Source organism: Rhipicephalus sanguineus, chromosome 1 (genome assembly GCF_013339695.2).
Source record: "Rhipicephalus sanguineus isolate Rsan-2018 chromosome 1, BIME_Rsan_1.4, whole genome shotgun sequence".
NCBI lineage: Eukaryota > Metazoa > Arthropoda > Arachnida > Ixodida > Ixodidae > Rhipicephalus > Rhipicephalus sanguineus.
Genome location: NC_051176.1, coordinates 38,313,483 through 38,457,661, shown reverse-complemented (window position 1 = coordinate 38,457,661; position 144,179 = coordinate 38,313,483). Strand labels below are relative to the sequence as shown.

Genomic DNA, 144,179 nt, shown 5'->3' with positions numbered 1-144,179 from the left:
AAGACAAGCTGCATTGTGTAGCTACTCGTGACAGCTGCACAGGTGGTTTTTGAAATACCATGGCTATTTGAGGTGCAAGTGGAATGGCGACCTTCATAAATGTTTGCACTTCCATACAGGTGGTATGGAAGTGCAAAATAAAGGCAGTCAAATTTTGTAGGCAGGACTACTTCTGAATGTTTGATTGTCACCAAATATATTTTGCTTGGTGCAGTGGCTTTGCAAAAAGTTTCGCATTCCTTTATTTTTAGGTGGCATGCGCTATGATTGTCCACCAGCAGAGGCAAGGACACACAGCTAAGTTCTAAGAGACATGCACATAGCACAGGCTATAGAAATCACAGTGAATGACATAAAGGGGCCATCAGCTTTAATGAGCCCTAATGGTAAGTACAGATGAACATATTGAAGTAGAGTAGCCCTTTTTTGCGGAATTCAGTGTGAGAGAGGGCCGCAGTCAGTGATATCAGTTGTCCGAGCAGGAGCCAAAGGGAGAGCGTCACAGAATATGTTGATATTATCGCAAGGTACTGCAATTTAAAGTCCACTCGATGTGGTTTTCGGCTTATACTCAAATGGAAGTTTTCACTAAGGGTATTTATCTAGACGCATCCATTTACACAGAGGAGTTATGGAATACACACACTAGTTTTAAATTTAATACTGGTCCTTTATGTATTAAATCAGCATGCGAAACACTTTGTATAGCCTTTATACTCTGTAGGTGCATTTTCGAATAACTTCACAGGTATGCACCACATATACTGTTAAATTTCTTATAAATCAGGCCATCCTCTTCACTAAGTGCCTGAATGCCAGTTTAGGTTGCTTTTATCGTAGACTAAGTGCCTCAATGTTTACAAAGCATTTGACAGATTGAACCCAACGCCTCCTAAAAAAGCTATGCCTGGAACGTCGCTCTCTTTCCTATGAGGAGTCTCCTGCCAGTGCGCAATCTCGGAGGCCATGCCTCCTTGTGCACATTACAACCGTACGCTGTTGGAGAGCGCTCACAACTGTACCACTTATTCTCATGACATAAGCTTGGCAGCTACTCGGAGGCAACCGTGAGAGCTTTGTGTGTTTCCAAGGGGCGAAAGTCGGAGGCACTCGCCTAGAGTGTACCGGAGGGAAAGGTACAATCCGAGGGTAGGGCATCGTGTTCGCAGCTCACGTTCCAGGCATAGTTTTTATAGGAGGTGTTGGTGACACATGCACGCTTCTTCATAAACTAAATGCTGTAAACATAGACCATGCCATAATTAATTGGACCTTTCAGATATCATTTGTTTTGCTTGTAACCACTAATGCCACTAATCAATGTTTAGTTCTAGTTGACCCTGGTGTCCTGCACGGATCTGTTAGGATATCACGTAGGTCTGCACAGAACATGTAGGTCTGTTAAGGTATCCCATACTGGTATGGTCTCAGAGCATTCCTTCAGAATAACACAAGGCTCAGAGTTTCTAAGGATGCATTGTTGAAAATGGTAGGGCATGCGACAAAGATACAAGTGAAGAGAACTGGCATTTCTAATCCAGTTCTTTTGTGTGTATTGGCACACCTTTTCTTCCGTAATGAATGCTTAAATAGAATGTATATCATACCAAAACTTAGGGCTTTACAATGTTAATTTATTCTGGAAAACTGGTATTTGCTACATAACCTTGTACGACACAATATTAATGAGAACTAATAGACGAAAATGCTGAGCAAAGTATAGGGGGTGTTATTTGTAGTTAAGTCATCTTGTTTCCTTCAGTCATAACGTTGTACAGCATGATAGATATACTACAATTTTTTCCTAGCACCGTCACCACTAAAAATTGTATTTTATGCAATTTATATGCATCCACAGCTTATATAGGCACCATCAATATGGGACAGTAAGGCAAGCTTCACTACAAAAAAAAGTCAAGCTAGCTGGTATGAACACATTGTGGAATAGCGCAAGAAAACACACGACACAGGCAAGAGAGACGACACACAGCACTGCATCCTTACAAAGGGCTGCAACTAAAGCAAAATTCAACACCCCTTAAGGTACCACATCCAACAAAGTATATAAATATATTAAGTATTGTAAAGGTTAGTAACGTGATGCATGAGGCTAGTTGGTTCATAATGCGGTCTTTGTTACCCTACAATAAGCGCACCCCTATGCAAAAGTGAGCTGAGCCAAGAAAAATGTACTCTCTTCCTTCGTTTATATCTGTCATAGAACTAGCTGCAGCGACGTAGAATTAATAATATGTATGCACCCTGGCATGTCGGCTCAACGCCTGTGATGCAGGTTAGATGGCTTTTGGTAGGAGCATCATTATCAATTCTCCGGAACACTTAATGTATGTGTTTAATATAATATTTTTCAGGTTTCAACCTTGTCAAGGGAGTCAGTGCCGAATACATGCACTGCGTTCTGCTGGGGCTGACAAGGCAGATCACTGAAGTCTTGTTCAGTACTACTAGCTGTTCAGAAAGGTTCTACGTAGGTATGAACATTTTAGATTTTATTTCATCCTTCATTTACATGTGATGTTTAAAGGGCCGCTAAACCACCTCCACTTATTTTTTAACACTTCAAGTAAGCGCGCATCATGTCCAGAATGCCGTCACGATCAACAATGCGAAACACGGCAGCGCTACGAGCCGCGGGCACCCTACAAATTCCAAGAAACAGTCCCTTCTCCTCTCCAGCAGTGTTCAACTCCCCGTGAAGTCAAGATGTTTTCGGCATGACGTCAACATGTCCGCTCCCAGGTGCGTGCGCTCGCCGTTCTCCCTCCTTGCACGGTGAGGAGGAACAATTGTCCAGGAAGGGAGACGAGCCGACAAACGAAGGAAAGAGCGAAAGGAGCGAGCGCTTCTAGTATATCATCAAAAGCATGTAACTCAGCTATTACGGCACCGTTTCGAATAATTCTCACTGCTTAATGTTCATTGTAGATTCATGCACAACTGCAACACCACAACTAAATTTCGACCTCTTGGTGGTTTAGGGGCCCTTTAAGCAAGACATAACTTTATATCAAACAACCACAGTAGTTCCTTGTGTGACATAAAGGTTTGTTACAAAACAAACTCAGTGGGTAATCCAGTCATAGCAGAATGTTGCAAGTTCAATGATAGTTGTAATAATAATAATAATATCTGGGGTTTAACGTCCCAAAGATAGTTGTAATAAACATGTCATTGAATAGTTAGATGATAAAAAACAAAACAGGAACAATATTTAGCAGTAAACCAAGACATGCAGCAAACAAATGAGTAAGATGAGGGAAAACTGAAGAATACATTTTATTTATGAAAGGAAAAAAGTTGACTAGTAAACCACTTTGCTTTAGTAGTATCGTCAAGGAATATTAAGTGGCATGCAATGAATGAATGCGATGAGCAGAAATTTCTACATTAATGTAGCTGATGGTTTTAGCTCTGAATTAACTGTGTTATATTGAATGAACCTAAAGGAAAAATAGAGCACTATCTTGACAACATAAGGGAATGGCAAATTTATGCTGTAGGGACACTGTGCTTGTGATAGAAGTGTTCAGACAATGAAAAAGTAAGCAAAAAAGCAGAAATGGAAACCCGATGAAGTGGTACCTCTCCATGAGACATAATTTATCTTTCACACTATTCACCTACTCTAGTGATAGCAATAAGTAGCCCTGAGCACTAGCTCACAAATGCTCTACTTTTTCAACACTGCTGGTGCCATCACTGTTATCTGCCGTATTTCTAAGCGAGAGCTGCCTCGTGCAGACGCGCTGCAATGTTCCATATAATTGATACAACAAACACAATAACAAGGCAGCACTCGCATCATGCAGGTCTCTATACATATGACTGGAACTGGTGAAATGGTCATGTTGGACCAAAATAATGACCGCAACGTTGTTCTTGCCATTTACAGAAAACTGAGTGCTTGAACCAGGGCTGGGCAAAGATACCTTGAAATTGCATCGCGATACGATACAAGATACTCAGGCAAGAAGTATTTGAGATACAGGTAGAAGATACCGCAACGCTGATTGTATCCGATACGATACATTGCAATTGTATCTTAAGATACTTCGATACATTCGCAATTTTGTTATATATCTATAAAATGTAACATTGAACGACTATGCACAAAAATGTTCGCTTGAAGATTTAATAACTGCGACCAGTTTTGTTTCCTTTGAATGAAATGTCTGTCAATATCTCGAAAGCTTTGTATTTCTTGCTCAAGGTATATTAGTTTCATTCCGAAACAACTTACTGGCGTCCCTTTAGCTGCTTAACATGACAGCTCTCTATATACTTCGTACATTTCGCTGATCCTTTCACAAGGACTTTCACAAGAGCATCCGCAAGATGATGCAAACACTCTTGTGGAGTTCTACATTGGCCGTATACGTATTACGGTTTTCGATCACCGGACAGGTGTGCATCAGCAAGAATGCTGGTAGCGCCATTCACTGCGACGCATCGTGTTTACGTAGAGGACGTAAAACTAAAATGACCTTTATATTCCCTTATCTGCTGATGTAAAGCGTTCGTTAGCGACGTACTCAGTAATGCACAATCTTTTACCAATTTTTCTTCTACGAGAGAATATGTGCAGCCCAGAAACGTCTTAGACGTACTGTATAATTGCACAAAGCGCCGCAGGGCACCACCGCTATCCACACTATATTGCCACTTATATCTCCGAATACCTGGCGATTATTACGAGTAGGAAGGCTTTATAGGGAAGCCTAAAAAAAAGAAATCCAATATATCTAAGTAAAATAGAAAAGTGGTTCCGTAGCAAACACAGGGAATAAGTATAGAAACACGGTGCAGGCCGTACGGCGATGAGCTAATAATAATTGCTGCACTTTACGTTCCAAAACCGCGATATGGGTATGAGAGACGCCGTAGTAGGGGGCCCCGGAAATTTCAAACACCCTGGGGATCCAAAACCTATGCACACGGGTCTTTAGCATTTTGTCTCCATGATCCATTGAAATGCGTCTGCCGTGACCTTCGGGTAAGCAGTCAAGCACCATAACCACTAGCCCACCGTCGCGGGTAACCCCCAGTAGCTATAACAATTACCCATTTAAGGTAAGACAACAGAAAGCGTAAAACAGCTCGTTGGGATGCTCGTGAGAAAAACGGAGAATTTGTATAACAGTCTTTCCCGAATTCCTTTGCTAACATCTTCAAGATGGCTCCTAATAATTTACGTTATTAAAATGCAAACTCAATTCCGCTATTTTACTAATTAATAAGCATAATTTTTGTTACTGTATACTCCAGGCACGAGCACATTACTATATATTTGTTCCCAACATCGCCTTGACATAACAGTAAACTCAAGTGGAATATAAATATGCCAAAACCAGCTGAAACGACGCACACACTTAAAGGGGTCATGAACCACTTTTCCAAGTAATGATCTAATGGCCTTAGTATCGGAGTTTACTGCCTCCCGAATCGATTGCCGCAAGAATTTCTCGAATCCGTCAAGAATCAGCGGAGTTACGGGGGTTTGGCGCACGCTCTCAGCGCTTTCTCTCTTTTCTCGTGCCGACGAGCGCACTGGAAGCTAGACAGGGAGGGATGGCACGGGGGTAAGAAGTTACGACAGCGCGCGTCATGAAACGCGATCGCTCTCCCGCTGTGATTCGCACGCGCGAGCGCGGCTACCGTGTAAAGTTAGCAGACTGAGGAGTGCGGCGCGGGCAAGTGGCGGCACCCCGTGGCAAGAAGCGCACCTCATCCGGCTATCGGCCAATAAGCATGCTATGTCTCCGCGATGTCAACGTGCAGACGCCCCGCCCACCGACGAGAGTGAGAACCGGCCTCTGTTTGAAAAGAGGGCGCCTGAGGAAACGGCAACTTCGCGCTCCGCTTGTGTCCTTTACGCGGCGCGCACGACTGTAACATTTTGCAGAGCAGTTCGTAGCCGTGTCAGCTTTCCGCAGGTTGTGCTTTTTCAACAAGCCCAAGGGGTGCTTCCTGACCCCTTTAAAAGTAAGAATAAATCGAAGAGCTTACCTTGGAAGCTCGTTAAACACACATTGCAGTAAGCGGACCGAAAAAAAAGCCAATACAGAGACATAGGTAATGTATGGGATGGAAAAGATTGACTGCTGAGAAAGAACTTGTGCTAACAATAAAAATATGATTTTAAAAAACTCATTTAATAAATAAAAAACGACGTACGCCAAGATAGCTTCTGTTACGTGAATGTTCGTACTGTTAGATCCAGCATCGGTACCGGTGCTGCAGCTGTTAGAATCTTATTTGCATACCTCATTGCATGTAAGTCAAACTTACATCCACGAGGTCCTTCAAATTCGCCGATGTGTGAAAGCCTCAAGACCAAAGCAAATCCATTCTTGTGTTCTTCAGACTTCGTGACGAAACACAACGCAAGAGAAACTTGATAACGACACTACAGCGTCATCAGAATTCGTGCGAAAGACGCCGCACGCATTGGAGCACGCGGCACGGGATAGTGGATAAGAGCCAGTGTCGCGGCAATGACACAACTAAAGAGAAAAAGAGAACACCGAAAAAGCAAAAGCTTGGCTGGGCGTCGATGTCTGCGAGCTTGTCTTTCGATACGATGCGAGCGCCACCACGCGACTCTGCTCCATCAATACGGACGCTCAGAGCTCATCAGCCCTCGCTGGAAAACTCTGGCGGAAAGATAAAATAATGTCACTGCCTTTAGTTTTATTGGCTTAGTGGCAGCAGTATCAGCATGAGATGCGGAGTTCACCAACGTTTATTGTTTAGTATCTTGTATTTTAAGATACACGATACATTCTTCAATGTATTGGAAATACGGATACTGATACAAGTCTTGCGAGACGTATCGTGGTACAGATACAAGATACCCAAAAAGTTACTAAGATAGTATCTAAGATACATGTATCTTCGATACTGCAGAGCACTGGCTTGAACTATAGATTACAATAAAAATGAATATTGTAAGCACATTTAACGCACTTCATCGTTCTCATTTGTACATAGCGCAATGAACGGTATAATCTCGTGGTTTACATCTACACAACTAAAGAGACATGTTTTTTTTATTTAAACATTATGCATAAAAATAATTGTGTAATTTTATGTATGCAGGCAGCCCGTCATCTGTGAGAGAAGTTAATAGCCGCCTGTTAACCATTGAACCTCCTCACTGCATCACGCGCTTGCCCCGTCGCATTGATAACAGGGTTCATTGGAAGGCTTCAGAATGGAAGCCTTCTGTTCTATGCCCTGCCATGCCTCGATGACCTAATCCCCCAAGAATTCTGGCGCCACCTGGCAAAGCTGTCAGAGGCTGTTCACATTCTGCTCACAGAAGAAATATCGGCCCAGCATATAGACTATGCAGGTAGAGTACCCGATAAATATAGATATCCATGAAATATCTTGCAAGTATTGTTTCTTGAAGAAAATCTTGTTGTCTTTTTTCGTCTTTTCCATAAGCAGCTATGTCGATATTTACTAATGTGGTGTCAAAAAATGTTCATTCAGAATACGAGCTAACCACCACATGTGGCTGTGGTTTCAAGATAGTTGTATATCAAAGATTCGCAAGTCTGACTGCTGTATTGAAGATTATAGCGCACGATAAAACACGGACAAAGGAAGACGTGACACATACAGGTGCTAACTTGCAACAATGTTTATTTCGAAAACAGGGAACCACATATATAGGCAACATCGCTTTTCACCATCATCATTACATGCACTTTGCAAATTCAACTATCTTTACGTAGATAGGCTAACTCCTTACAGGAGAGGGCAATCGACGGTTTGGAAATACACTTATCTTCCAGCCTATCAATAAAATCAGCCTCGATAATTTCGTGGGTTAGCTGACCTCGGCTGGTATTGACAATTAATCATTCCTGAAAAATTGGCATGCACGTGGTATGGACATTGTTACTTGCACTGGCACCTGAATTACTGCAGTGCCTGCAGTGGGCATCGAGGAACTCACCCCTTTTTTCCTTCACGTTGTAGTGGTGCTCCTTCAAGCGCTCGTTAACGCACCCTCTACTTTGACCCACATAATTCTTGCCACATGTTAATGGAAGCTTGTACAGTAGTGCATCAGCACATTCTGCAAACCTATCTTTATGCTTCTTTTTGCACCCCTGCTTTGATTTGATTTTATTGATTCATCACAATACATGTGATCGGAGGCGAAGGGAAAAGCCATTTGAATGGCTTGAGGGAGTCCTTCGCCCCCGTACAAAGACAGCAGCTCAGTTACAAGCATGTTCTTGACAATGTTAACACAAAAATTTGTAATGAGTCATGTTCAGCAAAATATGAATGGAAACGAACCACCAAAATATACATCGATTGTTAGTTACCCTTTACAGAACGTCCTGCATTTTCATACATCCTGTTTAGATCTGCGTGATGGACCAACACAACACTTCATCACTACTATAGTATTGCATTAGTGACAGCTTAAGTGTTTATTTATATAAAGTCAAACAATTTTACACGAAGGGCTTAAGTTAAGAAAAAATCATACAATTCAGACAATTTTACATCGCGAATATCAATTTGTTTATTCTTGTAATCATTTAATAAACGCGGAAGCTTATTACGAGCCATTTGCCGACCGTAACCAGTTCGACAATGTGGAACATCCCATGTCCCGGTTGTTCGTATATTATATGATGGTTCTTTCGGACGCAACTTTACTAATCCCATGAAAAGAGAATCCTGGTGCTCGCAATGTATTCGATATTCACGGAGCAATCTGTACACGTATATGTCTTGTGTTTTTATATTTTGAATCTTCTAAATAGCTCTTCAGAAGGATGCACAGTTGGTACATTTGCGATTATTCTCAAAAATCTTTTTTGCATAAGTAGTAGCCGCAAGAGGTTCGATTCAGTAGTAGTCCCCCAAACCAAATGGCAGTCCAATGGCTTCTCCAATGAGGCAGGTCTGGTTAGTTTCCATCAACAGCTTCCTTTAAAGCTTCCATTAGCATGTGCCAAGAATTATGTGGGTCAAAGTAGACGGTGCGTTAACGAGTGTTTGAAGGATCATCACTACAACGTGAATGAAAAAAGGGGTGGGTTCCTCGATGCCCACTGCAGGCACAGCAGTACTTCAGGTGCCAGTGCAAATAACAATGTTCATACCACCTGCGTGCCCATTTTTCAGAAATGTTCAATTGTCAATACCAGCCGAGGTCAGCTAACCCGCGAAATTATCGAGGCTGAGTTGATTGATGGGATGGAAGATAAAGGTATTTCCGAACCGTCGAATGCCCTCTCCTGTAAGGAGTTAGCCTATCTACCTAAAGATAGCTGAATTTGCAAAGTGCGTGTAATGATGATGGTGAAAAGCGGTGTTGCCTATATATGTGGTTCCCTGTTTTCGAAATGAACATTGTTGCAAGTTAGCGCCTGTGTCTGTCACGTCTTCCTTTGTCCGTGTTTTTTCGTGCGCTATAACTTTCAGTATGGCATACCAACACGCCCAAAACGCCACGTTACTGACTGCTGTATTCTCTGCTTTTCAGAGCGCCTTCTGTCAACATTTGCTGCACGCTGCGAGTCACTTTATAGTGTGACAGCAGCCACTTTCAACTTCCACCAACTTTATCACCTGGCAGACAGTGTTCGGCACTTGGGGCCGCTGTGGGCACATTCTGTCTTTGCATTTGAGTGCGGGAATGGGCGACTCGTGAAATCTGTTACTGCTTACCCCATCACATTGTTGAGCGACTGGTCATGACACAACATTTAGAGCGCTTCATCAGTACTTCCGATATCTTGGAAGAGGAGAGAGCAGTTTGCGAGCGCTTTCTTGGTCACCCGCATATCAGAAATGCAGTGGAAGAAGATGGCGCAACATTGCTTGGGTTGAACAAGCATGCTGTTCTGAGTGCTTCAGAAGTGCGAGCTCTGAGTGGTGCAGGCTACAGTTGCAGTGATGTAGAGTGCTACTAGAGGTTGATTTTTAGGAAGCAAGTGTACCACACCACACTCTACAAGGAACGAACGAAAAGTGACAGCACATTTATGCGGACATCAAAAAACTTCTTTCGCATAGAGAAAGTTGTCCATGTGTTGTTTGCTACAGGCCGCATTTGCTTGCTGCTGTGCCGAGAGGTGCTTTTTTTTGGACAATGGTCACTTTCCTCAGCACATAAAGCCCTGCTTTTTATCAGAAAAGGCCCCACCCAAAGTTCTTAAACCAACAGACATTCTGAAAAGTTGTGTGTACATAGAACTAAACAACGTACAAAAAGCTTTTTTGTGTCCCATGCCAAACATGGTCGAAAGGAACTAAAGAATGCCCTGATGCACCAGATATGTGATTCATTGGTGGAATTGAATAGTGTTGAGTTATTTGTAGGGGTGTGCAAATATTCGAAAACTTCGAATAGCGAATTGAATAGCCCTGTCACAAACGAGCGCTTAATACAGCGCGCGCCGCTGCTTTCTGACGACAGCATAAATCAAGCAGTTTCCCCCCATAAAGCGCGCGCAAAAAAAAAAGACATCAAAAGACGCCATAATTCAAGGCGCCAACAACGGTCGCGTCTTCAAAGCGCATCCGGTGGAACACAATCCTCGCTTGTTCGAGACGGCTACCGACATCAAACTCCTAGAAAGGTTCCGAATAATCAAGAAGGAAAGCATAACGCTGTGCCGAGTGGCGCCACCGGGCTTGGATCCTGCGACAGAAATCTACCCTTTTCACTAGCTTCCACTGTGCTGCACGTCGAAGAAGATACTGGAGGCTTCTGGAATCCGAGCGCGAGGAAATAAAAACATGCAGCGACAGTCCGCAGATGCTGAAGCTATGTTTTTGAAGTGACACTCGTTCGGTCGGCCAAAGAGCAAGACATGTGTGGTGATGTAGTGCGGTCAGTTGATCTGGAAGAATCGAGTGATGACGCTGTGGGAGCTGCGAGGGTTTTGACGAGCGTTCCCTGGAAGAGAAGCATTCGGGGTTTACGACGGAAGGGAACGATGACGATCAGCACTGGAGTTTTGCATGAGTGTTTCCTGGAAGAGAAGCATTGAAGTTACGGTTCAAGAATTGCGGAATCGACTCGTTTTGTGAATATTGAAGACTTTAAGTGTTCTTGAATAAGTTGTAATGCACAAGATAGCATTTGTACCATGATTTGTTTTTCCCGTTGTTGTAACACTGTCAGAGAGTACTGCGAGTTGTGTTGTGATCGTTACCAGCCGAGTGTGCATATTTGTGTGATGTTTGTACTGCCTTAACTGAAAATGTTTTGTTTGTGCTATGAACTCTCGGCTTTGACTTGGTCTTCGGTCCACAACCGGCGTTCACTGGCGCACTGAAAGAACCACCCCCTAAAGGTGTCCGTGCTTTCGTGGTGCGTTCCGGGGGCCGATACGTCAGCCCTTGTACTCCACCTGGCGATTGCCACCCATTAACGGGATCAGTGAGAAGCCCATATTCGAAATAACAAATATTTTCAAATAGGTTTCGAATAATCAGCACTGATGGGAAAACCTCAACGTAACAACACATCGGAAGAGCGAACGATCATTTTTCTTTTTTTTTAATTAGTGAACTACCAAGAGGCATGTAGTTCAAGCTTTTACGGGCCTATAGAAGATTTACTAATCACCGGATTAAGGATTTTTTGCTGTACACTCCAGTGCCGCTAAAACAAATAAGTTCTTAATCTACTATCATTCTCATGAGATTCGTGATGTTCATTCATGAAGCACGCAACTTTTAGGTCTTAGTATTAATTAAAAGTTGGTGACAAAGACCCACCTCGAATATTGAAGTAACTGTCATACTCATCTGCGCAGTTAAGAACACCTCGAATGCTTTAGTCGCTACTGCATACGAGCTTACCTCAGTTCACGTAGTTTGGTACCTTTTGATGATTAAGTGCGGCTAAATGTAATGGGAATGTTAGTTTGTTAGTTTGTGAATATTTGTTTGAAAGAAAAAAGTTGTAGAATTCTAGGCCTGTCTTGAAAATGGTTGCCTCGCTATTCGAAAACTATTTGAATGGTATTCAATTTGTATTCATGTTCGATTCGTATCTAAATTTCATTATTCACACACCCTCAGTTACTTGTAATAAAGTGTGCTTTCAGCAGGTGTTGTAGTGACACTTTTGCATGGCTTCAGACTGATAACAGAGCATGTTGCATGAAAAGGTGTTTCTGTCTTTGCAAACATTTCTCATTCTTGGAAATGAGAAAGCTCATGCCCACCAACTGTAACATATGTGAAGCCTTGCATATATACATAATAACGACTAAAACTGCGCTAAATCACAAAGACAAAGATGAGGAAAACAGGACTCGCGCAGTAAACTGTGCGAGTCCTGTTTTCCTCGTCTTTGTCTTTGTGTTTTTAGCGCAGTTTTAGTCGTCATTATGAATCTAAACCAACTAGCCCGCCTTGGTGCTCTACTTCCTTGCATATATGCACGGCATCATCCAAAACATGAGCTCCTGTGATCAAAGCATTCACAATGGTGTCATTGTTTCACATGCTTGCTATATCTCAGAACGAGAGCACTGAACTTCAGATACAATGCTGCATTGAGAAGAACAGACTGAATGTTTTGCTGAGCACCAGCCTTGGCCAATGCTCTGCTATTGTAAGAAATCCTTTTTTTCGTGGACTAGATTATGTGTACAACACATAATCTAGTAGTATATTTATTGGTGGGTAACACTGCAGAGATGCATGTAATGGCCATAGACGGCTTCTACATTTCTGGCAAGCAGATAGTTGCCAAAATTTCAAAGATAATTACACAAAATTCGATGTATTAAGTCAATGTTAAGAGTTGCTCCTATCCGAAGCATGTACGGCTATGCCTATGGCTTATTTTTAGTTGTGCTCATGTTTTTCAGTGCTGTATTGCCATTAACATGGTATGAGGTTGCTATGTTCTCTAGTTTTCTTTAGATCTGTTGTAGACAGCATCTTGAAATGTTCTATGCATATAGTTATTTATTTATTTAGATTACCGTAAGCCCGTATGGGCTGTTACAGGGTGGGAATTGCAAATACAGTACAGTGAAATCTATCACTGTGAAATACTGTTCTCTACAGGAGGTGCGATACACACAAGCAATAGCAATTGCCACTGGCGTACCAACTCGTTCTCGAGTGGGGGGGGGGGGTCAAACGCACCTCACTCCATCGGCCATGTATATATATATATATATATATATATATATATATATATACATATATATATATATATATATATATATATATATATATATATATATATATATATATATATATTTAATCTGTAATGTTCTTCTCGTCAAAACAGCTAGCTGTGGCAAACTTTTTGACACTGCAGTGATAACTTCATGCTAGTGGCCCCATAAAAACCAGTAGCATGTAAATATTGGAAATTTTATATACAAATACAAATGCCCAACCTATTGAATTCGTGTTCAACTTGAGAATTCACTGTTCAAAGTTGCCTCATTTTTTGCTTTTGTCAAATACATGAGAGATAACGCAGCCTCTTGGGGGCATAACAATGAATGTGAGGACTTTGCTGAATTATTGTTCTGCAGCATATTTGCACTTCCAGCACAGTGGAACGAATTCCAGAACATCAGAGACACAACTAGTGTCCACACATTTCCAGTCATGAAATAAAAAAAATTGTGCTTTAATTATTCTGTTTGTATTAATTTTTTTACAAGTCTCACCAAGTTTCCATTCCATATAAATGATGCATTGCTGCAGTAACACTTTTTTCAAGAAACCACTACGCTTCACATGCATTTCCTTCATGATATGTTTTGACACCTTTACAACGCCACAATTCCACACAACCATATTATGCCCTTACTTACCTTAAATGATGCCCTAGGTAGTGCAAAGCATTACTAATTTGTTAATAATTTACAAGCTTCTCAGTTCTTCAGACGTCTAATATTAGCCAGTATACATGTTTCGATGTATATCAGCCAGGTTTAGCATATTAGACAATGTATAGGAGAGTAGCACAGAAAAACAACAGAGACAGAAGAAAGCTAGGTATGGTCACACGGAGCTGCACATGTCCTTTATACCTTTCTTGGTTATAGCACAAAGAACACAGGTCATACATGAGAGAACGGTACGAGGCGCGACTCGGGTTTATTGTGCGAAGGAGTACGTTAAAGAAGTGCTGATACGATTTTGAGGCAGCCTAAAAGGAACAATCTTCGTTTCCATGATCTGCACTATCACTGCTCTCCACACGTTAGAGCCAGACAACACGTATAAAATATTTTACTTTGATATTGAAGTTTTCATCGCCCAGCATATGCAAGCCAGCTTCACCGCAATGGACATAATGACGACGAGTCAACACAGTTCACAAGCTTGCAAAATGTGCATCCTGCATGCAGCCTAAATCGCAGAAATCGCTGTCAGAGTCTCGAACGACAATCAACTCATCGTTTACGTGAACCACATGCGACTGAGACCAACCTCACAGCTGCTGCTAGTATGTTGAGAGTTGCAGTTCTTCCGTGGCGTCATACTTGTATTGACACATCACTGCGAAGCCGCCCTCTCAATACTGAAACCGAAATTGCTGTTTTCAGTCAGCGGAATTCAAAATATATTCTATGAATTTCCAGACACCACGACACTCTTTTTAGGGTTCTCAATACCTGTGTCCTTATTTACAGCAGCAACCCAAAAATATTCAAAATTCGTGTGAGTACTTCTTTAAATCAAGAAAATACTGCAGCAACAAAGGAAAGAAAAAAAACAATGAAAAAGTAAGCATAAAATCAGAGTTGGCAAAGTGCGATTAGCAGATAGGTATGCAATGTGCTTGTCATATAACAGAATGGAGGGGAAGTTGATGTGCGTGTCTTTGTGGGATTTTATTACACACGCCTCAACGATTTACACTGATGTAACTACTTTCCCCCGTGCCATCTCTCCGAGTAGCTTCCAGTGCACTCATTGGTACGAGAGAGAGAAAGCACTAAAAGCGTGTGACAAATCCTTATTACTCTCATTCTTAACGTATACGCGAAATTTTTGCAGCAGTCTGTTCTTGGGGGAATAAATTATGACACTGAGGTCATTTGGTGATTGCTTGAAAAAGTGGTTTCTGGCCCCTTTAACGAATACTGGAAGCTTGCTTTGTTCTCACAAAAGCTAGAACATGTACAGAATTTTTCAGACCAAGCATTAACGTGGGCAAATTTTGGTCGAAGTAATAGCAATTTCATTGTGTCTGTTCACCATAGCGTCTCAAGGCATAATGCATTTGGAAGCTAAGCCTGAGCTTGCTGGTTTGATCAGTGGGCATTGTATACCACCACATTCGCACAATGCCGAAACAATCTCACCTTCATTTACATGACAATAAAGCATCCACCTGGCAAAAAGACTGTTGATTTGGATTCTACTCGGGCATCTGTGATGAAACTGTAGCTTCGGCATGGTCAGATTCACAATTATGAGCTATGATTCATGACATGACAACGAGGATTCTATGCCTGGGTGAAGGTGATGGAGGCTTCTGCTACATGGTTTTGTAGTGTCCCTATATACTCTCTGAAGCAAGTATTTATTATCTATGAACGCCCCAAGGCAATGATATTCACTGATCGTTCATGACAGCCATCACCATGCCAACATGCCAACATGCCACACCCTAATTAAGCCACCATAAATGTCATGACTGCTAGAAAAAACGCCAGGCCTGCGCTGAAACCGCAGCACAGTCACAGCGAAAGCTGGAAGAGCGGCGTTTCTAGAGCCCGTTGTAAGCTCTCTTGGGGCTACAATACAAGTACACTAGAAAGGTACCCACTACGCCATAAATCCCAATTTTTGTGAAGTTGGGAAGCACCTCCTAAGCCATTATTTGTTATTCTGCGGAGAAGCGAGGCACCAGCTACACGTCTGTAAGGCATTATGTGAACTTTGTTGACGCGACGACTAATGACGATGAAGAATTATGGCTCAGCTCTTTGTAATGGGTTGGAAGCTTTAAACGGCCCACCAGTTATGTAATTTGCATTGGGTGACGACCAGTCGCTATTTCCCTCTCGCGTCATGCTGTATAACATACGCTGACATGGGAGAGAGACGGGGGGGGGGGTGAAGAACTTTACTGAGACCCCGAGGAAATGGATCATGCGCTTATGGGCTTCCCTGGCAACCAATACAAGTGCACTTGCGAGGACCCCACTACGCTATAAATCATTGTAATTTTTGAGAAGTAGGGCAGCAGGCACTGTGCCATTTTTCGTCATTCTACGGAGAGCGTTGGTACCTGCTAAATGCATGTAAGGCATTATGCACACTTTATTGATGCTGTGCCTGATCACGACGAAGAATTATAGCAGAGCCCTTTGTAATGGGTTGGAAGCATTCAACAACCTACTCGTTGCGCAATTCGCATTGTGTGACGCCTGGTTACAGAATTCGCGTTGTGCGACGCTTGGTGCTTATTTTACTCTTCTACCACGCTATATTGCATTTGCTAATTTGGTTCCTTCCCGACATGAAGCCTGTATAGGACCTTTTTGCAAAGCAGTTTCAAGCACAGGCATGGCTCAGAGGTTGAATACTGGGCTCCCACGGAGAAGGCCCAGGTACGAACCTCGTTCCATTCTGGGATTTTTTTCTTATTTCGTTTTTTTTTTTATTTCGAGCGATACTGGTTACGGACACCGGCGGCGGCGGCGGCGGCGGACAACTACGGCGCCAAAAACGGCCGGTGAAATGATCTCATAACAGCTTTCGCTGTAAAACAACAACTGTTTGCTGGCATTTGCACATTGCGAGTCTGTCATTTGTGTTTTTTGTACCTCCTTGCCCTGCACCGACTATACAACCTGGAAAATTAGCTCATGGTACCAGCCACCCAGCAGGCGTGTCAGTACAATGCAGCGTTGTTTCCCTCACAGACATGCAATGGGTTAATATTGGTGCAGATTCTGTTGCAGAAAATAATTCTGTTTAGCTTGCTACAACAAACTAGCCTTCTTTAATTGCGGCATGCTCTTTTGTCGAAGCAAGTACCTTTGTTATTAAGGCCATGGCCAGTGCCATAGCCAGGAAGGTGGTTTGAGAGGGGGGTTAACCCCCGCGCCCAGATTTTCAAATTTTTAATGTGTATTGTATGCACATAGATACGAACATAGATGAAGACAATCGGACCCTCTACCCTTCTTCCCCCACAGAAAAAAAAGTTATGGGAATGCTCCTGGTCACGGATGAACATTAGGCAGATACTTGCCTTTTTGAGGCAATTCAATGAGAGGGAAAGAAAAGTGTAATATTTGAAAACTTCGACGTTTCAGAGCCTGACTGGTTGCTTAACTGCACTTTCGGATACTCATCACTTTTCTTACCTAGGTGTATACTAACATACTACAGTCGTTGCACAAATTATTTTTTTTTAAAGAGAAGCTGAAGCACTTTTAAAAAATGACTTTGAAGCACGTAAGGACAGTTTGATACCTGCTGAATTCGAAAAGCTATGTGAGAGTTCTCAAATGTAAGCGCAAATAGCACTTTTTTGGCAAAAAAGAAAGGCTGTGGCCGCAGGGCTTCATGAGACGCTGAGCGAAAGCGGTGACGTCAGCTTCGGTATGCCGCGTTATCTGCAACAGCAGCAACGCTGAAGCGTAGCCTCCTTGATTAGCTCCGGCAACGGCACGTCATAAGATAGTCACGGAGGCCATGGTTGAAGATACAAGAGATGCTTGCTCACGTAGCACTCCGCTTACGAAGTCTATTGAGCGAAGTGTGAAGTTGTGTCCTCGTGGTTTCGCCGTCGTTTTGCAGCCACGCTAGTTAGCCACGCTTACCGCGTCTCGTCAAAAATGTGCTAGTCAAAAACGCGAAATCTATGCAGTTCCCTGCACTGCCTCGGAACGTTACACCTGTGCGTGGCTGAGCGTAAGCGACGCATAGCTCAAAGTGCCTAGTGAGCGGTGCAACCTTTCGTTGGAGTGCAGAATGGCTACCGAAGGTCGTGTAGGTTTCTATGCCCACACTTTCATTGCGCTAGCGTGGGTGGAGCCACACAAACTTTTCTTCCGCGTATTCTAAAGCTCCTGCTGCAACAACCACGGAAAAAATACGACATCATCGACAATAATGCCAGTCCTTACTAACCACGATGTTTTATGGAATTCTAAACACTCTTCAGTTTCCCTTTAACAAATATATGTAAGTTTAAACACTCAAATATCACGTGTGTGCAAGTACAAAAGCTCTGCCTTTTGGAGATTTATGTAGCATTCGCAGGGGCATTTATTGGGCTGACTGCATAGTGGGAGGAAATATAACTACGTCGAAGTGTCATGTGATTCCACTATCCGCCAGAAACCAACCACTTCAGATGCTGCCTCTCTCGAACAGTGTGTAGTGCCTTCTGGGTAGGATTAGGCCATTCCAGCACCTGCAGCAGACGCATCCAAAGAGAGCCAACCAGTCGTAGCACTTGCTTATGAAGGGACCAGGGCCTATTTTTCCCTTAAAGGGACCGACAACTGGCCAGAATGTGTGATTAGATCCTGGTAGAAATAAAAAGATAGTGAAATATAGCAACTGATTCCAGCATCCTTTTCGAGTTGCGAGCAGGATATATATCTTGAAATTGTGTTTAAAAGTAACAAAAACCGGTATGTCGCGCAGCTTAGCAGAAGAGCCTTGAAGTTCGATTATAAAGTCGATCACTTTGCTGTATGGAGTCCGATGCTATCATGCGTGCCTTAATTAGTTTTGAAAATTGCAGTATGTGCATTATTACCTATCCCCACTCTATTCTGTGCTGCTTATGAAGTAAAAGGTGCTGCGCGGTGGGAAGTGACACTGCCTTCATGGCTGCCAGTGAGCCGCGTCCCTCCAAGCTGTCTTCAACAGCTTTTTTGCTTGGGGAACCCCCGACTTTTTGTGTTGGAAATAAAGTTCAGTTCAGTTCAATGTCGAGCCGTGACGCACGTGCGCAGAGTGCATCCGTGCGCAGTAAACCGCCACACTCGAACACGAACCGCTCTTGCGCTCACTGTTTGTAGCATGTGTTGTCACTTCTGCATACGACTTCATATTCGCCGCAGATCGAAAATTTCTGATTACAAATGTTTCATGGCGTTTTCCACATTATTGTTCCGAGATTAGACACTCTGACCAGTAAGCTTTTCGTAGCGCTAAAGAGAACAAGGACCATAAAAATTGGTTGTCGGTCCCTTTAAAGGGACCGGCAAATGGCCGGAACGTCTGATTAGATCCTGCTGGAAATAAAAAGACCGTGCATTATAGAGACAGACTCAAGCATCCTTTTTGGAATCCGAGTAGAATTGCTAGTTTTAAATTGCCTTTAAAAGTAGAAAATAAAATCTGTACGTAGTGCAGACTAGCAGCTCGACTTGAAGCTCATTTATGGAGCAGAAAGAAAGAAATCACCACCTCTTTTACTCTATTATTTAAATATAAACTTCGTTAAATCGGGTCTGGTGGTGGCTAAATCAATTCGTTAATTCGGGTTGACGACAACCCTGAACCCTATGGGTATTTGCCAAGGAATGGAAATTTCTTCATTACATCAAAAACTTCTTAAAATTGAGTTTCATTAGATTGAGTTTTAACTGCATAGGCCCCAAGATTATCACGTGATGCTCTCTCCTAGTTTTTTCCTTCCTACATGCCTGAATGTAATGATTTCATGGCAATTACACGAGAAGATACTGCTGTATGTCCCAGTCAGGTACAGAAGATGCATAATCCAAGGAAATACAGCATAATACTGTATTTATTCGAATCTAAGCCGATGTTATTTTCGAAAAAAAAACGATGTGCGAAAGTGGGGGTAAGCTTAGATTCGAGTACAATGATTAGTTTTCTTTTTCTGGCCTTGTGAATTTTGGGGGTCGGCTTAGAATCGGGGCCGGCCTAGATTCGAGTAAATACGGCACGTGTCTTACCCATGCTTTCTTGAATCACACAATTTAATATAAGCAAGAGATACATATACTATATTACAGGAGCCTTAGTAATCGTATGTCAAAGGCAATTATAGCACATAACTTGCAACACCAGCTAGCTTCTTCCAACTTACAGTGGCATATAGAGTGCAGCCAGACACAAGATCTCTCATTTGTGTTATGCGCATAGTACATAGCGAGTACAGATACAGTTCTCGAGAAATAATTTTGCACACTTATATGTACAGTCAGCCAGGCACTCATTGAGCATAGTCACAACTCTGTTACTGCGGCATGGCAAAACCTGTCAGCAGCTAAAGTTTTGTTAATGAAATCGATCAAAGTAACCTCAATCATGAGTATTTTTGTGGATTTTTGTGAGCTCACAGGACTGCAGTGACACTTTTTCTTGTTGCGTATACATATCGCGGCTGCAACGTTTCTGCATGCGACCGTGCCGTGCGTCGAGAAACACCTTAATGAAAGCTTGACTAGCAATATGCCACGATGCTAGATTCAATGTGCGGCTTTACTAACTTCGTCTGTCTCTAATTTCTACGCGCGGCTTACACCGGCTTGCTTAGCTTCTAGACCGCGACAAATCTCGAAATCAGACATGCTGAACATTCGCTATATATACTGCTAAGGAACAACGTACGCAAAGGAAGTGCACTTGCGAACACGTATACGGCAACATGTACTTACGGCGGTATACCGCGGCTCGTAGGTTGCTCGTAAGCTCCGCGGTTTGCACATACATGTCACCGGCGATTGAAACACGATGTCATCGTGCTTCTCTGCACAGCCTGCATGAGCGCTTAAATCACTGAGATCTTTTTTTTTTTTTTTCAACGCAGCGCAGAACGTGTTGGTAGTCCGAGACGGCCGGGAAGACACAGCTATGTGATGTGGGATCGCCGCCGCTCGTAGAACACTGATTGTGCTGCCGTGTTCCGATAACAGAAACGCGTGTACTGTGTGCTAACGTAACAACAAACTAGATTTTCCCATGAATGTATGCGAGCTCCAATACCGGTAATCTATGCGACGCACGTAGCGATCTAAAAGGCTGGTCAGCTGCTGGAACGTCAAAAAAATTTTTCAACGTGATAGCAACCCACATGTTCACTTTTGCTGGAGCACATAAGTACACGTTTTCGGTGTCGTCTTCCGCCAATACTTCAAGTGCGTGTCGCAAAGCATGTCTATATGCCATGCATTAAATCATTCTGGAGTTACAGTGCCGAAACACAGCCCAGCGCAACGTTACCAGCGTGACACACACCCAGTGAATATTCAAACGCATTCAACGCTGGCCCCAGTGTACAGCGTGCTAGCTTACCAGCGACAGCGTGTGCAGTGACCCAGTGTATTTCGCACTGGTCCCAGCTCCCAGCGGACGTACACACAGTCCAGTAAGCCTCGCACTCCCCAGCGGCCCAGCGCGCCACCTATTCCAGTAAGCTTCGCACTGGGACCACTGATCTCCCAGCTATGCCCGCTTCCCCCAGTACAGTACCAGTGTACACCAGTGATCTCCCAGCGCTGCCAGTGTCCCAGCTTGCGCATCCCAGTGAAATGGCAGCGCTTCCAGCGCACTTACAGTGTTCCCAGTACGAAAAACTTAGTGGAAAGGTACTGGGAGACGCTGGTTTTTGCAATAGGGAGCACGCGATAGATATTCGAGCTCTTTTGGGGACACGATCACTTTCGCGCGAGTTTCGCGTCGTGTTACACGTACTAAGCAGACGTGAGCTGGTTAAGCCGTTAGCGCGCGTCAGCTCACCTTCCATCGCTTTCGTGGCGCCGTGTGCCAGCTGGCTGTTTTGTTCGCGGACGGGGCGAGTTTCACATGATCTTGGGAACGTACGTGATCGTATCCCAAATGCGTATGCTCGAGAATATCACTTCAGCTCATCAGCAAACCTAGCCACATATTTTCAAGCGGGCACTGCAGAAGAAACGAACACGCAGGCAGCGCAAAGTTTCGTTTGCTGCCACGGCGGTAGCGTTTGTTTACGTTTACGCTGGCTGTCCCGGCGTTCGATTTTGTAATCTTCAGGCAGCTTCGGGTTGTCTCGGGCTTCCCACACACGTGACCAAGACGCTGTTTCCTGTCCCGACCGGAACTAGCAGGCTGACCCTCTGGCTATCTCTGGCTGCCAGCGAACTGCCTAGAAGTGCGAAAATCGAAGATCCCCACTTGTTATGAGCTATGAGCTACATTGGCATTACATAGCATTGTCACCATGATCGAAAAAGCTTATTTTAATCTAAAGGACCCATGAGTCGACACACTCAAGCTCACTCAGACTCCGGTAATCCGTGGGTCTGAGTCTCAGTGAGCCCTGCTGAATGTGTTGGTGAGTTTGAGTGTGAGCGAGTCCTGTTGACAAAAATTTTGGCGAGTCTGAGTTTGAGTGAGCCCTAAGCGAAATATATATTTCTTGAGTGAGTCTGAGTGCGCCCCAATTTTATTACCGACCTACGGCTGTAAAGAAGAAACAGATAAGCACCACAGATCGCACCAAATAGGTAAGCTCTGCACTGGTGTATTTCGGAATGCTTGCCGATTATACTGACCAGATTCCGTTTCGGCGCGCCTTGATTCAAATCTTGTCACTTGCTTGTCGCGTGTGGTTCCGGTCTTACGTGACAGAGGTCACGTTTCCTGCGCGCTGTGTAGCTTGGTTGCGATATTGTCCATAAAATTCACTAATGAATATCTCGAATAACGTACAACTTTCGTTATATATAACGAAAGTTGTACGTCATTTATATTCTAAATACTACATATAATACCCCCTATACTTTCCTTGGCGTTATTGTCTGTTAGTTCTCATTAATATTGTGTCTAACAAAGATAAACGAGCCCTTAAAAATCATCTGCTTTCCTTCGTACAACTTTCGTGATTTCTAAAGAATTGACATGCCATAAATTGGCACGCACTACAACTTCCTAATACTAACAAGTGCCCGGAATTCAATCATTAGGAAGTTAATTAACGAGTTTTTGTTAATTATTCACGACAATGACAATTTAGTTGCGCCAAACTATTTCTACCTCGACATAAAGTTCGTGTGCGATACAGATAGAAGCGTGAATGTTCTAGAAGTTCTATTAAAAATCTGTATTGTCTAAAAAAAAACAAGCTCAATAGGAAATGCCATGTATCGGGAAAGTTACAGCAAACAAGAAAGGCAAGAAACCGGCAGGAATTGTAGTAAATGGTGCGTCAGATTTTTTGCTGAACGACGCAGTTGGTATCGAACTTGTTATCAGTGTCACCCTTCTCGTTCAGTTGGAAGACACATGAAGAGCAAAAAATGATATGCGTACCGGCTCTTCTGGGAATCCTTTACTTACGGCGCATCGATAACAGCTACAAGCTTATGTAGTAACTCTGGCGCAAATCAAGATGTTGGTCAAAGATACTATAAGTACCAGTGCAAGCTGGTTGCTTCGTCCACTGCTGGAACACAGCAAGAAAGGAACAACAACGTTTGCTAAACTTACTAATCTTTTTCCCGAGGCTTGTTGGATCTGCACTGCTGGTGCTCGAAGGCGCTACCTTGAAAGCTTTCTTTTGCGTCAAGGCACTGCAATGTCTGGAGAAGAGAAGAGTACCCGGCCGTTGTCACCGGGTAGCGAGGATCTGCCGTTCAAGAAGACCAAGGCCGGAAGCAGCAGCGCGGAAGCATCCCCTCCGCAGTTGCCATTCTCTCCCGCGAGAAGCCCAGCTCCGGGCACCTCTGGCAGTCATACTCCGACCGGGCCGCGTTCAACCAGCCCGAAGTCGCCACATTCCCGCTCTATGTCGCCCATAGAACGCATCGTCTCATTCTTCAAGAGAAGTCCGCCGCCAGCGAAGCCACCCAGCGAGGGAGGTTCGCCCAAGGACGCCCAAGCGGCGACTGAGAGGTGGGTGCGCGAAGGCTGCATCTCCCCTCCGGCCGCCGAAACTGCAGAAGAGCCCCTAGAAGCCAGCTCAAGCAAAGAACCACCTCGGCAGAAGGTTACATTTGCCGCCGAAGAATCTACGGGTTTCGATCCTCTGACTGACGCTTTCGCTCGCAGGGGAGTGGCGTACGAGCAGTTCTCCGATGAAATACTAAAGGAGGAAGGCATTAACCTGCTCCCTCCAACGGCTTCGGTGGAGGACTTGTCATCCGAATCGGAGACATCGCAGGGAGGGGCCGCAGCTGTGGATCCCACACCGGGGTGTTCGTTCTCAAGACCAACTGGTCCTGCGGACCCGATGTAACATTTGGCTAAAGAAAGCACCCAGAACACGGCAGGTTAGTGTCGGTGACGTCACGCAAGCGGGCTCCGATGAAGCTACATACTCGTAACAGTCCTGCTACATGGAGGGCGCTGCCCATGGCTTTAGTTTAATTTTCTCTCGTTGTGCCGGCATGCCCCCTCTCAAGTGTGCATTTTCAATGTTTCTTTTCGACCTACCATCTCATTCCGAACCAGCCTTCACTGTAATGCTATTCATTTTTCTGTCCGCAACAAATTTCAGTAGTGTTGCAGAATACTAAAGTTGGCATGCCTAATGGATTTGCAGAACTGTAATTTCCACAGCTTTTTGTGATGCACGTTTCACACTTGTGCTATCACAGCAAGTGTTTTCACACTTGCTTCGTTCACTGTAGCCGCATTTGAAATTCAAGTTAGTGATAGTCTTTGCACATGCAGCATCGAACGTCTGCACGCCCCCATAGCATCGTCAAAAATCTATTCGTCGGGCGTGGCCCTAAGGGATCACTATTGTACTCTCCTGCCACGTGTCACTGCTTTCTGAATAAATACCACGTTGTCCTATTGTCTTTTCCAACCTTGCCACAAGTAGGCACAACGAGGTCATTGAAAGCCAAGCTAATGTGTGTGTCGCAGTGGATATTCTATCGCATGTGCATAAACAGTCTAAGTTTGTGCTGTGACATATCACCTTCGTTCTACACCAGTTTAGCTTACCTGTTTCATCGTGATGGCTGCCGCCAGGCCACTTCACTTCGTGCGCCCGCCGTAAGAACTCGGCGGGTACGGTGTTGGTCTGCTTAATGCGAGGACGCATGTTCCATTCCCTGTCGTTGCGGCCGCATTTTAATGCGGACTGTTCTATAATCGTCACCGTACTTGACCTCTGCCATAATTCAAGCCCATAAATGCAATATGTAGCACGCATGTTATGTATCGGTATTGTTCAGATACGACTCGCCTCCATTTTTTTTTTCACCGACGGTCACAACTCAGACAGCGCCCTCGGCACCCATGGCTGTGTCGAAGGTCGCAACTTAAAGCTAGAAACCTTCCCAATCGCGAAAGCTTGTTTCATGGCTTTCGGTAACATCAGAATTTGCAAGTCGTCATCAATGACTATTTCGGTGCTAAGCTTCAAGCACGATCTCGCATACGAACGTTACAGTGGCCATTCGTGGCGCTTTTGTGACGTGAAAAGAAAGTGGCGTGCCCATGATCACAAGGCCCAAGGTCTACACGCTGGTCGCTTCAGTAGTGCCCGCGCACTGTCTTTGTCATCCGCGAGGAACCATTCCGCCGTACCCGCCAGGGTGGTCTGGTGGTTATGTTGCTTCACTGCTGACCCGAAGGTCGTGGGGTCAAATCCCGGCCGCGGCGGCCGCATTTTCGATGATGCGAAAATGCTAGAGGCCCGTGTACTTAGATTTAGGTGCACGTTTAGGACTCCCAGGTGGTCGAATTTTCCGGAGCCCTTCACTACGGCGTCCCTCATATCGTGGTTTTGTGACGTTTAACCCCAAGAATTATTATTTCTCCATCGCCTCAAACGACTCCCCGCGACCTTCACTACAGTCATTCGGCATAATTGCCTTTACTTCATATATTATAATACCTTGTGCATTTAAAATTTTCAGCCTCTCACGTTTCCGCTAATACGAAAAAAAAAAAACACCCTTTCGTCCGGCATTACATCTTCCTCCTACGTTTCGGCTATGTTGTCACTAAGTACTTTACATACCCTCTAGCTGGCTCGTGAAAAGCATCCCACCTAACTAAGCTCATATTGGCACCGGCGAAACGACCGGCAGCACCGTCGTCTAGTCACTAGCGCTCGGCCTCTGACGAGACGAGAGCCCAACGGTTTCCTCGTCTGTAATAAAGGAAAAAAAAGCGGTTGTGTAGCCGAGTGGCCATGACACTTCGGGCGGTGAGGGCCCTTGTTCGAACCACGCCTCGTCAAGGGAACTTATTTTGCTTTATATGTATTTATTTATTTAAAGGTACAAGTACTCACCTGATCCTCAAATTGTCAATGACGCATATGTAGGCATGATGAAATGATATCTAGCTGGACTAATTGAAATAAAATACTAATGGTGTGCCCATTCTTTCTGGTTGATAAAGAAAACCCGTGAAATCTGAAAAATGACACGTGACTAGATTGCAGTGCGCATCAGGAATCAGTGCTCTCAAACAAGTGGACTGTGAAGTAGCCAGTATGAAGGAAAAAAATTGACAAATAAATATAAATCGCCATCGCCACATCTGCCACTCCCCGGCTAGAGTGTACTAGTATGCCTTTTGTGTTAGTATGCCTTCTATCGCGCTGACGAAAAAGGAATTTGATTTCCTTGGTGTCCGTTATGATGCTTAGTAATGTTGCTGTTACTTCTGCGCAGCAGATGTGCTCATGGATTGTCCTATAAGTAGTGTCCAGATAACAAAAATAAACTTTTGAAAGTAGTGCTATGTGTGTGCGTCTTCAGTGCGCTCTTACCCTTCATAAACATGGAATACCAACATGTCCACTTTAACACCTTGGTGTACTAGAACAGGAGAGTGCTCGGAACGGCGGCGTCACCAATGTAAACAGTAAAAAATATGTGTAAAAGTACAGACATCTTTACGGAAAAAGTCTGTGGTCTGTGTTATTCATCGTTAACAGAAATATGTACCTGAAAAAGAAACAGAGAAATTCCGTCTTTAAAGTGGGCGCTTTACGGACGAATGATCACGTGTATCTTAGTACATGAAAAACAACTATAAAAATACGCTCCACCAAGCAATAAATTGCTGTTATTTTAGGAAGCAAGCCAACGGTAGCAATAAATTTTGTTTCAAGTAAAATCCGTATTTCTACATGTTGCCCTCCTTGCTTTTGACGCGCTTCAATGCACAGATTCAAATTTCATGCTGCATAGGCCTCGTTTCTTCTTTGTGGACTGGACCGACTGACGCTCCTCGTTGTTTGCTCGTCGGCGGTCTGCTTCCATTGAACCACTGCGCTTTGTTACAGTTCGTCCATCAGGTGAGTGAGCGCTCCCTTACTGCTTTGTGATTACTGAACTCTATTCTGTATTACTGAAGTGCTATTACATGATTACGTTGTTGCTATAGCGCTCGATGACAGCGGCTTGTGTAGCCATATACAGCAATGTTTCTTGAACCAATGGTTCTAGACACGTTGGTTGCTAGCGCACGTCGTATTTAGCTGTGCTGCTGCTCTTAGCCGTGCGGCAGGTGGTGCAAATATTGACAGGAGGTGTAAGCAGAGCAGTACTGCCATTTGAAATGTGCCAAGCGGCTGCCGCGGTCTGCGCAGTGTGCTTCGTTTTTACCGCGCAGAGCGTACTATAGCGCACGGCCAGTTCAGGCGTTCAGTGCGCGAGACTGCGTCACACTGCATTGTGCTCGACCGTTGTCTTATCTGTGAGCAGCTAAATTAGGCGCACCGAAGCAGGTGCTCCGCTAATGTCGCGATCGACGAATGTGTTCGTGTCATGTGGCATTTGCGGAAGGAGCCCCATTTATGCGGATCACGTGCGTCCTTATCTTGCTATGATGCGTGATTTTTTGTTTCGCTTTGCCAGCGTAATCGCCTCGTTATCAAGAGCCATTTATAGTCCAGCGCAGCGTTCACGTCAGCCAGAGTCAGCAGAAGCTGGCGACGCCAGGTTCGTTGGTTTTTCACGTTACGTTGGTGCGAAAACCGAGCACTCATACTCCCACTTCCGCGCCGTGCCGGCCGCGCTACGTCGACTTGACGAATACGAAGTTGAGCACGCCCGGCGTCCCTTCGTCACGAAGAACCAAGAAGCGCAGCCGCCATGAAGTCAGGGTCTCTGGGTACACTGTTCTTTGGGTAACGTCGCCGGCGCGGAATGCAGCATGTCGCATTTCGCGCTGGCTGCAGCAGGGGCGCGGCGCGCCGACGGACGCGCCGGTCGCGCCTCGCGTCGGAGTTTCTGCTGTACGCTTGAATAGCGTAGCGGCGCTGTGCCGAGTTTGCGCGCGCGTCGACGTTACGCCCAACCTTAAAGGGCCCTTGACACCGCAGCGCTAATGTCTGCCTTCGTGGATTGTATCGTTCGAGATTCTGTTCTATAATATAATAATTTAAAGAAGTGGCGCCACGCGGTGTCCGTTTTGAGCAACGCCTCAACACGTTTCATATTACCGCGACGATTCTGTGCCCTCCTCTACATGAACAGCACTTATCGAAAAAATGTAGTCGAACACGTCTATATCGAACCACACGAATTGTTGTGCATGTGGAATGGTTGTAAAATCCCATGGATACATGTTCGGCTAGTGCACGCAAATATAATGCTCCTCGTCACTGCACATTCGATACATCGAACGCGAAGCCACGCTCAAAGCCTGAAAGTGCACTGCACCACACGTGCAGGAAGTCCACGCACGCGTAGTGTAGAGTGTGCAGCGCCTGGCTTTTGTTCCTCTCCTTTTTCTGTTTCCTTTCCATCGCTCTTTTTTAACTTTGCGATACTACAAGATATGTATGCGTGGCGACAGAAAAGTCATTTTCAGTGCCACAGTCTGATAGAGTATTTTTTCTCACTTCAAGCTCACTGGCTGCTTCGTTGACTGACCGACCCGCACGCCTCCGCGGGCTTATTGGTTCGCGCCTGGGTTCGGGAGAGTTGGACATGACTCATCTGTTCACAGCACAGCAGCGGCTCGGGAAAGACGTTGAGCCAGTTCGGCGTCGTCGGCAGACACGCCGGGGAAAGCAGTGTTGTTTGAGACGGAGTCACGCCTCACGTTCTCGAACTTTCCAAGCTCTGCGCAAGCGCTTTGTTCGAAGCCCACTGGCTGTTCTTGTACGCGTTTCTCTGGCGTGGGTCAGGGTGGTTGCATTGAAGAAGAGGCGGCCATTGATGAATGAGTGCTCCGTCGAAGGAATCGGCGCCTTGATTGCGCTCTGGATTTTAATGTGGTGTGAGCGCATAATGGTTCGAAACACGCTTGCTGTTCTTACACGCGTTTCTCTGGAGTGGGGGCAGGGTGGGTGCTTTGAAGAAGAGGCGGCCATTGATGAATGAGTGCTCCGTCGAACGAATCGGCGCCGTGATTTCACGCTGGATTTTATTGTGGTGTGAGCGCTTACTGGTTCGAAACACGCTTGCTGTTCTTGCAAGCGTTACTCTGGCGTGGGTCAGGGTGGTTGCTTAGGGGAAGAGGCGGCCTTTGAAGAATGAGTGCTCCGTCGAAGGAATCGGCGCCGTGATTTCACGCTGGATTTTATTGTGGTGTGAGCGCTTACTGGTTCGAAACAGGCTTGCTGTTCTTGCAAGCGTTACTCTGGCGTGGGTCAGGGTGGTTGCATAGGGGAAGAGGCGGCCTTTGAAGAATGAGTGCTCCGTCGAAGGAATCGGCGCCGTGATTTCAGGCTGGATTTTATTGTGGTGTGAGCGCTTACTGGTTCGAAACACGCTTGCTGTTCTTGCAAGCGTTACTCTGGCGTGGGTCAGGGTGGTTGCTTAGGGGAGGAGGCGGCCTTTGAAGAATGAGTGCTCCGTCGAAGGAATCGGCGCCTTGATTGCACACTGGATTTTAATGTGGTGTTAGCGCTTAATTGTTCGAAACACGCTTGCTGTTCTTGCACGCGTTTCTCTGGAGTGGGTCAGGGTGGGTGCTTTGAAGAAGAGGCGGCCTTTGATGAATGAGTGCTCCGTCGAAGGAATCGGCGCCGTGATTTCACGCTGGATTTTATAGTGGTGTGTGCGCTTACTGGTTCGAAACAAGCTTGCTGTACTTGCAAGCGTTACTCTGGCGTGGGTCAGGGTGGTTGCTTAGGGGAGGAGGCGGCCTTTGAAGAATGAGTGCTCCGTCGAAGGAATCGGCGCCTTGATTGCACACTGGATTTTAATGTGGTGTTAGCGCTTAATTGTTCGAAACACGCTTGCTGTTCTTGCACGCGTTTCTCTGGAGTGGGTCAGGGTGGGTGCTTTGAAGAAGAGGCGGCCTTTGATGAATGAGTGCTCCGTCGAAGGAATCGGCGCCGTGATTTCACGCTGGATTTTATAGTGGTGTGTGCGCTTACTGGTTCGAAACAAGCTTGCTGTACTTGCACGCGTTTCTCTGGAGTGGGTCAGGGTGGGTGCTTTGAAGAAGAGACGGCCTTTGATGAATTGGTGCCCTGTCGAAGGAATCGGCGCCGTGATTTCACGCTGGATTTTATTGTGGTGTGAGCGCTTACAGGTTCGAAACACGCTTGCTGTTCTTGCACGCGTTTCTCTGGAGTGGGTCAGGGTGGGTGCTTTGAAGAAGAGGCGGCCTTTGATGAATGAGTGCTCCGTCGAAGGAATCGGCGCCGTGATTTCACGCTCGATTTTATAGTGGTGTGTGCGCTTACTGGTTCGAAACAAGCTTGCTGTACTTGCAAGCGTTACTCTGGCGTGGGTCAGGGTGGTTGCTTAGGGGAGGAGGCGGCCTTTGAAGAATGAGTGCTCCGTCGAAGGAATCGGCGCCTTGATTGCACACTGGATTTTAATGTGGTGTTAGCGCTTAATTGTTCGAAACACGCTTGCTGTTCTTGCACGCGTTTCTCTGGAGTGGGTCAGGGTGGGTGCTTTGAAGAAGAGGCGGCCTTTGATGAATGAGTGCTCCGTCGAAGGAATCGGCGCCGTGATTTCACGCTGGATTTTATAGTGGTGTGTGCGCTTACTGGTTCGAAACACGCTTGCTGTTCTTGCAAGCGTTACTCTGGCGTGGGTCAGGGTGGTTGCTTAGGGGAAGAGGCGGCCTTTGAAGAATGAGTGCTCCGTCGAAGGAATCGGCGCCTTGATTGCGCTCTGGATTTTAATGTGGTGTGAGCGCATAATGGTTCGAAACACGCTTGCTGTTCTTACACGCGTTTCTCTGGAGTGGGGGCAGGGTGGGTGCTTTGAAGAAGAGGCGGCCTTTGATGAATGAGTGCTCCGTCGAACGAATCGGCGCCGTGATTTCACGCTGGATTTTATTGTGGTGTGAGCGCTTACTGGTTCGAAACACGCTTGCTGTTCTTGCAAGCGTTACTCTGGCGTGGGTCAGGGTGGTTGCTTAGGGGAAGAGGCGGCCTTTGAAGAATGAGTGCTCCGTCGAAGGAATCGGCGCCGTGATTTCACGCTGGATTTTATTGTGGTGTGAGCGCTTACTGGTTCGAAACACGCTTGCTGTTCTTGCAAGCGTTACTCTGGCGTGGGTCAGGGTGGTTGCTTAGGGGAAGAGGCGGCCTTTGAAGAATCAGTGCTCCGTCGAAGGAATCGGCGCCTTAATTGCACACTGGATTTTAATGTGGTGTGAGCGCTTAATGGTTCGAAACACGCTTGCTGTTCTTGCACGCGTTTCTCTGGAGTGGGTCAGGGTGGGTGCTTTGAAGAAGAGACGGCCTTTGATGAATTGGTGCCCTGTCGAAGGAATCGGCGCCGTGATTTCACGCTGGATTTTATTGTGGTGTGAGCGCTTACAGGTTCGAAACACGCTTGCTGTTCTTGCACGCGTTTCTCTGGAGTGGGTCAGGGTGGGTGCTTTGAAGAAGAGGCGGCCTTTGATGAATGAGTGCTCCGTCGAAGGAATCGGCGCCATGATTTCACGCTGGATTTTAATGTGGTGTGAGCGCTTAATGGTTTGAAACACGCTTGCTGTTCTTGCACGTGTTTCTCTGGAGTGGGTCAGGGTGGGTGCTTTGAAGAAGAGGGGGCCTTTGATGAATGAGTGCTCCGTCGAAGGAATCGGCGCCGTGATTTCACGCTGGATTTTATTGTGGTGTGAGCGCTTACTGGTTCGAAACACGCTTGCTGTTCTTGCACGCGTTACTCTGGCGTGGGTCAGGGTGGTTGCTTTGGGGAAGAGGCGGCCTTTGATGAATGAGTGCTCCGTCGAAGGAATCGGCGCCTTGATTGCACACTGGATTTTAATGTGGTGGTAGCGTTTAATGGTTCGAAACACGCTTGCTGTTCTTGCACGCGTTTCTCTGGAGTGGGTCAGGGTGGGTGCTTTGAAGAAGAGGCGGTCTTTGATGAATGAGTGCTCCGTCGAAGGAATCGGCGCCGTGATTTCACGCTGGATTTTATAGTGGTGTGTGCGCTTACTGGTTCGAAACACGCTTGCTGTTCTTGCACGTGTTTCTCTGGAGTGGGTCAGGGTGGGTGCTTTGAAGAAGAGGGGGCCTTTGATGAATGAGTGCTCCGTCGAAGGAATCGGCGCCGTGATTTCACGCTGGATTTTATTGTGGTGTGAGCGCTTACTGGTTGGAAACACGCTTGCTGTTCTTGCAAGCGTTACTCTGGCGTGGGTCAGGGTGGTTGCTTAGGGGAGGAGGCGGCCTTTGAAGAATGAGTGCTCCGTCGAAGGAATCGGCGCCTTGATTGCACACTGGATTTTAATGTGGTGTTAGCGCTTAATTGTTCGAAACACGCTTGCTGTTCTTGCACGCGTTTCTCTGGAGTGGGTCAGGGTGGGTGCTTTGAAGAAGAGGCGGCCTTTGATGAATGAGTGCTCCGTCGAAGGAATCGGCGCCGTGATTTCACGCTGGATATTATAGTGGTGTGTGCGCTTACTGGTTCGAAACACGCTTGCTGTTCTTGCAAGCGTTACTCTGGCGTGGGTCAGGGTGGTTGCTTAGGGGAAGAGGCGGCCTTTGAAGAATCAGTGCTCCGTCGAAGGAATCGGCGCCTTGATTGCACACTGGATTTTAATGTGGTGTGAGCGCTTAATGGTTCGAAACACGCTTGCTGTTCTTGCACGCGTTTCTCTGGAGTGGGTCAGGGTGGGTGCTTTGAAGAAGAGACGGCCTTTGATGAATTGGTGCCCTGTCGAAGGAAGCGGCGCCGTGATTTCACGCTGGATTTTATTGTGGTGTGAGCGCTTACTGGTTCGAAACACGCTTGCTGTTCTTGCACGCGTTTCTCTGGAGTGGGTCAGGGTGGGTGCTTTGAAGAAGAGGCGGCCTTTGATGAATGAGTGCTCCGTCGAAGGAATCGGCGCCTTGATTGCACACTGGATTTTAATGTGGTGGTAGCGTTTAATGGTTCGAAACACGCTTGCTGTTCTTGCACGCGTTTCTCTGGAGTGGGTCAGGGTGGGTGCTTTGAATAAGAGGCGGTCTTTGATGAATGAGTGCTCCGTCGAAGGAATCGGCGCCGTGATTTCACGCTGGATTTTATAGTGGTGTGTGCGCTTACTGGTTCGAAACACGCTTGCTGTTCTTGCAAGCGTTACTCTGGCGTGGGTCAGGGTGGTTGCTTAGGTGAAGAGACGGCCTTTGATGAATGAGTGCTCCGTCGAAGGAATCGGCGCCGTGATTTCACGCTGGATTTTAATGTGGTGTGAGTGCTTAATGGTTCGAAACACGCTTGCTGTTCTTGCACGCGTTTCTCTGGAGTGGGTCAGGGTGGGTGCTTTGAAGAAGAGGCGGCCTTTGATGAATGAGTGCTCCGTCGAAGGAATCGGCGCCATGATTTTACGCTGGATTTTAATGTGGTGTGAGCGCTTAATGGTTCGAAACACGCTTGCTGTTCTTGCACGTGTTTCTCTGGAGTGGGTCGGGGTGGGTGCTTTGAAGAAGAGGGGGCCTTTGATGAATGAGTGCTGCGTCGAAGGAATCGGCGCCGTGATTTCACGCTGGATTTTATTGTGGTGTGAGCGCTTAATGGTTCGAAACACGCTTGCTGTTCTTGCACGCGTTTCTCTGGAGTGGGTCAGGGTGGGTGCTTTGAAGAAGAGACGGCCTTTGATGAATGAGTGCTCCGTCGAAGGAATCGGCGCCGTGATTTCACGCTGGATTTTAATGTGGTGTGAGTGCTTAATGGTTCGAAACACGCTTGCTGTTCTTGCACGCGTTTCTCTGGAGTGGGTCAGGGTGGGTGCTTTGAAGAAGAGGCGGCCTTTGATGAATGAGTGCTGCGTCGAAGGAATCGGCGCCGTGATTTCATGCTGGATTTTATTGTGGTGTGAACGCTTACTGGTTCGAAACACGCTTGCTGTTCTTGCACGCGTTACTCTGGCCTGGGTCAGGGTGGTTGCTTTAGGGAAGAGGCGGCCTTTGATGAATGAGTGCTCTGTCGAAGGAATAGGCGCCTTGATTGCACACTGGATTTAAATGTGGTGTTAGCGCTTAATGGTTCGAAACACGCTTGCTGTTCTTGCACGCGTTACTCTGGCCTGGGTCAGGGTGGTTGCTTTAGGGAAGAGGCGGCCTTTGATGAATGAGTGCTCCGTCGAAGGAATTGGCGCCTTGATTGCACAATGGATTTTAATGTGGTGTGAGCACTTAATGGTTCGAAACACGCTTGCTGTTCTTGCACGCGTTTCTCTGGAGTGGGTCGGGGTGGGTGCTTTGAAGAAGAGGCGGCCTTTGATGAATGAGTGCTCCGTCGAAGGAATCGGCGCGTTGATTTCACACCGGATTTTAATGTGGTGTGAGCGCTTAATGGTTCGAAACACGCTTGCTGTTCTTGCACGCGTTTCTCTGGAGTGGGGGTAGGGTGGGTGCTTTGAAGAAGAGGCGGCCTTTGATGAATGAGTGCTCCGTCGAAGGAATCGGCGCCGTGATTTCACGCTGGATTTTATTGTGGTGTAAGCGCTTACTGTTTGGAAACATGCTTGCTCTTCTTGCACGCGTTTCTCTGGCATTGGGGAGGGTAGGTACTTTGAAGAGGTGGCGTCCTTTGATGAATTTGCGTAGAGCCACTGGAAAATTTCAGAATACCGCAAAGGTAGGCTGCGCGCAGGCAACATTGAGCGGCGGCGGCCATTTCCCTTCCGGACCGTCCGGCGCGTTGGTAGCGTGTGTTGAGAAGTGACCGATCTTTTCGCCTCGATGCCGTGTTACGCTCGGCGTAACTGCAATGTGTGTGTGTGTTTCTTCAAAAGGATATCAGAAGTGATTTCGAGTCATCGACAGTCATGAATCGACTGCGCGGTAAGCGGTGTAGCTAATGAAACGTGCGGCGAATGTTGCCATGTGCTCGCGAACTCTCTTCGTGGCTTCATCGGTCTCTTTTCATTTCACGGACGGGTGTGTTCGCAAGGTCCGGAGCTGTAGATATAGTTGCATTAGCGTAATGACCGTGCGAGATGCCATTTTATTCGACACTTGGTGAATGTTGACTGTTTGGGTTAGATTTGCAGTCGGTGTTCAGGTTCACTTCATAGCGCATTCGAGAACATTATCGAACATCGAGAACATCAGCATTGCGTCCTTCGACTGATTGCTGACGCATGCCTTACTTGCGCACCATGCTTGCTGTTCAGCTGGGTGTTATCTGTAATAGAAGTCGTGTGTGTACGGTAAGTGGAAGTTGTGCGTGAAGTATTTGTCTCGGTTCGGAACGCCAGCAGCCGAACGCATGGGCGAATCGGCGTGCGGTAGGTAAGGCGCATCCTATTTTGCAAATACGTTGTCATTTCCCAACAGATGCGTAGAAAATAGGCCATCAAAAATGATTGACGTCACTACTCAGTTGTTTCATTTCCTATTTTTTGTCTCCGTAATACTCCCAACGTTGTACTGCATTTCAACATATTTTGCTGTGTTCCGACAAAGATTTTTTTTTGGCGTTGCCAGCGCGTAAACGGCTGGGGTTCGGTTTCTGCACTGCTTTTCATTTCAACTTTTTTTTTTCGCAATGCACTCTTGTTAAAACTTCCTTGGCGCAGTGCTTTTTGTTATTATGATCAGAAATAGCACATCCCGAAAATATTTAACGCGCATGCTACTGCGACACAGTATGTATATAGATGGGCTCGCATGAAATCGATACCCTCAGTGCGTGAGAGGATAAGCTTTTTTTTTTTGCTGTGACCATTTCTTACCCACTAAACAGTATTGTAAGGCTACGCTCGGCGCAATGCAGCATTAGCAACATTCTTTTTTGAAAAAAAAATAAAATACGCTTGACAACATTGCATTATACCAATTTTATCAACAGAGTTCCACGCTTCAGTTTTGCGCAGTGGCAAATGATCATGCGGCAATTGCCTTCAAGGTAGACATTAAACACTTATTATTTTAATAAGTCTTCGATTTCGCTCTCGTGCGTGACACGCTTATAACTCGAAATGCATGCACAATCTGTTCAAGAGATCGAGATATAAACAGCCGAGCAAATAGAAAGGTATGTAGTATGTAGTTTTCAATATCGCTGAACATAGCGGACCGAAAAGGTGAAGTATCCTGTTGCATGAGAGCTTTTCCAGCAAACTTTGTGTAGGTCACTGCAGAAAGGAGTGTTCTTCGAGGGGGGCGAATTTATTCCGCGGCCACCTATGCAGCCACGTAGAACGACGCTCTTTGACGTTAATGTTTCCCACACGGAATGCAAAAATATGCGAAATTCCCGGAGTAGCTCACCAGCAACGTTCGGTTACTGGTGAGCTACTCTCTGGCATCTGCATGACGCGTTTAAAAAAAGCGACGAAGTACTTCTAGGGACCCTGGTACTGCTAAATATCCGGCCGCGCTCTGCATTCAACGCGCCTGCACCCAAAGCGCTTGGAAGGGATATGGCGGCGAGAGGTCCCGTGATGCGAGTAAGCCAATCGCGTCGGCGGCGGCGCGCGGAAAACAGATGCGATACTCTGAAATTTTTCTATTGACTCTAAATTTGCGCTCCGTCGAAGTTATCGGCGCCCTGATTTGACGCTGGATTTTGAATGTGGTACGAGCGCTTACTGGTTCGAAACACGCTTGCTGTTCTTGCGCGCGTTTCTCTGGCGTGGGGGAGGGTAGGTACTTTGAAGAGGTGGCGTCCTTTGATGAATCTGCGCTCCGTCGAAGTTATCGGCGCCGTGATTTGACGCTGGATTTTGAAAGTGGTACGAGCGCTTACTGGTTCGAAACACGCTTGCTGTTCTTGCACGCGTTTCTCTGGTGTTGGCGGAGGGTGGGTGCTTTGAAGAGGTGGCGGCCTTTGATGAATTTGCGCTTCGTTGAAAGTATCGGCGCCGTGATTTGACGCTGGCTTTTGAGTGTGGCGTAAGCACTTACTTGTGACAACAGGGCATGTCTTCCTCTGCACCAAATTGTCATTTTTTTTTTATTCACCACTTCTTCCTTGCGCATTTCATGTGCGCTGGCAGTTGAGCCCCGTCGACCTGTTCGGCTTTTCGCTCATCAAATAAACCATTTATCACCGTCGTTTGCTTGTAGACGTTGCTTCTTTTAGATACGCCACTCGGCAATCTCCCCTTTTTTGCACGTTTAGACATTTGTGAGAGACGTTTTATTACAAGGAGAACTTTGAATATCGAATTATTTATATATCGAACCATTTCACAATCTCCATCGAGTTGGATATATCCGGGCTCGATCGTACACCGAAAATAGAGCGAACCATCGCAGATGCAGACAAGCACTTTCAAAATGCGCCATTTCAATTCCACTTAGAGCAACAGATTCTGTGCTAATGCAGCGTGGATATGGCTTTTTGATTGTGTATCTTCTTTCTTGCATTGTGCTTTGTGTAAATCATCGTTGGGACGCTCATAGTGTTTGAAAGTACGCAGCGTTAAAATGTGTCAAACATCCAGCTTTAACAAATGGTTTCAAAGGGTATGAACTTGAGCTTGATGGCTTGGCTTCATAACATGAAACAGCGCGGGCAAACGGGAGAAGACAGGCCAACAGGACTATCTTAAGATTGTCCTGTCAGCCTTTCTTCTCCCGTTTGCCCGCGCTGTTTCCTGTTATTAACGAATTCTATTTTGCCTCTTGTCTACTTATTCGATCAATGCTCGTTTCATTATTCAAGGATACCACCCGTGATGATGACCTTGAGGAAATGCCAAGTTGGTCTTTCATATTTGCTAAAGGTGTGCTATACTCCCCTTCTAAACATAAGTAAATTTTGATCCCAGATTTTAAACTTGCAGGTGGTGGTTTCTTGACAGCGAAGTCCTTCACTGTTTACATTGACAACGTTCCTTTCACGCAAGCATCCAGTCTCAGAGAGGCGTTCAAGATATTATTCCTGGCACACTTTGCGTCAACGCTGCCTACCCAAAAGAGACAAGTCTTACTCTGAAGTTCACTCAGAGGTGAGATTGAAGCTAAATCTTGCGCACAATACTTTGGCCAATAACTCTAGCTTTGTGGTAACATTTAAAAAATGTATGTTATATTGCTCACATAAAATACCTTCATTTATTGAGATGGCTTCATTTAGTTAAAAGGAAAAGAAAGCGTTTAGGAACAAAATTACCAAAACTAAACCATAATTCCTTCAATGAGAAGCTACCTCGTTTATGTTATACAGTGAAACCTCGGTGATACGAATCTCACGGGACCACCAAAATATTCGTATCATCCGATATTCGTATCACCAGAAAGCATGGAAAATTAGCATGCGACAAAAGAAAGCTGGAGTACATTTTCATTTATTGTTTTTCAGGGGCGCAGCGACCTCAGGAAGAACCCTGAATGATTGTCAGTTAAGTTTTTAGATGTCGGCAATCATACCAGCACTCGTAAATATACGGGCCGTACGCGCGTATTTAATTAATGAACCAGGTGCGTTGTGACCGGCGACAGCAGTAGCCCCTTCCCGATTTTAGTAGGCTTTTTTGCATGACAACGGCGTACTGCTGCGAAAGTAACAAAATAAGCGCTTTGACGCGATGGATCAAGGCCACAAAATTACAGAACCACGGCTCTGTGTTATGATTTTGTTATTGCGGACGTGTTCGGGATGTTTTTTGAGAGATTTACGGCCGTGCCCGCACAAGTGCGACCTCAACGGTCTCGCATGTTGACGTTGTGAGGCCTGACTCCTTCGCCAAAACCGTCCTCGACTTCTTTCGGTGCTCGTCCACCTTTCATAGGATGTCTGATGCACGAGGAAGGCACGCGTTAACACAGTGCAACGACAGCAGCCCGCGTCGACGCGTTAGAAAAAAAAAAGCATGGCGCTAATGTCCTCTGTCATGTAAACGCGAAGGCACACGGAGGCACATAAGAGCCTCAAAGATTCGCGCACATAATCTCGGAGGCTATGACACGCCTCTGAAGGTTTATTCTGACCGTAAGAAAAGTGTTTTTATTACATCGTGATTCTGACAATTTCGCCGTGCGGCGCGCATGCCCACGCTTGCGTTCCCGCGCTCGCACGTGCTTGGCGCGTCTTCCGCGGACAGCACCTCTTCGTACCTATACTCTGTTTCACAAGCTGTTGGCAGTGCAGCCAAAGGTAGAGCTCTCTCGTCCAATCAGAGCTGTAGGGGCACAGGAAATAATCCCTGAAATATTTTAGCAATCCAGTTCTATTTCGCAAGCTTCACCCACACAAATTGAAAATATTGTTAGGATTCACTTTTTGAAAGCGTGCAGTGTTTTTATCATTAGTGGAATTAAAAGAGAAAGCCCTCATGGACGCATCTCTGCGGAGGCTTGTTGTGAGGTGGTGATGCGCCGACTTTCGGAATCATGGCCTCGCCCGTGTTGGTTGGCCGACCAGTGAGCCATCCTTCGAATGTGCGCGGTTTCCCAAGCTGGCGAAGCAGATAGCTTTTTGAAGGGCTTCGCGTCGAGTGCGGGAACAGTGCAAGTGTGGATGTACTTATCAAGAGGACCGCGAAACTGACCCAGGTGAGCGAGCGAACGCTGTATCGGTGGAAAAGGGAGATGGAAGACGCCGGCGAAGTCCTACCACCGAAGAAGCGTTCTTGTGGGAAAGGCCGTGATCGGAAAAAATTACACCATTTCCCACTAAAGGGGACTATGAGGCGATGCGAAGCCGGAGCACGATCGCGTTCCGTTGGCGTTCTTTGGGCATGCTACCGACCTCGCGTCGTGGAACGCGAAGAGGAACGCTACGCGCGTCTCGTCTTCCCTCTAGCCTGGCCGTTAATTCTCACAGGGCGAGCGGGGAACGCAGTCGGCAGGCGTGTGAGAGGGGGGCAGCGTAGGAGAGGAGAGAGAGAGGGAGGGGACGCGCATGCGCTGATGCTCATCGCGGCGTTGCGCAGGAGAGAATTTCGGCATGTCTAGCCCGCGTTTCAGAGGAAGAGTGGAAAGGGGGAGGGGAGAGGGGAAATGGGGGAGAGGGGGAAAGGGGAGGGAAGATGGTGAGTGGAGAGGGTATGCGCATGCGCAGTAAGGGCGGTTTCGCTGCACACCACCACCACCGGATTGAAGTCCGCCATAAGATACTTCGCATCTAAAAAAGCTGAACGATTTTGACCTCAGCGTCTTGCGAACAGTGGTGCACGGCTTTTTTGAGAAAGGCGAAATTCCAACTATCGCCAAAGTGGTGCAGCGTTTCAAAGACGACGAGACGCTACCGACCGTGTCCACGACGACTATGCAGAGGATGCTGAAAAAGCTTGGCTTCAGGTACAAGAAACGCTCTCGGAACGCCCTTCTTATAGAAGCGACGCACATTGTCCAGAGTCGCCGCCGGTACCTGCGCCAAATGGCGGAGCCGTGACGCCAGGGTAGGACAATTTTTTTCACCGACGAAACGTGGGTCAACGCTGGTCATACGCGTAGTCGGGTGTGGATAGACGGCACTGTTCAGTCTACATACGTAGCCCGTCGATCTGGTTTGTCGACTGGTCTTCGAAACCCCAGTGGCAAAGGAGGTAGACTGATTGACACGCACTGCGGTAGCGAAAATGATTTCGTTGAAGGCGCAGCGGAAGTCTTCCAAGCTAAAAAAAGCTCAGGCGTCTACCACGAGGAAATGAACGGGGACCACTACGAAAAGTGGTTCTCCCAGAAGCTGCTTCCACTACTACCACCTGGCAGTGTTGTAGTCATGGATAACGCACCTTATCTTTCTGTGAACAGGAAAGAGTGCCGCGTATGTAGCCTAAAAAAGGACATACAGGCCTGGCTTTCCGAAAAAGGTGTTCTGTGGGGCAGCGACATGGTGAAGGCGGAGCTCATGAAGCTTGTCGACAACGTACACGCAAGCGGGGTCCGATACCGTGTGGACTGCATCGCTGAGGCTGCTGGTCACCTGGTTGTGCACCTACCTCCCTACCACTGCCAGCTTAACCCCATAGAGCTTGTTTGGAGTGACGTGAAGGGCTTCGTAGCAGCGGCAAACAAGACGTTTAAGCTTCAAGACGTTCACACTCTACTATGGCAAGGAATTAATCAAGTAAGCGCTGAGAAGTGGAAGGGATATGTGCTTCCATGTACTTGTATTGATGCTATTTGAAGCCGATACAGTACGATCTTTACTGAGTTATGATAATAATATAATCAGTCATCACATTTGTAAGAGCCGGAAGAGTTAGGAAGGAGCCGGGGTAGTAAATAAGTAATAAAAAAAGAAAAACTATAACAGCTAACCTGTATTCGTTCAAATCCTGTTCAGTCACTAATCAATTTGATGAGTTTTACAGTAAGCCTCAAAAGGACAGACTGGAGGACAAGCCCAACACGGACCCGTCTCTCCAACAGTGGGACCCAACAAAGAGAGGAATGGAAAGCCTACACAGAGAGACAAGAGGAAAAGAAAAGAATGGAAGACTTGTTAGTCAAGACGAGCTCATCGGAGACCTATTGTATAAGAACAGTTGTAAGTCTACATGAAGAGAAACCGTAGTATGTAACCTAGAGAATATTTCCCTTGGAGGTGGTTGGGCTTGGTGGTGGAGTCAAACTTTTTTCATTTTCTCTTTATTTAATCGGAATTTATTACATTTTGTTGCTTTATTTAATTTATAGATTATAGCCGGCGATACTTAGGTGGTGCAGGCAGGGCATATATTATTTTTAAATTTAATTTTCATTTATTTTTCGCCCAACTCCATTTATAATATGTAATAACATGTATGACATGTTATTACAGCTGAGTCTTGCCTTGAACCGCTAGAGTTTTCTTTAGCGGCATGAATTAGCTTCGATCGCCCACACAGCTGGACGATAGAAAGAAAGCGTCTCAAATAAACGAAATGCTGCAGACGACCGCATTTTTATGCAAGTGCCGTCTGTTTGTAAATTCGACGTAAAGCTTCTCTCTCCTTTTTTGTTAGTTGCAGTAGCAAAAAAAAGAGAACTGTTTCAAGTTATTCAACATAATTACCATAATACTGCATTTTAATTAGAGCTACCACTGTCCTGAAAGCCCTACGTTGTGCAAATGACCTGTGTATGGCAGACGAGACAGCATACGGCTCATTGGTCACACTCCACTACACGCTCTATTTCTTCAATTCTGTCCCATGACTCCGCTAACTATTGACCTCAATCTTATCCCGGTGCGATAAAATGGACGAATGACAAAAGAAATGGCACCGCAGTCCAAGGAGCCCCTATTACAGCAGGGAAAGGGGACCAGCCGTTTGTAGCTTCGTGCGACAAACGACTGAATGTCAAATTTCCCCTTTCTTAGCCCTTCCGCTACGTTGCGAGATTCCGCAAAATTTACTTTCATTGTTATGTGTTCATGTGCTTCGAGTTGACTATGAATTCGTCCTCGCGCTGCCAATGACTAGCTTCTTGCTTAGCTCAATTGGTAGAGCGACCGCCCTATAACAACACACATGAACGAGATTACTTTTCGAGCAATTCTTTCAGAGAAAGGCACGAGAAAATTCGCTGTTTCTATTTACTTGCGGAATTGTTTAGCCTCTTTGAGTTTTTCACACTTTTTATATGAGTAATAGGGGATACTTATAATGATTGGTGCTCCGGCAACACTGGACGCGTCTGCCATTTTGCCTTCGGCGCAGTCGCGGAATCGTCTGCTTGCATCTCCCAAGGAGATGTCATGGAGAGGCTGAGCTGCAGTCGTTGGCGGAGCTTTCGGACCAAGAAAAATGTGGCCCTTTCCTTCATCATTCAGCGCCCAATGGTCTGCGAACGTCACTGTTCTGCCAGAAACCGACGAGAACACAATATCGGAGTTCTGCACGCTGTGGGGATTGAGGCTTGCCCGTCGCCATTGCGCGGGTTTTTCGCCTATTTCTGCCATCCTCATGTCCGATCATGCCGCTCCCCTCTTCCGCCGTCCTACGGCGCTGGGGAGCGGGGGTGACGTTAAACCCCCTCACCCCGGCGCCGGATCTCGACGGTGACGTGTGTGTGGGCGTGCGTACGAGCGTGGTGCATCTGTGCGTTCCTAGAAAGAGTGCGCGTGGTGAATTCACCTCATCTACGTGGACACTCGGGTCAATGACCCGCTGACGCCGGACAGACCAGCGGTGCCCTGCTCTCGGCCGTCGTTGAGAAGCCTGGCTGCCCTCTCCATCATGGCTCCGGCGCGAGGCCAGCTGACATAGCAGCTATGCCTGCTCTCTGCCGACTCCAGGATGCCTCGCCAGCCTCGCCACCAGTTCGGGTCGGCCTTGTTGATTCCAAAGAAAAGGACCGGCAGTCCCAGCGAGGTCTTCCGGTAACCAGCCGAAAATCCGGGACCTTGGCACCACCACCGAAGCGGCGTTTGTCTGACTCACAGGCCAATCCTCGACAAGAGCGACGAGCCATCGGTGAGCCCGTTCCCGCCATGAGGACTTCAAAGGAGCCTCCCGCCTCCGCCTCCTCTCCGCGCTGTGGACGCTCTTTCGCGCAAGCATCACGAACACTTGCCTTAATTTCCTTTACCTCCCTTCCGCAGCGCCATATTATTGTATTATGTGTTTCAAGCGTATTGTCTTTGTTATTGATTTTTCTCGAATAATAATATTCTTTTTTAGCAGCAGCTTCAGGGTTGAACTGAGGCTAGCGATTGCTCATAGCAGTGTTATTTTAACTGCATGGGTGACCGCCGGCTGCCTTTGCAGACCGGTAAAGGGCAAATTTAGGAGAGGGGGATGTGGGGATTGAGGCTTGCCCATCGCCATTGCGCGGGTTTTTCGCCTATTTCTGCCATCCTCATGTCCGATCATGCCGCTCCCCTCCTCCGCCGTCCTACGGCGCTGGGCGAGCGGGGGTGACGTTAACTCCCCTCACCCCGGCACCGGATCTCGACGGTGGCGCCGCGTTCGAGTCTCGCGAGACGTTTTGCGCGGCGGGAGAGTGAGACTTTCTCTGGACCTCATAAGGTAAGCACGTATTTCCTTTCCCGTCCGTCGGCTCCTCTGTTTTGGGCTCGCTCGGACGGAGTTCGCTAACGGTGCCTTGCGCCAGCGGCGAGCGCTTACCTTACGTTGTCCTTTTCCGAACGCTAGGCTGAAGAGCGGTGCGGTGCATTCGCGCGTGGTCATACTACGCCGAAACCGTACCTATCGAAGCCAACGCGAGCGGAGTTTGCCCTTGCTCGAGCGATCGGGCCCTGTGGTCGCAGATCGTAAGAGTGCGCAGCATAGTCGCGAGGGACCGTTTCCCTCAGCGGCGTGTCGCCGTGAGCCCCTTTGCCCGCGGAGACGTGCTCGCGGCACCCTTTGTGTTGTACTTTCGCCCGTGGCGTGGTTAAGCCTGTTTTGCTTCTGATGATGATGATATATGTTGTTTATTGGCGCAAGGGCCATTTGATGGCCAAAGAGCGCCAGGACATGATAATAAATATGAACGATGGTTATGGTAAGTGGCTGTATATGGGCCTAAAATTCCGCGCGCTAAAGGCGGGTAAAACATAGAAGTATTAAAAGCATGACAGCGACGTGAAATGTGTGTCCGTTAGAATGAATTTCAAGTGGTCGCGGTAGAAAAAATATATGGGGGCCTGGCATTAGCACGGGTGCCTCGTCAACGCCCTTGTGTCCAAGGGCCGCGAGGCAGGTGCTTTCTCTGATGTAGCTACCGCAGCAGCAGCCTCTGTTGAGAGGTCGTGCTACGGATTGCCTGGGAATATGATATGAAAAGTATGGACTTCCTTTAAAAACGCGAACAACGACTCGTATTTAAAAAGCGGTTCCCTGCCTAAGAACATCAAAGGATGTAATGGAACATGCTCTTGGTAGGCTAATGGGAAGTGTTTTTTCCTTATAGCATCTAATTCGTTGCATTGTATCATAACGTGAAGCAAGGTAAGTGGTTCACCACATTTCGCGCACATAGGTGGATCACCACCCGACAGAATGTGTGCGTGCGTGCTGTATGTGTGACCTATTCTAAGTCTAGAGAGAGTGACTTCCGTACGACGTGACCTTGATACCGGTGGCCAATTACCAAGCTGCGGCTTGACAAGGTGTAACTTATTTTGAGTTTGTCGATCCCACGAGCGCTGCCAGTAAGCTCTGAGTGTTCTCCTTAAAAAGGGCTTGAGGTCCGATGCTGGAACTGGCACGGAAGTGTTGGCGGCGTCTGTGTGAACAGATGAGGCAAGCCGGTCAGCCAGTACGTTGCCCTCTATATCACGGTGGCCTGGCACCCAACATACCACGACGTGCTGCTTGGATGCATAAATTCCACACAAGACAGAGTACAGCTTAACAAGCAGAGGATTTTTGGGAATTCTAGAGGTTTTTAAAGCCTTCACAACGCTTAAAGGATCTGTGTATATAACAGCTCTAGGTAGTTTTGATTCCTCAATACGCTTAGCGGCTGACAATATTGCGTGAGCCTCTGCCGTAAATATGCTTGTTTGAGGATGTAGCAAGCCGGTATCCGAAAAAGATGGGCCAACCGCTGCGTAAGAGACGCCAGAATGAGACTTCGACGCATCAGTATAGAATTTGGAGCAAGAATACTTGTGCTGTAATTCTAAAAAGTGCATACGAATATGTGCAACAGGGGCGTGCTTCGTGACTTCTACGAAGGACAGGTCACAGTCTATAAGTTGCCACTGCCACGGTGGGAGCTGTATAGCTGGAGCCATCAGGCTGTTTTCGACGAGCGGGACTGAAAATTCCCTTGCCAAACCTCTCACACGCAGTGAGTAGGGCTCTCGCACGGTAGGACGGTTTTCAAACAGTTGAGAGCTGGATATGTCATTTATGGTACAATATGTGGGGTGTTCCTCGTTTGCATACACTTTGAGAAAATACACGAAAGAGGAGTATGATCTCTGTAAGTGAAGCGACCACTCGTCTGATTCCACGTAAAGACTTTCCACAGGGCTTGTTCTGAATGCACCTGTAGAAAGACGGATACCTAGATGATGGACGGGGTCCAGTATCTTCAGAGCGCTTGGCGTGGCAGACTGGTACACTATGGCCCCATAGTCTAGGCGTGTGCGTATAAGGCTTTTGTATAAGTTAATGAGACACTTTTTTTCAATGCCCCATGATGTGCGTGACAGCACTTTTAGAATGTTCATTGTTTTCATGCACTTCTTTTTAAGATATTTGGTGTATGGCACAAAAGTTAGCTTCGCATCCAAGATTAAACCTAGGAATTTGTGTTCCACTTCGACGGGTAGCCGCTGACCATGCAGGTCAGTGTCGGGATCGGGGTGCAAGCATCTGTTTCTGGTAAATAGAACGCAGGTGCTTTTTTGTGGATTGAGGCTGAACCCATTCTCTTCTGCCCATTTGGCCACCTTGTTTAAACCAAGCTGCACCTGCCGCTCACACATTGCAAGGTTGCACGACTTAAAACCTATTTGAATGTCATCGACATATACACAATAAAATATGCTGCGTGGAATGCACAGACGCAAAGAATTCATTTTTATAACAAAAAGTGTGCAGCTGAGGACACCACCCTGTGGCACTCCAGTTTCCTGAACAAATGGTCTGGATAAGACATTTCCCACTCGGACACGAAATGTGCGATAGGACAAATAACTTTCGATTATAGACAACATCCTGCCTCGTATACCTAGGTGTGAGAGGTCTCTCAGTATCCCAAACCGCCATGTTGTATCATATGCTTTTTCCATGTCAAGGAATACTGAGAGAAAGAATTGCTTATGGACAAATGCTTCGCGAATTTGTGCCTCAATGCGTATTAAATGGTCAGTTGTGGAACGACTTTCTCGAAACCCGCACTGATAGGGGTCAAGCAGTTTGTTTGATTCAAGGAAGTGTATTAGGCGGCAGTTAATCATTTTTTCAAATACTTTACAAAGGCAACTTGTTAACGCTATCGGCCTGTAACTTGAAACACACGATGGATCCTTTCCCTGTTTTAGAAAAGGAATTATAATAGCTTCCTTCCAAGCAGATGGGATCTCACCGGAGGACCATATGGCGTTGTAAAGCGAAAGGAGGGTATTTTGTGTTTCATGTGATAGGTGTTTCAGCATCTGGTATAGAATGCGATCAGAACCTGGGGCCGATTTATTGCAGCAGTTTAATGCCGCCTGCAGTTCTGTTAAGCAGAAAGGTTGGTTGTATGCCTCATTTTTTGAACATTTGCGTTCTAACTTCTGTTTTTCTATATGTGATTTGTATCTTTGGAAGGTTTCGGAGTAATGTGAAGAGCTAGAAATGTGTTGAAAATGTGCGCCCAAGGAGTTAGCTTGATCTTCCAAGCTTTCACCCTGGGTATCTACTAATGGTAGTGAGTACGTTTGTTGACCGTTCACCTTCTTTACTCTATTCCATACTTTTGCCTCATCTGTGTACGAGTTGACACTTGATATAAACTTTGTCCAACTCTCTCGTCTAGCTTGTCGGCGCGTTCTCCTTGCCTGTGATTTGATGTGCTTGAAGTTTTCCAAGTTTTCTGGTGTCGGAGAATCGCGAAGCAACGCCCATGCTTTGTTCTGCTTCCTCCGCGCACTCCTGCATGCATCGTTCCACCAGGGAACCCGTCGCTTCGAATCCATGCCGCTCGCTTGGGGAATACATTTAGAAGCGGCATCAAGTAGGAAAGCTGTAAAATATTTTACAGCATCATCAATGCTTAGGGTGGACATGTCAGCCCACGTCACTTGAGAAAGACACCGGTACTGTTCCCAATCAGCTGAGTCAACCTTCCACCGAGGGGCCTGCGGAGGAGGGTTACTTTGAGATTGTGTACTCAGAATTATCGGAAAATGGTCAATTCCATATGGGTTTTTAAGAACATTCCATTTAAAATAAGTTAAAAGCGACGGTGATGAAATGCTTAGATCTAACGCGGAGTATGATTTGTTTGCGAGGCTAAAATATGTGGGCTCTTTCGTGTTCAAGAGACATAACCTAGACGTAAAAAGTAGGTGCTCAATAAGACGTCCTCGTGTGTCACAGCGAGAATCGCCCCACAGGACATTGTGTGCATTAAAATCACCAAGAATCAAAAAGGGCTCTGGAAGCTCATCTATTAATGATTCTAAATCGTGTTTGTGGAGCTGATAATGTGGCGCGATATATAAGGAGCATATCGTAACGAGTTTATTTAAAAGTACGGCTCGAATGGCCACAGCTTCAAGGGCCGTTTGGAGTGGCAAATACTGGACTGCTATACTCTTATCGACTATGATCGCTACACCACCAGATGATGTAGCAGCATCCACGCGATCTTTACGATAAATAATGTGTTGTCGGAGGAAGTTTGTGTTTTTTGAACTGAAGTGCGTTTCTTGCACACACAGCACTTTCGCTTGAAACTTTCTTAGAAGTTCTTGGACGTCATCGAGGTTGTGCAATAGGCCTCTGACGTTCCATTGAATTATCGTATCCATCCTGAAACTAACCTGTGCTCTGTGTGTCAGAAAGGTGGTAGTGTAAGGAGGAAGAAGAACAACATGCCGCAGTGGGACACCACCTCAGCTGGGACAGCCAAGCGCGAGCTGTTGGTGCCAGCGCTGCGATTCTTGTGTCGGTTGTCGCCGCCCGCTTTCAGCGTCAGTAGGCATCCTGCCCAAGTGCTACTTGCGCCAATAAACCCCGTATCAGAGTGGTGGAGGTGCGGGGTACTCAACCTGGAACTCCGAAACAGGAGACTACCCGCTGCCCCTGAAATGGCCAACGAAACCGCCCAGCAAGGCACGACCCAACCTCCGATGGTCATCGTGCCCACGGCGCTGCGCCTGCGCGATCCACCTTTCTTCAACGGCACCGATGAGCAAGACGTCGAAGACTGGCTGTCGACATTTGAAAAGGTGGGCGCAAGCAACAAGTGGGACGACCCTTCCAAGCTGCAATATGTTTCTTTCTACCTGAAAGAGGTCGCAAGCCTCTGGTTTAACAACCACCAGACAGAATTCACCACCTGGAGTGATTTCAAGCAACGCATTGCCGATGTGTTCGGTCGCCCAGAGGTACGGAAGCTCCGTGCTGAACAGCGCCTACGGGGGCGTGCACAGTTGCAAGGAGAAGGCTTCACAAGTTACAACGAAGACGTACTCGACTTGTGCAAGCGCCTTAACCCTTCGATGAGTGAAGGAGACAAGATCAGACACATCTTGAAGGGGATAGACGACGACGCCTTTCAGATGCTGCTGGCCAAGGACCCGCGGACTGTGTCTGAACTCGCCACTCTGTGCCAGAGCTTCGAAGAACTGCGGAAGCAACGGCTCTTGACACGGCGGCCAGCGGCTACAGACGACACTCTCGCGGCGTTGACCCTCGGTGGTGAGCACAACCCGCTGCTGTCAGAAATCAAACGGTATGTGCGCGAGGAAGTGGCTCGACAACTGTCGTGCCTGTCGTATTTACCGACAACAGAACACACTACTGAGCGTCTCGCGCCAGCCATCCGACAGGTGATACAGGAGCAGGTCTCCGAGGCACTGCCGTCCGCCTCCCAGCCAACACCTGTCGCCGCGCCACTGACTTATGCCGCTGTTACTGCTAATCCACCGCGACCTCTACCTTCGTCGACTCCTCAACCTGTGCGAGTACCAACGACGCCTAGTACTCAGCAGTGCTACGGAAACCCCTGGCGCACAGCTGACAACCGTCCCATTTGCTACGCTTGCGGGTATCCAGGCCATGTCGCGCGCTTCTGTCGTCGGCGCTTCGCAGCGACGTCTGCTGAACCGAGGTACCCCGACTACTCTTTCCGGGCCCCGTACGACGCGCAACGCGAACCGCCACCTCAACGTGATCGACTACCAGCTGAACATGACCCGCTGCCAGCCGAACGAGACCGCCAACGTGCTTCCGAGTACCGACCGTTCGCTTCCCGTCGCTCACCCTCACCACGGCGCCGTTCTCTGTCACCCCTGCGTCGCCGACCGAACCAGCTGGAGACGGAAAACTGACTGCCGCAGCTCCGGAGGCACGAGCTGCGTCGTCGTCACACTGTGTAAGTCCTCGCCTGTCCCCCGCCAATGTTATGGAAGTGTTCGTTGAAGGTTTCCGAACTCTCGCGCTTGTCGATACTGGTGCTGCCATATCTGTGATGAGCCGGAAACTTTGTCGCTCTATAAGAAAGGTAACGACGCCGCTTTCCGGGTTTTCGCTCAGTACAGCGAGTGCGCAACAAATTCAGCCGGTTGGAGCATGTACGGCCAGAATCGTCATTCAGGACGTTTTGTACCACATAGAGTTTCTCGTGTTGGCCACGTGTTCGCATGATGTTATACTCGGATGGGATTTTTTGTCACGCCACCACGCCGTTATTGACTGTGCGCGCGCGCAGGTGGAACTTTCTGTGTTTTCTGAGGCCCCATCTACCGACAGAGAACGACTACCCCATGTCGGCAAGCTTGTTGTTGCCACTGACACTGACGTTCCTCCTCTGAGTGCCGCCATAGTTCCTGTCCACTGCGCTGAATTTTCTGGCACTATCGTTGTGTTCACGCCATCTGACGTTTTCAGTCGCCGCCACAGTACATCGCTGCCATTTGCGGTTCTGCCACCTCATCAGCATGCGACGGGAATATTGGTTTGCAACCCCACCGTATGCCCTATCACTTTGCACATTAACGAGACGCATGGCCACGTCCAGCCTGTAGACGAAAATGCTATCGTGCCCATTGAATCCTGCGAAACTGAACCAAAACTTCATTTGAACGCTGTGACCCCAGCGCCACAGCACCACTTACGAAACTACTTGCTGGCCCTGCTAATCTTTCCAGTTGGACCCAAGCATGCGACGAAGCCTTCGACACATTGCGCTGCCTGCTTACGTCACCACCCATTCTGCGCCATTACGACCCCACTGCTCCGACCGAAGTGCACACAGACGCTAGCGGCGTCGGTCTTGGCGCAGTGCTCGCGCAACGTAAGCCCGGCATTCCAGAGTACGTCGTCGCATATGCTAGCCGCGCCCTCACAAAAGCAGAAACCAACTACTCCGTCACCGAGAAAGAGTGCCTCGCAATTGTGTGGGCATTAAGCAAGTTTCGTCCTTACTTGTACGGACAGACTTTCGACGTCGTAACCGACCATCATGCACTCTGTTGGTTAGCTTCTTTGAAGGATCCTTCCGGTCGCCTTGGACGTTGGGCTCTTCGCCTACAAGAATTTGACATCCGCGTCGTCTACCGATCTGGGCGAAAACATTCTGACGCGGACGCGCTCTCTCGATCGCCAGTGCAATCTAGTGAAGACCCGCATTCAGAAGCTGCCTTTCCCATCACTGCCGTTTCCGTCACGAACATGTCATCTGAGCAGCGAAAAGACCCATGGATTGCCTCTCTCCTCAACGTCCTTTCCGACTCTTCAACGTCTGCATACCCACGTGCTCTTCGTCGCCAAGCCACACATTTTGAGATACGAGACGCGTTATTATACCGAAGAAATCACGAAGCAGATGGTCGCAAATGGCTCTTGGTTATACCAAGCCACATGCGATCTGACCTATGTGCATATTTTCACGCTGACCCGCAACATGCTCACGCTGGCGTGTTGAAAACATACCAACGGCTCCGCCAGCGTTACTACTGGCGTGGCATGTACACCTTCGTCCAAAAATATATTCGATCATGTCCATTGTGCCAACAACGAAAGTCATTTGCCCATTCACCCGGATTACTGCAACCTCTACCGTGTCCGGCACGCCCTTTCGACCGTGTTGGCATTGATCTATATGGACCGCTTCCTTACACCGCAGCTGGCAATCGATGGATAATTGTCGCCGTAGACCATCTAACGAGATACGCTGAAACAGCTCCGCTACCTTCAGCCGGTGCTCGTGACGTAGCCAACTTCGTCTTACGTCGCTTCGTCCTGCGTCATGGTGCACCACGCGAACTACTCAGCGACAGAGGGCGCGTGTTTTTATCCGAGGTTCTACAAGAACTCCTTCGCGCATGTCGCACGGTTCACCGCACCTCTACAGCCTACCACCCGCAGACCAACGGTCTCACTGAGCGCTTCAACAGAACGCTAGGAGACATGCTAGCGATGTATGTCGATTCTGACCAGTCAAACTGGGATGTGGTCCTCCCCTTTGTAACTTATGCATATAATACGGCAACGCAGTCAACGACGGGCTTCTCGCCTTTCTTTCTTCTATATGGCCGCGAACCGTGCGCCACCCTTGACACTATTTTGCCGTATCGTCCGGACGCCTCCGAATTCAGCCCTGTTTCTGAAATTGTGCAGCACGCTGAAGAGTGTCGTCAGTTGGCCCGCTCATTCACCTCGGACAAACAGGCCCTCGAAAAAGAACGCCATGACCGCGACCAGCAAGTCGAGACTTTCGCCGTAGGTTCGCTCGTTTGGCTCCGACTGCCCGTCCATTCCCCTGGCCTGTCGTCCAAGTTTGCCCCCAAGTATCACGGTCCTTATCGCGTCGTGGAACGTCGATCACATATAACATACGTGATTGAGCCAGTCAAGCCATCTACAGACAGGCGCCGGCTTGGTCGGGAGACAGTCCACGTCAGTCGCCTCAAACCATACCACGACCCCTTCGTTCTGTCGTCACCTTGATTCGCCAGGATGGCTCTCCTTTGTCGCCGGGGTGTTGTAAGGAGGAAGAAGAACAACATGCCGCAGTGGGACACCACCTCAGCTGGGACAGCCAAGCGCGAGCTGTTGGTGCCAGCGCTGCGATTCTTGTGTCGGTTGTCGCCGCCCGCTTTCAGCGTCAGTAGGCATCCTGCCCAAGTGCTACTTGCGCCAATAAACCCCGTATCAGTAGGCTCAATTTACAGAGCCTTTTCAGGCCCTGTAATTGGAGTTTTCTCTTTCTTGTAGCGGTCGAGGGAGGCTCGCCGCTCCTTAGGCGCTGCCTGCGCCGTTTGACTAGGTGTAGTGTCCATAGCTTCAGTTGAAGCGTTGGACACACGCTCTAACGAGCGACCGGTACGTCGTCTAGGCCTCGTCTCTTGAGGCGGGGCCTTCGACCCCACCATGCCCGATGTCGAAGGGACATTCTTGGTCTCTACATGGCCCTGGCTGTTGCCAGACGTTGCAGAGGCCTCTGGTACGGCCGATTTGGGGGGAGGCAGGACAGCATTGGCTGAACCCACCGTGGGGGCAGGGGGCGCTAGCCTCGGCACGCTGCGCGTGGTCCGGGCAACCGCAAAAGGCCGTTGTGGTGCTGCCCCCTGTTGCACCACTTCGGCGAAAGATGGTCTGTTTGAAAATGTCAACGAAATACGTTGGCGCGCCTCACGGAAGGTTATGTTTTCCTTTACTTTGATAGTTATTATTTCCTTTTCTTTCTTCCAGGCTGGGCAAGCTCTGGAGTACGCTGGGTGAGGACCATCACAGTTCGCACAATATACATCATCACTGCAGTCGTCCGCAGAGTGACCAGTTTTTGCCGCACCTTGCACAGGTAAGCTGCCCTCGGCAGCTCTGAGACGCGTGTCCAAACCTTTGACATTTAAAACAACGTCGCGGGTTTGGAATGAACGGTCTGACAGGGAGCTTGACGTATCCAGTTTCGAGGGTGTCAGGTAGAGTTGTGGAGTTAAATGTAAGTATTAGGTGCTTCGTCGGGATTTCTGTGTTTTCTCGTCTGATTTTGATGCGTTGCACATGGATTACGTTGTGGTCCCTCCATCCATCAAGCAGTTCTTCCTCAGTCAGTTCCTTTAGGTCATCGTCAGAGACTACGCCCTTAACAGTGTTCATTGTTCGATGAGCGCTAACCGAGACAGGGTTGTCACCAAATGCCACAAGGTGCGCGAGTTTGTCATACTGGTCTTTATCTTTGAGTTCAAGCGGCAGGTCACCGCTTGCCAGCTTTGTGGCTTTATAACCTGTTCCGATGGTTTGCCTTAAACACTTTGCCACAAGAAATGGAGAGATTGCTCGAGCTTTTGTGGATGCTTGTTCACAATGGATGATGTGGAATTTCGGAAATGTTTCCGTGCTATTTGGCGACAGCAGGAAGGTGGCATCGGTGCGCACCCTTTTGAGGGTACGATCAGTTGGAAAAGGGTTCGGCGATCCTATGAGAAGTGTGTATTTTCGGCAGCCATGCCAGCCGCCCACCACCGAGCCCAACGAGGGGACGCTACGAGACACGAAGGAAACGCAAACGCCAGCTGTACATGGCCGCTATAACCAAATATGGTGTAGCCAAGGTTGGATACCCACACAAGGTTAACCCTTGCCGCCAGGAAAAAAGTGAAGTTACTGGAAGAGAGGAGAGGAAAGGAAAGCCAAAAAGAGAGAGAGAAAGGCGAAGATGTGCAGGCAGAGAGATAGGAAAGGGCGACTGCCGATTTCCCCTGGGTGGGTCAGCCCAGGGGTGCCGTCTACGTGAAGCCGGCCTGTTTTGCTTCTCCCGCCGCCTTTGGGAGGGGCCGTTGTACTGCGTTTTGTGGTGTTGCCGCAGGCAATATAGTGTTGCGGATCTCGAGAGCAGTACTGTGTACATGCCGCGCTGCGCTCGGCGCCTTGTTTGCGCTCGAACGTACGTGTGTAGCGGCGCGCTAGTTCACGCGAGGCGACAGCAGACGCGGCCCTGTGGCTCGCTAAGTCCGAACCCATGCTAGTGGCCGTACTCTTGTGAGATACGTGCACACTACAACGCTTAAAAACTCATCCGGACGGCAGCTGCAAGACGGCGAATCACTTCGCAAAGCCGAACTGGTGCTCTCTAGTGGCGTGCGCTTCCGATCTGAGGCAGGCGTTCAAGAAAAGTGTTCGTTGTAGAGGAGGTGTGACTGTGAAACTTCTAAGACGTGACTGTCAACCTTCCACTGCAATACATCTCCATGGTATTTCCCACTGATATGTTATACATGCGTCATAAACACTCGTCAGATATCGACACCACGCTGTTTCTGTGCAACATGTGCACCGCTGTGCTGCTTTCCTCAGCTCATTTCTTCAACCACGCCCTCCGCAATAGCGTGTGTCATAGCTCCCTTCGAAATAACAAGGAATGAACATGTGCATGAGCGGTGCGACGCAAACCAAACAAAAATACTGATCGCGCGTTTCAACGGTATACAAAGGGAGCTGTCCGAGTAATGCACTTTCACTGCACACTTATTGTTTATTATGCCTTATGGTCGTAATCTATCTCGCGGATTTAGTATTGTCGTTCTGGCTTTCTTGAACGCTATACGTTTGCGTTCATTGACATATCTTTTTAAAATATTGCGCTGTTTGCTCTCGAGTCCCACGACGGCGTTGCATTACGGTGCGTTTATGCGAACACCATACAAGGGCCTGCGATTAGCTGAAAGATAAGTGCGATGATTTATCGAACAAACCGCTCCATCTACTGTACGGCTCCGTAACTCTTAGCTGCGTGTTCGCAGAGCGCGCTAACCGAAGAACGCAAAATAAAAATAAAAGGGGATGTAAAGCGAAGGGCAGACGCAGCATGCGGACTATGTACTTGGGCGCTCACTGCCTTGCGAAGCTTGCAAAAAGATGCCTGTTGGGATCTTAGCGCCGATCGAGTCTCGTGTGGCGGCACCGATTTTCCGCAGACTTATGCAGCAGCGTATGTGGCACTCCTTACACACGTTTATACCCTCTAATCATTGCTTTCGTCGTTCTGCAACTCCGACAAGCTAATGTTCATCAGTCATGCTCTCTCGCGCATGTGCGACGTCGCCCGTCTGTTTTAAAATGCATACAGCGTAATATGGTTCTGCCAGCGCAGCTTATGTTGCAGGCGAGCAACTAAATTGCTAGGAGAAATAAGAGCTGTGGTTTAAGAGCGCTTTTGCGCGCGCCGGTCATTTCCCAACCAAAGCACAGTGCCGATCTTGTTGACCAAACAAGTCCGCGTTGGTACGTTCTTTTGCTTCTTTCAGGTAACTGATAAATTCGATTAAAGTTAGTGTTACCTTATTCCCGCCATTTTCAGAGCTCCCTCGTTGCCTGAACAGCGCACGAAGCATTGGGAAGACATCGCAGAACGAAGATAAAAAACCAGCAGCTAGCACGTGTAAGGCCGCGATATGCGACTGGTTTCGTTTTTGCGCCCAACAAAACATGGCGGATCGACCTTATGGGCTTTTTGACAGATGGCGCTATACATTTTGAATATCCCCTATTCTCAAGCGCTATTTCAGTTCCCCTCAGAGGAGAACCCTGGCGGTTGTGAAGCTTTTATATGAATATTGAAGATCTTTATAGCTCTTTGCCGCATAAGGGGTTGTTAAAATGTGTTAATGGCTCTATTAACGAATAAGTGCCGGAAATGGTTTCAACGATAAATGTGATGCTTTTACAGGGTCTTTTCTAGAAATCTTTTCCCTGTATTGCAAGTCGACGCTGGCAGGTTAGAAGGAAGCGTTATGTGCAAAGATCAAGGATTTGTATTAGTTCTAATGTTGCTGCGATTTTTAGTGATCTGTACCTTAGAAAGATTCACAAACGTTTGGGAAGCGCCTTAGGTAATTCTATTATTAAGGTTTACCATTATGTGGACGATTACTTGATTTTTTTTAGTCGTGAGGACTTTGAATCCGCGGTAACCTCAATGAGGGAAAATCGAGGAGTTCTGAACTTTACTAAAGAATTGTCTCAGAATAATGGAATACAATATCTAAACTTTTCCTTAGCATTTCAGAAGAACCACGTATGCTGGCCGCATTCTCCTAGATCTTCAAAACCGCTTTTAAGCTTTTCGTCGAAGCATTCTAAGGTTATAAAAAACGGTATAGCCATGTCATGCCTTAAGATTTCCCTCACCAAGGCGTGTGACCACAAAACGAGTCCCAGCTTTAACGCACAGGTTGCGCGTCTTTTAGATGTAGGCTATGCTTGCATTGCAGTGGCCACTGTCGCTTAACCTTTAAAGGAAGTACCAGGGAGAACAAACACCCACAAGAGAAGCGACACGTACACACAAGCGCTGCGCGAGCGAGTCCCATTTGTTATGTCTAGTAACTTATGCAACTCTTGACAAAAGTCCAGGTATATATATTGCATTTGATGCCTTCCCGTTTAGCGTCAGTGTCCTTTAAAATTTTCACTGAACTATGGCAGCAATTCTTAGCGGCAGCACACTCACCCTAAGTTTATGCCATGCCTGGCGGTGTGTATTGGGTGTTGTGCGTAAAAGTTATACGAACTGTTTGCTAAAAAAAACGTTGTCGTTAAAGAATAATCTGAATCCTTGCTCATACCCTGGTGAATATCAATCAATCAATCAATCAATCAATCAATCAATCAACCAATCAATCAAGCAATCAATCAATCAATCAATTCGTTATTTCGAACAAGTCGTTACAGTTTGGTGGGGGTCCTTCAGACGAAAAGCTGTTGCAAACAGCTTGAAGGTGCCTGAAGGCCCTTTATGACAGCACTTTAGACAGCGTACAGGAAAATAAATCGAGTACATAAGCGGACATTGTATGTATTAATTAAGTCATATTAGAAATTAGCTTGTGCGTAGCAGTGGTCATTAGACAGAGTTGCAGAATAGTAAAACAGCAGTGAAACAGCGGAACTCTATGTCAACATCAAAACTGGAATAAACACAATGAGTATACCAAGAAAGATGACAGTACATTAGTGACAGTTGAATCATTCACTTGTTTTTACACACAGGCGTCAAGGAACCATTGAAAAAGATAAACGCGGTAGCATTTCTTTCCGGGTTAAGGCATGAACGTCAATGCCTCGGTTTTCATATTTATTGAGAAGTGAAGGAAGATTGTAGACTAGTGAATGAATTAGGCAATCAGTACACCTTTTTAGAACAAGCCATTTATCCTCGCTACGTGTGCGTAAGTCACTTAGCTGTCCTTGTAGTCCTGAGAGTGATTTTAGAAGCGAAGGCAACTTGTTAGAGGAAAAGTAGTATGAACACAGCAAACGAAACTCATACCCTCTTGAGACCCCGCGTGCATTATAATGCGCATTTGTTCTTTCCCGGTTTTCGAACCGGTTTTTTTTTCCGGTTTCACCGCGTCCAAGTAAGTCACAAATTACTCAATAATCAGCCAGCCGTATTTTTTTATTGTTGTTTTCATCTATTAAGAAAGAGTTTAGGAATAATTTGCGCATGTCATGTAACCCTAAGGGGGAGTATTTTTGTAATCACAAGCGGTTTTCTTAAAATGTGCATTATAATGGACGCTCGGTGTCAATAGGTGTCTTTGCCTGAGTACGTTTGCCAACATCATGCGGTTGGTTACTCTTTGGCGTTAAGCTTTGGCGTTTGTTTCACCTAGGAATCAGTGATGTTCTTGAGGCCAGCAATAATACCTCAGACCTGGAATCGTCTGACGATGAGGCTGTTCTTGCCCGTTAACTATTGTCGAAAGACAGATGTGGTGCAGAGTTTGACACTGAGCTGCCACAAAAGCTGCTGAAAGCCAAGGCACTGCGCCTGCTTCCTGAGCTAAGAAGAACTGCGCAAGCAAGCTACATGCCAGAGCGTGTGAACCAGGGATCCTTCTCGAGATGCCAATACCCAGGATGTTCTCAGCGATCAAAGTTCCGTGCATCACTTGCAGCATCTTCCTTTGCGTCACACCTGCGCGAAACTGCTACAAACATTTTCGCAACAAATAGGAGTGATTTTCGCTAGCAGATGTGTTATAGGCGAGTACTGTTCATTCTAAAAAGACAGGGCGTGCAAACACAGACACAAGAAAGAAGTCAGGACACCACAAACTTCTTTCTTGTGTCCGTGTTTGCACGTCCTGTCTTTTTAGAATGAATACTTACCAACTAGCTCAGCTCTCTGTTATTCTAAGAGTACTGTTCGTTTCCCGTGCATTCAGACACAGTGTGCAAAAGCTGTTTGCTGTGCAGACGAAGTTTTTTTTTCGTGTAATAAAGTACGTGCGTACATTCCAGAATTGTGTTTTGATTTCACCTGTGTGGTCACATGTTTACTCGGCTCTCAGGAGGGTACATACACATCAGGTACATTGATTATGTTAAATTTGGTAAAAAGTGGTAATGTTGTGTGGAGGTCACGGTGCAAGAAATACTTTAGGTGAGCGAACGCCAAGACTACCCGTTGCGCGACAATGTTCTGCTTCGCAAGAAGCTCGAGGGATGGCGCTACCAACTTCGACCCCGTAAGCTGTCTTGACAACAGCGCGCATCGAGGCTCTCTACGACCCGTGCAAGCGGACGCAACGTCACCGTGTGCACAGCGGCTGGAGCCTGCGCCTACTGTTGAAGCTCTTCCAGTTAACCAGTGTGCATATAGCGAGTATGACGAATGCAACTGTGTCTGAAGTATTTAGTAGAAGAAATAGCACCCTCTTATCACGTTGTTAGCTGGCGGCGTGAAACGCGCGTACTTATCTTTGCAAGATCTGTATCCACTATTGCAAAAGGGCACAAAGCACTTGCCCATTCTTCCGCAGCACAAAAACATTTGACCACTATGACATCTTCAAAAACGAGCTCAAAAGGCAACGGCAGCAACAAGTGCATGCACTGCACGGCTAACGTAGCATGTGGACAGAGAGACCAAACCCTATATGCGCGAAAATGCACTGCACAGCGACGAGCGACGCTATGAGCGACGAAACGGGCCGTTCGCGCGACGTGTCGGGTGGTCGATATCGCGCGATAACTTGGTTGTTCAGATTTGGAAACCGTCGCCCACGTGCCCACGTGCCGGCGCGCCATCTCTCGGCACGCGGAAAACCAGAACATTAACCGTCTTTCCGCAGCAAGCGCTCCCTTCGCGTCGTTCGTTCACCTAAGTATTTCTTCCACCGTGGTGGAGGTATATGGAACGTTAGCTACGCGTATAATTCGAGATGTACGTTTCTGAATAACAAAAATGTTTGTGTACGTTAGTACTTGCAGTCGCGCTCCACACAAGCGTGCAGAAGTTATTGCGTGACGCAAATAGTGTCTCAAGAATTTGTAATTTGACCTTTTCCGGAAATAAATAACGACAGCGTGACAAGGCACCCGTTGCTGATACCAAGGATTTCGACAACACGTCAACATGAGGTGTACAATTCAGCACAGCATTAAGGACGACACCAAGTACCTTACGTTCGCTAGCAATCTCAATTGATACATTATCAAACAGTAGTTCTTCGCATAAACGTACGTGTCTGCCTCTGCATGGTTCTGAACAGGATTGTTTTAGATTTTTTCTTATTAATTTTAAGGCCTTTATGCCGGGTGCATTCCGATAAACTGGAAAGGAGCGCGTTCGCCTCACTATTGAGCGCGCCAACCACTGTACCAGAGACAAACAGCCTGGTATCATCCGCGTACAAAACGGCTGTTGCCTCGTTTTGCATGTCTGTCATGTCGTTAATGTGGATGTCGAACAGAAGGCGGCCTAAAACGCTGCCCTGTGGGACACCTCACAATATTTGCCCTGTCGGAGGAACTACTATTTACTATGACAGCGCGCTACCATCAAGCAGGTATGAACACATCAAATAATGAGCCACTCCGCGTACACCGTAGGCCGTCAACTTTGTTATAAGAGTGTTGTGCTGTAGACGGCCATATGTCTTACTGTAGTCACTAAGTACTCCGAGAACTAAGTTTCCTTTTTCTAGACTATCGATAATTAACTACTTCTAAACAAGCAGTGCAGTTTCGGTAGAGCGTCATTTGCGGAAACCATGGTGATAGTCATATAAAGTATTATGTTTCATAAGAAAGCCGTGGAGTAAGACGAGAGAAAATAGTTTACTCCAGACTCTTGCAGAATATCGACAGTATTGAGATTGGTCTGAAATTGCAGAAATCGTTTTTGTCACCGCCCTTGAATATGACTGACACTGTGGCTTTTTTCATTGCACTAGGGAACGAACCAGATTCTAAAACCAAGCTAAATAAGTACGCGTATGTTATGTGGGGCGCCCATCTCACATAATACCCATCACATATTTTAGAGGACTAACTTGAAAGTAATGATATCAGTTGCTTTACTATTTTTCAGTCCGACGAATTTTCTGCAAACTTCCGCATTATCTGCTGGCTCGAAAAAATAGTTTGCGGTCATTTATCTGGGATCCCCGTAACTGTTGGGCTCAGTGTAGTTGCCGCGACGTTTGTGAAGTACTGGTTGACTTCTTCAGCCAAGGGAATGCCAGAGGATTTGTTATTATTTAAAGTTATTTGCAACTGAGGAGAATAGGGATGTTTTCAATTGAGTACGTTGTTTATAATGGTCCAAGGTATGCCAGGTTTCTTTCTTTTTTTTGGCGCTACAAAAAACAGGTGATGATAAATGACTTGTTTTTTTTATTGATCATTTTTAAATGTTGAGGACGGACCCATGGTTTTCTCATCTTTTTTTTTTTTTTTTATTTTACTGCTTTGTGCGCAAACAAAATGTCGTATATGCGACGAAAGATCCACAGGAACATATGGAAGACCAGTTGATGTTCGGCACGCACGCGCGAAATGATTTGATACTTTCGCTTGCCATGAACCTGTAGAGTGTGGTCGTATAGATGATAGTCTGTGCTAAATTAGGTATTACCTTGAGTCTAGTTCTACTAACCTGTCGCTGGTAAGCCGTCATTGCCAATTTCCTCTTCTTCAAGATCAGTGTGCTATAGCACACGAAGTATGAACTTTCGAACTAGGGTGCACAGTGTTTTTTAGTTGCAACAGAAGTCTATTGACGTAGCAGAAACTGAACATTTGAAGAAAAAGGTACGATATTGTTCGTCCTGCAGGGGGTCCGAATGCAAGACCATGCACGCTGTAAGAGCATTGAGTTTCGAAAGAAGCCGCTTCTCTCTGCTTTGGGATTTTAATACAACAGGAGTTATTGAGCCGATGCGGTGATGCTCAGCTTTGATGTGATTGAGCCGATGCGGTGATGCGAGCTGTGATGTGGCTGTGATGCTCAGCTGCGGTCCCGAAAGTCGCGGGTGTGATCCCGGCCGCGGCCACCACTTTTCGATGGAGGGGAAATGCTACAGGCTCGTGTAGCGACGCAACTTAAAGAATCGCACGTGGTCAAAGTTACGCGGAGCCCTCAACAACTGCGTCTCTCACACAATCTGAGTGGCTTCGGGAGGTTAAACCTATAAACCAACGATTCATTGTTTAGAATGTACGGATCGTAAATTTCGATGTTGTGATATCACGTTGTGAGAATTTCTCGATTTTGTAGCGGATAAGACGCAAACTTTATCTTCATAAATTTAAAACCAATGTCCAGTTTTTTAGGATACGTTGATTGTCAATAGGCAACATGTCTCAATGATGAAGGTTACCAGCGCCTTTTGGGCATTTAAGCGCATTTGCGTTTTTAATGACATGATTCAATAAACAGGCTTCAAGGATATGTGCGCCCACGCATGCTTACCTCGCTCACATTCCTCCCCCGCAACCGCGAACATTGGTTAATACCTGAAGTTGTCTGAAGCACGCATCGCCTGGTGCCTAAACGTCCATTTCGAGGCATCCCTCACCGGCCTGCATGGAAATAGCGAAAAACGGTCGTGTTTAGGACGGCGTGGGTGCGATTGAGCACGCATCGCGTTGCGGCGTCGGCTCAAGCAGAACTGCATTCCAGCCATCCGGTTTTGGGGAAGGAGACGGTCGCCGAAGATTGCTCACACATCGTTCTCGGCAACTAGAGCGACATGAGGTGTACCGGTGCCATCTGCTCCTTAGTTTTACTGCTGACATGCGGTAAGTGAAAAGTGCCAGTATTTATAAAATACATATTAGCTTTTCTTTAATGTAACATTCTTTACTACCTGCGGTAGCAAGTTTAGATATAACTTGGTGGTCGTGTTTGCTGCGTGCCATTTACCACCAACAGTGAATATAAAAACGTCTTTATATAATATCAGTGCACTTTTAAATAAATAACGTCGAAAATGTTCAGATAAAATTTGATTTCTACGCCACAATTATAGAACTACAGGCTTGGATAAGCGTGTCCTTATGAAGACAAAAAAGAGCTTGAAAAGCCCCATTCTGCAGAAGCGAGGCAGCACGAAAACCGTGAGGGGTCGAGAACGGCTTAATACGTACACGAAAAACACGAACGCGTCAGAACAGGTTTTATTTCACGCAGTGTAGGTGAAAGCAAGTGCAGAGACCATTAAATACGTGTTGTGACATTTAAGATATGCCCGCGCCAGGAGACAAATACTCACAGATTCATACATCCGTGCTTAGTTATTGGATGCGCTATGATTGGTTGACGAATATCCCCTAAACTCAATGAATGACGCAAGGACAATTGAATATTATATGTCGAGAAAATCGCGTTTTGATGTTTTTGAAGAAGAATTACGTAAAAATTATTTCACATGCTGCGAACGAATCGAGAGGGGTCTGTTGAGTCGCACACGTCGTAAGGCGATTTCGAAACATAGCATTTCACGTTGCTCAGATTTAACAAAGCGAAAGTGCTCAAAAATACGTAACATATACCGGAAAACTTTTTGTAGCAATGAGACCCTGCGCGGTAAATATAGCTGACAGGTTCTTAAGTAAGCGTTAATTATAGGATGACGATTTGAGCTGGTTGGTTGTGTTCATAAGGAATTTTAATTTCAAGCATACTAGTGATGTGGCAACGAAAGTGGACTGCACAGCACCTACTCTGCCTTTGCTCTGTAAGCGCCGCCTGGTCCACATTGCTTGTCCATCGTCTCCGTTGCGCTTCAGACTGATAATTCATAAGGAGCAAACATGCGCGCCATTGTTACAGTTGGTTTCTGCAAACCATTTCGATGACATATTTATCCTGGAATGCGTAACGGATTCTGACCATCATGGCAAGCATACGTGGTGCATGTGCACAACTCAACGCATATTCAATAATCAACAGCGAAGTACAGTACGCATGCTAGTTTAAGCTTCTGAACAAATGTACTTTGCTCGTCCTAAATGGGCATGAGCTGTGCATGTACCCAACCAGGATGTTGCACCAAATACAAGCGCAACCAGAAAGGCCCTATCTACACCTGCAGATCCAGCTTTTCCGGACATCCGCGTTTAGTTCGTGCGAAGTCTACCACCTGCCGCATGGCCTTTATCTTTTTGAATCTCGCGCCAAGTCGAGATTTGAATCACGGGTAAAAATAAAATAGAATGAAACACACCCACAAAAAAAAAAAAGGTTCAGAGCACCCAAGTTCGGGCCTCGCTTTGGTACGCCGGTGTTCGTCGTTAACGGCGCCAAACGTAAGACTGGTGAGCCGCAATGTTAAAGGGCCCCTCACCAGCCTTTTAAAATACAAAAAAAACGAGCGCAATATCCTCTCCTGGCGTTTCCCGTCTTTCTGGCGCACTTCGTGACGCAGAACAGTGATTCCCGTGAAGAGTATAAAGTACATACTCTCGATTGGTCCATATACGAAAAATATCAGATGTAAATTGTGTCCTGCACTGCTTTGCCATGCAGCCGCCCATCCGTTCTTCCTTGCCTCGCATGACTATAGTGCGCGATCAGATGGTTTCACTTCATTTTCTGTATTTGCGACTACGCAAATGGAGATAACAGCGTGTAGCCGACAAGCGTGAAATCTTGATAGGATCAACGCTTAGTGCTGACATGGTACACGTGCTTTTAAGAAATAAGTGTCGAGGGGGAGCTATGGCCTGTAGGAAGGGATGCGACGGCGAGGAGGAAATAATTCTCTCGTTTCTGAACGCAGGGGGGCGAGGGACCCTTTAAGGATGCTAGCCATTCCCCGATTCTTTGGCAAAGACTCGTATTATGCTTGAAAAAAAAAAAGAATAGGTAACTGGTGGCCGGCTTTACCGAAGATTTCGAAAGCGCTGCCATCCGTGTCGATTTATTTTCTTGTTCATTTTTCTCTTCCGTATCGAAAGGCTCGGCTGATAGCCGATCGTGAAGAGGTTGGTATATGTAAATTTAATAGTCCAATGATAGCATATAGAGTAAATGAAAGAAGCAGGGAATTTGGAGGGCTCGTTTCTTTGTTTCGCAGACTCTAAATGAAAATTAGCAGATAATGAAGCCAGGCAACGGAGACGGGACGTTAATTGTACTGTTTTTAAGTGTACTATAGCAAGTGTGATAGAGATGTGAAGAAAGTAAACTGGACGAAAAGACAACTTGCTGCCGGCAGGAACCTCCCAGGTTTTCATGCAGCAAGATGGCGAGTTGGCCTACGTTCATGTTTTAAAAAACTCAGAGTGTTCTTTATGCACACACCTAAATCGACTGGAAGGCGAAAGCCATCTTCTTTTCCCTCTCAGTCGATGTGTTGTTGCTGCACCGCCACCCTCTGAAAGCTTTCTGCAACTAATGTGGTTCTGGATTGCCTCCAGCATCGGAGGCACCTCACCTGGTTTTGCACTGCCTCCGTGATGGGCTCACCGTTGACCAAGCTAAAATGCACTTGATGACGTTATCATGTGACGTCATAATGACGTCAAAAATTCTGCCTGTATGTGACGTCATGATGACGTCATACGGTGGCGTCATCACGTGATGATTTTTTTCATCACTAATGTGAACGCCGACGGGAGATGCCGACACGGGACGCCGCTCAGTTTTCGCGTTTGATGAGGCATCTAAGGTTTTCGCTTAAAGTTGTTTTGAACACAAAGGTTTGCACGCACATAAATACCCGCTGAAGTGGACGAGAGGACGACCGCGGCCGTAGCACAGTTAGTAGCACATCGGGTGCGTTATCCGGAGGTTGCAGGTTCGTTCACTGCGGCGGCAAGTTTTTCCGTCCACTTTACTTTCTTTTCATGCATATCACAAATACTACAGTACACTTAAAACAGTACAACTGGCGTCCCTTTTACCTTCCTTTGCATCATTAACTGCTGCTTTCATTGCGGTTGTAAGTTACTTAGCTTGTCCCGTCAGGTTGCTTTTAGTCCCCATGTTATCCGGGTTATTTACTGCCAATGAGGCTTCTCTTTCTCCACAGAAAGCGGTGAAGGCTGCTGGTTCGAGCTCCGCTTGTTTTGTTGTTGCGTTTGCGAAATTACTGTGCATGTCATATTTTATCACCTGGTACGAGGATAGCATGCCAGCCCGTCAGTCGGGCTTAAGTCTGCACATTCATTAGAGGGAAGATGCCTTTCGCACGCGAAGAGCATTTTTACGAAAGGGTATGATGCCAAATGGGATTGCAAATATGCCCTCGTGAGAATGACGTACACTGCGCGTATAGTGTACAAAAGCCGTTACCTTGGAGTTACCGCCTATCAGCAAGTTGTGTTGCTGTAACTGGCTGCTGGTTGAATGTACTACGCATTACGTGACCGGCCAATGTCAATTTCGGCGTGCTTCATGTCCAAAGAAATGTCCTTGGCCGCTGGCCCCGTTTGTTCTGTGACCCATTCTGCCGTCTCCCGATCTCTCAATATTACGCCTATCATTTTCCGTCCCATTGCACGCCTTAGGTTTTCTTCTATATTGTGTCTTATCCACCATGTTTCAGACCCGAATGTTAAAAGGGGCAGTTTGCAGTGGCTTTATACCATTTGTTGTAAGAACAGCGGTAGACTGGCTGTCATTATTTGGGAATGCCTGCTGAATGCGCTCCAGCCCATCATTATTCTTCGGTGGATTTCTTTTTCATAAGTGGGCCCTCCTGTTAATAATTCACCAGAGTATACATATTCTATATACTCCAGTGCTTGCTTTCCAATTGAGAACTCTTTCGCTTTCGCCAGGCTACTAAGCCAGGCTATTGACTTAAGGATAATACTTTTTAGCCCTATGTTTAGCCCTCGCTTTAAGTCCAGAATCCTTTTTCGCAATTCGCCACTATTATTTCTGAAGAGCACTGTGTCTTCTTCAAACTCTAAGTTGCTGAGATATTCTGTGTTACTGCTTTAGCCTGTTTCTGCCCAGTCTAGTTGTTTAAATAATTGCTATAAACAAAATAAGGGCCTCTTATATGAAGGGACTTGATTCTTAATTTAGCTCTTAACGTTGTCGAATATGTACTTTTTGTCAAATTCGGAAGTTATCTTGAGGAAAAGCACTTGAGTTTATGGTCGAACAATAATTCTCGCACACACTATAGCAAGCGAAATCATTCAAAATGGTTGTGGCTTAAGCGGTAGCGGTTGTTATGCAGATGATAGCACATTTTTTTTACTGAGCCAATTAAACGTAAGAAACTGTGAAACTTGTTCACCAATGATATAAAATAAATAGCCACACCGCTGGAACATTCTAAAATAAGTTTTTTCATCAGGCCTTGTTTTGCGCTTGGTTAAAAAAAGTATACTTCATCGCGGAACTTCCAAGAAGAGCTTACCTCACATTTTTTATTCATTTTATAGAAAGGTACTTTGGCAACACATCATTCACGCAAACACCAACAAACCCAACTTTTTGCGGAGACGATCAGCAATTGTCGCTTTTAGGGTACGGAAGGTTTCGCGTGCAATGGTACGGCTGACTTGGACTTTGAGGATTGGTTTGCCTGATCAGTGATATGGCTCCGTGTCACAAGGGAGACGTAACGCCTATACGCTGAGCGAGGGGTGTGGTCTAAAAATATGTATGACTATGCAATTTCAGGATGGTTTGCTTTCAAGCCGCTGAGCTCACTTGTAGAAAGTAGTCGCAACTGATATGCGCCGTCTAGTTTATATGAAAAAAGTTACTCTTCCTATAATGAGCGCGCATTGGTATTTTCGTTCAATCTAGCTAACGCACTCAATTTGTTTCTTCTTCTTTGACTCGAATGCAGTCAGTGCACGAAAGTTTTACAGGTGTTCGCAGCGAGCTGCTGATGCCTTCACTTGGCCATAAGATTGCCTTCACTTGGCCTCTCACTTCAGCAAATCAAAAGCCCGCCTTCCCACAACCGACCTCAGAAGAGTCCAACGCCTTGATTTGTTGCAAGCGACAAACGCAAAGAAGCAATTTCAGCCGGACAGGCACTAGTGCGTTAAATATGAGCTTCAACGCGCGAATCGTGACTGGAGCGATGATATCGAGGAAAAACTGTAGAAGGTTTCGCCATTCTAGCAGTGCACATAACCGCGGGCTTTTCATCTTCTGCTCTCTTTGCGGAGCTTTAATACACTGGCCTGACGAACCGCCATCGATACATTACAAAAACAAAAGTGAAAGAAAAAGCAAGAATAGTTGCGAAGCCAGTGCAGTGGTGGGGGCCATGACGAAGCAGGCAGCGGTGAAGGCTGAGAACGCACACGCCTTTCTGCGGGCCACTGCATTGTCGCTCTGCGAAGAGGCATCGTAAAGCAGGGAAGTATGCGCATTACTGGAATGTCGAGACTCTCTCTACGTTTTCTTTTTTAAACATGAACGTGTTTTATGCTGGGGTTCACCAAGACGTCACTGACGTATTTCCGCAACGGATATGACGTTAGTAGAATGCACACTAACGGATGGCAAAGAAAAAGAAGAAAAAGTTACGTCTCAGAGAATCGAACCCACGACCTCTCGGTCCGCGACGGTAAGTGCTGGGCGTCTAACTCATTGCGCCACCGAGGCACGTATACGAGGCTTCACAAACGCGTCTTATATCTCTCGCACAATCTCCCTCGCACGGTGATCTTAGTTTGTGAGGCAGTGTCGCCGTCTATGAGCGGTGAAGTGAAGTACGGTGTCGTGACACTAACGAGCGCATATAGGCTTCCAAAGCAATGTCGAGCGGGGCCCCTGCTCTTATCGCAACTGGGGGCATCCACGGCCACACCACTGCCGCCCCCGCTTCCGCGCACGCGCAGAGCTCTCGGACTGCATCTGTGGTGCGTCACAATGTAACTCTTGCTGACTAGTAGTGCTCTGGGCCGAATGCGGAGCGCATGAGCGCACGTGTCGCCGCTGGCAAATCAGGCGACAAACGGCCTTCGCGGGCAGCGTCTGCCCCCAGTAACGCATAGCCCAGCCGCCTGAGCGTCGCGCCCAAACTTGAGCTTGGGTTACCTATAGGGAGCGATTCTGCCACGACACCGTTAGGGCGTATCGATTACACCGAGTAACGCTGGCCGCGCTAGTATCGAGGAGTCGCCCTAGACGCAGTTACCTTCTTCGCCTTTCGCTTCGTGTTAGCGTGTGGCGGCTCGTTGTCGGAGTAGGGTAGCTTCCACATGCATCAACGGTTCTTCTCTCGCCGCCTACTGCTTCAAGTGTCATCATCATCATCATCAGCCTGTCTACGCCCACTGCAGGGCAAAGACCTCTCCCATGTTCCGCCAATCAACCCGGTCCTGTGCTTTCTGTTGCCACGTTATACCTACAAACTTCTTAATCTCATCTACCCACCTAATTTTCTGTCTTCCCCTCACGCGTTTGCCCTCTCTTGGAATCCAGTCAGTTACCCTTAATGACCACCGGTTATCCTGCCGACGTGCTACGTGGCCGGCCCATATCCATTTCTTCTTCTTAATTTCAACTATGATATCCTTAACCCCCGTTTGTTCCCTGGCCCACTCTGCTCTCTTCCTGTCTCTTAAGGTTACACCTATCATTTTCCTTTCCATCGCTCGCTGCGTCGTCCTCAATTTAAGTTGAACCCTCTTTGTAAGTCTCCAGGTTTCTGCTCCGTAGGTAAGTACCGGTAAGATGCAGCTGTTATATACCTTCCTCTTGAGAGATAGTGGTAGACTACCATTCATGATTTGATAATGCTTGCCGAATGAGCCCCATCCCATCCTTATTCTTCTAGTTATTTCACTCTCATGGTTCGGCTCCGCGGTTACTACCTGTCCTAAGTAGACGTACTCCTTTACAACTTCCAGCGTCTCGCCACCTATCGCAAAGCGCTGTTCTCTGCCAAGATTGTTCCACGTTACTTTAGTTTTATGCATATTAATTTTCAGACCTACTCTTCTACTTTCCGTATCCAGTTCAGTAATCATGAGCTGTAATTCGTCTCCCGCGTTACTCATCAATGCAATGTCATCAGCGAATCGCAGGTTACTGAGATACTCTCCATTAACTCTTATCCCTAATTCTTCTCAATCTAGGGCCCTGAAAACGCGGTGAATAGCATTGGAGACATCGTGTCTCCCTGTCGTACGCCCTTCTTTATTGGGATTCTGTCGCTTTCTTTATGAAGGACTATAGTGGCTGTGGATGCGCTGTAGATTTCTTCCATTATGTTTATATAGGCTTCGTCGATGCCCTGATTCCGCAGTGCTTGCATGACTGCTGATGTCTCCACCGAATCAAATGCCTTCTCGTAATCTATGAAGGCTATGTATAGGGGTTGGTTGTATTCCGCGCATTTCTCTATCACCTGATTGATAGTATGAATATGGTCTATTGTTGAGAAGCCTGTACGAAATCCTGCCTGGTCCCTTGGTTGATTAAACTCTAATGTCGTGTTAATTCTGTTAGCAATTACTGTTGTGAATAGCTTGTAGACAACGGACAGTAAGCTGATGGGCCTGTAATTTTTCAGGTCCTTGACGTCTCCTTTCTTATGGATCAAGATGATGTTGGCATTCTTCCAAGATGCCAACATCATCTTGATCCATAAGAAAGGGGACGTCAAAGACCTGAAAAATTACAGGCCCATCAGCTTACTGTCCGTTGTAGCAACGTCGTCATAGCAGCGACTAATTAAACTTCTGCAATAAGCACCGCAGAAAGGCAACGATGTCGATGTGCGAATGTCGTCTCTTTGTGGAGCAAGACACAGCCCAGCAGGAGGTGGAACGCCTTCGCAAGTTCACGGCTCAAACTACAAGCCTCTTCCTCCCACCCAGGTAGCACAAAACGTGATAATTGACGATTTATAAACGTTTTTCTGAGACAATAAAATGTATTGAAGACGCCACGGAATAGGAGCTATAGGTCTAGAAAACGTCGTATATCTCGTGTGATGCCCGGCTAGAATCCGTTTTTAAGACCATCTAGAAAACGTTTTAAAAACTTCGCAAAACATCCCATTCTATAAAAGGGTTTGCTGGATACCTAAAGTACCCCATTGCATTATCTTTGAAAAGACGTTTTCTAGACGGGGGAAGCTATAAATAGAGAGAAGGAGAGACAAGTGGAAGAAAGAGAAAGAAATATAGAAAGAGCGAGAAAATGAAAGAAATATATAGGGCGAGAAAGCAAGAAGTAGAAAGAAACAGACACAAAACAGAGACGCATGAAAAAGAGAGAAAGAGAAGAAAGAAAAAAATCACACCATCTCCCGCTAAAGGGGACTATGAGGCGATGCGAAGCAGTGTTTCGGCATGTAGAGCCCGCGTTTCAGGGATGGAGTGGTGAGGGGGAAAAGGGAGAGGGGAAGTGGAGAGGAGGAATGGGGAGTGGGAGGAGGAGGGGAAGGGGAGAATTGATGAGGAGAGGGGGATGGAAGTGGGGGAAAGGGGGAGGGGAAAGGGGAGTGGAGGAGAGATGGAGGGGAGCTGGGGAGTGGAGAGGGGCATAGGAAAGGGAAATAAGAGGGGGAAAGGGAAGGGGAGAGGTGATGTGGAGAGGGAAAGGGGAGAGAGGGAGTGTTGAGGGGAAGTGGAGAAGGTTTGCGCATGCGTAGTAAGGGTGGTCACGCCGCACACCACCACCACCACCACCGGATTGAACTCCGCTATAAGATGCTTCACATCTAATAAAAATAGAGAGAAACAAGGAAGGCCGCCCAGCTCCGCTCTTCCTTCAGGCTTGGCACCACTACAGTGAAGCTGCCATATTTTTTGTACATGCACTTCCGAAACCTATTTTAAACTATTTTTTCTGTCACGTGCCTTTTAAGGAAACTGGCAACGACGTATAGTGATGGCAGCTTGTTCGTGTGAAACAAGGCGGTGGTCCTTGGCTATCGAGCTGTGCGGGCAGCACGCGCACTTCCTTCTTCTTTAATAGAAATTGATGTTGGCGTTGTCTGTTAGAGTCACAAGATTTTTAACCGCGAAGCTGATTAGCAACTCGTTCCTTCCCGACGAACCAAAAAACTATCATCCTCATAAACGAGTATGCGCCACAGAAATTGGGTTAATCCCTCTACTCACCACTGGTCCAATAAAGAAGAAGAAGGCTAAAACTATCATCATCATAAACGGGTATTTGCCACAGAAATTTGCTAAATCTCACTACTCACCTCTGCGCCACTAAAAATGAAGAAGGCGAAAGCCTAGACCAACAAATGCGCCAGAAAAAATCGGTAAATCTCACTGCTCACCACTGGTGCACTAAAAATGAAGGCAACAATTAACCCACGACCTCCTCTATAAACTTATGACCTGCTCACCGGCGCCATCCCTACGGAGGCGTATGGAGCTAAAAATTGGCGTGTAGGGACCGGAGGTACCGCAAGGTGCCGCCACAACTTACCCCCATAGCAGACGACGCACGACCGTTGTGGTGCACTCGTGCGTGCGCGTTCCTCTCATTGTTCTTCTAGTTTCTAACGCGTGGATCGAGCAATCCACTCATTTAACGTCTCGAAGCAACATTCTGGCTGTGAGAAGCATCGTAGTAGATGGCTCCGGGATGTTCGTTACCGGATCTCAATCTCTGCGCGAGCGCTTTTGCGTCCCCATCTAAGTGCAGGCAAACGAAAGCAATATGCGACACATAACACAGAGGACGTAAGCCTTATTTCCTCGCTTTATTTTGTGCGGCGGCGCCCTACCTAACCGCTGTCTAGCAGCCGCAAAAATAATTCGTTCGTGGGCGAGATGGTGCGATCTTGTAACAAGTTAAAACTTGAAACCGAAGTTTCAACGACGCAAATCAAGATGACATACGGTACGAACGATGCATGCGATGACCCGTGTAAGTTTTCATGGCATGCCTGTCGCCCTTCAAGCATATCGTTGTCATACAGTGCACGGATGACAGAATGGCGCAGTTGTGCTGTCGTCTGGCTGCTTTGGGTCTAGCGAACGTCTAACGATGGAAGCGTGCGACAAAACCGGCCGATTATCGCAACGTTGTTACAGCTATTTCTCGCACATACAAATATTATCAAACACAGTTTATTGCAGTTATGGCCTCTGTTCAAGCGTCTCTGGCATTGCCGCGTCTCACACCGGCGATGCGACCACGATTTTACTGCTGGAGCATCCACATACAAAGCATTACGAGACAACAGCTCTTGCGTGCTCTATTTTCCTCATGGGAATAACGTTGTATAGAAACGCGAGTTTCATTTATAACCTAAAGCATGCGTTCTAACTGGCTAAATCACTTTACACTGTCCCTGTTCTATTCCACGAACTTTTAGCATTAACCCACATGGTAATTCCCACCAATAATGTAATATTCCTGATGCTGCCTGAGCTTCAGCTGCCAATTGTTCCCTTCGCATCATCACAGGCGTGCGCAGACAGGGGGCAGGGGGGCGGCCGCCCCCCCCCTAGTCACCTAAGAAGAGGGGGGCGCAAAGTGTGCCCCAATACATTGACTTAATAGAGAGAGGGGGGGGCGCCGCGATGAGCCTTCGCCTCCCCCCCCCCCTGAAAGGCAACCCTGCGCACGCCAATGCACGTCATGCGTGTGATGCATGCTGTACCGACACACATCAAAAGCCTCTGTGGCATGAGATTGAAGAACGAAATTTTATTTCACCTGATGCCTTCACCCTTACAATAAAATGCTTAGCAGACAAGTCCCTTATGGCCGCTACATATGTGCATAAATTGCTTGCTCAGTGCTAAAAATTGGAATTTTCCTACAAGTTTAACGCTCAAGAACATTTGTAAGTGGCTGTATTCGCACTTTACAATGGCAAGAAACAGATAAGTAAGCTTATGGTTCAAACGACTGTTTTATTCCCAGAATCAATGGTACACTGCAGCACCAGTAGTAAATAATAATGTAGTCCAAACATTGCTTTTGAAGCATCAGATACCAATACAGGAAAATCTAATCTGCAACGAAAATGTTGATACCTGCAAAATGCAATTTATTAGTGTACAAAAACATTAACAGTGCAATCAACAATACATCTAGTAAAAAAGTCAGCAGAACAACCAAGGGCATAAAGAAATATATGGATGCGCAAGCTACCTAGCACCCCACGCTTTACCTACAGTCCATCAGCATTCCATCTGCAATAACTACTGGCAGAACTAAAATTCATCCCTGCTCAAAGCAAAATACTGCCCTAGGATACAGTAAACACTGCTTTTAGGATCAGACAAAATCTCCCAGATATCCAACAAATTCCAAATATATCAGTGCAGGGGTGAAATATCGAATGGCATTATCATGACCCGACGATTCTGTGTCCACTGCAGGGTAAAGACCTCTCGCAATGATCTCTTGCCCCGTCGTGCACACGGCAATTTCATTTTATCCCTCAATTGTCAATTTTTGAATTTCATCAAGCCACCTAATTCTGTTTACCTTGCCTGCGGTAGCCATCCCTCGATATCGACTCCGTCGCTCTCGCTGCACGTTGGTTATTCGCGGCGAGATCGACCTATAGGTGGCAGCACCGCCACCCCGCTAGTGTGGATACTGGTTTCGTGTGGTGCGTGTAGAAGTGCACGAGGCTTCTGTTTTCACATCGTGATTTTGTGTTCCGTAGCCGCAGAAAACTCTTTGTTATCGATGGTGAGGCTTTGTTCGGTGCCACAATGCCGCACATACTGCACAGAGCCAGGGATAAGTTTCCATTTCTATCCCACCGACGCGGAACGTCGCCGACTGTGGCTCGTTAGGCTTCGTAACGGCAAGACGCCTTCCAAGTACGCGATGGTGTGCAGCAAGCACTTCGACGACGGTGCATACTAGCGTTCGCGAACGAGAACGGATGGTGAGTATAGTCAGCGATAACTTCGCTAATGTGTGCATTTATATGCTTGTTGCTGCTGTGCACTACGGGCGTGAAGACGGTTGTAGTAAGCGAACGCTCGGAGAAGCTTCCCTGTGCTTTGATGTTCCTACACTTCCGTAGGAAAATTAGGCGAGAATCAATCGAGAAAGAAGAAAATTAATTCATGGAATATATGCTGTGTCATTCATGCACCGTCTGCGCTGTGAATGCAAAGTTTGTTCGCGCTTGGCTATGAGTCTGTTTAAACGAGTCCCCGAGCTCTTTTGTAGTTCGCACATGTTCCATTGTGTTTACACGGCCGTGAGAACAGTTCTCAGTGTTCCGCAGGGCAAGTACGTGCACCGAAACGCGGCAAGTGTGTATGCATGATCTGGTGCATAGTAAAGGGTATCGTTTTATGAGCCCTCACACGCCACGTAAGCGATGAAAATGCGCGAGCTAGTCTAGCGCCACTGCTGATCTTGATGAATATATTTTCCTCGCTCGCTCTCTTTTTTTAAGAGTTTTCGCGGAAGAGATTGAGGCCTGACGCACTTCCGACACTGAGCTTTCCAAAGCGCATATTTACAAGGCATAAGCTACCTCGCAAGTACACGGGTGTGTCTTTGAATACATTTCGCCACAAGTTATAATTGCGCAAGGCAACTCAGTTTTGCGATTTCCGTGTCATTCCATTTTCTGTTCTGTTTAGGGGACAATTTAGGTACCGAGGTGTCAGACGTGACTTGACAGAAATATTTCTGTGCAGTGGGACCAGGACCGTACACAACTAACGCTCGTCGCGTAACCTATAAACGACAGTCCCGAGTTATACACCTAACCACAACGCGCAAGTGCATGAGAACCTTTTTTTTAAACACCGAGCCGCTAAACGGCTATATTCACATGAGATTTAATACTTCTCATCTTTAAAGGGGTCATGAACCACTTTTCCAAGTAATGATCTAATGGCCTCAGTATCGGAGTGTACTGCCTCCCGAATCGATTGCCGCAAAAATTTCTCGAATCCGTCAAGAATCAGCGGAGTTACGGGGGTTTGGCGCACGCTCCCAGCGCTTTCTCTCTTTTCTCGTACCGACGAGCGCACTGGAAGCTAGACAGGGAGGGATGGCATGGGGGAAAGAAGTTACGCCAGCGCGCGTCATGAAACGCGATTGCTCTCCCGCTGTGATTCGCTTGCGCGAGTGCGGCTACCGTGTACTGAGGAGTGCGGCGCCGGCAAGTGGCGGCACCCCGCGGCAAGAAGCGCATCTGATCCGAACGCCGCTCTCGATTTACGTCGGCTATCGGCCAATAAGCATGCTATGTCTCTTGCGACGTACAGCGGACAGACGCCCCGCCCACCGACGAGAGTGAGAACCGGCCTCTGTTTGAAAAGAGGGTGCCTGGGGAAACGGCAACTTCGCGCTCCGCTTGTGGCCATTACGCGGCGCGCACGACTGTAATATTTGGCAGAGCAGTTCATAGCCGTGTCAGCTTTCCGCAGGATGTGTTTTTTCAATCAGCCCAAGGGGTGCTTCATGACCCCTTTAAGACAACACCAAGTGCACTTTGCAATGCGCTTGAACCACAGAGCGGCACCTACACTGATATGACTCTCGTGAACGGACGGTACGACGACCACACACAGCACTTTCGACAAGTGCACTCACTGATATTACTACAGTACATATAGAGCCGATCAAGGCCAGATGCTTCTTTACATCGTGTTAGGCATACGTACGAGCGGTTAAAGTTACACCAACGCAACGGAACAAACCGCCTTTTAAGGCCCTGCATGACGTACGCGCACATGCAAACACAACGCGGCTAGCAGACGACGCATGGAGCAATCCACGCTAGGCGCGCTTCAGCCAGTAGCCGCCAGGCGGCGACTCCGCTCGATCTCGCGGCCAATAGGTCCTGTGCACTACATTGCCGGCCCAGCTATACTTTTTTGTATTAATGATAGATCTCAGCTACCCCTGTTTATTCTCTGATCCACTATGCTCTCCACTAAGAATCGCAGAATGTCTCAAGATCTCGAATGTATGCCTTAGCTGGAAAAGTGCCCATAATAGTCAACTAAATTATCAGCAATATACAAAATATTCACGAAGGCTCTTTAAAACAGGATAAGGAAAGCGCTGCACTTTAATCAATGAAGGAAGCAAGCTGGCTTTAGAAAAGCATGCCCCACAATTGATTGCATTCATGTGATTAAATCCATAAATTCAGAAATTAAAAATTATGACTAGTTGCCATCCCAAAAACCATGTGTACAGCCACTGCATTGTACTAGTACAAATATATAGTGCAGAAACTGGGGGGTTAAAGAAAAGTGAAAAAGTTAAGATCACGTGGCAAGCCAGAGAACAACAAAAAAAAAGAGTAACCCAATATAAAGAATGATACCCAAGTCAGACTAGAAAGTGTGGACTGCACATTCTTGATGTCTTGTTCAGGCAATTAAAGAAGTGTGTTTCATAAGGCTAAAATGACACTGCAAAAACAAACTCGCACTCCTATCTGTATTCAAAAGAAGGCCAGCAGTCAGGATGTGCATCAGCATACAGCAATTCTATGTGGTTGTTACAAGAAAAAGAACTTTAAACTTTCAAAACTTTTCGCGACAAAGGCTTCTTGTTGAGAAGCCTTCTCTTTGAATGTGCCTCGGTTAAATTATTGGCATAGTTTGCGAAGAAAGGCCTCATGAATTTTCTTCATGAAAACTTCTGCAAGGGTTTTTGCCCTTTCACAAGAATCGCAGCTGCTTTAGAGGCTGCACCCTCGAGGATGCTTACAAATCCAACAAATGGCAATGAGGGGTATGAGAGTCCTCACCTGTCAACTCCTGATTAGAGCAGTTGTTGTAGAGTTCGATTTTGGTGCCTGTATTTTCATAAGGCAGCCTTCACAGCAGATGTTATCCTAGACAGCTCTCACTAGAAAACCAGCTATTAGCGCCAGTGTGCTGGCACATAAGCTTTGAGTAAGAGGACCTGAGAGAATAAAAAAAAATAACGGTTAGAGAATGACAATACAATTCACATAAGTGATTAAGCAGTAGCATCTATAATTGTGGTACCATCTAAGCAAATTGCAATAATTTGTAAATGTGCCGAACACTAGTAACCAAGCCCCCCCCCCCTAATTTTGGTGAAGTATGTTTTTACCAAAAGTAAATATTAAACAGAGGTGTTTTTCTCAGATATTCAAGGTTTTCAGCAAGTGCCCCCCCCCCCCCCCCCCGGAAAGAAATTCCTGGCTACGGGCCTGCGTTAAGGGACTCATGACTGCGACTGGGAACTTCTCATTTTGATGTAGCTGCACATCTCATTGCCACACAAGCACTAAAACTTTTGGATCAACTCTCTGTATCTTTAAAACATGCATCTTATAACTGAAATGTTTGTGAGTGATGGGTATTCGTAAGTAATAAATGGTGCAAACCCACTTGGGAAGCGATCCAGTGCTGTAAGGTAAGGGAGCAGAGTATTCTTAATGTCCTTGTCAGGTGGTGAAGCAGCTGCAGGTTGAGGGGCAAGTTTAGTTGCCTCCCCAATAGAACCTACAGCGCTTCCCACATTGCCACTTGGAGAAGAATGAATGCAGCCCGTTATTAAGATCTTCTGTAGTGACGACAGCGCTGCATAGGCATCGATTTGGTCATTGGACCCATTTAGCTGCCGTATGGTAGAAAACAGGGATTCCACATCATCACTGGAAAACTTTCCTGTAAGGACAAAATGAAATCCGCGCCCAAGAAGATGCCTGGTGCAGAGAACAGTTGACATAGTTGTCACTCTCAGGGCTTCATATGTTTCTTCTCAGAAAAACTCTAGCTTGTATGCTGTACTCTCTTTTCATAAGTCAAAATAGATGAGGCACTCATTTTCAAGCCAGAGGAGCCTGCATGATAAAAGTATGAACAATGAGATCAGTTAGAAAGTGGGATTTGGCCTATAGACAAACTACAAATGTTTCAAGCTTACAATTTAACAGCAAAGAATACCTCACACAAAACTGCATTTAAACAAAATGGAACCATTCGTGTCTTCACACAAATGGAAGATAAATGACAATTAGATGAAGTTCATGAATACCTTTCGTCATCTGGACCATAGAAGGGAACTCTCAGAGCGTCTCTACTCATCCAGAAGAGTGAGGTGTTCTTAATGTTGTGGAGAGTAAACCATTTGCAAACGAGTTCCATGAACTCAATGGTTGGCAGGGAGTCGTCAGACCCATGGAAACCAAGCTGTTGTGCGTGTTTTAGTAGAAGCCTGAGCCCAGATGTAACCTAGAATAAAATTATATGACAGCTGATTATGAGTGGGATAACCATCACTGCATGCTTGGGGTAAAATCATAGTTTTCTCTGAGTTTCTTCTAAGATAAACATTTATGCACTCTTTACCTGAGGAGAAAAGATCACAACAGCCCTGGCAACAGACATCTTCTCAATATTGCTCGGCCAAAGATGCTTTTTAGTCAAGCACCTTACAAGCTTGAAAGCATCCGCCTGCTTTTCTTGTATGTCATGCAAGTTCCTGTGACAAAATGCAATGTTAAACTGTAAATTTCTAAGGCATGAAAAAAGCTACCATATTGTACCTCAGGTAGTCTGGAACGATGAGCACTCCAGCCTTCCTGAAAATCCTTTTAGTGTCGAGGAACCGATTCCTGACATTCTGTATGATGTGACAGTAGTCAAATGACAGGAACAGTTGCCTTTCTGGATCGAGAGGGTGCCTGAAAAGGATCAGAGAATACTGTTGGGAGTCTGTGAAAATGTTAACAGGACACATTTGCTTCAACACTCCCATAGTTCATAGATTTATGCACAATTAAAGGAGGTGTAACCTTTAGCAAAAACGTGACCAAGAAATTACTCACGTGACAACAGGGCATATTTGGCCACCAGACAAGCTGGTGAAAAACTTGCAGTTCGTGCTGTGGTTGTCAGCAACCAACCTCACCACCTCAAACCCAGCATCTTCAACTGATTGCATTACTTTCAACGAAAGTAGCTCAAGTTGCTCCCCTGTCAACCCTTTTGTAAAATAATATCCTACAGGCAGCCTGCAATTGTAAAAGCACTAGGCGTTAGGTAAATTTGAAGGATTGGAAAAAAAATTATCTCCACAGGTTCACATGACATGAACGAAGAGTAGCGCAAATGTTTCACATACCTGCAGTGGGTAGACAGTCCTACAGAGACGAAGCACAGTAGGTGACTTGCCAGTTGGTCCTCTAAGCCATAGTCCACCTCGGCCCCTCCTAGGTCGACAAATCTATGCACAGCATCAGACTGTTTTTGGTAGAGTTCAGACTGCTTTAGTGACATTTCGTCCATCACCCACAGGGACCCACAGCGTGCCTGCAATAATCGCAAAGAACATGGCTCCAATAATTTTACTCCTGAAAAAAAAGTAAAGGCATACAGTAAATAGATTACCTCCTTAGGGTGCAGTTCCCCTCCGCATGGACGCGCTGCTTCATGAGAGAGGACACCACCTCTCCAGTGCACGCGCCAATGTACCGCTTGAGGGTACAGCGACTCGGCAAGGTCAGGACACCAGTGTCCCGAAGAAGGCGGTATCCAGCTGATGATTTAGCATGCCACAGAAGGTATTTGCGCACTGTCTCCTCACGCCATCGCCCTTTCTTTTTGCTCAGAAAAGCAAGCTGCTCTTGAAGGAACAGAGCTTTTTCGTCGTTATCCTCCGCCTTTTGCTGCAAGTATGACATAAGCAGGTAATGGGATTTTTTTAATGTTCAAAAAGAGATTAGTTCACACCTGGAGGTTTGTGACGTTTGTTCTCTTCATCAACAAGGATGCCTTTTTTGCCTCCTGCCTCAGAGTGGAGAGCTCTTCTTGTAGCCGATGCTGCCTTTCCTAAAGCCTTTGACACTTCCGGGTAAGGTTTTGTACTTTCTTCGGGATATTCGTCATTCGTGACAGTGAAAGCCTAGTCTGCATTCCACGTCGTCTGGTTGCCTTTGATGGACTTGTCTGGTACTCGACAGATTGGCCATGTTCGGGTGTCTCATATGTTTTAGGCAAGCAGAAAGAAGATTCAGGTGAAGGTAAAATTAAAGGCAGAGAGGAGGGTTCACTACGGGGTTCCGTAAGCATTTCATCCTCCTTATCTGCGGTACTGCTGTCAGCCACACAATTTTCTGCCTGCTCATCAGTCCTCTCAGACGGGGACCAATAAGGAGAGGGGATATCTGGCCTGGAACATTAACCCTTTCGGCCCTGGCGTCGTCAATTGACGACACCACACAAAAGTTGCCCTAGCACCTCGAGAACGATACCAAAAACTGTCCATTCTTGGGGAAATACTTCTTCAATGATCCCCACTGTGATTGACACCAAAGTTGCGACATGTTTGTGGAGCTGGGAGCCACAAAGAAGAAGAAGCTTGACCGAAGTTATGGGTGACGCGGAGGCGGGTCAGCAGAGACGGCTAAGCGCCGTTTTCGAGACGTCGTACTGATGCTGTTTCAAGGAGTATCACACTCAAAAATGAGGCGTGGTTCACATTTTGTGTACTCTAGTTCGTAGCAGGATAAAAGAAGCAATTTTCCTAATTTCACAACCACTGAGCCCTGATGACCTAATTTGATTCCATGATAATTAATCCATAAATACTTGCACCACTGGCTCCATTTTTCATTTTTGGTCTTCTGAGGTCCTAGCTATTAGGAAAACACGCACAAAAAATGTCTCCGGGCAAAATAAAAAATCCAGGGCTGAAAGGGTTAAGAATTTCGATGTGTTACGGGATGACGCATGTATTAGAAGAAATTTGGGCGTGGCTAAACTAAGGCTAATTACACAAAAAAGCTTACCTATTTTTCTTTGCTTCTGCGTGAGGCTTGTCTGCTGACAGCCCTGGCACAGCACCCCTTTTAACAGGCTGTCGCCCTTTTCTGGATGATTCCGGCATGTACCCAGCGTAGCTCGGGAATATTGAAGGTATGGCAGCTGGTTTCAACTTGCGCAGCTTCAGGCCTTCTCTGTAATCTTCTGGCTTGAAATGCAAGCTGCATACCTTGCTGCGGTCGCTCGGCCCGCATGGCTGTTTTCCTGGAGCTACAAATATATGTATTTAAGATCGCACCACAATTAGATATTAGGCTAGCGATTAAGAATTGGCCCTTTATGTCACCTTCACAGCGTGACAGAAAATGATCTCTAGTGTATTCCATCTTGAACGAATATTAGCGCGACGAAAACGAGGACGAGAATAAAAAAGACAGACTAGTCTCTAGTGTATTCACTAGTTGAATCCCTTAATATTCCAATTTACTCGCGGCTGCATCCGTTCAGGGCAGATCGATTTGCGCCTATTGCCCTTAATTTTTTTATAAAGAACAATGCCCGCGTCAAGCGATAGTGTAATAAATAAAACAAATTTCTCATCAAAGCAACACCGCTGCGCATCAGAGAGGAATAGTTGAAAGCAAGTGCCAAGTGCCCTATTCCTGACACGGCCACGTGCACGGGGTCATGCGGCAACAAAGGACAGAGCACAGCAAAGGAAAAATGTAGTTTATGGGCTGTGCAAACGATCGGCTTCCACAAATCCAACAAACAGCACTTGTGTTTCTAGCTGCCAGCCAACAACCCTGAGCAGCATACTCAGCGTGCACAAAAAAAATGCTTTGAACTGCATTCCACCAGTCAGATCTTGCAGTGTATGCAACTTACCTTCAGCCTGTCGAGAGATTTTCTTCAACCACTCTTGTCGAATCTGGGTGACGGGAAGCTCGTTAAACGATATCCCAGTTGACCGCCGATCGCTCGACTTGCAGAAGGGAACGCAGCAGTACACCATTGTGGGAATGGTGCTGCTGCTGTCGTACCCTAACGTTCCTGACTGCTCAGGCTACTGCTGACAAGCGATAGCCTTCGAGTGCCACAACATCAAGCGAACGTATGCACGCCCCAAGCAGAACAATGGCTTGGCGGCTGCAGCGATGGGGGTAAGTTGTGGTGCCAAGGCGTGCTGCGGTACTTTGGAGAACTAAAAATAACTAAACAAGCAAAAGCAAATCTGGCGACACGGGAAGCAGCGGCATGAGCAGGTCGTAAGTTTATAGAGGAGGTCGTGAATTAACCTAAGAACGAATGGCTGCGAAGCGAGGGCGGCAAGCCGAAGACCCCGAGTACGTACAACGACAGAATACTAGGGAACGGGAATTCAACGGCGGCTGCGAGAATACCCCGAAGCGATGGAAGGCCTACGCCAACGACGACGCGTCCTTATATCTATGAGAAGTGCGAACGCTTGGTTTCAGCGCGAGTTTCTGTCTCTAGAGTTTGGACATCCGTGTCGTGTCTGTGACTGTCTAGTTTAATTCGAACCTATCTGCACTGATAATCAGCGCAGAAACAACCTAGCATCACCTAGCTAAAGCCTAGCAACAACCTAGAAGCAACCTAGAAACAACCTGCAATATCTAGCTAACGCCTAGAAACAACCTAGAAGCAACCAGATTAGTTGTCAGAATGGTCCAGTTTCGCTGTTTCAAGCCTTGCGCGACTTACTGCAAGCGTCGCCATGTTTTTTCTCTTCATTGTAAGGAGAAAAATCTAGGGAGTTCATTTTAAACATACCTCAAATTTCAGGTTGCACGAAGTAATGGCACTTTCTCATGGAAGTGTACGTGGGAACGTGTCTTTGTTTAACGCAACCTTTGAATTTCAAGTTCTTTCTTCTTGGCCTTGCCTGCATCTTGTTTTGCCCTGTGCCCACTACTTCAAGTGGAAACATGGCCACGTGTAGGGCACAGCATATGGTTTAACAAGCTTTGGCTAAGTAATCAAACTATTCTTCATAATTTGTTAGTAGGAGGCACATCAAAGCAACTCCAGTACACCAGTTCATAGAATAAGAGCGCACCTTGCCAAAGGATTAGTAAAGCACTCTGAAAAATAATGTTACGTCCGACGGATATGTTCAGCTTCTTCAGCATGAATAACTGCAAAAAATAGTTCAGTATTCAAAAGTGGAGAGGCCTTTCAACGGTGTAGACGTTAGTTGGTGACCTTGCTCTGTGCACAGGTCGCATGCAGGGGGGTTCCTATAAAGAAGGTTAATTCGTGGATTTCAAAAGAAAATTCGGCACATGCTCGTCTGGGTAAGAATCTAACCCTGCCTTCTATGGTGCGAGACGAGCACGCTTCCGCCATGGCCGAATGGTCCAACCGGCCATGCCATTAGTTCGTGCGTTATCGCCATGACCGGAGTTCAAATCCTGAAGTCATGGCGAATCCACGGTTCTGGCTTAGTAAAAGTGTGCCTAGCGCGTGCGTAAGTGTACACGTCACAGAAACAAGCTCGTGTCGCTTCTCGCGAATTTGCCGTCGTCGTCTTTCACAGCTAGCTCGGATTCCGCTCATCATGGCAGTGTTTCCATACTACCCCTCTCTCTGCGAAGGCACTGACGGCACTGGCCGATTACGTGTTGGTGTGGCGGTTTCAGTCACTTCTGTCGGGCTCTCGGATGGACAAACCTTCGAAGGAGATGGTACAAAAATATTAAGCAGGTGTTACACGCTTGTAAAGCCGGAAGGCGAAAGCCTAATTGCAGACTTAATACGCAGTCACAGCAATTCTTCATAAACGCATTTCAGTCGAGGCATTAAGTCTGCCAAGATGCAACCAGGCTTTCGCCTTAACGTTTTACAAACGTGTAACACTAGCTCAAATTTTTAGTCATTTATTTATTTCACCCGAAGGTCGCGGGATGGAATTCCAGCCACAGCGGCCGCATTTCGAATGAGGCAGAATGCTAGAGGCCCATGTACTGAAGTTTAGATGCTAAAAAAAAGCTGGTTGGTAGGTTATAACTGTATTCAATTCTCCTGTAGTATTTTTGGCGTCCCAGACTCAGGTTTCCTGCGATGGGACGTCAAAAAGCTTAATATAGAAATTATTACCTGAGTGAAGACGGTTTGAATAGGCGAATACTCGATAGCGCCGTAGGCCTACAGAGAGCGGGTATGCTAGAATTAAACTCACTTAAGGCTTCACCAGTCTTTACTTGCAATACTTGAGTGGCTCTTCTGGTCATTAGAATGTCATCTTAACAATAAGCACAATGTGCTTTTCACTGACCTCTAAGCTTGCGCTGAACTGGGGCAACGACATATTCAGGTATCGCACTTTCAATTATAAGTCTACCACAATACAGCGACTTTTCAAACAAATTTTGTACAACGTAGTTATACAATAAAATTTCAGTACCGCTTCAATTTTACCTCAATGACTATTCAACAGAACCATCAGAATGAATTATCAGTGCACAATGTACTTTTAATAATAAATCTACTACAATTCAAGGCTTTCTTCTCCCATAAAAATTCAATAAAATTTCTGCCGCAAATTTTTAGTAGGTATGAAGGATGAGCTCAATGATACTTCAATGGGCATATATTATTTGAAGCAACACATTTTGATATTCAGAGTTGTCTACAACGTGCTCGTCAATGTCTATGATGGTTAGGATGACTGCAGAAGTGTAAGAAGTTATAGTGAGGTGTAAAGCATATCAAAAGAGCACAGACTATCAGCAATGAGCAACTGCCTTATCCATACAGAACCAAGCTATTCATGGGAACCTGTTGGATGCAACATACCTATTAAAAATCAAATGGATATAACTTTTCTTTAGCAGTAAATTAATATAGCAAACTTTGGAAAGTTGACCTACTACATCGATTTCCTGCAACGAAGCGATACTGAAACTAAATGTTCACTTTGCACGGCAGCAAAATACCAAGAATTTTGACAAATGACAGTGGAGTACAATTCAAAAACAAAACTTCTGAAACGTTGATACTTCAAACATAAAGGGTGAAGCCCAGGACACCTGCGTTTTAATAGAATGCCTGAGTCATCTATGAATAAGGCAAGAGGCTCACGAAAAGAGGTCAGCCGCTCAGGGCCGAAAACGGCATTAGTTGATTATAGAAACAGTCACAATTTCGCCGCAACGCTGAAGCCATAAAGGCGATCGCAACAAATTGGAATGTTACACGAAGAAAGGCTAGCAGCTCGCTCATTTAGGAAACGTGGTCGCTGCAGCGAGCGAAGTGACATTCGTTCGGCCTATGGCTTCAATGAAAACTCTGCGATGAGAGCACAAGACGTGCAACGGTCGTCTACTGATTGCCTCTAAACATACGGCACGCGCGACCGCGGGCGACACCGTCCGGTTGGTCAAAGTATACACCTCCTGCTCCTACTCCTATCTCTATGCACCTTTCCTCTGCTTGAGCAGTGATCATTGGCAGCCCTTTTTCGCTCGCATATAGAACATGCGACATGTTGTCAATTTGCACTTTATACAGAACACTGTCATGGCAAAAATGCACATGGAGCGTCCATGTAATTTCAATTCCGCCTCAAGAAGTGAGTGATTGCCCTGTACAACCACTCAAAAGTTCTAAATACGGGACAGCGAGGATTTAACACAGGGCCTCGCGGACCCATCACAGTTGTCACTGATTCGCAAACCGCTTGCAAAAATAGAGTAAAAGTAATTGTAACGCCCTACACACGCCGTACCCTAACATCATTACTCTCACCTTATTACACAGGGTGCGTATGGTCTGGACACCTGGACACGCATTTCACGATGCTAGCGAACGTGCTGATGTGGTAGCCCGAGAGCTTACAAATCGGGCGACATTGGACGAGCTGTCGAACCAAGACGACGCACCAAACAGCACCATTGAACTTCCCCCAAGCTCTACAACATTACAGACCAAGTCGGAGGTACTCCCCCCCCCCCCCCCCCACACACACACACACATGCAAACACAATTCCCTTAACTGAGAGGAAGCCGTCGCATGGCGGCAGCTACCGACAAATTATTTACCCTGCCACTTCACCCTTCGCTGCTTTCACACCCCACACAATATCTCCTATACGGCCCTCCTGCGGAGCCAGAGACAGAAATAGATGAAAAGGAAAAGGCAGGGAGGTTAACCTGGTGCGAGCGACCGGTTTGCTACCCTGCACAGGGGTGGGGATATAGGGGTCGGAAAGAGGACAGAGAGAGAGGGAGATAAAATAAAAACAAAACAAACCATGCACACATGCACACACATGCAGGGCGTCCTATCACAGCCGTTCTGATAGCCCGGTTGAAAGCAGAAAGCGCATTAGCGCCTGCACAGCCTTCTTCTGAGACGTAAAGTCCTGTCGGTGGCGCAGGATTCTTTCTTCCGAAAGCGTTCGGTCGTCCAATTTGTCAAGCGCGTTGCAAAGCGACTGTCTCTGCGAACAGTACTGTGGACAGTCGCACAGAATATGCTTAATTGTTTCATCACTTCCGCAGTGGTCACAAGCTGCGCTGTCGGCCATTCCTATGCGGAACGCGTACGCACAGGTAAATGCGACACCCAACCATAACCTGCACAGAAGGGTAGCGTCACTTCGACGAAGTCCTGGGGGAATTCGAAGGCTGAGTGTTGGGTCTAGGGCATAGTGTGGCGTCTAGGGCTGAGTGTTGGGTCTAGGCTGGAAGTGTGGCTCGTTCCACTGCGACATGGTGAGTTGGCAAGCAAGCACGCGGAGCTTCCGTGCAGCGTCAGTTCTGGAGAGCGGCATTAAGAGTTGATTGTTTTCAGTATGGGCGGAACGGGCAGCTTGATCGGCCCGTTCATTGCCGATAATCCCACAGTGACTTGGAAGCCACTGAAAAGTTATTTCATGCCCTTTCTCAGTTAAATGGTGCGTCTCTTCTGCAATCTCAAATACAAGTTGTTCGTACGGGCAGCGTCGTAAAGGTGACAGAAGAGACTGTAGTGCCGCCTTGGAGTCACTGAACATAGTCCATTTTTGTGCCCGTTCATCACTTATGAAATGTAATGCGACACGAAGCGCTGCGAGCTCTGCTGCCGTCGATGTCGTTAGGTGGGAGGTCTTGAATTTGATTGGTGTGGCTTTGATCGGTATCACAACTGCTGCAGTTGAGCTGTTTGGCAAAACGGAGCCGTCAGTGTATACGTGTACATAGCCTTGGTACTTATCGTATAGCAGGAATAAAGCGAGCTGTTTAAGGGCAGGTGACGACATATCCGCTTTTTTCTGGATGCCAGGTATTGTTAGGCTGATGCTGGGCTGAGTCAGGCACCACGGAGGAATCGAAGGTCTCGCGGCGGGCATGAAACATGTTGGTACTGCGGAGCCAAGTCCACAGTATATCACTGCACATCGGAATGCCCATACCCACCCGGCTGCTCTCCTATACCCTCAGCCTCACGTTCCTCCTGAGCGCTCAATAGCTCAGAGCTGCAGGAGCAGTGTTCGCTGGTCCAGAGCGCACATGTACCGGCGTCAATGGGACTCTACCTCAAAGAGAGAAAAACAAAAGTTTTTTTCTCGTTCTCGCGCCTCTGTTTCACCGAACACCCAACGAGTGATTTGCTAGACCATCTTACGACCATTACGAAGGTAGTGAGTTCGGTTCCCACCTCCTCGAATTTGTGTTTGCCTTGTGCCCGTCCCATTGGTTTGACGACCTGCCGTCATCGACGACATGCAACAACTTTTGTCGTCATTGGAGTTACGCCTATCCAAATTCCCCGTGCCCAGAGTACGACTAAAATATTTCTCCACGAGTACTATCAGATTTAGACCCATGTCAATTAGACAACATCCGTTTGCAAGCCTAGGGCGCGATCCACTGAAATCATGGCTTAACACCACTTCTGCGGAATTACTGCAACGTCATGTACCGCGCACATGCCCTCATATGCCTACAGCCTGTACATGCCCTTTCGATGCCACACACACATCACAGAAGCTATCTACCGTATGTTATCACTAAAGCTGTAAGCGAAAATCGATTGGTTTCGTGGTTTATGCGGTTTAACGTCCCAATGCTACTCAGTCAGTAAACGAACTCGATATTCAACTTGGTAAATTCCATAATAAGTGTATGAGCAATATCGTGTAGCGTACAATGGCAAGCTTTTAAACTTTGAGTTGTGAGCACAGCATGGTGTGTCTCTTTCTTTTCTTTGTGCTTTTTTATTGCAATAGCTATGACATGGACAGTCTGGGCTGGTTTTCGCCGTCACCGTCGCCGCCGTCATGCACCGTATATATATATATATATATATATATATATATATATATATATATATATATATATATAAAGTCTCAAAGAAGAATAATTCAGAAAAGTGCATCCGAAGCGCGAAAGTCAACCAGCGACCTCTCACTCCGCAGCGCGCAGCGCTAACCACTATGCCACAAAGAGCAGATCCTTCAGGTGGCTAACGGCGAGCGTTATATACACACCCTTTACCGCTGGCAGGACTCGTACACGGCATGCGCTTATAAGCGTTTCTTCATTACCAGCGAGATGGCGCAAGGAGCGCAACGGGCCCATTTAAAAGTCGCCGGCCAGCTTGCTCGCTTCTTCTAATATTTGCGCAGGGAGAACCTTGCCTTTTCGCTGTCTGCTCGCGCGGTAGTTGCTGCCCGGGGGCAGATGTCTCTGCAGCGTAGCAGCGGGTCCATCACGGGCCGCTTTTCTGGTTGTCGCATTCTTTGACTCGCCCTTGCGACGAAACTGGGACTTTTTTCTGAAAAATGAGCCCTTTTTTCTCGGAAATTGAAACTAACCGAAATACAAACAGGTGGTGGAAAGTGCCACTGCCGTAGCAGATGAGCTCAGTGACGACGTAGTCTGTGGTATTCTTGAGTCTTTTACACCATTTGACTCACAATTACTTCACCTCGAATGAAAACTACAAATAACATCCCGTATGCTTTCTCGGTCTTCGTTTCGCGTTGGTGGCTTATGGTTGCGTAAAATGTGCGCCGCCATCTATTCCCCTTCTTTCGAAAGATCATAAAGTTGGCCATCGATGTCAGCGTTTATAGCGCGCAAAAAGAGCCAGGACACAAGGGGTGACGCGGGCGCTGCGCTATGCACGCGTCACCCCTTTCTGTCGTGGTTCTTTTTGCGCGCTATAAAATCACCACTTCTTTGCTTACACTACTGCATGCTCCCGTACACGCCAAAGTATTTTCATTTTGACCGAGGAGGCTTCATACCCTGAGGCTCTTATGACCTGCCCAATGCAGCCGGTGCGGAGTTCCAATGCCCGAGCAACAACGGCTATTTCCCGGATCCGGAGCAGTGCGACATGTACTACGAGTGCCGCCGGGGAGTGGCTACGCCAAAGCTATGCGCGGACGGCATGGCCTTTCATGACGGCAACCCTCTGTACGCACGATGCGACTTCCTTGGATCCGTGGACTGCTCACGGAGACCATACCTGCGTGAGTCCGATTAACAACAAAGTGCGTTGGCACACTTTGTTGTTGCACTGCTGTTACCGTTAAATCATTTTTATTTCGTTGGCTTACCCTTGTTACCGTTAGCGTTTTTTCTGCACTTAATTTGTTGTGCCCCTTCACTGCCCATTTGTTGCCGTTTTCCCATTTGTTATTGTTATAATACAACTGTTTCGTTTAGTCTTTTTGTACGCGTTCTGACGCATCTTGCTTATTGTACAAATTCACCGCTGTAACCATGCTTTTCAGCACTTACTACATTCCTTTATCACGTTAGTTCCCGTGTCCACAAGCCAGCCTGTTCATACGCTTAGTCTGCACATTGTTGTTTCAAGTTGTGTCTTCTTCGCCATTTTATGTGGCAGTCATCTGATTACCATATCGCTCGAGTGTCTATGTTTATTTCTAGTCACATGATATATGCCAAAGCTATGCCATTATAGTTACGCACTTGTTGGTGGCCCCCTGTCCTACTCATGTATATGAGAATTGCGTTTTTTCTTATACCCTGATATTCTCCGACGAAGGCCGGACCTCGGCCGAAACGCTGAAAAAATGAACATTTCGTACGCTCGTCCGTCATTTTCAACGTTTGTATATATAGAAGGGCGAAGACCCACCGAGAGTGTCCGTGTGTCCATATAGTTACTATCGCAGTAAAACATGTCTGCGCATGCGGAGGTATGGTAGCGCCACCTGTGAATGCGGCACACGTGGGGTTCTACACGATAGACAACTGTTAGGGCATTTCATTCCTTTGTACTCCGTTTCATAGATCAAGTGCAACGCCATGGAAGCTAGCAAGACTTCTTGTAGCAGTAGATGCGTTCGCACCAAAAACTATAGTTCAGTGATTTTAGCAACCCTAGTGTGATTTCTTTTTTCATTTTTACACTGAGTACTAAACCAACCCCGCTATTTATAAGGTTGTCAAGATGTTGTTAGGACCACTTAGCGTCTTTTTTTTTATTATTGAAATGGTGAACAGTAGAGGTTGGTGCCTTCTTGGTGGCACCGGCTGCTCCTAGGATCTCGCTTAGCAGATGAAATATGCAATAAAAAGTAATAAGAAGAAGTGCACAATATGTTACACAGTCGAACTCAAGATGTGCGAATACAGTACAATCGAACACCGCGTGCGTCTCAAGTACACGAAGACCAGTTCAAATAGGTAAAATAAGTTCACATGTACACGTTAAAACTCAGATATTCTGTATTTCTTGACTTACACGGGAAAACGCACTAAGACATAACACATAACATCACTTACACATAACATCAAACACATGATCACAACATTATACAATGCTGAACATATACCAAGATTAATGTTACGCATTAGCCTTCAGTATGAAGAGGAAGGCAACAGCTTCGTGTACACTAATATTTTCATTGTACGAGAAACTTCTTGAACGCTGTTTTCGTATCGTGGCCTCCGCGATTAGTGGCCTCCGCGCTCAGCCGGAGCCAACCACGGAGGCCACATTTACTAGGACAAAATGAAGCGGATACGCGCGGACTTACACATTTTGCTGACCGAGCTTCTTACATAGCTTGGAAAGCGTTGCACCTGATGTATGAAACGGAGTATAGTTAAGTTAAGCGAAGGCTGGCTCCTGTTAAGATTTAACGTTCTGTTATGACCTCTTGTTAAGACATAATCTTGAAACATAGTGCGTAGTGTTAAAAAAGCTCAATCACTGACCTTAGAATTGTTTTCAGCAAGCCTTGGGGTTTTTAATGATGAATTTTTACCATCTAGTTTAGATTCTGCCGTTCTAAGCTTCACTTCTGATACTCAGAGCCAATATCCTTGTTCTCCTCCATATCTGCACAATCCTGTGCCTTTAGCTTGCTTAATTGCTATTTGCTTAACACGTGCTAGAATTACGTCTTGTTTTTGTCAGAATCGTGTTTGCCCTGTAGAACCTTAGGTTACGTGCGGCTCACTGCAATCATCCACCGGACATTCCAAGAGGATTTGTGCTATAACCTCCGGTGAATCCGGGTGTCACGTTCGCTTTTACCCGGAGTGCCTGAAGGTCTGTTGCTTATCTTCATGAGACGATCACCGCCAGAAGCACCTATACATATATTGCACGCGCGTCACTTCCGGCGGCTTCCGGTACGCGCCCAACAAGCGTGGTTGCCGCGAGGACGGCTGTTTACGCGCCTCTCCGTGTTCTTTTTTCGTTCTCAATAATATCCATATGCGGGAACTTTTGCTGTTGATGAACAAGAAGCAAGGGTGCTAAAAGGCCAGGTGCAATAAAGCCGACGTAGAATTGCACAGTTTGCATAAGGTAGAACCTAGGCGGTGTAAATAAAGCAAGGACAGAAACCTCCTTCTTGCTCTATTACCGGAAAAAAAGGCTTAAAGAATCTGGAAAATGTCCGTTTCTGCTGCCGCCAGGTCATCACAGGTAAAGGAAAGGCACACCAGCATGTATTTTCAAACCGATGCGCCCACGCAGAAGATCTCGTCCTTATTCTCACTATGCTTCTCCCTCTCTCACTTGTGTTGCTGCACATTAATGCGCACCTGGAGTTCTCGAGTGTTGTTTACACATACACTATTTCGGCTGAACTCCAGCAGTTCTCGAGTGCCTTTGAACTACGCTGCTCGCTCCTCCTCCTCCTGTGCAATGTGATCGCGCACGTTGTGAAAGTCGTGTGCGCAGCTCGAAGTCTCGCCACCTTATGGGAACCTTACATTGGGAGGCTTCTAGATACCACGCAATTCGCAGGCAGATCTTTCAAAGTTTATGGATGGTGCAAACCCTGACTGGGTACCAACGCGGCATCTTGGCCACGCAGGTGGCAGACCTGTGACCAACGAAGCGAGGTGTGGGCACTCGAAAGAGCGCACCTCTCCCCCTCCCCCCCTCCCCAAAAAAGGGAGGGGGGAGGGCGCGGCTGCCGCGCAAAAAGCGTAGCAGCGCAACAGTCCTGCAGCTACCGAGTGCGGCGCAAGCTCGCAAAGTGAGGCTGAGTGTAGAATGGAGCTTCCAGGCTCAGCAGCAGAAACACCGGACAGCTGCATTCGTTCGGGAGGCAAATCGGCGCCGCCTGAGTGGAACCGTACAATGAAAACTAGATATGTCGCTGTGGTTTACAAATGCGCAAGAACATACTTTAATTCGTAGTCGTCTGATCTCGCCGGGTACGACGACGCTCTCCGACTGCAGCCGCATTGCTGCGATATTCGGTACCCAGCCGCTGATGATATATTTATGTGAATCAAGAGATTTATACGCCTTCATCTGCTGCAAGGTTACGTAGTTGCTTCATCTGCTGTAGCTTCATCTGCTGCTAGGTTACGAACTTCCTCGCTTCGCGACGGACGCTTTAGCTGAATGCGACAAAGCCCTCTTCCCGAACGTTCCCACACTCCTCATGATACTGGCAACGCACCTAGTGAGTGCAGCTGCTGCAGAACGGAGCTTCTCAACACTGAAAAGAGTAAAAACATATTTGAGGAACCGGACGGCCGAAGAGCGGCTTAATCGCCTGGCCCTCTTGTCCATTCACCGAATGCAAGTCAGTGTCGACGAAGTTATCGCTGTGTTTATGGAGAAATGGCGACGCATGAAAATTGCAGCGTGAACCGCTCTCTTCGGCTAGGCACATGTTTCTTTTTTGTTTCTTTTGCGTTGACCTTTACTATATGGTAATACCATTCCCAATGCCATTCTTTAAAATTTGCTTGCTAAAATAAATGCTAGCGTTCTGTATCTTTCGTGTCAGGAAAGCATCTGTGCTTTGGTTCTTTGCTGTCCAATAAAATTGTTTTCCCGAATGTGTTTGTTCTTTACTTAAGAATTGCTGCCATAAAATGGCTCACGTTCTTCTCGCAGGCCTATTGTTGAGACATAGTGGTGAGAAGTTCGGTAGAGAAAGCGTCCGACATTTTTTTTTGCCGTAAGTGGGCGCCCGATTCCCTTGCATTTCCCCACCCTTATTTTTTTTCTTTGTGTCACTCCTTTTTCTGTCACTGACTCCGTATGGCCCTTCTCGGTCGAGATTATTTGGTTGGAAAGCATTCTTTCTGGTGCACACGCATTAGCTTTACTGCAGTGTCAAAAAATTGCTTTCCATCGCGGATTAACTCACCTCTTAGGCTGCATTCCACTTTGTTCTCATTTTCTTCTAATAATTTAGCGCCGGCTATATTCCCGGGCAACATTTTTTTTCTTTGCCATGGAAAGACTTTCCGAACAAATAAACCTTGCCCCCCCCCCCCCTACGCAAAAAAATCCCGCCTACGTGCAAGATGCTGTAAAACGATACTACCTCCTCAAAGCTTAACAAAGAATGTTTAATAAACAGCAGTGATAAAATATATCTGAAAGACTTGCAGAACATCGAAATGCGTTAGCCTGAGAGGCGCTGGCCTGACGATGGGAAGGCCACCAGCTTCGCTGGTTTATCAGTGTTCGCGAAGCGGAGCTAAGAGAGGGAAATAAACGTTTATTGTCGAAACAGTTTTCCGAGCAATGCCCGGTATGTCCCTGAAATGAGAGGACTCCCTAGTCCAGGAACCCTCTGGCTTCGACTGCACTCTTGGCTCTGGCGACGAGTTGTCGCTGGTCTTCCAGGTCCTCGATGACAAGTTTCGCCTCCCACGTTTTCGTTAAATGGTCGTCGATCGTTCGTCCTTCTTCATTCCCAGTCGTCTCCGGTTGCACAGTGCGGCTTGCATGGCACTGGCATTCAAGGAGCAAGTGCGCCAGAGTCTCTGGTACGTTCCAGAGCGGGCACATGTAGCTATGTTTAGTTGGGTAGAGGCGGTGCATTATTGTTCCATGTGTGTATGTGTTGCTTTGCAGGCGTCTGAATATCACGCTTTTCATTTGTCAGCTGGTTGAATTGTTTTGTTGTTTCTCCGCGCCCGTCCACGTAGAGTGTAGCTCTGAGGCGCCCGTTCCTGAGTTGAGCGTCGTCTTTCGTTGGCCCTCGCCGTATCCGCCTGTCTCGCGTGCCTCGTGTCACGCGACGCTGCTGTTCTGGCGAGGCCAGCTAAAAGAAGCCAGTCGTGGGTATGAGCCAATTTTCATGGGCGACAACCGCAGGAACACTACCGTGGCCGCATGATCCAGTCCGACGTGAACCCTCCAGTTCTCGCCGACGACACAGAAGCTTATCGGTTCTTTCTGAGGAATGCATTACCCAACAAGCCGAGGCCGGCTGGCTGTCTCTGCAACCTTCGATGAGTCAAGAGGATCCTGCAGTTAGCGCTAGCGAAACACAAGCTTATCTTCACCGCCGAGATGAGCCAGTATCTTTTCGCCATTTGGTTTTCAATGATGAACGACACGACAGGCGCAAGTGCTCAGCCTCTGCCGCAGCTGCTAATCGAGCTTCCCGAACCAAAGGTGACATCAGAATGCAGAGGTGCGCACCGCTAAAGCGCAAGGTAGGCCCCGTCACCGAGGAGACCTCGAAGTGCGCGCCGCAGAAGCAAATAAGTACCTGCCTCTCTTAAATTCTTTGCCTCTATGTACCGCAAAACGAAAACACGCGTGAAGGTGCTGAAATTTCGCATTATTATCGTAATCGCCGGCAGTATTTTTTGCGCTCATTTGTCACTACTATAGTATTTTTTGTAGTTTTTAAAATGCAAATATCACCTCGAAATCACATATTGTGCATTCAGTGGCAATCACTGACCGTATCCGCAAGAGTACACGCGTTGTTTGTATCATTTTAAGCCAGTTTCCTCAAGGAGGCGCGCAAAACTGGCTCGCAGTAGAGTTACTGTATACGCTACCTTTAGGTAGCAGAGTTGCGCATCTGTCTTCCAACGCCGCTAGCAACCATGCATTGCGGAGAAGCTGCCGCTTGGGCCAATTTTTTTTTTATTTCTCGACGCCTCCGCTGCAGCGAACTGAATTAACACTAGCCATCGACAGCCAATGTTTATCGCCGGTCTTCGACACGCCAGACAGGTTAATCGGCGACACGGTAGGCATGTCGCCTGCAAAAACGGAGTGCGACTTCACCGCATAGCTGTGGTTGCTAGCCGGACCTATGCGCTACTCTACTACCCAAAGGTAGCATATACAGTGACTCTAGCTCGCAGCTGGCGCAACGGAGCCGGCAGCTCCCGCGCACTCCGCCGCCGCCGGTCTGCGCATTCCAGAGAGCCGTGGCAGACGCAGTGGTGCCCGCGTGCGCGCAGCTATTCGCCTTCGCTGTGCAGTCGCCGTCTGACACTGCGCTGGAGCCGCTTGATAGCGCCTCTGACTGGCGTTTGCCAGTGGGGTATAGCCATGGAGAAGGAGAGCGCAAATGTTGCTCAACGGCGCAGAACAGCGGAGAAGCTTAACTCATCGGATCCCGAAGTAGTTGCTTGGCAATTAACGGTTGAGCATAGGAAGAATAAACAGAAGAAGGCTAAACGTGCTGCGGAGGCACGAAAAGCTAAGAGTAATCAGCTGAACCTTTGCTACCGCTACGTATATCCTGGCATAGCCGAGCCAAGCCACTGCAACATTTTTTTTTTTTGAAGTCTGTTTAACCTGGTTCAGGCATTTCCTGTTTGTTTAGACTTACAGAAACGCTGTCGCTCGGGTAGTGTTCTTTAAAAATTCTTGCTGAATGCCCTCTACTGATCCGTGCATATGTTTATTTCATGCTTTTATACTACTTCATAATATCATATAAGATGCACTGAACTGATGCGAAAAAAAAAGACAACTCGCTTAAAAGTTCCTAGCAACAGAATGACCATTGTGCGAAAAATTTTGTGCAGAGAATGCCAAGTCTACACACAAGTGTCCCCGCGCCAATGGCTTCTTCCCGCATGAGGATTACCCGCGTGTTTGCCAAGAGTTCTACAGCTGCAACAACGGTGTGGCATCCAAGCTCTCCTGCCAGAAGGGACTTGCGTTCAGCATAAAGCATGAAGGCTGTGAGTGGGCTGCCAGGGTTCCTGGCTGTGAGCATGAGGCTGCAGAGGTATGCCGCCATTTTCTTTATTTGCGACCTTTCTATAAAAATCCGATTCTGCATGCAACCTCACTTTCTGTTTGTATGCCTCAAGCTAAAGCAAGCATCACTTGGCACTGACAAAATGATAGTGAAAACTCATTTTCCCCATACGCCAAGCATTCAGGAGGCTGTTTTTCTAAAACACACCTAGTAAGCAATCGCAATCTGAAAGAAATGTCGAGCGAAATATCCTGCTAAATGCTGCATGGAGCATCACTTAGCGTATCCTGCGGTTCAGCACATGGCCGCCTTTTTCTTCGCCTTATTCAAAGTGCCAGCAATACACGAACGCAAAGGACCATAACTAAATGATGGCTGATCCCTCCGTCATAGGAATCAGCATAACACGAAAGTGAAACGTGTTGTCACACAAGTATTTGATTGTGTACAGGGCATTGATATATGAGAGCTTGTAAAATGTGTACTGTTTCCCAGATTTCACCGCTTTATGTGGACGCACTGACGTTGACGCCTAGTGGAACACCTCCGTACCGACGACTAACGTCCATGATCGTGATTTAACCCTTGCTGTAGCTGTAGTTCTTAACATATACGCGGGCACCTCATATTGTCACGTTGAAGTGACTGTCTCGCGCAAAGATGGAATCAAGGGTGAATCTCGCGCAAGGATGGCATCAACAAGCACAGATACTCGATGTAAACTCCTTCAAAGCTTCGTGAAACGCGAAGAGAAGCTCTACGTGCGTCGTCTATTCCCTCTAGCGTGGCCGCTGATTCTCACAGGGCGAGCGGGGAACGCGGTGCGACTGAAGTCCCTAGCGGCGTACGTGGTAAGAGATACGTCGGAGACGCTTAAACACAAGATTAGAAGAGTACCGAAATAATTGTCAGCTAATCACGCGCCCCGGCAATCTTGAAACACATGTGTCGCGGTGGAAATGTACGCAGCTATTCGACCAAACTACTATTTCATCACAAGTGCATCATTAAATGAAAAGAATAATGTCGGAATCATATATGATGACACAGGCACGTGTCGACGAATGTGCGAGTGTCCGATGCATTAATATTTCTTCTAAAGAAATTCATTTCATGAAAACAACTTATGGTTTATCCTGCGCATGTCCAGTGAGGTGTTCCTTTATCTTGCCTCGTGCTTTTTGCGATGCCACCCTTGTGCATATATGTAAGAGGAAACTACATGAAATAAACAGTTGTTAGTCTGCGCTCTGTGATCGAAAGCAGCGCTACGCCCAGGACGCATCCCTCCCTTAATCGATGGCCTGGCTATTTTCCCACTGGGTTCGAATATTTTACACCTTTCACTTTCTACCGCGACGCGCTCTTCGGCAGCCGTGGCTACGTGCTTCTGTCTGGAGAGCAGTCTACAGCATAACTATTATGAGTATCAACCTTTCTCACAAATTGATACCTGCCCAACGGCACACCGTTCCAAGCACGTCGTGGTAGCTTTGATTCTGCAATCAAAGTAGGAGTGTGACGCTCATACTGCAGATAAGCGCTTTGCCTGATAACAACGAACTAAGTGTTCTGTACGGCAGTAGAAAACTGATATACCAGTGAATAACAAGGAGACCCGTTTCCGGCCCAGCACAGCAGTCGACGGTGGATGGCGTACCGCTAGGTGGCGCGGACAGGCAGTTTGGCGCGTGTTCGCGTGGTGCGTAAACTTTTGTGGCTGACTGTACAACCTACTAGCCCCTATTTCTGCCCCCCACTTTGTTTGGTATCGCCTTCTTTCCTTTGCGTATGGAACTGCGAAGCCCTCTTACACAGATTTGCAAGCTTGCAAGATGCAGACCAGACCAACCTGACCTAGTTTTGTCAGCGACCCTTTTTTGAAGATCGGTGAAATGCCGCATACTACGGCATAACAACGAGGCCTTTTTCATTTTTTTGGTCCCGAACACCGCATTCACTTCTGCGTTTCAATTTTAAGCGCGTAATGAAAGATTAAGCCACAGCAGTTATCAAAGACTTAGTATAGCCTGCCGCTAACGGCATATTCTCCTGCTCGGCAGCATTGACTTGTATTTGGTGGGTGCAGCTATTTCGAGCCGCATTTGACAAGCATAATTGGGCGGTAGCCCTCTTAACAAGTTTATTGTGAGACGAATGATGCGTTGACCGCGTGTTTTTAGTCCTTATGCTATGATCCAGGAAATATGACCACGAAGATGACAAGTTAGATACAGATCTAGAAACGTAATGGAATTATCTTGAGCTACTTCGTGAGTGAAACGAAAATGTGGGGAGCACGGCTGAAACACTGTCACAAGGCTACCTTACGTCTATACATTACGTCTATAAAAAGATCACACCCTATAAAGCACGAGCAACTCGGTCATCATTTAGGGTGTCACAATCCGCCACGCTGGTACGTGTAGTGGTTATCGTGCTTACTGCTGACGTGAAGGTCACGAGATCAAATCCCGGCCGCGGCGGCTCGAGGCCCGTGTACTTACATTTAGGTGCATGTTAAAGAACCCCAGCTCGTTTCAAATTTCCGGAGCCCTCCCATATGGCGTCCCTCATAATAATATCGTGGTTTTCGGACATTAAATCGCAACAATTATATATTACTATTAAGGGTGTCACACAGGCGTTTAAGTTCAGAGATTGCAGCAGGGGAAGAAACAGCGCAAACATTTTACGGAACACACGACAAAGGAGGGACGCAACAGCGATGTTGTCATCCGCTGAACAACAGAAGACAACAGAGCAGTTTTGTATTCCGTCAAAATTTTCCGCTCTTCCTTCCCATGTTGCAATCTATGAACCAACTAGAGCGTGCCTGAGCCCCAGCAGTTCAGAGAGTTGCAGATGGTCAACATGGGGGACGTAGCACATGTATTACCTCGAACAACAAATAAGAAGGGGTAAAAAATTGTTTCATACCAGTACTTTTACTGCGTTTTAAGCATGTTCATTACGTTCTCTGTATATACTCAGCAGCACAATGTGCGCAAGAGCTCGATCAACTTGATTCCGATCTTTGCCGAGTATAGCAATGAACACTTTCGATCGCGATTGAAAGTCCGATACGGATACAGGCTCGATCACGATCAAAAGGTACCCGTCTGACAGGGGTATAAACCACTTGCATCGACTCTCCTCAATCAACGCGCGCCGTTGCCCTCGATACACTTGAGTGTTTACTTCCCAGGAACGCAATTTTTTCACACCCGGAAACCGCTGCACATTGTGGGCCCTTATGGCCCACCTGAAAACATTTATTTCGGCGCGAGCCTACTGCCAACGGCGCGTGCACATGGCTAGGATGCATACTGCAAAAAGGAGAGATGGGGGAAGGGAGGACATCTGCACACTAGCGCTTTCTTGTGTGCTCATCGCAAGCAAAGTGCCTCACACAATGCTGCACAAACGAGGCATGTAAACAGATGACTCAACTTTATTCGCTGCGCTCGGTTTGCGGCTGCAGTACGCACATGCATTCCCTTGAACATGTGTTCACGCCTTTCCAGCACACCACACACGAACGGGACAAGTGACGCACTCTCTAAGCCACAAAGCAAGAAAAGGGGCGTCAGTTTCGTGCTTTTGGGGGCTAACTGCATCGCCAATACCATTATTCCCTGAAGGATGAATGATTCGTCCTTTAGGGAGTGACTGTCAGGCGACGAACTGTTAGTCCTCAGTAGTTTCCAGCAGACGAAATGGTGGGGTGTAATGGCCACCCCTTTATGGGAGTAACTGATTTCTTCCTCTCTTCGGATGGTAACTGCGTACGGACGAAATGTTACTTCTGATGGGACTAACACTTGCTCCTTCTCGAGAAAAAAAAGCTAAACAGTTTAATGTTTCTGGTTCTGAGCATTTGAAGGTTCACACACGCATGTGATTACATCTACAATCAATATACAGAAATAAAGTCCAAAGTAAGTTATAGAAAATTCACGACAAACATACACTATTCGAACTCGACCATTGAATCAGCAGCCGCGTACGCTAACCACTACACCCCGCTTCTGCTACAAAGCAGTCGGGAAAGCATATGTAGGCACCGCTTGGACGCAGCGCATTCTGCCATGTTAACGTAGCAGGCTTTCTTATATAACACTTCAGCCTTCAGTGATTCGCAAGCAACCATTCTGTGGTGAAGTTCGTAAAAATTGAATTGTGTAGAATCAGCGAATTTGCGCGCTTGATGAAATATACAAGTCCTGTTATATATATATATATGTTGTAGCGAAGCCTTTGAGTTGAGTAAGGGGTTGCGCTCTCTATAGCCTTCTAGTGGGTCGTCCTCTTGGGCTCTTCCCGCTCGCGCTCTGAGCTCGTGTTCTTGCTTGACTGTCGCCATTGAGCATCGTCGCCGACTGCCGTCTAATAAACACCTCAACAAATTGGTGGAGGTGCTGTGCTCCCATTCGATGCCCCTGGAGCTACGATCCCGTACCCTACCAACTACCATGCCTCAAGACGCTGCTCAGCAAACGCCTCCTCCAGCAACGACCTCCTGCCCCGGTGTCCCCCGCATCCGCGACCCCCCTATCTTCACCGGCGCGGATGGGACCGACGTTGAGGACTGGCTTGCGCTGTACGAGCGTGTGAGCGTACTCAATAAATGGGACGAGGCAGGCAAACTCAGCAACTTGGTTTTCTACCTCGCGGGTGTGGCGGGCCTGTGGTACAACAACCACGCCACCGATTTCCCCACGTGGTCTGCTTTCAAGACCGCCATCATCGACGTGTTTGGCCGCCCTGCCCTTCGTAAACTGCAAGCCGAACAACGTTTACGTGAACGAGCTCAGCAGACCGGTGACTCCTTTACGAGCTACATAGAAGACGTCCTGGACTTGTGCAAGAAAGCCGACGCAGCTATGCCCGAGTCTGACAAGATCCGCAACGTTATGAAAGGCATCGACGACGACGCCTTCACTATGCTGCTCGCCAAGAACCCTCGTACTGTGGCCGAGGTGATCACGCTCTGCCAAAGCTACGAGGAGCTGCGCCGGCAGCGGTTGCTGACCCGTCGACCTGCATCACGCGACGCCGATCTCGCTGGCTTGTCGGCCATTTCTGATCATTCCGCCTTGCTAGCCGAGATCAAGTCCTTTGTGCGCGAGGAAATTGCCCGCCAGTTCTCCCTACTGGCCTTCCCTCAGCAGCAGCGTGTTGAACAGCCATCGACCACGCTGCTGCCTCCCTTACGCCGCGCTATTCAGCAGGAAATCGCGGAAGTCATGCCGGAATACCACCAGCCCCCTCCGGCGCCTGCACCGCTCAGTTACGCGCAAGTTGTAGCCAGGTCACCCCAAGCGATCTCTGTGGCTGCCCCACTTACGCCGAAGCCGTCGCCAGACCTCAGGCCTTTGAAGCGAGTGTGCCGGCTGCGTTTGCCGACGTCATACCTGGGCCACCGATGCAGCCCATCATGCAGTCGTATCAGCAGACGCCTCGTCCACCGCGTCCTGCGTCATGGATGGGACCTATCCCGACGAATCGATGGCGCACTTCTGACAACCGCCCGATCTGCTTCGCGTGCGGTTGCGCCGGTCATGTTGCCCGCTACTGCAATCGCGTGCAGCCGCCTCGTGTCGGCTCAACCATCACCAGCCAGTCAAGCCGCCCGTATTACGCTTCACCGCCGCCTATGTCACCGTCGTCTCGCTCAGCTCCATCTACACGCCGTTCGCCGTCACCACGACGCCGATCACTGTCACCGATGCGGCCACGTCCGGTCCCACGTGACCAGGAAAACTAGTCACTCGTAAGGACGTGTATCCACTACCGCGCATAGACGACGCGATTGACAGCCTACAAGGAGCAGAATTCTTTTCATCCATCAATTTGCGCTCAGGGTACTGGCAAGTACCTATGGCTGATGACGTTCGACCGAAGACCGCCTTTGTCACGCCCGACGGCTTGTACGAATTCAACGTCATGCCGTTTGGGCTGTGTAATGCGCCCGCCACCTTCGAGCGCATGATGGATACTATTCTGCGCAACCTGAAATGGCACACGTGCTTGTGCTACCTCGACGACGTCGTTGTGTTTGCTCCAGACTTCTCCACGCATCTTCAACGCCTCCGGCATGTGTTGACGCGTTTGAGCAACGCTGGTCTGCAACTGAATCTAAAGAAGTGCCGATTTGCAGCACGGCAGCTCACAATACTCGGCTACGTCGTGTCCAAGGACGGAATTCTCCCCCGATCCAGCCAAGCTTCGGGCCGTGACCGAGTTCCCGAAACCGACGTCCGTCAAAGAACTGCGCAGTTTCGTAGGACTGTGTTCCTACTTTCGGCGCTTCATTCGAAACTTCGCGACTATCATATCGCCGCTGACGAAGCTCCTCGGAAGTAACGGGCCCCTCCATTCGTGGTCGTCAGAGTGCGACGACGCTTTCGCAACGCTCCGTCGTTTGTTGACGTCGCCTCCCATACTACGCCACTACGACCCTACGGCCCCTACAGAGGTACACACAGACGCCAGCGGTGCTGGCCTTGGCGCTGTCCTTGCGCAGCGCAAACCGGGGTTCCCTGAATATGTCGTGGCATATGCAAGTCGTACGCTTACTAAAGCCGAGACCAATTACAACCGTCACCGAAAAGGAATGCCTGGCGATCATCTGGGCCCTTACGAAGTTCCGACCCTATTTGTATGGTCGCCCATTTGATGTCATCACCGACCATCATGCACTATGCTGGCTGTCGTCATTGAAGGATCCCTCAGGCCGCCTCGCCCGCTGGGCACTTCGCCTACAGGACTACGATATCCGCGTGCTCTACCGCAACGGACGCCAGCATGCTGACGCCGACGCCCTCTCGCGCTCGCCCTTGCCTGACGACAATACCCCATGCTCGTCACGTAACATTATTGTTTCTTCCATCGACGTTCACACCATCGCTACCGAACAGCGCAAGGATAAATGGATCGCCTCGCTGATAGACTTGCTCACTGATCCGTCGGCAACACCAACCACTCGCGCGTTGCGTCGTCAAGCCCACCATTTCGCCATTCGTGACGATCTACTGCACCGACGCAATTACAACGCCGATGGCCGCCAGTGGCTACTTGTGATACCCCGCAGTCTGCGTTCTGAAATATGCGAGTCCTTCCACTCTGATCCACAATGCGCGCACTCTGGGGTATCCAAAACTTACCACCGCATTCGACAACGATACTTCTGGCGAGGGATGTACCGCTACGTGCAGAAGTTCGTTCGCTCCTGCCTCGATTGCCAACGCCGAAAACCTTCAACGCACGTGTCACCCGCTGGTCTACAACCATTACCTTGCCCTAACCGTCCGTTCGGGCGCGTGGGCATCGACTTGTACGGACCACTTCCTCTGACATCGGCTGGTAACCGCTGGGCAATCCTCGCTGTTGACCATCTAACGCGATACGCCGAAACCGCCGCCCTCCCAGCGGCTACAGCGCGCGACGTTGCCTCCTTCCTGCTACACCGATTCATGCTGCGTCACGGTCCACCCCAGGAGCTTCTCAGCGATCGAGGCCGTGTCTTCTTGTCGGAAGTCGTCGAAGCCATTCTCAAAGAGTGCCATGCTGTTCACCGCAAAACTACTGCTTACCACCCGCAGACGAATGGCCTAACCGAACGCTTTAACCGCACGCTCGGCGACATGCTCTCAATGTACGTCGCCGCCGATCACACAAATTGGGATGTCATTCTGCCCTTCGTCACCTACGCCTATAATACCGCCCCTCAAAGCACAACTGGGTTTTCACCCTTCTTATTGTACGGAAGGCACCCGTCGCACACCATCGACACGATACTCCCATACAAGCCGGATTCAACTGACTGTGCGCCGATTTCTGACACAGCCAGGCTTGCGGAAGAGTGTCGCGAGCTTGCCAAGACTTTTACAACGCAGGAACAAGAGCGGCAGAAGAGCATTCGCGGTGGCACCACCACTTCTGAGTCCACGTTCCTCCCTGGAGCACTCGTATGGCTCTCGGTCCCTACCACTGCAACTGGCCTCTCTTCAAAACTACTGCCGAAATACGAAGGCCCCTATCGGGTCGTCGAGCGCACATCCCCGGTCAACTACGTAATCGAACCCATCGAACCATCGTCGGACATGCGCCGTCGAGGGCGCGACATAGTCAACGTGGAGCGCCTCAAGGCCTACTATGACCCACTCATAGTGACGAGCTGTTAGGTCGCCGGACGGCTCCGTTTTCGTACCCGGGGAAGTTGTAGCGAAGCCTTTGAGTTGAGTAAGGGGTTGCGCTCTCTATAGCCTTCTAGTGGGTCGTCCTCTTGGGCTCTTCCCGCTCGCGCTCTGAGCTCGTGTTCTTGCTTGACTGTGGCCATTGAGCATCGTCGCCGACTGCCGTCTAATAAACACCTCAACAATATATATATATATGGCACGTCCTTCATCAGAATAAACTGAAGTACAAGCGTGTGCAGCCGCTTGTATGGGCATCAGCACGTCGTGAAGTGACTGTACAAAATGTACACAACAATAAAAGAACAGACATAAGACATCAGGGGTGTAATGGTCACACCTCCTCGTGTGCTCCTTTTCTTCGACTACATGTGCAACGGACCTTCAGAACTAACTTCTCAATTATATATATATATATATATATATTCTAGTGGGGAAGAGCAATACGAAGTCCCAAGACAGCGCGTGGCAGTGTTTAACACTGCTGAACCCAGGCTTTTGGTTTTGTAAATAAACCCCCTTAAAATATGGTGGAGCCGCTGGGTAGTCTTCGAAGCTGGATCTACGAAGCCGCGCCTTACCTCCAGTGTCAGCAATGCCGGAAGAATCCACCTTCCAAGGAACCTCCCAAATTACAGCCCCTGCGTGTCCAGGCATGATTCCGCTGCGTCACCCAATAATCTTCAGTGGCACTGATGACCAAGACGTTAGGACTGGTTGGCTACATACCACAAGGTGAGCGCAGCGAACAAGTGGGACGATGCGGCTCAGCTGTCTTATGTCAGCTTTTACTTGGCCGCAACAGTCTGCAATGCAAAATTAGGCTAGTTGGTTTAACTTCATTGTTACTTGGCCGGCGTCGCTTGTCTCTGGCTACGGAATCACGAAGCCGATATTACCAACTGGGCTTCATTCAAGACGGCCTTTTCAGAAGTCTTTGACCGCCCCGCTGCACGAAAGCTCCGCGCAGAACAGTGACTTCGTGAGCGCACTCAGCAGCCAGGCGAGAACTTCACCAGCTACATCGAAGACGTTGTTGACTTCTGCAAGCGTGGGAACCCATCGCTGCTCGAAGCAGACAAGATCAAGCAGATACTCAAGGGAATAGCTGATGACGCATTTCAGATGTTAGCCAAGGACCCACAAACCACAGCCGAACTGCTCAGTTGGTGCCAGAGTTGCGACAAGTTGCGCCAGCAACGCGCCCACACGCGATGCTCTTTGAAACAGCGTGACTCGATCGCGGCTATGAGTCTCGGCGACCAGAATTCCATGTTGGCTCAGATAGAACAGTTTGTGCGTGAGGAGGTCGCTCGACAGCTCTCCATTTTATCAAGCACGCCCGAACCAGCACAGACGCATCATCTGGCCCCAGCCATACGACAAGTTATCCAAGAGGAGGTTACTGACGCTTTACCTTTCCTTCGTTCACCACCTCTGGAGGCTGCGCTTTTGACGTACGCTGAGGTCGTCGCAGCCAGAACACCCCGTCAGCCAACTAGTTCTCCCTCGTCGGTGCCTGTTCGGTCGTCACCAATTCCGTTCGGCCGACCAGTCGCTGCGTATCCTAATCCGTGGGGCACCGCAGACAACCACCATATCTGCTATTCTTGCGGTTATGCAGGACATGTGGCACGTTTCTGCCACCGCCGCCCTCCCGTCCACACCGATACCATGTCACGATATTCGCACGACCCTCGACGGTCTGGCGGCCCAGCACGGCAATGACAATCTTCTTCACCGACCGCCTGCCCTCAGTTAGCCGCCGATCTCCATCCCCCCGACGTCGCTCCCTGTCACCTATGCGCCGTCGACACTACTCTTCAGACGCGGGAAATTAGATGCCGCAGTTCCCGAGGAACGAACTGCGTCGTCGTAAAAATAATCAAGTCCTTGCACTTCTGCGGCAAACCTCATTGAAGTTTTTGTGGATGGCTTTCGTACCTTTGCGCTTGTTGACACTGGCGCTGTAGTTTGAGTTATAGGTTTAAAACTTTCCCCATTGCTTCCGAAGGTCAACACGACGTCAAAGTGATTGCCCCTCCGTACCGCATCGTTCAATGCACGTCGCCGGTCAACTACGTCGTCGAACCAGAGACACCTCCCGCTGGCAGACGATGCTGTGGTCGTGAAACAGTCCACGTTAGCCGCTTAAATCGCTATTATGATCCCTGTTTGCTTGCTTCACCCTGATTCGCCAGGATGGCTCCTCTTCGACACCGGGGCAAGTGTTGTGGGGAAGGGACAGCGAGACAGCATTGAGTAGGAGCAGAAGAAGAGCAAGACGAAAAGTCGAGAGCGCGTGACTGTGTTTGACGCTGCTGAACGCTGGCGGTTGGTTTTGTAAATAAACCCCCGTATAACATATATATATATATATATATATATATATATATATATATATATATATATATATATATATATATATATATATATATATATAAAGGAAAGATTACTTTAAGGGCTCGTTTTTCTTTGTTACACACAATATTAATGAGAACTAACAGACAGCAATGCCAAGGAAAGTATAGGGGGTGTTATTTGTAGTAATTAGAATATAAATGTGAAGAAATTAAAGTGGACGAAAAGATAACTTGCCGCCGGCAGGGACCGAACCTGCGACCTTCGAATAACGCGTCCGATGCTCTACTACTGAGCTACGGCGGCGGTCATCTCCCCGTCCACTTTATAGGGTATATAAAGTATATACCCTATAAAGTATATAAGTATATACCCTATAAAGTGTACGGGGAGATGACCGCCGCCGTAGCTCAGTGGTAGAGCATCGGACGCGTTATTCGAAGGTCGCAAGTTCGGTCCCTGCCGGCGGCAAGTTATCTTTTCGTCCACTTTACTTTCTTCACATTTATATTCTAATTACTCCAAATAACACCCCTATACTTTCCTTGGCATGCTGTCTGTTAGTTCTCATTAATATTATATATATATATATATATATATATATATATATATATATATATATATATATATATATATATATATTATAAAGAGGTTTATTAGCGGCGACGATACTCGACAGCGGCAGCCAAGGTGGGGCCGACTCTCAGCGCGAGCTGCGTTCTCTTCGAAATGAGCAGAAGAGGGCGACCCACTAAAAGGTGTCCGAGATGACGACTCATTACCAAGTTCGAACGCTTCGCTACAATTACCCCGGGTACGAAAAGGGAGCCGCCTGGCGACCTAGCAACTTGTCACTATGGGGGGTCATGGTACGGCTTCAGGCGTTCCACGTTGACAATGTCGCGCCCTCGACGGCGCATGTCCGAAGATGGTTCTATGGGTTCGATCAGGTAGTTGACCGGGGATGTGCGTTCGACGACACGGTAGGGGCCTTCGTATTTGGGCAGTAGTTTGAAAGAGAGGCCAGTTGCAGTGGTAGGGACAGAGAGCCAAACGAGCGCTCCAGGGAGGAACGTGGGCGTAGAAGTGGTGGTGTCACCGCAAATGCTCTTCTGCCGCTCTTGGTTATGAGTAGTGAAGGTCTTGGAGAGCTCACGACACTCCTCAGCAAGTCTGGCTGTGGCAGAAATAGGCGCACATTCAGAGCGATCCGGCTTGTAGGGAAGGATTGTGTCGATTGTGTGCGACGGGTGCCTGCCGTACAATAAGAAAAAGGGTGAGAAACCAGTAGTGCACTGAGTGGCGGTATTGTAGGCATACGAGACGAACAGCAGAATGGCATCCCAATTTGTGTGGTCGGCGGCGACGTACATCGAGAGCATGTCGCCGAGCGTGCGGTTAAAGCGTTCGGTGGGGCCATTCGTCTGCGGATGGTAAGCAGTAGTTTTGCGGTGAACAACGTTGCACTCTTTGTGAAAGGCTTCGACGACTTCCCACAAGAAGACACGGCCTCGATCACTGAGCAGCTCCTGGGGTGGACCGTGACGCAGCATGAATCGGTGGAGCAAGAAGGAGGCCACATCGCGCGCTGTAGCCGCAGGGAGGGCGCCAGTTTCAGCGTATCCCGTGAGGTAGTCTACAGCGACGATGGCCCAGCGGTTACCAGCGGACGTCAGAGGAAGTGGCCCGTACAAATCGATGCCAACGCGCCGAAACGGCCGGTCAGGGCAAGGTAGAGGTTCCAGTTCTGCCGGCGACAGGTGCGTTGAAGTTTTGCGGCACTGACAATCGATGCAGGAGCGAATAAACTTCTGCACGTAGCGGTACATTCTTCGCCAAAAGTACCGTTGGCGAATGCGGTGGTAGGTTTTCGATACCCCAGAGTGTGCACACTGCGGATCAGAGTGGAATGACTCGCATATGTGAGAACGCAGACTGCGGGGTATTACCAGTAGCCACTGGCGACCGTCGCAGTCGTAATTGCGTCGGTCGAGGAGGTCGTCGCGAACGGCGAAATAGTGGGCTTGATCACGCAATGCGCGAGAGGATGGTGTGGCCGATGGATGAGTCAGCAAGTCTATCAGTGAGGCAATCCATTGATCCTTGCGCTGTTCGGTAGCGATGGTGTGAATGTCGAGGGAAGAAACGGCAAACTGAGATACTGAGCTGTGGCATTGTCGTCAGGCAAGGGAGAGCGGGACAGGGCGTCGGCATCAGCATGCTGGCGTCCGTTGCGGTACAGCACGCGGATGTCGTAGTCTTGCAGGCGAAATGCCCACCGGGCGAGACGGCCTGAGGCATCCTTCATGGACGACAACCAGCACAGTGCATGATGGTCGGTGACGACATCAAATGGGCGACCATACAAATAAGGTCGGAACTTCGTAAGGGCCCAGATGATTGCCAGGCATTCTTTCTCCGTAACGGTATAGTTGGTCTCAGCTTTAGTAAGCGTACGACTCGCATATGCCACGACGTATTCCGGCAACCCAGGTTTGCGCTGCGCAAGGACATCGCCGAGGCCAACACCGCTGGCGTCCGTGTGTACCTCTGTGGGGGCCGTAGGGTCGTAGTGGCGTAGTATCCGAGGAGACGTCAACAAACTACGGAGCTTTGCGAAAGCGTCATCGCACTCTGACGACCACGAATTGAGGGGCCCGTTGCTGCCAAGGAGCTTCGTCAGCGGCGATATAATAGCCGCGAAGTTGCGGATGAAGCGCCGAAAGTAGGAGCATAGTCCTACGAAACTGCGCAGTTCTTTGACCGACGTAGGTTTGGGGAACTCTGACACGGCCCGGAGCTTGGCTGGATCGGGAAGAATTTCGTCCTTGGACACGACGTAGCCCAGTATTGTCAGCTGCCGTGCTGCAAATCGGCACTTCTTTAGATTCAGTTGCAGCCAGGCGTCGCTCAAACGCGTCAACACAGGCCGTAGGCGTTGAAGATGCGTGGAGAAGTCCGGGGCGAAAACTACCACGTCGTCGAGGTAACACAGGCACGTGTCCATTTAAAGTTGCGCAGAACGGTATTCATCATGCGCTCAAAGGTCGCGGGCGCATTACACAGCCCAAACGGCATGACGTTGAATTCGTACAAGCCATCCGGCGTGACAAAGGCTGTCTTCGGTCGAGCGTCATCAGCCATGGGTACTTACCAGTACCCTGAGCGCAAATCGAGCGATGAAAAGAATTCTGCTCCTTGCAGGCTGTCGATGGCGTCGTCTATTCGAGGTAGGGGATAAACGTCCTTACGGGTGATCTTATTCAGTCGTCGGTAGTCCACACAGAACCGCACAGAGCCGTCCTTCTTCGCAACAAGAGCGACAGGAGACGCCCACGGACAGTTTGAGGGTCCAATAATGTCGCGGCGAAGCATGTCGTCGACTTGCTCGTTAATTACACGACGCTCTGCTGGAGATACGCGGTATGGACGTTGCCGCAGTGGTGGTTGGACGCCGGTGTCGATGCAATGGGTGACAGCAGACGTGCGGCCGAGAGAAGTTTGCGCGACATGGAACGAAGAACGAAATTCTTCCAACAGGCATAGAAGCTGGGAACGCTCGACCGACGTAAGGTTGTCAGCAATCGAGGAACGAAATACATCAGCGGATGACGAATCAGATGTGGAAACATCACTGAGCGTACGGGAGCTGGCGCAGTGCGTGTCACCTGGTGCATCCATAACTTGTGCGTCTTCGAGGGGTTACGCTCTGCCGAGACATTCCCCTCGCACCAACGTAACAGTGAACGGGGATGGGTTGGTCACAAAAATATCCGTGTCGCCCTGAGTGATTTCCACGGTCGCAAATGGCACCAGTAAGCCTTTCCTAGTGAAGACGCGGTCACATGGAGAAAGAAGTGCAACGGCGTCGCAGAGACCGGTGCAATAGACTGACACAGCCGTTGACGAATTTGCAGGAACTGTGATGTCATCTTTGACGAATACCTTGGTCGCAGCCGATGAACTGTCTGCCGGCGTCAAATCTGAGAATGGTGAAAGCTCTGTTTCGGCTGGTGCGCAATGAATGACGGCGTCGTGGCGGGCGAGAAAATCCCATCCCAGGATAACGTCGTGAGAGCACGAAGAAATTATGATGAATTCGACGGCGTACAGAGCGTCCTGAATGATGACACGGGCTATGCATACCGCTGTCGGGTGAATACTTTGGCGCTGGCTGTACGGAGGGAGAGCCCGGAAAGTGGCGTCGTCACTTTTCGTAGCAGGCGGCTTAGTTTAGCGTCCATAACAGATACGGCGGCTCCAGTGTCGATAAGGGCAGATGCGCGAACACCGTCCACAAAAAACGTCTATCACGTTCGATGGGCTTCGCTGAGGGCTTTCGCAGTTCGAGAGCGTCGCAGCCCTTGCCTCGTGGACTGCGACGACTAGTTTTCCTGGTTGCGTGGGACCGGACGTGGCCGCATCGGTGACAGCGAGCGGCGTCGTGGTGACGGTGAACGGCGGGGAGATGCAGCTGGGCGAGACGTCGGCGACGGAGGCGTAGGTGGGTCGTAATACGGGCGGTTCGACTGGCTCGTGGAAGGCGACACGTCTCTAGGCGGCTGCACGCAATTACAATAGCGCGCCACGTGGCCGGCGTAACAGCATGCGAAGCATATGGGGTGGTTGTCAGGTGTGCGCCATCGGTTCGCTGGGGAAGGGCCCGCCCATGGTGCAGGACGGGATTGACGGGGCGGCAACTGATAGGACTGCATGGTGGGCTGCAGTCGTGGCCTGTGCGTGACGTCGGCGTAGGTTACCGGTATATCCGCTTCGAAAGAGTGAGGTCGAGCGGAGGCTTCGGCGTAAATGTGTGGGGCCGCCGTAGCGATTGATGGGGGCGGTCTTGCGACAACTTGGGCGTAACTCAAAGGTGCAGGAGCCGGATGGTGCTGGTGGTACACGGGCACGACCTCCGCGATTTCCTGCTCGATTGGTCGACGGAGGGGAGGCAGAAGGGTGGTCGAAGGCTGTTGAGCGTACCGAGGGCGAGCAAAGTCCAGCAGAGAGAACTGGCGCGCGATTTCCTCGCGTACGAAGGTCTTGATCTCTGCGAGCAACGCGGAGTGGTCGGGTATGGTCGACAAGCCAGCACCTCCACCAAATTATAAAGAGGTTTATTAGCGGCGACGATACTCGACAGCGACAGCCAAGGCGGGGCCGACTCTCAGCGCGAGCTGCGTTCTCTTCGAAAAAAGCCGAAGAGGGCGATCCACTAGAAGGTGTCCGAGAGGACGACCCATTACCAAGTTCGAACGCTTCGCTACAATATATATATATATATATATATATATATATATATATATATATATATATATATATATATATATATATATATATATATATCGTAAGAAGGCAAGTGATGCCTAGTAGAAGCCGAGGATGAAGAAGCGCGCGTGAATGGAATAAATGCATGACATCTGAGCCCCGGTACGACTATCATTCATAACGTCACACAAGTCGACAGGATGAAGACCTGGCAGCCGACTCATCAGCCGCATGTCATCAAGAAAGCTCTCGCAAGACACCTTGACCGCATGCAGACCACAGAAGCAGATCCCCCTCTGACCAGCATCATGGCAGCAGCATCGACAGATCTTGATATCTCAAAGTACACCGGATCAGCAGAGGATGGACCCGTACAGGAACGGTTCGACCTGTTAGAGCTCCACGCTCCGCTGCATCACGGTCTGAGCGGGACATGGTCGCTAACTTCAACGACTACTTCTCCGATGAGGCATTTAAGTGTTATCTCAACACATCTTTCAAAACAACGAATCATGGAAAAAAAATAAAAGAAGAAATTATCACTCGCTTTAAAGAATACGACGAATACCTGTCCGTAACCCATCAGCTGGAGTCATTTCAACTTGGTCATCACAGTAACGAGAAGTCTTCATGCAGCAAGCGTATTTGCCAAACGAGACTTCATGTGCGAAAATTATCGACGCTTGTACCCATATTGCGAATCTTCCAAATATATCTCGCGCATTCGAACACCGAATAAAAATTTACCATTCCCAATAGACAAGGTAAAGGATCTGATGACCGAAAGACATACAGGCCATTTTTGCAAAAGACCATCCTACCGCCAGGTTTACCATGGACATTTTCTGCGAGTTCTCTGCACCATAGAACTCCAGGCGTTGCTGGACCATCTGGATCACTTGATCCTTCGTGGCGCATATCTGGCCCACAACATGGTTTGGCATAAGCTAACGTCTGCATTGCTGTTGAAACTCGCGACACGCCTCTCAAGATCGTTGCATTTACGCGTGACGAGCTGGCAAATCCGCACGAAACCAGACCAGACCGCGACTTCCTGGAGCAATGTCTTTCGTCGAAGGTTTTCAGCTCATAGTGAAGTGTATGAGGCAGCGCTAGAACGAATACAATGACGAGAAAAAACAGGACGTGTATTCGTCCTTGTATTCGTTCTAGCGCTGCCCCGCACACTTCACTATGAACCCTAAAGGGGTATTCAGACGGGGGAGAAATGCTCGGGGGAGGCGGGGGGGGGGGGGGGTTGCGGATCACGTGACCGCGATGTCACGGATTAGCGAGTGGGCGTGACCCCCCCGCGCCTCCTCGGAGGAGACGGGGACGTTTTCCCCGAAACGACAAACAATCCCCCGGCGGTGGGGGATATGGCGGAATTTCGGGCTCTTGTTTGGCCACATCGTTGCACTTGCTCCTGCAGAGAGCGGCAGTGGGTATCCAGTCTGCAGCTGGATTGTCGTCTGCAGCTCGTCGTCAGCAGCTCGTCAAACGGGTGGTGCAAGCCGCCAGAGTAGTCTAGTAACACTGGTCTCCCCCTCCGTTTGCCTCGTCCGTGTGAGTGGGGGGCATTTGTGGAGACTTCTCCTCGCGAGTTGACGTCACTAGGCTCCGCCTTTACCCCCCGAGCATTTCTCCCCCGTCTGAATACCCCTTAACCAACTCGCCCACCTTTCCGTTTTCAGCTCAATAGTTGCACTGGGACAGAAGCAGTCGCAAGCACAATCTCGTGAGACAACGTATGTTACAGTATCCTCCAGTGTTCAACCACCGGAATGTCGAAGCGATATGGATTCACCATACAGCACCAGCTCCAACAATCAAAACGAAAAGGCTTTTATTGCTTTCGATGACAAGGAACATGCATATCACTCTCCAGTGCATTATGCACAGTCAACCAACAGTGTAGGTACAGAGCCGTCCACTTCTACCCTGAACACCGCGCCGTGCGGCCGGCGCTCCGCGGAGCGCCTCTGCCGGGCGCTTCGGAAACTAGCGCGCAAGCGCAATGACAGCTGTAGGCGGGGCCTTCGCCGCGTCGTCTGCTGGAGCGCGGCCGTTCGACCGAATTGCGCCTGCTTTGCGGTGAAGCAAGCATCACCCTTGTTATATGCGCACGCGAATTGAGAATTTGGTGCGGTTCTCGAGAAGCGCCGAGACTGGCTTTTTTGCAAGCAATCGTACAAGTAATAAACCTCGGCCCATACATGAGCAAAACATTCAAGCGGCGCTGGCACTGCCACAACTGAGTGATTCGGCGGAACAGAAAGAATATCCCGCAGCTCACACGACTGTTTTTGATCAGCGCAAAGTTGAGCGCCGCAAAATTGGTGATGAATATATCGTGTAAGTTCTGACATAACATCTTGGAATGTTTCAAAATTTTGATTAGTTACTAACCTGTAAACAAAAGAATGTGACTTGTCCGTTAATCTTAGAAAACTGATATTATAGCATTTGTGTGTTACGAATAGCGCTGCTTTCATGTGCTACCGAATTTAACTCGCCAATATTCCACCCTATTCACTGCCTACTGGCAGCCGTGTTTCTTCGTGCTATTGACGCATAGAAATTAAGAAACGTTCTAATCGAGTTTTCAGCAGAACTCGTACGGGGCAATCAGTGCACCAAACAAGCGCCGATGACAAATTTTTACTGCTGTGAGCAGGTGCAGAATAAAGCTTCATTCCTTTTTTGTCTCTGGGCGACACAAGGCCCGCTTATCGCTTCATATCTTTCTTGACTCGAAACGTTAGCCCACTGCTCATGTGACCCTTCAAATCATAGCGCCGTCAAACTTTCTTTTTTTTTATCGCCGCGCAATAAAGGGGCTGCATATGTTCGGTAGTACTTCATTCCAGTATTGCCTCCCGATTAAAGGACCATGCCGAAAGTACCGGAATACGAAAGACGACGCATCGTAGATTTATGCCTTACAGGATATTCTCAACGTGCAATATCTGCGATGACGAACCGTCATCTTGCAGCTGTCAACCGGATCATTCAAGCGTACAGGAATGAAGGACGCAGGAATGAGATCCGCACCAACTTCCCAATTTGCGTGCCCATATAACAAGTGATGCTTGCTTCACCGCAAAGCAGGCGCAATTTGGTCGAGCAGCCGCGCCCCAGCAGACGACGCGGCGAAGGCCCCGCCTACAGCTGTCATTGCGCTTGCGCGCTAGTTTCCGAAGCGCCCGGCAGAGGCGCTCCGCGGAGCGCCGGCCGCACGGCGCGGTGTTCAGGGTAGAAGTGGACGGCTCTGTACATTCAACTAAGAAGACAATCGGCCATTTCTGCAGCAATATCAGCCGGAGCGGCGCGGGCAAGGTGAACTTCAACTATTGCGACCAAAATTTGAACAAGGACCCTAACGAACTAAAACATCTTCGAAAGCAGAGTTCCGGCATAGAAGAGGTCAGAAAGGAAACGAACTGAAGCAAAGAAACATTCTTCATCGAAGATATCTCCGAAAAAAAAAAGAAACGTCAAGCAATTTTTCTGCCCCAGAGTTCACGACTTGCAGCAAGCTACCAACAATGCAGCAAAACGAGCCGTCGATCAAAATTAACGACAAAATACAGCCGCTGCCTCGCTCTCCGCGTGAGATGGGGTTGTAAAGAAGGTAGGCTATAACTTGCATTCTTTCAAGTACGCGCCGATTAGAAGCATCAAGAGCAAATTGCAACCGAAGCGAGTGTCGGTGATGCTGCCATTTTTGCCGGAAATCGTGACGCTCACTTCCGGGCGACAAGTGATTTTTTCTAGTTTTCCAAAAAACTGCGACGCTACAAGCGACGGCGATGGATGGGCCTCCGCGACAACAAATCATGTCGCTCGGCACTGTCGCTCGTCGCCGTCGCTCGAAAATCGCATGCATGCGGTTGGGCCTTTATGCGATGCTTCAGTCGCCGAACCTGTGCACCCGAAAGACCTGGGAATCTACGCTGCCAAGTCGAAAGGCATGGCTATAATGCAGTTTATCCATGAGCTGAGAATTGCACTGTAAGTGTGCGGCGTTGAACTGTACTATCGCGCTCAGTATTGGCTCATTCACACTGGGGAATCCGCCGGCCACAGCGACCGGAATTCGTGCGCCGCCGAAATTCCACATTGTTCACACCACTTAGCAACCGCACCGCCAAAACTAGGGCGCCTAGTTGTCATCGTCCCTTCGAGCGAAGGAACGCTGGCATCGACGCGCTCTGCATTGTGTACGCGTTTCGTTACGGCGAAGCGCATAAACAGGAGCAGGGTCGTCGAACTGCTGGGCCTGCTGGAAAGCAACTTTTTGGGGATGTCTGACGAGGAGAAACATAAATTCGCCGAACAAGAAACGACGCAAGCAGTTGTGGTTGCTTCGTTCTGATTTGCAAGACGCGAGAAGCTTGGTGGAGCCGAGATAATGCTACCCGTTTTGCAAGATTGCGATGATGTATTGCAAAGATGCTAATCGCGACAACGCTTGGCAGTTATCGAGAGCTACAGGATGATTACGAAAGACTTCACCGTTGCTGCGGGCTTCGAAGACTGCGATATCACAAGCGCACCGCCATTTTTCGAATGTTCGACTCGCGTTCCGAGTGGTTCGCGGTGAGGGAATCCGGCGGCAGCTTCCGCAAAAATAGGTCCAGGACCGATCGGCGCGGAATGGGCTTTTCCGGCGGATCTCGCCGCCGCCGAAGCGGATTCCGCGCGCTCTCGCCGCCGAATGTCTCAGTGTGAACGCGCCATATGAGCTACACCACGCGAGCGCGTGGCCGAGCGCGCTGCAAGCTTGTACATTGGCGCCGATCGTGGCATATTTTTGTGTTATCGGGAGAGGGTTTGGCTGATCCTGCGAATGCACATCGCCCCCACATGCTTGCTTTCACCCTCGCCCTTTATTTGGAAGAACCTATTGCCTTTCATTTTGCTCGCTGGTTCTGTCTTTACTGAAGAAGAGAAATTCGAGCACAATACAGCGACTTCACCGCCCACCAGACATGTCGTGCGAATCTTATCAAAGAATGAGCGTTAACTTCGTGCAAGAATGGATATGCAAGTGCTGTTTTAATTGAATTGGGCACTTTCCGATTGCGTCATGCTTCTAGAGAAAAGGCAGAGCCGGCGACGACGCGGGCCGTGCAATATTTTTAAAAAAAGTTTTACCAGAGCTGTGCTGCCAATTCCCAACGCGTTGCCGTTGATACTGTTTCGGTGACCGCTAGCAGCATTTGTTCTATGGGCGCGGCAGCTGTTACTTTGTTGTTGACAACAACTACGCTGACAATACGTTTTAATAACAGGTCGATTCCACGAAAGATCGAAAAAGGGTGTATATTTGATGTTTCCGATTTTCCTGATAATTTTGTATGTTGTGCACATATGATGGCACAGCACGAAATCGCAGTTCGTTTTCAAATAAAAAAATTTTTCAACACAGCAAAATTCGACAAGTGTCGCCGGTTGACGACGACCATTTTACGAAGAATGCGTTTTCGTAACTTCGGAACCATGCTGGCAGCTACTCAAGCTATATATTACAAATATCTTTCTTTTTGGCGGAAGTAGAAGTAAACAGGAAATAGCTCTTATCATTTCATGGAATTCTGAGTAAATTATGTATTTTTAAAAATTCACGAAAAACGCTGCGTTTTTGAAAATCAGTCAAATTTGGGACGCTATGGCTACTTCTGTGAACATCTTATCTTGTTCATATTTGCAGTATGAATAGGCCTTTATGTGAGTAATGAACCTCTGCATTTGTATTTCTCTAATAATTTTCAAAGTAGTAAATTTTCATGCTCGAAACACCAAAAAAGAGAAAAGTGCTCCTCCATTCAAAAATCTATAATAAAAAAAACCCAATCTCAATTTTGTTCAAAGTCCCCCAACATGTTCTCAAAGGACTGCAGAATGATATTATGAAAAAAACATGTTGCATCGTTTTTGTTAGAACAAAAGCAGAAAATGTCAAACATTGTGTTTCCAGAGCGTGGTGGCCACTGCGTAAAGGACATCTCTAGTAACAAGAAAATACAGTAACACGTCTTTTTCTTCTCTGAGCTTCGCTAAACAGCAGTAATGATCTATTGTTGGAAAGTGGGAACTGTTCTGTGAAGAAAAAACGCCAGGCCTGCGCTGAAACCGCAGCACAGTCACAGCGAAAGCTGGAAGAGCGGCGTTTCTAGAGCCCGTTTTAAGCTCTCTTGGGGCGACAATACAAGTACACTAGAAAGGTACCCACTACGCCATAAATCACAATTTTTCTTAAGTTGGGAGGCACCTACTAAGCCATTATTCGTCATTCTGCGGAGAAGCGAGGCACCAGCTACACGTCTGTAAGGCATTATGTGCACTTTGTTGACGCGACGACTGATGACGATGAAGAATTATGGCTCAGCCTTTTGTAATGGGTTGGAAGCTTTAAACGGCCCACCAGTTATGTAATTTGCATTGGGTGACGCCCGGTCGCTATTTCCTTCTCCCGTCATGCTGTATACCATACGTTGAAGTGGGAGAGAGATGGGGGGGGGGGGCGAAGAACTTCACTGAGACCTCGAGGAAATGGATCATGCGCTTATTGGCTTCCTTGGCAACCAATACAAGTTCACTTGCGAGGAACCCACTACGCTATAAATCATTGTAATTTTTGAGAAGTAGGGCAGCAGGCACTGTGCCATTTTTCGTCATTCTACGGAGAGCATTGGTACCTGCTAAACGCATGTAAGGCATTATGCGCACTTTGTTGATGCTGTGCCTGATGACGATGAAGAATTATGGCAGATCCCTTTGTAATGGGTTGGAAGCATTCAACAACCTACTCGTTGCGCAATTCGCATTGTGTGACGCCTGGTTACAGAATTCGCGTTGTGCGACGCTTGGTGCTTATTTTACTGTTCAACCACGCTATATGGCATATGCTAGTGTGGTTCCTTCCCGACATGAAGCCTGTATAGGACCTTTTTGCAAAGCATTTTCAAGCACCGGCATGGCTCAGAGGTTAAATACTGGGCTCCCACGCAGAGGGCCCAGGTTCGAACCTCGTTCCATCCTGGAAGTTTTTTCTTATTTCCTTTTTTTTCTTATTTCGAGCGATACTGGTTACGGACACCGGCGGCGGCGGCGGCGGCGGACAACTACGGCGCCAAAAACGGCCGGTGAAATGATCTCATAACAGCTTTCGCTGTAAAAAAAAGATCGTTCCAATTAAATGCATTTGCGACACCACTTACATTCCTCGTCGACGGGCAGCACGGACATTTTCATTCCTCTGGATAATTTTTTTTTAGTAAATGCACTTATATAAAAGTAACGAAGCTAAACGCGAAATATGTGTAGCTGATTCGATCATGCATTGTAAGAATATGAGAAATCGCAAAATGGCGGCAGTGGTGAACGGCGAGTACCGCAGTGCAACCTAAGCACAGCAGCCACACATTGTTTGCCAGGCTTTGTCACTATGCACGAGAAAAAGCTGGGGTGTCGATTGCGTTGGTTACACGATACATTTTTCACCGCTCGTCGCTCTCCCGCCCGGTCTCTGGATCCGCACCGTGCGGATCGTGTGGCCCGCGCTACAAGCACTCGTGTAAACGGAGTAGCATGCGTTAAGCGGACAGGTGCAAAGGGCGGCGCGATGGACGCCCGCCTGAGCAGACGACAGCAACGAGTACGGCTGTGCCAGTCAGCCAAACACCACCTGAGATAGAAGTTAAGCATCCAAATTGTGCTTCACTTTGATGCGATCACTATCCTACGCTCTGAAGGTGGCTATGGGTAGGCGTTATAGCCATGGCCGAGATTTTGTACGGACTGGCTCATGGTGCACAAAAAGAAAATTCCGCTGCAGCAGAATTTTCGTTACGTAGAAGATATCGGATCGAGACTCTTTTGCGGAGGGTCATGAAGCAGGATGCGCGCTCAATTTAAGAGGGAAACCAGATCTGCCAGCACTCCTTCAAGAGAAAGAAGGATATGCAAAACAAAGCAGATGCAATGCAAACAAAACGTGTTTTGTCCGTGGCCAGAACTGCTGCCACCGATCTTCACGTAATCGATTCTTTTTAAACTCTGCATTGATCACATAAGGTTTGACAACGTACACATTTGTGCCAACAAAAACCACACGTCTTGGCTTCCGCTCTCCAGAAATTCATTTCCATTCATGAAGAGACCTTGGCTTTTATACCAATCTCTCAATTCTGGCACAGCACATCATCATAAGAGATGCATGGAGGGAATGCGTTCTTTAGCACTCAAGATATGAATTATACTCAACTGAAATAGATGAAAGAAAAGGAGGCTACAACTGAAAGTGCATACTATGGACTGAGGGATGTCTAACACTGGCGTGAAGTCGCAAACCACGCGAATGCATTTAATTGGAACGGTCTTTTTCTTTACAAAACAGTTCCCAATTTCCGACCATAGATCATTACTGTTGTTTAGCGAAGCTCAGAAAAGAAAAAAAGACGTGTTGCTGTATTTTCTTGTTACTAGAGATGTCCTTTGCGCAGTAGCCACCACGCTCTGGAAACACAATGTTTGACATTTTCTGCTTTTGTTGTAATAAAAATGATGCACCATGTTTTTTCATAATATCATTCTGCAGTCCTTTGAGAACATTTTGGGGGACTTTGAACAAAATTGAGATTGGGTTTTTTTTATTATAGATTTTTGAATGGAGGAGCACTTTTCTCTTTTTGGTGTTTCGAGCATGAAAATTTACTACTTTGAAAATTATTAGAGAAATACAAATGCAGAGGTTCATTATTCACATAAAGGCCTATTCATACTGCAAATATGAACAAGCTAAGATGTTCACAGAAGTAGCCATAGCGTCCCAAATTTGACTGATTTTCAAAAACGCAGCGTTTTTCGTGAATTTTTAAAAATACATAATTTACTCAGAATTCCATGAAATGATAAGAGCTATTTCCTCTTTACTTCTACTTCCGCCAAAAAGAAAGATACTTGTAATATATAGCTTCAGTGGCCGCCAGCATGATTGCGAATTTACGAAAACGCACTCTTCGTAAAATGGTCGTCGTCAACCGGCGACACTTGTCGAATTTTCCTGTGTTGAAAAAAAATTTTTATTTGAAAACGAACTGCGATTTCGTTCTGTGCAGTCATATGTGCACAACATACAAAATTATCAGGAAAATCGGAAACATCAAATATACACCCTTTTTCGATCTTTCGTGGAATCGACCAACACTAGTTCTGAACATAAACCACTCTCCAGTCATTTCGCCAAGGAAAGGGGGAGGCAGGAAGTGCTTTTCATGGATACGTCAACGTGAGACCGTGTGCAGTGTTCTCGAATAATAAACTTACCTGGCTTTCCAAAATAATTGTGTGGTCATCAAAAGAGAGCATAACGCTGCCTGAATAAAAAAAGGTAACTGATATTTAAGCGAAAACAAATGCTGCGCTGCTTTTTGTTTTTTATTTTTGCGTAATATCCATTAAGTGTAGCTTGAAATGGCAAAGAAAAGTCAATTTCTCGTAGTGCTGACCGGCTGCTGCTGAACCGATGGCGCGTCAGCGCTGATAATAGGCAGTTTTAGAATAGCGTACGCAAAGCTTTGCGTTGGCATTTCGCGCAACTGCGCATGCGTCGTACGCTAACCGCTTGCGGGCTCCCGTTAAGTGACGGAAATGGCGGGCCGTAAACGCTAACTTAGCGTATGCTATTCTAAAACTGCCTAATATTAAGCTGCAAGAACTCGAGTGACGGGACAGGAAAGTAGATGAGGCGGTCGCCATGCCTTCGTAGTGGGTCATGGCCCCTTGCACGGCAATCACATCCTGCATTCTGGACTGTAGTGACGCGTACAGATTGTCAACGAAACTGCGTTCATGTAGGAGGCGCATCCATTCTTCTTCGACAGCGCTCCATAGCTGATCGGCGGATGAACTGTGTAATCCTCTTTTGCACAGACTGACCTTCTTTCTGCCCCATACGGCCTCAATGATGTTGAGCTCTGCCCCTTTGGGTACCCACCTGAGGCACCGCACCCCTCGCATGTTGAAGAGCTCTTCAACAACATTTGCAGTGTTGACAGGTGACAGGTCTTGCTGGAACAGGAAGTCCCCGTCAGGAAAAGGCCCGTCCAACGCGTAAGGTATCATGACGTAATCGAGGATGTCGCAATACCTTGCCGATGTCAGCGGTCCCTCCATGCGGTGCAAAACGCCAAGCCCATCACGGGACACGGCGCCCCAAACATTAACAGCCGTGCGTCCGCTCGATGCTACTTCTTGCACGTAGAGGGGGTCGTAGCGGGAATTGACAGGGCGCCACACACGTTGCCTTTGGTCCCAGCGTGTTGTGAACGTAGATTCGTCAGAGAAAAGTACTGTTTTCCAGTTGGCCGTGGTCCAGGATACGTGTTCTGTTGCGAAGTTAAGACGCGCCGTCTTGTTTGACAAGGAGAGGCGCGGCTTCTGGGCCGCAACGTGGCTCTTGAGTTTGCCTTCCGCTAGCCGCCGTTTTATTGTCGACGCGCTTGCAGACACTCCAGCGGCCGCACCGATCTCTCTGGCAGTACTGAAGGGGCTTGCCTTCGCGGCGTCGAGGATGTCGGCGTCCTGAGCAGCAGTCGTTGCACGAGGGTGCCGCCTATGTGGAGCATCGCTGATGCGGCCTTCTTTCCTATAAGCTTGGATGATGCGATTTACGGTCTTATTAGACCTCCCCGTCATCCCTGCTATTTGGCGTTGTGTATACTGCTTCTGGGACAGCTCAACTACCCGCAGGCGCTCACTGTTAGGCACTCGGGACATTTTCTAATGTGAAGAACATTCAGTATCTCACAGTGCACGCTACACACAGCCACCTTCACGTAATACGGTAAGCGGCGCATCAGCCTAGAATTCCCAATTGAATAAAATGAAGGAAGCAAAAAGAGCAAGGATAGATATCACGTGTTTTGTGAAGCTCGACTTGCCGAGCACAAAATTTCGTCTTCAGGACACGGTGGCAGTTATCATTTTCGAAGCTGATATCACCAAAGGATCAAATGAGGGCGAGCGTGAAAGAAATGGGGGCGATGTGCATTCGCAAGAACAGCCAAACCCTCTCCCGATAACTCGAAAATATGCCATGATAGGCGCCACTGTACAAGCTTGCAGCGCACACGGCCCCGCGCTCGCGTGGTGTAGCTCATACTGAGCGCGATAGTACATATACTGTTTATACTCAATACCACAAAGTTCATAATCTATATTTACGATGCACTTTCAGATTTATAGCATTGAAGTTATTCTTAATTATTGGTTGTTGCATTCGTCCGGTCGCAGCAAGGAAATCGGGTAATATGCAAACTACCCTCTCCCTTCAACCCTCCCTCGGGAGAAATCCTCGGTGCGCTAGATAGATAGATAGATAGATAGATAGATAGATAGATAGATAGATAGATAGATAGATAGATAGATAGATAGATAGATAGATAGATAGATAGATAGATAGATAGATAGATAGATAGATAGATAGATAGATAGATAGATAGATAGAAACGTTCTAAGTGCTTTTGGTTCGCTAAGAAATGCTTCGCATTTAAAAACCAAGCCAGAGCCCAAGGAAAGACCAGTACGCCATAAGAGGCACACAGAAAAATGCGTGACGTGCCATTAAGGTGTCGTCTGCCGCATGACACCAGGAGCCCGCGACGTGTGTATCACTGATCCCGTTAATGGTGAAGCAATCGCCGGGCAGATTCCAAGGGCTGACGTATCGGCCCTCCGCAATGCACCAAGAAAGCGCGGACAATTTAGAGTAGGTCTTTTTAGTGCGCCAGCGAACAGCGGAAGTGGTCCGTAGAGCGAGTCAGAGCCTAGAGTTGATAACACAGACAAAATATATTCTCAGTTAAGGCAGTACAAGCATCACACAAGCATGCACGCTCGGCTAGTATCAATTACAACTCACAATATAACTTAGATGGTGTTTCAAACAACGGGAACAGAGCAAACCGATCGGGAGCTACAAATGCAATCTCATGCATTACAAACTATTCAAGAACACTTATAGTCTTGAATATTCGCCATACGTATCCAGTTCACAATTCTTGGAACGTATCTTGAATGCCTCTCTTTCAGGAAACACACACGCAAACTGCAGCTCTGATCGTTGTTACCTTCCGTCGTCGGCCCCGAAAGTTTGTCCTCCAGGAAACACTCATGCAACCTTTCACTGCTCACACGGAGTCGTCACCCGATTCTTGCAGATCGACGATCTTTGGCCGGCCGAACCACACTCAACATAACTTCTTCACCACCTCTGGGCCAACTACCGACTCCCCGTCACTGTACGCTAATATCTGCTCGCTCCCGGCTTCCAGAAGCTTCTCTCAGCTTTGCATCATCTGTTCTTTCACGATGTTTTTGCGTTGCGCGCGCTCGCTGAGGGAACGGCTGGCGTCGTGATTTCCTACGTTCGTCTAGAAGCTGTGGTGCATACGTATATTTCAGCGCTCGTTCGTGACAGTGCAAAACACGCCTGAGCGACGGGATACGCTAACACACGAACAAAGTTAGCAAGGAGCAACTTGACGGTCTCCTTACGACTCACTCAAATAAGTGCGCATGCCGACGCCTCGGGAGTAAAGCAGTAATTCTGGGGCAGAGCACTGACGAGAAGATGAGGCTGAGCAGTCACACACACGGTCACTTATGGATTGGCCTCAGGTGAATCGAAAGCCATCTTTGTTTTCTTCTCAGTCACGTGTATTGATGCCCCCCCCCCCCCAAGAAGCTTTCGGCGCCTCATGTGATTGTGGCGCCGAGCTCCGGCCTACATTTGGCAAACCGACGATGTCCTGTGATGAAGTCATAGTGACGCCATGAGGAGGTCATAATGACGCCACAAAATTTTGCGAATATTGGCGTCACCATTTGATGTTGATTTTTAGCATCAATCGTGTTAATGCCGATAGCAGCGGCCACTTTTCGCGTATGATGAGCATTGTAAGGCTGCCGCCATAGTAATCGAAGCTCATTTCAATGAAATTTGTGACAGCGCATGCATCAGCAAACGTTCCATCACATTGGGGGAGATCGGAGATTTCTCTTCGTTCCGTGTTTGTTCTGGCGGTGTTACGTCACAAAAGTGGGCGGTCCGCAGCTCTCTCTCGCCGAGAGGAAGAAGACAGCCATTCGTCAAGCGGCGAGCTTTCCCGAAGTGGACGCGCATCATTTTTCCTCGGCAAGGGGACCGTATACTTCAAAACGAGGTGTTTCTCGCCGTTTAATAAATACAGTTGCTATACGAAAAGATATTGTTTTTTTCTTCTCAAGCTCAAACAATTTCTGAAACAGCAATAGGTTTGAGTATCGATATTCATTAGTGTTAGTTTTTTTAACGTGGTCGCAAGGGGTGTCACGCACGCGAAAGAAAGGGAGAAAAGTAGCGGTTGGCGCAGTTTTTCTAAATGTCGTCCCCGCAACGTCTGCTTGGCCCCCGGGTATCGGATCATCAAAGGGACCTTCTGCTGGCTTTTATGAAGCTGCACCCACAGATCGCGACGCCGTCGTGCCCGCTGGGGCCATCGTTCGCGATTGAGGACCGGGACGACATGTGGCAGTAGCTGGTAGCACTTTTGAACGAAAAAGTCCCTGCGCGTAAGACACAACCTAGTGGCAGGCCCGTTCGTTTCGTTCGCACTGTTCGTTTCGAGCACCGAAAGTGGCGCCACACTCGCTCATATCTTCAAACGTATCTCGCACCTCTAACCGCTCTGCCTCTGCTTCGAGAAACGCAGCAAGAGAGGCCCCCGTCGCAAGCGCCATTTTCTCAAAATCAGCTGTTGCGGCAAATCCATGCTGTGCGAAGCCGCTTGTTCGCTCGAGAGAACGCGTGCAAACGGTTTCGCGCTCCGTTCGTTTGTAGCAGACGACATGCTCGTTATGACGCGGTATAATGTCACCAAAAAAGAAAAGATCAAGAAAAAAAAAGAAATGGCTACACCCCTCAGAGACGTTGTTTCTCGGGCTTCGGCCAATCGCGTGCACCAGCAGAACGGGTACAGAATGAACAGCGCAGAACATAGATCTCCGATCGCCCCACTCGTTATGACGAGGTATGACGTCACCAAAAAATAAAAGTTCGAGCAAAAAAAAAAAAAAAGAAATGGCTACGCCCCTAAGAGTCACGTGGTTCCTCCGGCTTCGGCCAATCGCGTGCGCCGCCAGAACGGGAGCACAACGAACGGCGCAGAACACAGATCTCCGATCGCCCCCATTGTCAGCAATGGACATGACATTTCTGTGTATGACGGAAGCATTTGTAAGGAATCAACTTGTCCTAGTTTTCTTTCCCTGTTTCTTTTTGTTTCTTTTCTAAGTTTGTATAAATGAGCACGTGTTCTGTGATGCATCCAGCGTTAGCTATATATACTGCTGATCCTTAAAATAAGCTTTACCATTAAATGTTTGCGGCCTGTGTGTGTTGTTGTTTCGCTCGTTTGGTCCCGCCTTGAATACGCTATAATATTTGCTGTTATGACGAACGTAGCGTATCGAAGCAAAGAGTGAAATGATCAATTAACCCTTTCAGGTACATGAGACACATATGTGCCCGTGACTAAATCAGGTGTGTCTAAAAACCTGCTTCGTCAATGAGCGTATAACTTGCACATTCGACTCGTTTAAGCTGGCTTTAGCAGAACATTATGTTTTGGTCGGCATTACTGTCTTACAAATCCCACTAGAAGCACCGTTTGTGACACCGGAGGGCAGTGCGTTTTTCGCCCGACAAGGTAATTGCAGTATTTTTAACTTGCGCTTTGCTATCAGTAAGAAACTCAGAGTAGTAGTTTCTATATGCTTCATAATAACCGCGACAGCAAAAGCAGTGGTTAAATGAGCACCTATCGTACATTATGTGGCGAAAAACTGACTTGGGACACATGTGTCCCTATGTACCGTGACGGAACATCGATTCTACTTTGAATGAGCGGACGTGAACGCTGGTGGTGCCATCCTGCCTTATCAAATGTCACGAGGAAAGATTGCGTGATTCTTTCGTGCTTTTGTGTATCCGTGAGCTAGTCTTCGTAATTTGCCTAACCTCAGCTTCTTGCCTCGTAGGAAGATAGCTGGAATGTGGCGTAAATTTCCTGTGTCAGAATAAAAAATCTACCAAATCTTTGCCGATGACAGCCACGAAGAAACTGGGTTTTACCTTGACGTTGTGGCGCCTCTGGTGGCTGCCAGCAAAGAACAGAGGGGAATGAAGCTCGGCCTTGGGCTGATTGCGACGCGATGAATGACCTTGGAAGACATGGCGTAGTAGAGCTTGCACCGTAAAAGCTTATCACAATGCCGCACGCGATGCGGCGAGGAGCTACGCTACTGTGCACTGTGGCACTGTCTTTTTTTCGCGCGGCCTTTTTCTCTCAAATATGCATGACACACTAGGCCGACAGCGAGTTCTGCTGGAGAGTACTATCGCGCTCAGTATGAGCTACACCACGCGAGCGCGTGGCCGAGCGCTCTGCCAGGTTGTACAGAGGCGCCGATTATGGCATATTTTCGGGTTATCGGGAGAGAGTATGGCTGTCCCTACGAGCGCGCATCGCCTCCACCGGCTTTCACCCTCGCCCTCGTTTTGCTCTTTGGTGATAGCTTCGGAAAGGATAACTTAGAAGATGAAAGCAGTCAAGTGGGGGTGATGCGCACTCGCACGAGCAGCCATACTCTCCCGATAACTCGAAAATATGCCATCATCGGCGCCACTGTACAACCTTGCAGAGGGCTCGGCGACGCGCTCGCATGATGTAGCTCATACTGAGCGCGATAGTACGTCTTCTACATCCGGCCCGTCTTTTGTGTCTTCATGTGGAGCCTTTGCTTCCAAGAAGGATCACCTGGTTTCCCTCATCGTCCCTTCCACGTGTCGAGCCAGATTTATAGCCTTCGGCAAGGACTTGTACCACCGGAAGTTCAAGCACTGTTCAGATGCATCTCACCTTCACTTGGCCATTCTAGACATGTTGCCAAGATCATTAAATTGGAGTTGCGACGCCAATTAGGCTTTACTAGCACTCGCTGAAGGTGCTCTGCCATGAAGAAAATCCCAAATGGACTGCGCACAGGATAATCTGCACGTTTTACGCCGAATAGCGGCACAGATGACCGAACATTGGTGGACGAGAATTCTTAGCGCTGCTTTGAAGGAGGCGCCAAGAGGTAACACCAAGGAAAGCAAAAGCGGAGGTCTTCTTGGTGCCACTGCTCTTAGCGACAGCGTGACCTCTATTTTGGAGAAAGGCCCCAAGTTTTCTTATCCGCTGAAGGTTCTGCTGCACGTGTAAAGCCTTCAATCGCCAGATAGCCGCACGGGAAAACGAAGAAATGTGCCTTCTTGAAGGCCACGACTGTACGTTCAAGAAGGTCCACAAGCAATCCGCTGGTATCTCTAGTGACGCCATGTACAACACTACTTCAAGCAAAATAATTTGTGGCTACTTCAGGCTGACAAGGATGGCGGCTTCGCAGAGCTGCCTGTAAAGGTACTCAAAAGAAAGCCTACCCAGGCAATCGACAAGAACTTCCGTGTTGCCATGGTGTGTGCGTCGCAAGTCAAGCGCCATTTTTAGGATTTGTGCCCTCAGATCAACATAATGGACTTGGCCAAGCGCATAAAAAAACTGAGCGAAATTCCCTCAGTGTCTTCTTTACAGCCAAGACGCACAAGGTTGTTACTAATATTCGCATCATTGTTTGTGAAGCGGACACCTGGCAGTTCAGTGATAGCAAGTTTCTTTTTTTTGTGACTTAAATGGACTTACTATAAACGACCTCTTTCCAATGAGGAATTCCAATGACGGCCAAGTGAAGTGAGCTGATTTCTTGTGGCCAAGTGAGGTCAGGTGTACCACAAGGAAGCGTGCTTGGTTCACTAGTGTTTCTTGTTTTTATTAACGATTTACCAGGCAGTGTTTCATCCAGAATCAGACTTTTTGCAGATGACGGTGTAATTTAGCGTAATGTTTCTTGTGTAATTGATGAAGGGGCTCTTCACACTGACCTGAACTCTGTAAGGATTTGGCTCGAAACTTGGCTGATGCCACTGAATCTCCAATTTATGTCTTTCACTCATCTAACTTCTAGACTTCAAACTTTCTACGTAATAAACAACAATAACGTTCATCTTGCTTCCATTTATAAATAACAAGGACTTGGGTTCTGCAACGATATTACATGGAAAATACATATTGAAACCATTCTAGCACCTGCTAACTGTTGTCTTGGCCTCATCAAACGTAATCTAAAACATGCTTCACCCGACGTTAGGAAAGTAGCATGCACTACATTTATTGGACCAAACGTTGCTTGAGTACTCGTTGGACTTGCTCGACCCAGAGCAAAAGTGCTTTACTAATGACACCCAAGCTTCGCAAGAAGGCGTTGCGAAGTTTATTTTCTCAAACTATCCACGAACTAGTAGCGCCACACAGTTGACACAACGTGGTGAACTCCAGAGCTTGTCAGTTCGTCGAAATAATCACGTTTCACACTCTTTCATAAACTTTATCACCACCCGTTCCTTCATGACGGATTTTTTTCATGCCTTGCTCGTCATCATCATCTGTTCAAATTAAAACGCGTTCTTAGATGCGAAGCAGCTTTTGCTCAGGGCTGTGTCCGTCGTCGGTAGTGGCGTCCTCGCTCCACTGCGCATGCCCCTACTCTCTCTCCCACTCTCCTCCTTACGCAGGTGTTGGGTCGCCTTCGTCCCTCTCCTCCCCCCCCCCCCCGCGCTGCAGCCGCGGCGCAGCCTCTCCTCCCACCATAATGCAGCCGCGCCGCAGCCAAATACAACCTGTAACCCACTCTCTCCTCTCCCTCCCACATTTCATGTGTATATAAGCACGTGCTCTCGGTGGGATTCCGTCATTCTCGCTTCGCTCCCGTTCGGAGGAGTTGTAACGTCAACGTCGGCGCCATTCGTTCACTCGGCGCTAATGGAAAGCAACGCACAAACACAACGTAGTGATAACGCAAACACTAAATAAAAACCTCACACGCTAACTGAAACGCCGAGTGAACGTAACGGAAACTTGGTGTGCGCCCCCAATGCTGCTTGGCATCCCCTCATGGTTCCCTTGAGTGGGAGATGGTGTAATTTTTGACGTACATCAAGATACGCTTAATCTTTCGTATGACGTACTACAATTGACCGGAATAACCTGCCATCTGCTATTGCAACGGAATTCGACTCTGCCCAATTTCAGAAACTAGTTCGCTCTTATATCCTGACTGCTGATCAAGTCACGTTTTACTGCCCTCGCTGTTTGTCTTTTTTACTTATTTTTCGGTTCCTATACTAATAAAGAGCTGTTAAGTAGCGCGAAATATTAGTTTTTTGCGGTACAATGTAACTTCTTTCAATGTCATTTTTTGTTTTCCGTTTGACTGTTTTCCCTGGAATATTTTTCTTATTTTCATTTGAAGATGTTGCACACCACCTATGTAACGCCCCCAAATTGAGGGCCTTTAGGGTATACTGAAATAAATGAATGTTATTAGTTTCCTGCTAGAGAAAAGTTGTGTCGGCCTTGGGTTCTCTGTTGATGTTGATGATTTATTCTATTCAGTTCCCGACCACGAACTGCTTAAAGATCTAAAGCATGCAACGAGATTATAGGTGAAATTGCCGTTGTTAGCAAAGGTTCGATCACTGTCGAGAACTGCATGACGTTGTTAGATATTTATCTCGTGGCCACGTTCTTCTCTTATGAAACTGACTTGTTTTTTAGAAAGGCAGGGTATTTGTATTGGTTCGACTGTAGCACTTCTTGTTGGCAACTTTTAAGCGTGTATTGACAGTGAACATGACCATGCAGGCTTTTGACAAGGCCATCATTCGCAAGGTTTTTAAATACGTAGATTATTTTTATATTTTTTTAACAAATAACACTAACACGAAGCACGACAATACGGTAGTCCACACATTAAATGTTTTTAATTTGCATGTGAGAGCAATTTCCTTTATGCATGAGACAACTGATGATGAGCTGCAATTTTTTACTAATTAACTGCTCGTTCGCTGCAGACCATGTGCGCTGGCGTTCTCAGACTAGCGAAAGAAATGGTTTGCTACCGTTCTAATCAGCCTATTTTGAAGTGGTAAAACGTGCTGTTGCTGTGATGTGCCTGGAGTCATCTCTCAAAAAGTCGTGTGATCACTAGATCCGGTATAGTTTTTGTGCGCAGATCGGCAGATTTGCACAAGCTGGGTACCCCGCTCTGTCATTGCCGTAGTGGCTGAGTTCCTGTTACAAAAGCTTAAGGGCACAAGAAAAGCAGCAACAACCGGCAGTACGCAGCGTGTGATGCGGCCCGAGGTTCCGTCATGTGCACTGTGTGTCGCATTCCGCCAAGAAAGGCGCTTGTAAATACAAAGCTCTGATTGTTCTTTTGGGCCCAAAGAAGCTGTCCGTGCTTTGCTTCCTCATAAGTGGAAAAAAACATCGGCTTGTGCGAAAAGGCCCTTCGTCAATTGTGCCGTCGTAGTGGTTTACGAAAGTCCACTTAGTTGCGTAAAGGTTTACATAGGCCAAGCGGTACGCTGTATAAATGACAGTGCTAGGGAGCGTCCGCAAAATGTAAAGTAAGCGGGAAAAAAACTATTTAGCCAATGATTGTAGTGCAAGCACTTCTTATCCTCGACTGGATGAGATTACGATTATCGGAAGAAGCGGCAATATGAAAGCACCCTTGGTACTCGAAGCTTATGCTATATCGAAGAAAGTCAGTGCATACGTTAGTGATCCTTCCATCACCCTGTACTGTAGAGAGAAGGCGCTTCTGGCTGTACATACATCTCATTCTAGCTTTTTGCACGTGTGCTCTTGGTACTGCATTTTCACTTTTTATTCAATGTTTCCGCCCATGAATAAACAATCAGAGTGTGCGCTTGTGCCCTAACCCTTGCTTGCGAACGCGTCTTTTTTCGCGCCGTCAATTTGTTCTTTCTTAATATAGAAATTACTCATTTTTATTTTCTGACATCTTTTCTACAGGTAGCGCAAAAGCCATCCGAGGACCAGGCCCATTCAGAAGAAGAAACGTGAAAAGGCTCGGCGGATGAACCTGTTTCGAGTGTTACTTTTTGTGCTTGTAGTACATTTATTTTACAATAAAACTGCCTCTGTTTCACTCCGCATGAGTTGCACTAATGTAGTATTATTAAATGGATTCTTTCGTACTTGAAAAGCAGAAGAGTGCTTGTCGAGGTCAGATGTTGGGCTGCTTCTTCAACCATCAATGCTGAATGCTCTCTAACCTCCTGGGTTACTGCCTTCAGGATAGTAACCTGCGAAATCTTCAGCATTTATGTCGAATATTTCTTTTATGCTGTTGCCCAACCAGAACAGATTATTGCTGTAGAAGAGTGCGTTACGAATATTAATGACGAGCAGAAATTTATTTTGCAGGGTCGTATTTATGGAGAAGCTTTTTTTAATTGTTTTCTACGTATTTGTCCTACACTTGCATATCATGGCGAGGACAGCAATTCATTGAAAAGTCAGGGGTCTTATCAGCTTCAGGGTCGCACCTGTTCTTAGGCGCCGCCACGGTGGGCTAGTGGTTATAGCGTTCGGCTGCTGACCCGAAGGTCGCAGGATCGAATGCCGGCCGAATGCCGCGGCGGCTGCATTTTTCATAGAGGCGAAAATGTGTGAGGCCCATGTACTTAGATTTAGGCGCACGTTAAAGAGCCCCAGGTGGTCGAAATTTCCGGAGCCCTCCACTACAGCGTCCCTCATAATCATATCGTGGTTTTAGGACGTTAAACCCCAGAAAAAAAGTTATAGTCGAGCTTATAATTCTAGCATTTAGTCATTGGTATGAATGAAACTGTCATTAAATTAGCATTTTCGAGGTTTATACATAACGCTAACAACTCTGACCTATTAGTGATCACTAGTTATATGCTCTTCTTGATATTCTCGTATTTTCATATGAATGTGGCATCACGAGTATCACTCGAAAATTCTATGAAAGGGTGATTTAATTAGGTTTTCTAGAGTAGAGCCCAAATGTGTCACTCCAGAGCACTGTCTAGTATGACAGCCGCAGCAAAAAATTCAACGTGCGGTCACTGTATCCAAGTGTGATTAAATGAGCGCTTATGATGGCACTGTTGCAGCAGCAATGACCTTCAGTCATTCGTGATCACTAGCGTTATGTTCAGCTCTATGGTATCGTAGTTTCCTACACCGTTACTTCATGGGTATCAAATAAAATGTCATTGAAAGGGTGATTCAACTTTTGTCTGTAAATTATGGCACGACCGAGTCACTAGTGATCACAAATCACGTCGTTTTTCATGGCAGTCGAAGTTTTATTGCGGGTGTGTGTCGAGTCACAGTTATATTTCGAGCCACGGCCCGATAATCAGTGGCTGAAATATGTCACACGAACGAGGTGTGCGAACAGGCGCCAAGAGCAGGAGCTCGTCACCAGGTCGGAAGGATACAGCACGATGCGATTCATCATAAACAAACTTCCTGTCTTGCTATGTGGCTTCTGTATTCATGCGAGCACGCTGGCGACACTGAGTCAGTCCTGAGACGCATTCGTGGAACGAAAATGGAGATGGATTTACGTTGGAGGTAAAGAAAAAAACGTTGTCCTTGTGTGTGTCACTTCTTCCCCTTGTCTGGCGTCTTTTTGACTGGCTTTGGCCTCAGCATCATGTACCAACTGACCCAGACTTCGACGTTATTGCATTATATTTCTTCTTCGCTGGGTATCTTTCTAAATGTGCATTCTTCCGGAAGACCAGTCCTTGTGTGTGTCACTTCTTCCCCTTGTCCGGCGTCTTTTTGACTGGTTTTCGCCTCAGCGTTCTGATGAAAAGTAGGGGAACATCCGTAAACCAGGTAAAACGGCGAGTAGCCGGTTGTCCGCTGAATGGCTGTTATAGGCGAAAGTGACGAATGGTAAAAAAGTGTCCCATTTTTTGTGGTCGGGTTGAATATAGGCGGTGATCATGTCGTCAAGAATGCGATGAAATCGCTCGGTCAGACCATTAGTCTCAGGGTGGTAACTAGAAGCGGTCCTGTGAGTGGTGCCGGAGGCTCGGAGAAGTTCGCTCACTAGTTGAGAGAGGAATGCCTTTCCACGGTCAATGATCAGTATACGTGGAGCGCCAAGGCGCTCCACGTATTCAGCAGTTTCAGAAGCGGAACCAGTAATCACATATGCTGTCTCGTCGTAGCGCGTCATATGGTCAACAGCTGTCACAATACACCGATTCCCAGCGGCACTGACTGGAAGGGGGCCATAAAGATCGACTCCTACAGTTTCATATGGTGTCGATGGCCACGGAAGAGGTTGTAGTTTACAAGCGGGGGCAGGTGCTGGAAGTTTAGGACTTTGGAAGATTGTGCAGGACCCGACGTACCTGGCTACGCTAGTAGTAACGCCAGGCCAATAAAAACGACTTCGAAGGCGGTGGTTAATGAAGACCAAGGTGTCCTGCAGTCGGATCATCATGAAAGGCTTTAAGGACGTGAGAGCGAAGTCAGCGAAATAGAACGGGCACCCAGCGCTGACCGTCAGGGTGGTAAATTCGGCGGCAAAGCATAGAGTTGTCCAGCTTAAGTTGCGAGAGTTGGCGATGGAGCCTCGCGTTGGGTGGACGAGAATTTCCAGAGAGATGGCTGCCGAGAGGCAAATTCTTGGTCGTCGTCCGAAGGCAGCTGGTCTATAGAGGCCGAGAGGGAGCTGATGTAGAAGTGGACTCCGAGCGTTTATTCTACAAAGCGGTTGCGGAGGCACCGAGTGGGGCCGTGGCTGGCGGGAAGCGAGAAAAAGCGTCGGCGTCTTCATTCTTTTGCCACACTTGTAGCCGATATTGAACCCGTACACTTGAAGGCGTAGAATCAAGCGACCGAGACGCCCCGACAAGTTGTTCAGTGTAGAAATCTAGCATAACGCGTCGTGGTCCTTAACAATGCTAAAATGACGGCCGCGCAGGGAGGCAGGCCGAAGCGGAGATGAGAAGCGATGGAATGGCGAATGGAAACGGCGTCTAGTTGGACGATAACAATTGCGCACTTCACTCGATGTGGGCAGATATCAAGACCGACACGGAGGTGACGAATAACAACGGCGTTGGTAAAATGCTCCTCCGGGAAAGCCACATTTGCATATATCGTACCCTCGACGCCGGTCTTGCTGGCGCTTGCGGCAAAAGCGTGATATGTGGCCGCGATAGCCGCAGTAATAGCATGTAGGGCGAGACGATCGCCAACGAGTGTAGTGGATAGGGTTTGGTGCACCGGGAGATAGCGCGGCAAGATGGGCATATGAGGGCTCAGGCGACGGTGATGGGAAGCTCGCAGAGGGCGCGGCAGCGACCGACGCGTATGTTCGTATGGCTGGGTCCGCCGTAAGACGTGTTTCGTCACTGTGCGGTTGTAGGCGAACGGACTCGAGTTCGTCAAGGCGCTGACGCGTTGTGACAACGTCACCAACGGTAGCCGGATTCTTGACGGCAAGGGCATTGAACGCGGCAGTTGCAATACCCTTGAGAATGTGGCGCACCCTGTCGGACTCTGACATAGATGCATCCACACGGTGGCAGAGTGCGCGAACAACCTCGATGTAGGATGTGTACGACTCGCCTAGATGTTGTTTGCGAGTCTCAAGAGTTTTCTTGGCGAGAGCCGGGTCAACGGCAGGTGTGCCAAACATGAGGCATGAATTGAAATTGTTTCGTGAAGGCTTACAAAGGGACCTGCGAACTGAAAACCGCGAACTCAAAAATGAGCAAACTAACATGGCAAAGAGCCTCGAATTTGCGTTTGATACAATTGATGAACTGAAAAGAAAGCTGGTGGAATGTACTTCCAGAAATGCCGAACTTGAGCGCGAAAGCGAAGCTCTACGCACTAAATGTTCCCATTTAGAAAACACAGTCCAAACCCTGGAAAATAGACTCACGCAGACTGAGCAATATTCCCGTAGAGCCAACCTTGAGATTCAAGGTGTAGCAAAGGCGGAAAATGAGTGCTTGACCGATGTACTTTCAAAGCTTGGCTCTGCAATCAATGAGCAAATCACTGTACAGGACATTGAAACGTGCCATCGGGTACCTACACGCAGCAACGATCGGACGAACATAATCGTCCAATAGGTGGATAGCAAAATGACGTCTTCCGGTTCGATGCCTAGCTCTTCGCTGTTTCAAGGTGTGTGCCGTTCAGTGTAATCGGGGAGAAAACGCGTACTTTCTGCGACGCGGTTGTTACCAGTTGTCTTGCCTCCTCCCCGATTACACTGAACCGCACACAACTTGAAGCAGCAACGAGCTGTGCGTTGACGGTTTCTAGAACCGGAAGTGCTGTAGCAGACGACGCGCCGTTTTGCTATCCACCTATTCAGGTGTCGCACGAAGCGAGATAGCGTTCTCCGGAAGGCTAAAAGGATGCGTCTTACAAACACTGACCTTGGTCTGGAGGGTTCTTCACTATATGTGAATGAACACCTTTGCCCTGCTCTTAAGAAGCTTCTCGCAATGGCTGTAAAGAGGAAACACGCGCATAACTGGAAATCGGTGTCGTCATTTAACGGCAAAATCTTTGCAAGACAATCCGATGACACGCCCGTTCTCCAGATAAGAGGAGAGGATGATCTTGAAAAGATATCAGGGCAGACGTAGAAAGTCGGAGCGGCACGAACGTACGTGCTACGTAACTTCTGTTCTTAGCCTTCATCAAAAATGGCATACCAGGAGCTTGCTCTCCCTCATCAAATTTGTAGGCTCGGCACCACAGGCACGTCCATTTTGCATTTCAACGCGCGCTCTGCATGCAACAAGAATGACGATATTATTCACTTTCTTTCGCAATTTACATTTAGGTTTAATGTGATCATGATATCGGAAACATGGTACTACAATAACTGTGCTATGTTGACTTTGAATGGTTATCATCGCTTTGTTATTAATCGCCCTAGTAGAAGGGGTGCTGGTGTCGCGCTTTTTGTTGCAGAAGACGCAAAATGCGAATTGTTAGACGAATATACAAAAGTAACAGAAGACTACGAAATAATCACGGTAAAGAATAAAAACAGAATAATTTCGGTGGTATATCGCCCGCCAAGCGGAAATGTCGTCACTTTCATAGATTTTTTTTATCATTCCTAGATCACGTAAGCGTGAACAATCTGACACTTGTGTGTGGCGGTGATTTAAATATAGATATGCTCGAACAAACTAACTCATCCCTTGCACTGAACACGTGTTTCCAGTCTTCAGGTTTTATGAATACAATCATTACACCAACACGTATAACAAGTCGTACGTCTTCTCCTCTTGACCTTCTTATTGTCGATATTACTACTACTGTATGCAGTACAGGCACATTGGTGTGTGACCTAAGCGACCACTGCCCTATCTATTTAATATACCCTGATGACTCGAAAAACGTAGTTCACGCATGTCAAAAGGCAACTTATCAATGCATCACTCAAGCAAACTTAGAGCAATTCAAGGTTGACGTCATGAACCACAATTGGTCACATGTTTTAGAAAAAACAGATGCAAATGATGCATACAACGATTTTATTGGAACATTTATCGATATATATGCTAGAAATTTTCCACTGAAAACAGCCAAGCATTCGAAAAAAATTAGAAAGCCTTGGGTTACACAAGAGCTTGCCAAAATGATAAAAACAAAAAATAATCTTTACCATTCCTTCTTACGTACACGGTCCGACTTAACATTACAGACATTTAAAAAATTTAGAAACAGACTAAATGCTGAACTAAGAGAGGCAAAGGCAATGTGCTACCAGGAATTATTCGCAAATGTTTCCAGGCAACGACCAGAGATCGCATGGCAAACGATTAATTCTGTTCTAGGTCACCTTAAAGAGGTTACGCCCCTAACATCGATAAAGATAGACTCACGTGAGATAGCAGGCACGGCCCTTGCTGATTACTTCAATCATCATTTCGCCACTGCGCAAAGTGATACCCCTAGAGGCAATAGCAGCGTGAGGGAAACGGCTCGCTGCAATGCTATTTGCGAAAGTGCATTCTTTGCGCCTACCGATGACAGTGAAGTATACAGAGTGTACATGGGATTGAAGAACAGTAGAGCTTTAGATATAAATAATTTGCAGATAAAGCCTATAAAATATGTTTTAAGATTTATTGTTCTTCCACTTGTGCACATTTACAACTTAATTTTAGAGACTGCAATTTACCCAAGCGCAATGAAATATGCTAAGGTTTCAGTAATTCATAAGGGTGGTGATCGGAATTCTGCGTCAAACTACCTACCGATATCTGTACTCCCAGTTTTTTCAAAGGGTATAGGAAAGCTCCTATTTACTCGAATGACAGACTTCTTAAATAAAAAGAGCATTCTTACTGACTCACAGTACGGCTTCCGGAAAAACAGGTCGACAGAAATGGCACTTCTAACACTGAAGGAATACGTATTACAGAGCTTTGAACATAACTGCTATACAGCCGGTATATTCATAGATTTTAGTAAAGCTTTCGACAGTCTCGATCACGAGATCCTTATTCACAAACTATCCCTATGTGGATTTCGTGGAAGACCGCTAGAATTACTTCAGTCGTATCTTAAAGAACGAAATCAGTGCGTCTCCATCAATAACCACAAGTCATCCTGTTCACCTGCTGTATGCGGTGTGCCCCAAGGCAGTATTCTTGGACCACTTTTGTTTAATGTATTTATTAACGATATTGTAAGTATGGCCAATGATGCGAAATTTATCATGTACGTGGATGATTGCACATTGTGTGTGTCAGGTCCTGATGCCAACAAACTTGTCGAAAAATGCAATGAAATTATGGTCAGTTTGTCTGACTGGACTCAGGCAAACAAGCTTAAGGTAAATTCAAAGAAAACAAAAGTTATCGTCTTTCGCGCTAAAAATAAACCCCTCGTCATTCATAATGATATTTACTTTCAGAATCAACGTATTGAGTTGATCGAAGAGTTGAAAATTCTTGGAGTATATTTTTCTTCTACTTTACGTTGGGATACCCACATAAATTATCTTTGCGGTAAGCTATCTGCGGTTACCGGTGCTATGGCGCGCTGCCGGGCACTTTTGCCTACGGGGGCAAAGCTGCAAATTTATTACGGTCTATTCCTGTCATATGTACACTACTGTTACTTTGTCTGGGCAACAACTTCAAAATGTAACATGCAAAAACTTGTAATAATTCAAAAGAAAATTGTCCGCTATATTGAAAAAGTTGATGGACTTTCAGCCACACATGGTATATTTCTCAAACACAAATTACACCGCGTTGACAGGCTATATGAATATAGATTATTAGAAAAAATGTACTTCTCATCCAAACATGTTCAAAATTACTTTACGTCACTCGCTAAGCTAGAACCGCACAACAACACGAAGCACACACGAAACCCTGAGGTATGGAAGGTACCTTGGTCCCGGAACAACTACAGCCTGCAATCACTAACTCACAATATTCCAATCATACTCAACCGGTACAAACACATAGCCACATTATATAAAAAACATCTGCTCGACTACTTTTTATCTTTATGATAACTCATTACCCTGCATTCTTGTACGAAGTGTCATTGTTACATTTTATGTATATATGTGATGTATGCTGATCTGTATGTATAAAACCTTTCGATGCAAATGCTATGTAAAAACACTTGGTGACATGTGTCATGTATGTGCTACTGCCATGTAAGGGACGCTGGACCTTCGTCAAGCTGCTGCGACAGCTTTTTGCCCAGCTGTCCCTCCAGATTGTTTTTCTGGTAAATAAAATTGAATTGAATTGAATTGAATTTGGCGAAGCTGTTGTTTCAAGGTAGCCTAGTCGGGGATGTCAATCAGATGGTTGAAGAACCACGTCTTCGCCACGCCCGTAAAGTGGCGTGAGTTAGCTAGTAGGTGTCGTCCTACCGATTAGCAGAACTAACACGCTCGAAATCGTCGAGCCAGTACTCCACGTCTTCTCCGCGCAGACCAGCGAAGATATAGGACTCGCACTGGTGACTGCTTACGACGTGAGAAGGCGTGGCTTGTGGTGCCGGAGTGGGGGTGGGGGGGGGTGCACTTAAGCGCTGACCTCCTCGTGCTGCGACATATTGCCGGACAGATGGCACATGCGGCGACCTGAGCGAAGCTCGAGGAGGTAGAGCGGACGAATAGAGGACGGGGGATCCAAAAGCAACCTCCACCACGTATGAGGTCTTGGTTGGGCAGACGTTTCTTTGGCCCGAGGAGCCGGCAGCGAGCAGACACGATGAACCAATAATGATGATGATGATGATAGAAGAAGAATATGACGGTACATAACCAACCGCATTATAATGATGCATATATATATATATATATATATATATATATATATATATATATATGTGAAGCAAGCCGAGAGGCCTATACCTAGAAGAAGTCGAAACAAGACAAGGGGCAGGGGGGAGAAGACAATAAAGAATAAGTTCGATAGAACAAGATGGAGTCTCTTGTGTTCATTTAATAAGTGAAGTTTTATTACATATTTTGGCGCAGTCGCCTTGACGATCCAGGATGTGGGTTACCTTCTTCGTTCAGCCAGCCACAGACAGCCTGGTCTTCACGAAGTACGCGCTCCCTGGAGATCCGCCAGTCGATCTTCCCGTCGACGTGACGACAGGTGAGCTCATCTCAATAGTTCTCGAGAAGGCGTCTATGTCGCTCGACGAACTCTTGGAAAAAGAGACTGTGAAGATAAACCTTCAAGTCTCCCTTTTCAACCGCCTTGTGACATCGAAACTAGAGAAGCCAGCTGCATCGGAGCCAACTTCCCATGCAGACCTCTCCGTTGTTCTGCAGGCGATTCAAGCTCAGCAGAAACAAGTTGTCCAACAAAATGAAATGATTCAAACTCTTTTATCGGCGTTGAGCTTGAGAGACAGCCGTCCTACTGAGCTTGTGAAACCTGAACCGTTTGATAGTACGTCGGGCAATCCAGAGGCGTGGATTAGTTTCTTTGAATACGCCTGTAAACAGAACGGCTGGGACACCGACGAACAACGATTGAAACATATGCTCCCGTTTTTAAGTGGCATCGCACGAAAATGGTACGAGTTGCGTATCATAGGACATGAATGTGATGCATGGAGCACATGGAAGGAGAGCTTCATCTCATCATTCCGTGGGAGCCCGCTTGAGCGATGGGATCAAGCCATTTTCTACCGCTAGCGGTCTGGACCAGTGATCGAGTATTTCTTTGAAAAGCGTCGATTGCTCCTACTTGCAGAGCCGGACCTTCCACTGACTTCCGTTAAAACGTTCGTCATACACGGCTTACCTCGGGAATTGCAACGACAGGTTCAAGCTAGAGCGCCGAAAACTTTGGAGACATTGCGACAGTCACTCCAAGATATCGCCTGTCATTGGACGGAGAGGACAGAAAAGTCGCATCGAGATGTTCATGGGACAGGACGGTCAGGAAACAAGGAGTTTCGTGCGCAGCCACCAAAGTCTTCGCAAGCGGCAAGTCACCGCGAGTCGTTGCACACTACCGAGATGGAGTCTATGACAGAAGGACGTATTTCGCAATTAGAAAAAAAACTAATAAATGAGGGTTCTCAGTCTGACCCTAAGACACAAAACGAGACTGCTTGTTTGACTTCTCCGAGCTTGTTGCATATAGACCTGGAGGTCAATGGACAACGCATACGTGCACTGATAGACAGTGGGGCGCCTGTATCTATCCTCAAGAAAAGCAATGCTAATAATGAAGATGTATTCCGAGGGAGATCTGTTCTTGTGCGTGGATACGATGGAAGCGAGAAAGAGTATTGTGAGTGGGTACGTCTGAAAGTGACGTACCAGTCTAAAACTGCAGAAGTTGTTGCACTAGTTTTAGACGCAGTGGCGTACGACTTTCTCCTCTCTCGTCCAGATATGAAGCGGTTGAGATTGAATATTTATTGGAACGATGAAGTGTCTGTTGATAAAGAAGCTGACAAAGCGGAGCCGGCACACAAAGAAGACGCTAACAGCGTGATTTCTTTTCTGAGCAGGAAGATGTTCGACAACGTAAAGGTAATCGTCTCAGACAATGGACCTGCCTTCCGAAGTCGTCGGCTACAGGAATGGGCTGAAAAGCGGAACATCAAGTTGCGGTTCACTGCGCCCTATCATCCTGCCGCAAATGGGTTAGCTGAGCGGGCGATCAGAGACGTTAAGCACTACATTAGTATGTATCCATCATTTAAAGGTGGTTGGAAATGTTGTCTGGAAGCGGCAGTAGCTCACCACAACCGTTCATACACAACCGGACTGGGATGTACGCCTCTATTTGCTGCAACTGGGAGACCAACATATCTGCCTGCGGACGTAAGCCTTGGCATTGACAAGAACATAAACCTCCAAGAAGTGGCAAGATCAAAAGAAAGTGTATTAAGATACCGTGAAAGAATGAAGAGAAATTTCGACAAGCGACAAAATACAGCATTACCAGAACTCGAGGTCGGTGACTTAGTGCTGGTGAAAAGAGGACCGAGTCTCAACGCAGCCTACAAGGGCCCATTTCGCGTTATGAAGACGGCGAGTCAACAAGGACACTTGAAGACCATATGGTACATGGGTCCCAATGACACCGTGGAATCCGCTGCCATTGGAAATATATTCAAGTATCATCCCAGGAGGGATGTAAACCATGCTGGGGGGAATGAAGCAAGCCGAGAGGCCTATACCTAGAAGAAGAAGAAGTCGAAACAAGACAAGGGGCAGGGGGGAGAAGACAATAAAGAAGAAGTTCGATAGAACAAGATGGAGTCTCTTGTGTTCATTTAATAAGTGAAGTTTTATTACAATATATATATATATATATATATATATATATATATATATATATATATATATATATGAGATGTGTATAATAAATGCCCAGAATATGAATAAATGCCGTTTTTGTGCTACGTAAGCACTCCTCCGTTTTTCACGCCACTTAATCACATATAAGAGAGTGTGTAAACTATTTCTTACATATTCGCGAATGAAATACCTTTACCACTCCTAGCAGAAGCCCTTGCAGCACGATCTACGGCCGCTTGGGGCCTACATGGATCTTCCTGGTCATGCCACCTTTTGGGAATCTGCTGTGAAGGCACAGCTGTTGACAGCAGCTGTT

At 47.4% G+C, this 144,179-nt stretch overlaps 2 protein-coding genes and 1 pseudogene across 2 annotated transcripts; 2 read left to right on the top strand and 1 right to left on the bottom strand.

The window, feature by feature from the left end:
* LOC119381702 (uncharacterized) overlaps window positions 1-9,753 on the top strand; it is an 11,607-nt pseudogene extending 1,854 nt beyond the window's left edge.
* Window positions 9,754-62,766: 53,013 nt separating this feature from the next.
* On the top strand, window positions 62,767-133,134 carry LOC119390684 (protein obstructor-E). Its single transcript, XM_037658373.2, has 4 exons — window positions 62,767-62,889; window positions 90,030-90,227; window positions 96,997-97,202; window positions 133,033-133,134. Exons 1-4 carry the CDS (start codon window positions 62,841-62,843, stop codon window positions 133,081-133,083), a joined length of 504 nt encoding a protein of 167 aa, XP_037514301.1. The 5' UTR covers window positions 62,767-62,840; the 3' UTR covers window positions 133,084-133,134.
* Window positions 80,656-83,023, bottom strand: LOC119390680 (THAP domain-containing protein 11-like). The gene is made up of 3 exons (XM_037658354.2): window positions 82,627-83,023; window positions 81,765-82,008; window positions 80,656-81,145 (listed from the first exon to the last, which is right to left on the bottom strand). The coding sequence occupies exons 1-3, from the start codon at window positions 82,751-82,753 to the stop codon at window positions 80,806-80,808; spliced, it is 711 nt and encodes a 236-aa protein (XP_037514282.1). The 5' UTR covers window positions 82,754-83,023; the 3' UTR covers window positions 80,656-80,805.
* Window positions 133,135-144,179: the final 11,045 nt, after the last annotated feature.

Coding starts and splice junctions, on each gene's coding strand:
- LOC119390684 (XM_037658373.2), top strand. CDS start 62,841: ATGAGGTGTACCGGTGCCATCTGCTCCTTAGTTTTACTGCTGACATGC. Junction 62,890..90,029: donor AGTTTTACTGCTGACATGCG/GTAAGTGAAAAG, acceptor TGCCCAATGCAG/CCGGTGCGGAGTTCCAATGC. Junction 97,203..133,032: donor GTGAGCATGAGGCTGCAGAG/GTATGCCGCCAT, acceptor TCTTTTCTACAG/GTAGCGCAAAAGCCATCCGA.
- LOC119390680 (XM_037658354.2), bottom strand. CDS start 82,753: ATGGTGTACTGCTGCGTTCCCTTCTGCAAGTCGAGCGATCGGCGGTCA. Junction 82,009..82,626: donor AATCTCTCGACAGGCTGAAG/GTAAGTTGCATA, acceptor ATATATTTGTAG/CTCCAGGAAAACAGCCATGC. Junction 81,146..81,764: donor GCAGAAGCAAAGAAAAATAG/GTAAGCTTTTTT, acceptor TTAATGTTCCAG/GCCAGATATCCCCTCTCCTT.